Below are 143,231 nucleotides of genomic sequence, written 5' to 3'. Positions count from 1 at the left end.
CACAAGCCAAAAAGCTCCAATTACTTGCAGGGGCTGGCCTGGGAGGCCACGGCCAACTGCTTTCAGCTGGGAGACATTGGAGAGCGTGTGGAGACATGGAAAGTGAAATCGGACCCTTCTCTTCCTCTGGCCTCCCAGGCTGTTGGCTGCTGCTCATTCAGTCACCCACTCCAAGGAGGAAGTCACCTGCTGCCCCCGCCACAAACACTTCCTAGACCCAGGGATCACAGAGTAAGACCACCACTTCTTCCAGGCCTGCTCACCTGCTGCTGGGAAGGGGCCTCGCCTACCTCTTTGGCCCCTTTTCCCTGATGCCACCAGAGCCCCAGGCTGAAAGCTTCAAGCCCAGTAGGCACCCGGGCACTGTGGTGGACATTGCCAGGCTGCTGATGGAGCAGGAAGAGGCAGCGTCCTTGCTCCTCAAGGTCCATCAGAAGCACCTGGAGGACATAAAGCTGTTGGCAAGCACCAGGAGGCCCACACTCTGCAAGGTTTGCCCAGCCAGCTGAGCAGAGTGAGGGTCCCCATTCACATGGGTCAGCACACGTTTGGGGGAAAGGGATGGACTAGGGGGTCTAAGCTGGAGACAGGTAGAGATAGGGGAGGGAAAGGAGGGAAAGAGGAGGAAGAATGGAGGGGGAAGGAAAGGGACTCTCAAAGGCAATGCCCAGTGTTAGTGGAGTGGAATACTTTCCAGCATAAGCCACCAGAGAGCTGCCCATCATGTTCACAGAGTTATCATTAAAAGCTTTACAGGAGGGGCGCCTGGGTGGCTCAGTCGGTTAAGCATCCGACTTTGGCTCAGGTCATGATCTCGCGGTCCGTGAGCTCGAGCCCCGCGTCAGGCTCTGTGCTGACAGCTCAGAGCCTGGAGCCTGCTTTGGACTCTGTGTCTCCCTCTCTCTCTGACCCTCCCCCGTTCATGCTCTGTCTCTCTCTGTCCCCAAAATAAATAACCGTTAAAAAAATTTGTTTTTAATAAAAAAAAAAAAAAGCTTTACAGGAGAAAGTCATTTTTCAGGTGGCCTAGTGGCTGAGGAATCCAGAGTCTGTAATATGTAGATTCAGATCTGTGCTCTGTATCTTCCCCTAGGAGTCACCTTAGATAAATGTCTTACCTTCTATAAACCTCCATTTCCTCATCGGTAAAATGATGACAGTAGTTCCTACCTCTGAACGTTGTTGTAAGGATTAAGTGAAGAAACGTTTATAAAACCCTTAGCACCTTGCCTGCCACACAGTAAAGCCTCGATAATTACTCCCCTTTTAATTTATTGCCGTTGTCATTAGCGGTGGCTAAGCATCTGCCTTAACAGAGCCTCACTTCCCACGGCCAGCCTTTATGAAAGACGCGTGTCCAGCCCTAAAACAACCAGATCTAGAAAAACGAATTCAAAAACTGCTAATGGTGGTGTACTAATGGTTCCATTTACAGGGTTCAGTGGACACTTCTTGATCTAGGAAGTGTGTAGCCAGACCCACGGCCAACATGCTCCATTGTGACAAAAGCAGACAATGTGATTTCCCTATTTCTTCGTTCTTTCTTTTTTTCCTCATGGTAAATTTTCTCTGCTTTCCTCCCAGATGGGATATGCAAGGACTGGGGAACCTTACTAAAAGCGTGGGGAAAGCATGAACACAACATGGCCGGTCCCCCCCCCCCCCCCCCCCCCCCCCCCGGGCCTGCTCATGGCTGTACCTGGGGCTATAAGCCTTCCTGCTCCTCCCCGAAATATGCACAGAAGTCATGAAAATGCCACAACACATTTCATGCCTCGGGGCTGAACTGTGGGATCTGGAGGTGGGCCCAGCCCTGGCCCCTTGAAGCCCTGCCTTTGAGCTCAGTGTTCACAAGGCGACCTTCACATCTCCCAACTGGGAGAGGATTGCAGTGTCTCGAGCTCTACAGTTGGGATGCGGCAAAAAAGGAGCCCCGAGCTCTGTGGCATGAGTTCTGAGGTGCTGCAAGGACTGCTCCCCAAATCTCCCCTCCACACCCTTGTCCTGACACCCCAAATTTAGACCAAAAAGGTCACTCTTCGGGTTACAGGGCTGACAAGTGGGTTTCACTGTAAGCGCCAACTCCAAACAATTGAGAGTAGAATTTTTTCCAGAAAGGTTCTGAGACCTTTTCTGGGCTTAGCAGTAGGATGTTTGTGATCAGTTAGCACTGTCTTTCGTGGGCACGGGAAAAGAAGAGCCAGGGGTTTTGCTACAGAATTGTTATCCTTAAAATTTTTTTTCGACATTTATAGTTTCAGCTCTATAGCCGGGAGAGAACACACAGGAACTTGTTATGACTAACAGCCATTATCAGCAGGGCCCTAAGGGCATAAGAGTCAGGACAGGGAATTCTCTTTTTTTTATTAAGAAAATTTTTTTTTAACATGTATTCATTTTTGAGAGAGCGAGGCAGTGTGTGAGCAGGGGAGGGGCAGAGAGAGAGAGAGAGAGAGAGAGAGAGACAGAATCTGAAGCAGGCTCCAGGCGCTGAGCTGTCAGTACAGAGCCCGACACGGGGTTCAAACTCATGAACCATGAGATCATGACCTGAGCTGAAGTCAGACACTCAACCACCTAAGCCACCCAGGCGCCCCAGGACAGGGACTTTCTGATGAGGGGGTTTGAGGATGGCAGGCTGCCTGAGAGCTGGTGTTGCCAGTGAAGGAAGACAAGCCCAGATGGGCTGCAGATGGGAAGCTGGGATGGTCTTGGAGCAGCCCCATTCCTTGGGTTTCTTGGGAAAATGGAGCGCCTCCAGATGGGTCACCAAAGCAAATTCTAGTGCAGCCCCGTATTTCCTGCCTTTGAACCCTATCCTCCTGCCAGCCTACAGCACTCCCATGCCCTTTGCCTGGAGGGGATTCTAACTCCAATGTTAGTAGCAAGCATCATGCACCTTCTATCTACCAGCTTTAAGCTTGATGTCTTCACACACATTTAATCCAATCCTTTATGGTAGGATTTTTTAAGTTCTCTAACTTTATATAATATTGGTGTAATTATTTTTAAAACTCACGTGCTCATAGTTTAAAAAAATTCACATAGTACAGAATGGTCTAAAGTGAGGAACATCAGTACTCTCCGAGCCCTGATCTCACTTTCCAGAGATAACTACTCTTAAAAGTCTCTTAAAGGAAACCCACATTCACAGCAGCATTATTCACAACTGCTGGAGACGTAGAGGCAACTCTAGTGTTCCTCAACAGGCAAGGGGAGAAACAAAACGTGGCATATATGTACAAGGGAATATTACTGGGCCATAAAAAGGAATGAAATGCCGACACGGGCTGCAGCATGGATGAATCTTGAAGACATCATGCTCAGTGAAATACGCCAGACACAAAAGGAAGTATTGCATGAATTCCACTTTGTAGAAAGTCCCTGGAATAGGCAAATCCATAGAAACAGAGAGTAGAAGGGTGCTTACCAGGTGCAGGGAGGAGGGGTAGAGGGAAATGAGGAACTATTGCTTATGGAGTAGAGAGTTTGTTTGGTCTGATAAAAAAAAGTTCTGGAGATGGATAGTGGTGATGTTTGCACCACACTGTCAATGTAGTTAGTGTCATTAAATTGTACACATAAAATGATTAAAATGGTAAATTTTATGTCATGTGTATTCTAGCCCAATTTAAAATAACAGGAACGGCAACCACAAAAGTTGGTCTGTTACGCACTTTTCCATGAGGAAGTACAGGAAATCCTCCTCCCCAAAAATGGCCACGTAAGCTGCCACCATTCCAAGTGACCTCAGTAGTCAGTGGGAAAAATTATAATTGTTCTCCGACCTTTAAAATTTTTTTGTTGCCAAAACACGAAAGGCTCTCTTACTATCAGTTTTAAATACAGAGGAATTTTTTTTAAAACAGTAATTCTAAAAAAATAGTAACCCTAATACTTATATGGTACATCTGTTATTTAAAACAGTAGGAATGTTGGGAGTAATGTGTTCTATTTCTTTATAAAGAATTTACAAGAAGAGTTTGAACAGTGCTTGCCTTCTTCTTCTCATGCAACTCACAACACAGAGCGGGCATCATTTATACGCTTGGTAACTTTTCATGCTCCTTTGGATCTTAACCTCCCTGTACCTCAGTTTCCTTACCCAGTAGAAGGAGGGGAATGGTACCTGGTTCTGAGTGGCTTTGTGAGAATTAAATATGTTAATATGGGAACTCGGGACAGTGCCTAGGGCACAGCAAGCAAGTCCTCTATATGGTCGTGGCCCTGAGTTCACCCAGTGCTGAATGCTGATCTCACCATGCGGATGAATTCATTTAACCCTGGAAAGGGTCCTCAGTATTTCTGCTTGGCGTGGGAGGAAACTGAGACCGACCCACGTCTCTCACCCCTAAAGCGAGGAGGGAGACTTCAGTTCCAGCCCCCAGACCCATGCTTTTGCCACCACACTGTATGCCACCAACATAAGTGGCCTACCGCGAGACAGATGCCTAAAATAAAACAAACAAACCCTTGCTTCTTTGTGGCTTCACACCGCACCCCGTGTTCATCCGGTAGTGCCTCAAAACCCCTTTGGTTGCCTCTATCCAATTGCTTCTCAGTATCAGCCGCCACCTTTTTATTTCAGAAATATCACACCCAAGTGTGCAGGCTGCATTGGAGCATGGGGACCAACACAGTATTTGGACTATGGGTGAAAACAGGAAGAATCGATGAGAAAGGGAAGAAAGGGACAGGTTCAAGAGATACTTAGACAATAGAACCTAGTGACAGGTGCACACGGAGCTTCAAGGAGAGGGCAAATGCCACATTTCTGGACTGACCCTGAATGACTTCTGTATCCTCAGTGAAGTAACAGGCGAGTCAGTGTGGAGACTTGGGTAGGAGACCTAGACTGGCGGCTTGCCCCCTGCAGAACTGTTACCTTGCTATACGAAGAAGGTAATCTGGATAACTTCTGTTTTAAGTGTTTACTATTTCATCTCAAATCACTTTTGTTTAAAACCATTTTATTTTACCCTATCAAAATAACAGCAGCATTCTTCACAGGGATAGAACAAACAATCCTAAAATTTGTATGGAACCACAAAAGACCCTGAGTAGCCAAAGCAATCCAGAGAAAGAAAACCAATTCCAGACTTCAAGCTATATTACAAAGCTGTAATCATCAAGACAGTACGGTACTGGCCCAAGAACAGACACTCGGATTAATGGAACAGAATAGAGAACCCAGAAATGGACCCACAAACGTATGGCCAACTAATCTTTGACAAAGCAGGAAAGAATATCCAATGGAATAAAGACAGTCTCTTCAGCAAGTGGTGCAGGGAAAACTGGACAGTGGCATGCAGAAAAATGAACCTGGACCACTTTCTTACACCATGCACAAAAATAAACTCAAAATGGGTGAGAGACCTAAACATAAGACAGGAAGCCATCAAAATCCTTGAGGAGAAAGCAGGCAAAATCCTTTTTGACCTCAGTAGCAGCAACTTCTTACTCAACATGTCCCCACAAGGGAAACCAAAGCAAAAATGAACTTTTGGGACCTCATCAAGATAAAAACTTCTGCATGGGGAAGTAAACAATCAGCAAAACTAAAAGGCAACTGATAGAATGGGAGAAGATATTTGCAAATGACATATCAGATAAAGGGTTAGTATCCAAAAATCTATAAAGAAGTTATCAAACTCAACACCCAAAAAACAAATAATCCAGTGAGGAAATGGGCAAGAGACATGAATAGACACTTTTCCAAAGAAGACATCCAGATGCCAACATGCATGAAAAAATGCTCAACATCATTCATCATCAGGGAAATAAAAATCAAACCCATAATGAGATACCACCTCACACCAGTTAGAATGGCTAAAATTAACAACTCAGGGGGTGCCTGAGGGGCTCAGTAGGTTGAGCATCCGACTTCAGCTCAGGTCATGATCTTACAGCTTGTGGGTTCGAGCCCCACGTCAGGCTCTGTGCTGACAGCTTGGAGCCTGGAGACTGCTTCGGATTCTGTGTCTCCCTCTCTGCCCCTCCCTTGGTTGTGCTCTGTCTCTCTCTCTCTCTCAAAAATAAATAAATGTAAAAAAAAAAAGTTTAGGGGGGGCTGGGTGGCTCAGTCAGTTAGAGCGTCTGACTTCGGCTCAGGTCACGATCTCACAGCTCTATGAGTTCGATCCCGGCATCGGGCTCTGTGCTGACAGCTTGGAGCCTGCTTCAGATTCTGTGTCTCCCTCTCTCTCTCTGCCCCTAACCTACTTGCATTCTGTCTCTGTCTCTCTCAAAAATAAATAAACATTAAAAGAAAAAAATTAAAAAAAAAACAACTCAGGCAATAACAGATGTTGGCGAGGATGCGGAGAAAGAGGAACCCTTTTGCGTTGCTGGTGGGAAGGCAAACTGGTGCAGCCACTCTGGAAAACAGTATGGAAATTCCTCAAAAAAGTTAAAAATAAAACTACCCTACGACCCAGCAATTGCACTATAAGTATTTATCCAAAGGATGCAGGTGTGCTGTTTCGAAGGGGCACATGCACCCCCATGTTTATATCAGCACTATCAACAATAGCCAAAGTATGGAAAGAGCCCAAATATCCATTGATGGATGAATGGATAAAGAAGATGTGGTATATATACACAATGGAGTATTACTTGGCAATCAAAAAGAATGAAATCTTGATGTGTGCAACAACGTGGATGGAACTAGAGTGTATTATGCTAAGCAAAATTACTCAGTAAAAGACAAATATATGATTTCACTCATAGGTGGAATTAAAGGTACAAAACAGATGAACATAAGGGAAGGGAAGCAAAAAGAATATAAAAACAGGGAGGGGGACAAAACACAAGAGACTCTTAAATATAGAGAACTAAGGGTTGTTGGAGGGGCTGTGGGTGGGAAGATGGGCTAAACGGGCAAGGGGAATTAAGGAGGACCCTTGTTGGGAGGAGCACTGGGTGTTATATGTAGGGAATGAGTCACTGGATTCTATTCCTGGTATCATTATTGCACTATATGCCAACTAACTTGGATGTAAATTTTAAAAATAATAATAATAAAAGAGATATGGCAGAAAAAAATTAAGAAAGTAAAAAACTATTACAGCCACCGGTTATCAAAGATTATGTTCTAAGCATCATACCAGGGTGGGGGCTTTACATATATTTTATTAAATTCGGATTAAATTTCAAAAAAAAAACATTTTGTTTTAAATTGCCCATTAACAGGGCACCTGGGTGGCTCAGTCAGTTAAGCTTCTGACTTTATTTCCACTCAGCGCATGATCTCACAGTTTGTGAGTTTGAGTCCCACACTGGGCTCTGTGCTGATGGTGGGGAGCCTGCTGGGGATTCTTTCTCTCTCCCTCTCTCTCTGCCCCTCCCCCATTCATTCTCTCTCTCTCTCTCTCTCTCTCTCTCTCTCTCTCTGTCTCAAAATACATAAACTTTTTAAATAAATAAATAGATAAATAAATTACAGATTAACTCTTAATAACAAATGATAGCCAAAATTTTCCTCATAAGTTATTATCTTTCCTAAAACAGCCCTTGTCATGTTAGCTACCAAAAGCTTCAAGAAGACGGTCAACACTCTCAAGGTTTCTTTCTAAGCATTATGTTCCTTAGTATTTGACTGACTGCTATGCATAAGACTTTGAAGATAAACTGAGGCATGAGATAACTGACCTCAGACCTCAATCTTTGGTGTAAAATACTTCAAATCGAAAGAATAGTGTTTGAATAGTAATACCACCAGTCCCTTCCACTGACTCTGGTTTATATCCGGTGTTTGGAAAAGTGATTTATCTTAGGTTATAACCATTAACAAATCTTCAAAGCAGCTTCGGGACCTTCTGGGTATACACATTTAAGGGTAAGAAGAGTTTCATCTCTTAGCAAAAGACATGACTGAAGAGGTTGGACTTTGCAAGCAGATAGACATGGGTTTAAAGCAGGGCTCCAGCATTTACTGGCTCTACGTATAAGTGCACCCCATTCTGAGTCTCAGGTTTCTCATTGGTAAAATAGGGAATAATCCACCTCATAGGATCAGTGTGGCAATTAGGTGAGATAACACACAAGAATGACTTAGAATGCCTGACACTTGGAAAGTATTCAATAAACAGTCACTGACATCAATCATTTATTCCTTATTCATTCAAAGCCTTCAGCCTGGACAGGTGAACTAAACTTAGTTATTGCCTCCTTTTCCCCATGTTCTCCATCACTTTGTTCAGATCAGAGCCAGGTTGATCAGGCAGAAGAGATTCTACCCCCCTTTGTCTTGAATTTTTTCCTGTAAATGATGCATTATATATTCTTTATTTGGTGAGAGTGCCTCTTGGCATATGACCAACTTCTCCCCCCAAGTCACGTGGCTGCTGAAGCATGAAGTAGGAACCAGAACTTGAGCTAAGATCTATTACCATCCTTGTTTGCTGATTCCTGTCATCAGTGATTAATAGTGACAAATTAAGGGAGCATAAGACCATAGTTAGATTTCCTTTTAGCATAGAGAAATGCACACAGTAAAAATTGACTGTTAAATTTCCCCAGATGATTTTTACATATTTTCAACATGCTTCCCGTAAAGCATAAGTCATGCAATGGGGAACCCAAGTGTTGGCCATCTGGCTGTCTCCAAATCCTCCACTTGGCTCTGGTCACTTGCGTGACTGGAAACCCAAAAGGTCCGCGTCCTCCCAGTGGGACTATGTTCTCACGGCCACCTTTCATCCGACTCCTTGTTTATGCTGAAATCTGAGTCTCGTTCTAGCTTTGCCTCCTTACTACTGTTTCATTCCCTCAGCTGGCATAAACCCAAACAAGGAAAGCAGTCCCTTTTGCTTTTAATCTGCCAAGGCAACGTCTGGCCCAACACAAGGCTGTTCGTGCAGCAGCTTTCTACCAAGGGTATGGAAATAAAGGTGTGGGGACGTTTTCTTTTAAATAAAAAGAAGAAAAGTGATTATGCGTCAGGAGAGCTGGGTTCATGGGTGTGCAACTAGTGAGGTTTCACAGGGCGTTCTGCTCAGAGGGGTCCTGCGCTTGGGGTTTCGGGCTCCATTGCCACTATCTTGAAGTCTTCATAGTTTTATCTTTGAATTGGTGTTTGTAAGTGAAGTCTGATAGGTCAGTGGAGGGTGTGCCCGGGACTCAGGCTCCGTCTTGCCTGTCACCAACTCCCTGCCTTTCTGGACCAGGGAGACCTTTCTGGACCTTTCTCAGCTGACCCACAATGATCTTCCATCTCTGCCTGGTGTCCCCAGCCTCCTCCCCACCCTCACCCACTGACCTGCCCTCCACCTCCTACCTCTCCTCAGTCCACCATGCATTGGGGCAGAGGGGCACCTGGGAAAGAGAGATGCCTGGTCCGACTTCCCCACTCCTGCCTTGGGCGTGACGCATGTGGGTCCTGAGGCTGCTGTAGTCAGTGAACTTCGCGCACATGCACCACAGTCCCAGAAGTGGACCCCTGCTGCCAGCAAGCATCTGTGTTCGTGGTTTCCCTATGCCCGACTTGACATTACATAGCAAATTAAAAACAGCATGACAAATAAAGAAAGAGATTGTAGTTGAAAGGAAACAGCTTTGTATTTTGGTACCTCTAACAGCAACCTTTGCTGCCTTCTGAACATTTTCATCTTGCAGTGGGCTCCAGCAATTATCTAGCCAGTCCCCGCCATCATCGTTCTGATGTTCTGTAGCCCTCTCTGCCCCCGTCGGGAGTTTCTGGTCCACTTCCCTGCCAGGTTACTTTGATGCTTCCCAAAGTCCCATAGACCCTCCTCATCTCCCTCTTTTCCTGTCCTGTTCACCTCTCAATCCCTCCTCCTAGGCTAGCCCCAAACTCCAAATCACCCCCACAGCGCTACGCAGAATTACTTAATGCTCCCTTTGTTTTCGTTTTCCATCTTCCAGATCAGCTCCTGGAACCTAACGTGTCATCACCAGATGACCCACTAGAGTGCTTTATGAAACAAAAAACAAGGTTCCCTCTGACAGAAATTCTACTACGAGTTTGGTTGTGTTTGTTTTGTTTTTTGCTTGAAATATCATTAACATACAGTTTCAGGTGTACGATATAGTGATTCAACATTCTGTACATTTCTCAGTGCCCATCATGATAAGTGTACTCTTAATCCCTTCACCTATTTCACCAATCCTTCCCATCCACCTTCCCTCTAGCAACCATCGTTCATTCTCTGTATTTCAGAGTCTGTTTTTTTGCTTGTCCCTTTTTTTTTTCTTTGTTCATTTGTCTTGCTTCTAAAATTCCACTTACGAATGAAATCATACGGTATTTTTCTTCCCTTGACTTATTTCACTTAGCATTACACACTCTAGATCCATCCATGTTATTGCAAATGGCAAGATCTCTTTTCTTTATAGCTGAGTAACACTTCATTATATGTACATATATATACCACATCTTCTTTATCCTTTCCTCTGTTGACGGACACTTGGGTTGCTTCCTTATCTTGGCTATCATAACTAATGCTGCAAGAAACTTAAGGGTGCATACATCTTTTTAAATTAGCGTTTTCATTTCCTTCGGGTAAATATCCAGTAGTGGAATTGCCGGATCATATGATAATTCTATATTTAATTTTTTGAGGAACCTCCATACTGTTTTCCACAGTGGCTACCCCACTTTGCATTCCTACCAACAGTGCACAAGGGTTCCTTTTCCCCTTTTCCCCTACATCCTCACCAACACTTGTTATTTCTCATCCTTTTTATTCTAGCCATTCTGACAGGTGTAAAGTGATATCTGCAAGATTTTTAAGTAGCAGGATTTTTCCCGATTGTCTAGATGGAAATCACCAATACTTTTCAGCAGTATTTATTAATAAGTTATATTCCCTGATGGGGTTCCTGGGTGGCTCAGTCAGTTAAGCGTCCAACTTCAGCTCAGGTCATGATCTAGCAGTTCGTGAGTTTGAGCCCCGCATCGCACTGCGTGCTGACAGCTCACAGACTGGAGCCTGCTTTGGATTCTGTGTCTCCCTCTCTCTCTGCCCCTCCCCTACTCACGCTCTGTCTCTCTGTCTCAAAAATCAATAAACATTAAAAAAATTAATAAGTGATATTCCCTGAAGCATTAGTCCCACAAAAGAGCCCACCAAAATAAAGTGAAAGAAAGAAAGAAAAAGAGATTCCACAGCCAATAAGTTTGGGAAACACGAAATACTCTGCTTTCCTCCTTCCTGACACTTTTTGTCGATTTCCAAGTCGCATTAGCTTATTAAAAGGACTGTTTTTCTTTTTTATTTAAAATAGTATCTCCCAACTTATTTGTCCATGGAGCTCTTCCCCCACCCCCACCCCCCCAGGGGATAGCTACTAACTGCCCACTTTGCAAGCATTCCCATAGAACTGGCAAACTTTTTCTGAAAATGGCCATTGTAAATATTTTAGGCTTTTAGGGCCATACATTTTCTGCAACTACTCACCTGTACCCTTGTGGCTCAAAGGCAACCATAGACATTGTAGACAATGTATAAGCTGGCTGTGTTACAAAAAAACTTTATTTATGGACACTGAAATTTGAATTTCCTATTATATTCACATGTTACAAAATACTCTTCTTTTTGATTTTGTTTCAACCATTTAAAAATGTAAAAACCATTCTTAGCTCAAGGGCCAAACAAAAACAGGCAGTGGGTGGTTCTTGGCCAGCAAGCAGTAGTTTGCTAATCCCCAACTTAGAAGAAGACCAAGGAAAAAGAGTTACTTGGAAACACAAGTTGGATACAGTTTTCTACCTTAACTGTTACTGATTTTGATTTTTTTTCTAACTAATCATTTTATATTTTGGTGATTTTTTTTACAGCATTGTTACCATTTTCTGCTCAGATGGTTTCAGCTCCTGGTGGTTAATCTTTAATTATCTCATGTCTGCTGCTATCACTTAGCACATTCCCTCCTGGTCAGAGCAGGATAGCTGTTTGGACGGCCTGCCTCTGCCTTTCATGTTCCCTCTTCATTCTAGCCCTGGAGCTGCTCTGTTACTTGTCAGGAATAGAGTCTGGATGCTGCAGAACTAGTCTTGTTCGTTGATCTCTCCCCATTTGCTCATCTAAAGATAGGTAACTCCCCGAGAGCCCAACACCAGGGCCAACAAAGCAAACCACAAGGCAGACAGCCACATGCTTTGCGGAGAACTCGCTCATTTCCAGTCTTTTCGTAATTACGCCCACAGACACGTGTTCTTGACTTCATGACACATTCCATTCTCCTCTTAGTAATACATGGGCACATGTATTTTTGAACCAAAATGAATTAAAATTAATTTTCTGAGAAGTTCATAATTAAGATGATCCCCTAAGATAGCTGGAGATGTCCTTGAAGTTGCACAAGCTCAGTCTGACATTACACTGCATGATATACACTGTAAAGTGCTTGAGTACATTTATGTTTTCTCTCATTTTAATTTCCTTATGGTGGGTATGTGATGGGAATAAAATCAAACACAGAGGAAATTATAGGGCAGCATCTTTGGGCGGGACGAAAAGGAAAGATGTATGTGATTGCCTTAGTGTTCATGCAGCATCTTATCTCTATTTTTTAAAATTTTTTTTTTAACATTTATTCGTTTTGGAGAGACAGAGAGAGACAGAGTATGAGCAGGAAAGGGGCAGAGAGAGAGGGAGACACAGAATCTGAAGCAGGCTCCAGGCTCTGAGCTGTCAGCACAGAGCCCAACGCGGGGCTTGAACCCACAGACCGTGAGATCATGACCTGAGCCGAAGTCGGACGCTCAACCGACTGAGCCACCCAGGCGCCCCTATCTCTACTTCCTTTAGACACCAACAGCAATTGAATGACAGAAAGTCACTCGTGAGTTTGCGAAACTCCATCAATTCCTGAGGGATGCAGAACAAATCTGTCCTGAGAGGCATTCACAAAGCCATTTTAAGAAACCAACATGAAAATGTGAACAAAGACTTCCATGAGAGGTGTCTCCTTCACTGCCCGCGCTCAGTCAATAAAGTCTTAAAGGAGGGTGCACTGGGGGACTGAGAATCAGGATGGCAGCAGTGGGTGGGTGGCTGGCTGGTGACACTCACTATCTTTAGGCAAGCATGTGGTTTGGCTGATCTGTGGAAAGATATATGAGGGAAACCATCAAAGCAATACTCCAGGAGGGAAGCCATTGGTATTATCCATGTTTAAATCTCCCTGAAGAACTTAGACCTCACTCGAAGGAAGGAGAATTTGAATACCTGACTCTTTGATCACTTTTGACCTAACACTCTCAGAATAATTACATCTCAGCACAACCACTGCTGTGATGAGTGGCTGGGGCACTGGGTGGTGAATCTGAAGACAGAGACTGTCACCTTAACCGTGCCACTAACTTGCTGGCTAAGCTTGAATTTCCCTAAGATGCTTATTAGCATATCAAGGCCCTGTAGCTCAGTGGTGGAGAACATGGGCTCTGAGCCAGACAGGTTCCAAATCCTGTCTTTCACCTACAAGCTGGGGAGCCTTCTTCACATTACTCAGCCTCTGTCTCTGGGTTTGGTTTTTCTCTTCTGTAAGCATTTGACAAATGTTAGTTATTCTTGTGAAGATTAAGAAATGCCCTCCTAGCCCTACCTCAAGGGGGAAAGAGGGAGCCAGGTCTAGCCCAGGTGGAATGAGGATCTGGGAATTGGGGGGATGCGAGCAGAAAACTCTCATTAGATGCAATGAGACACTGACAACAAGGAGGAGACAGCGTGCTTACTGAGAGTTGATGATATTCCTTTGAGGGTGGTATTATGTGCACAGAACAAACGTGTGAGGGCTGTTGTTCTGATTCTTATCAGCTCCATTTTGCAGATAAGAAAAACAAAACTTGAAGAGATCAGGCAAATTGTTCAATGTCCCAGAGCCGGTAGGGGCAGAACCCGTATCCCAGCTGGCGTTCTCTGACTCTAAAGTGCATTCGCTTAAACCCTAGACAGGCTAGGGACCATGCCAGGGTTGGGAAGTTATTGCCTAGAGGGTACAGAATTTCTGTTTCAGGTGATAAAAAAGTTCTGGAAAACAGTGGTGATGGTTATACAACATTGCGAACCTACTTAAGACTACAGAATTGTTTACTTAAAAATGCTTACAATGGTAAATTACACATCACATATATTTTACGCAAGCATACACAAAAAATGCCAGGCAAGGGGCTGAAAGGGTTTCTCAACAATTTGAGGTCAAAGACAGATATGGACGTCAGGAACCAAGCTGGAGTTAGCAACTGAGAAAAACGAAAACCAGAAAGTACTTTTGTCCCTCCCACGCAAAGAAGATAGTTTGTAAAACTCCGGAGCAATAATAAACTTAAGTTTTTGAAGAAAGCTTTTTGCGGCCTTGGAAGCCCAGATTCAAATGTACCACATTTAGGAGCCGTTTCTAGAACTTCATAGAGAAAATATATTTAAAAAGCTGAAGAACTATCAAGGAGGGAGAAACCCCACCTTTTAAGTTAAGAAAACCTTAATCAATACAAGAAGAGCTGTGTCTGTTGGACGCTATTTCTTTCTTATATAATTAAGACTTAGAATACGCAATGTTCTTGCAGAGTAATGAGGGAAGTTAAATAAACATGTGAAAAAGGAAAATAGAACAGATAACACCTCTGCAAATCCCACGAGAGAAACTTACAATAAGCAGGTTATTTCCAGTCATAAAAGAGGCTATGAAGCAAATGGTTTACTTTGTTACGAAGGCTGTGGATTATCTAGGAAAAATCAGGAGGTCTCATGCGAAGCAAGCCTGGGGTTGTCACTGGCAGCTACCTGAGCCTAATATGTTTTCTTTATTTTTAATTTTTTGCTTTTTAACTTTTTGTAATGTGTATTCCTGAGAGAGAAAGAACGCAAGTTGGGGAGGGGTGGAGAGAGGGAGACACGGGGTCTAAAGCAGGCTCCAGGTTCTGAGATGTCAGCACAGAGCCTGACACGGGGCTCAAACTCGTGAACCGTGAGATCATAGCCTGAGCTGAAGTCTGATGCTTAACTGACTGAGCCACCCAGGCGCCCCTGGCTTTTTATTTTAATTCCAGTTAACATACACTGTTATATTAGTTTCAGGTGTACAATGTAGTGGTGCAACACTTTCATACTCATCTGGTGCTCATCACAACAAATGCACTCCTGAATCCCCATCACCCGTTTTGCACCTCACTTTGCTCCCCTCTGGGAACTATCAGTTGGCTTTATAGAAGAGAGGGAGCATCTTAAATAGGTATTGGCGGGGGCAGGGCAAGGGGGAAGGACTGTGGTGTCATCAAGATGTCATAATTGCTTTTGCTTCCCAATCTAGAGAGTGAACCAGTCTGAAAATGAACAATTAGGCTGGCAGGCTGCGATATGATTAACAACACCTCCCTTGTCCCCTTTCCGTTTAAGGCATCAGACCGGATTCCATAGAACTTGGGAATGGCCGTTGTTCCACTGGAGTAGTGGCTCTAATCCAATGTACTGGTCATTATCAGCCGCTGGAGGCCTGGAGCTGATAAGAAGATGGTTCACTGAATTCCTTTTAGACTGGTGTCCATGTGGCATTGAACTCTGGACCAGGGCCTCCCTCCGGACTTCTTCTGTGGTAGTCCAGAACACATGAGTGTAAGAACCTGAAAACTGTGGTCTCCATAGAAGAGGAGGTTCTGGAAGGGGAGCTGTTTATTCCTGGCAGGGACTGCCCCCTCTGGCCCCCCTCTCTGGCCCTCCATGGGCAGCTGCTCTCCCTCAGAGCCAAAGAGATGTGCTCATCATATACCCAAGACCCAGCCCTCTCTTCTAGAAAACAAACCCAGAATTTCCTGCCCAAACTGCCCTGAGCCTACTTCCAGGACCTGCATTCACCCCTTCTCTGGGTCTGCTCTTCTTTTTTTTCAACGTTTATTTACTTTTGAGACAGAGAGAGACAGAGCATGAACAGGGGAGGGGCAGAGAGAGAGGGAGACACAGAATCGGAAACAGGCTCCCAGCCATCAGCCCAGAGCCTGACGCGGGGCTTGAACTCCCGGACCGCGAGATCGTGACCTGGCTGAAGTCGGACGCTTAACCGACTGCGCCCCCCAGGCGCCCCCCTGGGTCTGCTCTTCTAAGGATAGAACTGCACTCGAGCAAATAGTCCCCTAACCCAAGGCCACCAAGTGGTGGCCAAGGAGCTTGGACATGTAGGCTGGGGTGTCTACATGTACACAGGCCCTCTCACAAGGCAGAGCAGACCCAGGACGGGGTGGTGGGGGGGAGAGAAGGAGGTGGTGGTGTAGGACCTGGGCAGGCACTCCCTGGGCTGCTGTGTCCCTGTGCAGAATCCTGAGAAATCCAAGAATTGTTTCCATTTGAACCTGACCTTCTAGGTTGTTATGAAAGTATCTGTGGCATGAATACGTGTTATTTTGTGAAGCAGGTCGCCGGCTTGATGTATAACTTTTAAAGAGGTAGACATATGGTGTGTGGGCCTAGAGAGGATCTCTTGCTCTGGGCCCTGCAAATGTGAGGCCGGGGCTGTTCCTCGGTTGCACCCCTCTCTTCCGTATGCCATTTCTGGGAGGCAGAGTGTTCAGTTTGCCTGTCTCCCTCTTATACCTAAGAAGAAAATCAGCTCATCCTTCATTTTTAAGAGGTACTCCCAGGGGTGAAAACTTTTGAGCTAAACCATTATTTCCCAAGTTAACCGAACTGGACCAGAGGACCAACACTTTGGAGTAAACAACTGTGTCAGAGCAAACAAGTCAGTCATCTCCTGCACAAGTTCGAAGGTAATGAAAATTCCTGCTTGCTCTTGGGGTGGCCACTGTTGATCTAGAAACAGAGAAGGGAGGCCAGACTTCTCCCCGCAGCTGGGAAGCAGCCCTGACTTTTTTTTTTTTTTTTTTAACTCTAAGGGAAGATACATGTGGAAGGCACCTGTTGGCTGGAGCTCAAAGCATTTCCCTTTTTCTGTCCCTAGAGATTGCTCAGGATAACAAGCCCGGTGGAGCTATCTAAATGGGCACTAGCCCGTGCTACTTATGGAAGGGAAGGGGAATAAAATATCTGGGAAACCCTGGAAATCAGGACAGGTTTGACAGTAGTCTGATGCCCTGAGTATGCAGAGAAGGCTCCAGGCAGGCCTCCTGCTCACATGTCTTACAATCCCAGAGTGTCCCGAAACCCTTCAGAAAAGCACCTAGGTTATTGATACTCACGGTGAAGAGGGACAACGCAGGGAATCAGGCCCAGGGAGAAGGAGCAGTGAGCAGTGGGTGCGGGCACAGCGGTCAGGCCGAGCTGAGCCGTTGGCCTCAGGATGGCAGTAAAGATCAAGCCTGAGAAAGACTGGCTCCTGAGGACTCAGCTGGGAGAGGAGCCAGAACCCAGGGGACGTGGGGCACTTGCCCAACTCCCAACAGTGAACACCTCCTTAAATTCCGTGCCCTAGGCACCCTGCTTGCCCGACCTTGCCTAGCAGGTGTTTCTGGGACCCTACACTGACCACACACCCCTGGATTTCCCAGGTGTGCCCTGTCCTGCGAGAGGAAAAGGCACGGCTGCCGCAGAGAAGCAGTCCTCTGACAGCCAGCGGCTCCTGGAGCCTGGAGCAGGCCTCCCTCTCCGGAGGAGCACTCATCGGGCCACAGCCTTGTGGGACTCAAGTCTGCTTTCCCAAACTGACCTCATCCCTACTTTCAGCTGCCTGCCCGGCACTCCGTCTGCTCTTCTCTTCCCAGGGGATGTGATCCCAGCCCCGGAAACAGCCAGTGTGTACCTCAAGTGGTGGGTGACCTGAGCAGAATGAACACAGGGGCAGACTGTCCGTGCCTTCCAACCCGCAGTGCTACTCCGGCTTCTTTGCCCTCGACACTATGGGGTCTCCTCACATAGACACTCCTAGGACACGGAGGTGGCCTGTGGCATCTCCTGGGGGCTTGGCATGGTCAAAGAACCTGTGTATCAGAAAGACTGTTTTGAGGCACCTTGGTGGCTCAGTCGGTTAAGCGTCCGACTTCGGCTCGGGTCATGATCTCACAGCTTGTGAGTTTGAGCCCCGCGTCGGGCTCTGTGCTGACAGCTCAGGGCCCGGAGCCTCTGCAGATTCTGTCTTTCTCTCTCTCTGCCCCTCCCCCGCTCACACTCTGTCTGTCTCTGTCTCTCAAAAATAAATAAACATTAAAAAAAAATTAAAAAAAAAAAAAAAAGAAAGATTTTCAACTAAAACCTGACGAAGCCTGGGGTATAGGGCTCCACGGAGTCATTATCTGGCTCTCACAGACCTCCTCACTGACATCTTCCCAGAAGACGGACCCAGGAAGACTCCAGTGTCTTTGGACTATGAAGGAAGCTACATGCCATTCTACAACGTGGAGCATTTCACCCTCGTCTCCACCTTCTCAGCCACATGTACTGAGGAAATCCTTGCTTTGTTCCGGTTGCCTTCAAAAGGCACCAGTATCAAAAAAAAAAAAAAAAAAAAAAAAAAAAGGCACCAGTATCACCCTCTGCTCCTACAAGGAAGCCACTTCTGAGCATCTCCCTTCCAGAGAAGCTCAGGGTGTGGGTCACAAGCATCCGGGAGCTGCCCTATCAGCCATCCTTGCTGTTACCAGGAGAACATGAGATTTCTATTGCTTATGGGACAATTTGTGTCACTGGCAGCAAAGCAGAAATAAAATGAGCAGGACACCCCTAACCACGCAGCTTCCTCTATTTTTCTCTGGTAGTCAGACTTCTCACAGCCCAGTCTTTTCTTCTTTCATCCTCATCAAATGCCATGTAAAATCCCACTTTGATCTCTCAAATAAAACCCAACTGACCTGCTTTAAAAATTCTCTTCCGACCAGTGGCAAGGAGAGTAGGTGAAGACAATTGTGTAGCCACAGAAAAACCTTTATAACAAAGGCATTATCAATAACCATGTTTAATGCATACCTGCTATTTTCATAGCAAGATGTGATGTGGTGGAGGGCAAAAGCTATGACTGCGTTCAATATAGTGTCTTAAGTCTATTCCAGACAGACCGAACCACATGAGTATACCACCAGCTAATAAAGATTTTTCTTTCTAAGTTTCAAAATATGTACAGCTGATATGCTCAGTGTGGCTTTTTTTAAGGACTGGCAAAATGAGAGGCACTGTCCGCTCTGGTCTAGATGGTGCTTTCATTTCCATTTATAAGAATAAGGTGGGCATCATAGAACCTCGAGACAAAGGCTGATCAAAATGCATTAAATGCAACATCCACACTGTCCCCTGTCCCCTGCCTGAGGGTGGGATTCTTCCATTACCTGCACGGTCCCTGGTCCCAAAACTAGGCAGCTCACTGGGATTGGGGGTGGAGGACAAAGGGGGGCAGCCCATACCTGTCAGGAGGGGAGCTGGTCTGCCTCCACTTACCACTTTCCTCAGAACAGAGATTGTCCTCCCATGGTGACTCTGTCAAACTCTCACACCACATTGGGACCTGACAAGCTATGAGTGTCGATTTAAAATATAAGGCATGTATGATGTCTAAGCAAAGAGCTATTTTAACAGGAAATTTGTGAGACGTTGTTTCTCTTTTTTTATGGCAACTATCAGCCTATCTTCTGGGAAGAGCATTGAGCTCTTGGAGTTCCATGTTCAATCGCAATGGATAAGCACCATAACATGATGCTTAAACAACATAGACTCTGAAGCCTGACTGGACCGACTGGATTCAAATCCTGGCTCGGCCATTTGCTGGCTATGATATTTTGGATACGTCACAAGCTCTCTGTGCCTCACCTGTATGGAACTAATGACAGTCTCGCCTCAGAGAGCTATTAGAGGTTTGCATGAGCTACCATTTATACAATTCTAAGAATATAGTTAGTACTATAAAAGAGTTTGTAAAATTAATATATAATTACAAGTCTATTCATATTATATGCCTCCCACAATAAGATTAAAATCATTTCTTGGTAGTGTTAGGAGGGCTCAGGCCCCATAGGGGATTTCCTAAGGGTCTCCCATAACAGAAGTTCAAAGACATAATGTCAGCATCACAGAGCTGAACAAAGTCACAGAGTTAAAACAACACCTGATGTAGACCTTCATCTTAGAAAAAGCTATGCAAAAATTACCCTCACATAAGCCCTGTACAAATTGAATTACTCCCTGAAACTACTATAAACAGTAATTATTTTAACAGAAGGAATTTAAATTAGTTGTACTTTGAGGTGGGTTTTACAGATATCCCTATATTGATTTGGACATGAACACAACGGGTATTTTTTTAACTAATTTATGGAGATGAAATTCACACGATTGTTTTTTAATCTTTAAACCACCTCGTTGAGAAAATTGCTGGAAACAGTACCTCAAGCTTTCACTTGCTTGCAAAGCTATTCCCAATCTGCCCAACATGAGCCCTCCAGGCAAGATTTCACCACCTCACTGGGTAAATGAGAATGACCATCCTTGTACTATAAATATAGTAATTCATACTGTGTGAATTGTATGTTTACTATGCAGTTATTACCATGTTGTGAAACTGTAATTGGCAGATTTTTACAAGACCCTTCCTTGTGTATTGAGACTTATTTGAGTGAATCATCTCAGAAGACCTAAGTAGGAAGCACTTAAAGATGACCATCAGTATTGCCAGACAGCTCAGCTGTGAACTAGGTGTGCCCTTATTACTAACTTGTACTACAAGAGAATGAGAAGCTTCTAGAGGTTCCGCAAGGTTGGGTTTTAATGGAGCTAGAGTTTGTCCTTACATGGAACCAGATGCATTTGTTGGACCAGCTTCCCTGGACTAGGAAACAAAATGGCGACCACAGTGACCACATGGCTAAGTTCAGACAGAGGAACTGGGAGGAGAGGAAGCCAAACCAGATGCCTGCAAAGTGATTCTAAGGCCTTTAAGAATTAACATGACATTATTTTAAGTGCAGGAAACTTTTGGCTACGTACAAATCTCAGATATTTTCACAGAATTTATTTAGAATAAGAAACCAGACATGGGAGGCTTGTTTTTATGTTGTATTATCAGACATTATTTTCTTTATATAGTACCTTGTTTTTTTATAAAAAATTGTGTTCATATTAACTCCGTCAGCTCTATTAGGGGAGTTTTGTCCATGCTTTCCTTGGAGTGAAAGGGGTGCATTTTCCCTAGGGCCCTGAACAGTAGGGAAGGAGGAATAAAAAATGAGAGAAATTAAAGAAAAGACAAAAACTGAGGAAGGAATCTGCTTATCATGTCCCCCAAGGGTCTCCCTCTAGCCATCCTCCTGGTTCAAACCTCTGATCCAGGGGCCCAATCCCCAACTCTCAGGAAACGGTCTTCTCTCTGCCTCCTGCGATCCCTTCCTATTCAAAATCCATCTCATAACCAAGACCTTTCTAGTTGTGCCTTGTTTGTTCAGTCCCTCTCAGTCCTCCCATACATCTTTCTTCCTTCTTATATCTTCAAACATTTTTTAGAGCTGCAGTTTGCCTCTACATTTGTGTTTTCTCTGTGTTGTTTTTGTAAGTATTCTGTGCCACATAAATAATTTTTACACTGTCCTATTAGATTTGAAGTTCTTTGAAGATGAATAGCTTCTATCTCCTTTGTAAGTCTCTGCCACATCATTTATGTTAAAAAGTTTTCAAAAGTAAAATATCTTATTGTTCTTTTTAAAAATGCATCACTGGGGTGCCTGGGTGGCTCAGTCCATTGGGCGTCCAACTCTTGATTTCAGCTCAGGCCATGATCTCAGAGTTCGTGGGATCAAGCTCCTTGTAGGGCTCTGCGCTGACAGCACACAGCCTGTTTGGGATTCTCTCTCTCTTTCTCTCTCTCTCTCTCTCTCTCTCTCTCTCTCTCTCTCTGCTCCTCCCCTGCTCGCACTCTCTGTCTCAAAATAAATAAATAAACTTTTAAAAATAAATAAATAAAATAAAAATTCGCCACTCTTGGGTACCTAAGTGGCTCAGATGGTTAAGTGGCTCAGATAGTTAAATGTTGAACTCTTGATTTCAGCTCAGGTCATGATCTCAGGTTTTGTATTGAGTGTGGAGCCTGCTTTAGATTCTCTCTCTCCCTCTCTCTGTCCCTCTCCCGTTGGTGCACGTGCACCTCCCTCTGTCTTTCTCTATTAAAAAAATATGTCACTCTAAGAAAAACCCAAACAGAACAGAAAAGAAGAAAATTCATAATTCCAACTCAAAGAGATACTAATCTTTAACATTTAAGAATACATTCCCTTGGGGGCACCTGGGTGGCTCAGTCAGTTAAGCATCTGACTTCAGCTCTGGTCATGATCTCACAGTTCATGGTTTCGGGCCCCACGTCGGGTACTGTGCTGACAGCTCTGAGCCTGGAGCCTGCTTTGGATTCTGTGTCTCTCTCTTGCTCTGCCTCTCTCCCACTCAGGCTCTGTCTCTGTCTCTCTCTCTCTCAAGAATAAATAAACATTAAAAAAATTTTTAAAAAAAGAATACATTCTCTTGATCTTTGCATGTACAAAAGTTAACAGAAAAGGGGTCTTGCTTCATATTCTATTTTACGACTTTCTTCTTTTATTTTTATGTTGCTACACAGACCTACCTCAATCTTCAGAATAACCATATAATATTCCAAGGCACAGATGTTTCATAATATTATTGATCTATTAATAGATACTTAGATTACTCCAAATGGACTTCTAGGTTATAAGAAAGCTGTGAAGGATGACTCCCTTGTTTTAAGCTTGAGTTTCTGGGTAGATAGATAGATGGCAATAATGCCAATTAAGATATAGAATACCAGAGAAGTAGCAGGTCTTGAGTAGACAAATTGCTTCTTTTTCCAGACTATCTTCTCTTTACAATATTATAACCATTAAAATCACAAACCAACATCAATATGTTACTGTTACCTAATTCTCGTGCTCCATTCAAGCTTCACTAATTGTCCCAATATCATCATTTATAGCAAAGAGACGCAAGCCAGGATCGTGCATAGCATTTAGTTACCGTGTGTCTCCAACTTGCTTCAATCTGAAATTGTTCTCCAGTCGTTCCTGGTCTTTCACAGACTCAAAACTTTTGAAGATTATAGGCTAGCTGTTTCCTGGAAAGTTACTTATTTTGGGTGTGCCTGATGTGTCCTCAAGATGAGATTTAGATTATGCATTTTTGCCAGGGATATCATAAAAGAGATGCTTTGTGCTCTTGATTACATTCTATCACAAGTGCTTAAAGCCCATTTGTCCCATTACTTGTGACGTTAATCTTGATCACTTGATTAGGTGCTCTGTGCCAGACTTCTCCATCGTAAATTTACCCTCTTTTTCCTTCTTAATCATCAAATATTTGTTGGGAGGTATTTTGAAGTGATATAAATCATTCCTCACTCAACTTTCACCCAGCATGCATTTCATGAGGGTTCTTGACTGAATTATTTTTATTATTTTGGTTGCCAAAGTGATTTTCTAATTCTATCACTATTTTACATTCATTAGTTGGCATTCCATGATAAAGGAGAGCTGTTCCCTCTCCTTCTTTATTATTCATTGACTTATTTCAGCATAGACTCACTGATTTCCATTTTATTAAATGGATTATGATCTGCAATTATTATTATTTATCTTGATGCTCAAATTATTTCAGATTTGGCAGGTGGGAGCCCCATCACACTGGCTTCTATGTTCTTTTGACATATCTCCATTATTCTTCTAGAACTCCTTAATTTCTGATGCAAAAACAGATTCCAGACTCATCTTATACTTTCCCTGCCCTAGCCCTTAAATCAGTCACTTCTCTAAAGAGCCTAGGTTTCCTGGGGCGCCTGGGTGGCGCAGTCGGTTAAGCGTCCGACTTCAGCCAGGTCACGATCTCGCGGTCCGGGAGTTCGAGCTGATGGCTCAGAGCCTGGAGCCTGTTTCCGATTCTGTGTCTCCCTCTCTCTCTGCCCCTCCCCCGTTCATGCTCTGTCTCTCTCTGTCCCAAAAATAAATAAACGTTGAAAAAAAAAATTTTAAGAGCCTAGGTTTCCTTTGGTGGAGAATGTTATTTAGAAGTCAAGATCTGGGTAGTAGGTATGCTTATTGCTATTGGGATGTTACTCCCCCCAGAGGTGCTCTGAGGCTAGAAGCTCGGGAGATCTATACTTCTGTATCTATTGATACATGTGAAAACCGTAAGTCTACACAGTTACCTTCAATTCTATTCCAATACCACAAGATTCATTCATTTTAGTTACCTTCCTCTCCATATCATAATTGCCTTTTCTGATAGAGAAACACCTATCTTTCATTATTCTCAGTATGTTTATTTATTTTATCAAGCCCCATGTGTAACCAATCTTCTGTTGTTACCATCATAGCCCTGTATGGATGCCCTCATCATCTCACCCACTCTGGGCCCACCCTTACCCCTTCCCCTTGCATAGAGGGCCCTCCTCTCTCAACTAAGTCCCTAACAATCCTGTTGGGCCCTCACCACTCCAATCCATTGATGTGCCTCACCACATTTGGGCTCCTATGTCTATGACAGGTCTCTGAAACTCCCACTCCCCACTGATGAATACTTTGTTTGGCACAAGCTAATGGCTTTATACTAAATTATTCAAAAGTACTGAAAGGAGAGAGGGGAAAAAGGTCCATGGCAACTAAATGGACTGTGGAATCTTAGACAAGAATAGGGCCATTATTGGGAAAGTGGTAAAATTTGAATAAGATATATAAATTAATTAACAGTAATATATCAATGTTATTTTCCTGGTTTTGATGATCATGTACAATGTTAACATTAGGAAAATCTGGGTGAAAGATAAATGGGGAACTCTCCATACTGTTTTTTTGCAATTTTTATGTAAGTATAAAATTATCTCAAAATAGAAAAAAAAAGTTTTAACTATTGCATTCTCTTTAGGCAAGATTCAAATAATGTAGAAGTATTCAAACTAAAAAAATGAGGAAGAAAATAATAAAGAAATAGTACCAATTTTACAAACCCTCTCAAGAAACAGAAGAGGCAGAACACGTCTCCCTTCATTATCCTGATATAAAAACCAGAAAAAGATATTACCAAAAACTCTGAGATAATATGCTTATGAATCTAACCATGACAATTCTTTTTTTTTTTTTTTGTAGGTTTATGGTTTTAGTAACACAAATACGACATGCACATAAGCTGTCTGATCGTTTACTTTGCTGCACAGGCTGGCAATGGGACCGATGGCCAACGGGGCTGCTCTTTCCACCATGGCTTCGTGGTTCTTGGAGGAGACATTGTGAGCAATCTGCACAGTAAGATTTGTTGCACGTCAGTGGCACCTCAAGCTCCTTGAGGTTATGGACTAAAAACTTCCAGAAACCACTGGGCAGCATGTGCTTTGTTTTCATGTTGCTCCCGTAACCAATGTTGGGCATCAAGATCTGGCCCTTGAATCTTCTGCACACTCTATTGTCAATGCCTCTGGGTTTCCGCTGGTTGTGCTTGATTTTGAGCTATCAGTCTGGTGCCAGATGAATTTCTTGGTCTTATTTTTAAGAATCTTGGGCTTCACCAGAGGTCTGAAGGCAGCCATGATGCCTTCAAGAACGAGGCAGAGATGGTGTCAAAGAGTCCTGGAAGGAGGCTTTCCTGCTCAGGGCTTGAACACTGTTGCAGAGAGTCTTCCAAACACCAGCTACCGAGCAAGCTGGGAATGGAATGGGTACCTCTGTCAAGTTTGGTTTCCCTCTCATCTCCAAAGCTGGCAGAATACCAACCACTCTCCAGACATGATCGTGGGAGGTCTAAACATGACAATTCTTTTTTTTTTTTAATTTTTTTTTAATGTTTATTTATTTTGGGGACAGAGAGAGACAGAGCATGAATGGGGGAGGGGCAGAGAGAGAGGGAGACACAGAATCAGAAGCAGGCTCCAGGCTCTGAGCCATCAGCCCAGAGCCTGACGCGGGGCTCGAACTCACGGACCGCGAGATCGTGACCTGAGCTGAAGTCGGACGCTTAACCGACTGAGCCACCCAGGCTCCCCTAAACATGACAGTTCTTAATAAAATTTTGGCAAATTAAATCCAGGGAAAAAACATATATATTTATCCAAGCAGAATCAATCCCTGGAATGCAAAGTTGGTTCAACATTCAAAGAAATCAATAGTATAAAGTCACCATATCAGTAAACTAAAAAAGGAAAAAACATAGGGTTATCTCAATAGATTTTTTAAAAAAGCATTTGCCAAGGGGCGCCAGGGTGGCTCAGTCAGTTAGGCATCCGACTTTGGATCAGGTCATGATCTCACAGTTTATGGGTTCAAGCCCCACATCAAGCTCTGCTGTGACAGCTCAGAGCCTGGAGCCTGCTTTGGATTTTGTCTCCCTCTCCCTCTCTGCCCCTCCTCCACTTATGTGCATGCATGCATGCACACGTGTTCTCTCTCTCTCTCTCTCAAAAATAAATAAACTTCTCACACACACACCAAAAAAAAAAAAAAAAAAGCATTTGCCAAAATCCAGAACCTTTTCATAATAAAAATACTCGGGTAAGTAAGAATAGAAGATGACTTTCTCAAGCTGATAGAGGACATCAAACTTAATGGTGAAAAAAATACTTTTCCTTTAAAATTAGGAACTCAGCAAAATGTCTGTTCTCACTGAATCAGTGCTCTTTAATAGTACAATAGGCAAAATAAAGAAATAAAAGACATATACTTTAGAAAAAAACAAGAATACTATCATCCATGTAGAAAATCTCAAAGAATCTATAAAACAATGAATAAAATAAGTGAGTTTAGTAAAGTCAGAATACAAGGTCAATATACAAAAAGCATATTTCAAGATACTAACAGTAAGCAATCAGAAATTAAAATTTAAAAGATAACATTTACAATAGCATCGGAAAACCATGAAATTCTTAGGAATAAGTCTAAGAAAAAATGTAATACCTATTGCTGAAAACTGTAAAATATTGCTGAGAAAAATTAAAGAAGACCTAAAAAAAAAAAAAGAGAGAGAGAGAGATATACTATGTTCATGAATCAAAAGACTCAATATTGTTAAAATGTCAATTCTCCCTAAATTAACCTAAAAATCAAAGAAACCCCAATCAAAATCCCCACCTTGCTTATTTTTTTTAAGAAATTGACAAGCTGATCCTAAGATTTATATGGAAATGCAAAGAATGTAGTCAAAACTATTTTGAAAAAGAACAAAATTGGAGGACTCACATTATTGCATTTTAAATCTCTTACGAGACCATATTAATCAAGACAGTGTGGTTTTGGCATATGGACAGACACATAGATCAATGAAACAGAACAGAGAGTTCAACATGACTCACACATATTGGTCAATTGATTATGGACAAGGATGACAGAGTAGTTCACTAGAGAAAAGATAGTCTTCAGCAAATGACAATGCTATAACAATTGGACAGACATGTACGAAAATGAACTTTGACCCTTACCTTTACCACACATAAAAAGTAACTCAGTAGGTAAGTCTATAGAGATAGAAAGTCTAGACCTAAGAGTGTGGGAGGAGAAATATGAAGTCACACTACTAATGGGTAATGACATTTCTTTTTGTTTTGATAAAAATGTTTAAAATCAGATTATACTGATGACTGCAACTCTAAATATACAAACAAACATTGAATTGTACACTTTGAATGGATTAAATGCATGGTATGTGAATTATATCTGTTTAAAAAGCTGTTAAAAATGAACACAAAATGAATCATAAACCTAAATGTAAGAGCTAAAACTATAAAGTTCTAAGAGAAAATACAGAAAAAAAATGTCATATTGGGTTAGGCAAATAATTTTTTTTTAATTTTTTAATGTTTTATTTATTTTGAGAGAGAGACAGAGTACAAGTGGGGAGGGGCAGAGAGAGAGGGAGACACAGACTCCGAAGTAGGCTCCAGCCTCTGAGGGATCAGTACAGAGCCCAACATGGGATTTGAACTTACAGACTGTGAGATGGTGACCTGAGCCAGAGTCAGCACCTAACTGACTGAGCCACCCAGGCACCCCTAGGCAAATAATTCTTAAATAGGACACAAAAAGGACAAACTACATACAAAAAAAAAAAAAAAAAAAAAAAGAATAAATTACACTTCACCAAATGAAAAACCTTTGCTGTTCAAAAGACAACATTCAGAAAAATGGAAAAACTAGTACAGACTGGGAGAAAATATTTGCAAAAACACACTTCTAATAAAGAACTTATATCCAGAGGCGCCTGGGTGGCTCAGATGGTTAAGCCTCTGACCCTTGGTTTCAGCTCAGTTCATGATCTCATGGTTCATGATCTCATGGTTCGAGCCCTGCATCTGCACCACCCCCCCGCCACTTGTCTCTCTCTCTCTCTCTCTCTCTCTCTCTCTCTCAAAATAAATAAACTTAAAAAAAAACTTATATCCAGAATATATTAAGAACTCTTACGGTTCCATATTAGGAAGATAACTCAGTTTTTTAATAAATGAAAGATTTGAAGCACTTCACTGAAAATAATATACACATGGCAAATAAGCACATGAAAGGTGTTCAATATTATTAGTCATTAGAAAGATGCAAATTAAAACCATCATGAGATAACACTACATACCTACTAGAATGACTCATCCAAACAACTGGTAATAAATAAAGCTGATGAAGATGTGGGGCACTGTGGGAATGCAAAATGGTACAGTGACTCTGAAAAATAGTTTGCCACTTTCTTATAAAATTAATCATACATTTAATATATGACCCAACAATCTCACTCTTAGGTATTTACCCAAGAGAAAACTTGTATCTACATAATGACTTGTACAAAAATGTTTACAGCACCTTTATTTGTAATTTGCAAAAGCAGAAAACAAGCCACATTGGTGAATGGATAAACTATCGTACAATGGAATACTAATCAGTATGAAAAAGAACTAACTGCATGGCCAAATCCCAAATCATTAAGCTACTGAAAGAAGCCAGGCATAACAAGCTACCTGCATACTGTATGATTCCATTTATTGCCATTTAAAAAAAAACTTTTTTTTAACGTTTATTTATTTTTGAGACAGAGAGAGAGAGAGCATGAATGGGGGAGGGTCAGAGAGAGAGGGAGACACAGAATCTGAAACAGGCTCCAGGCTCTGAGCAGTCAGCACAGAGCCGGACGCGGGGCTCAAACCCACGGACCGCGAGATCGTGACCTGAGCTGAAGTCGGACGCTTAACCAACTGAGCCACCCAGGCGCCCTTACCATTTTTAAAAAATAAGATCGATGGTCACTTGGGGCAGGGAGTAAGGGTAGGAGATTGCAAGGAGGCAGAAGAGAACTTTCAAGGGTGATGGAAATGTTCCATATCTTGATTGGGATGGTGGTTACATGACTGTATAGATTTGCCAAAACTCATGTGACCACACAGTTTGAAAAGAGTGTTTTTACATATATATGTATAATTACTTGGTAATTATATATAAATTTGACTTCAGTGAAGCTGATTTTATTTTCTTTATAATTCTTTTTTTTTTTTAATCCAAGTTAGTTAACATACAGTGTGACAACATTTTCAGGAGTAGAATTTAGTGATTCATCCCTTACATAGAACACTCAGTGCTCATCCCAACAAGTACCGTCCTTAATGCCCATCACCCATTTAGCCCAACCCCCCACCTAACACCCCTCCAACAACCCTCAGTTTGTTCTCTTTGTTTAAGAGTCTCTTATAGTTTGTCTCCCTCTCGCTTTTTATCTCATTTTTCCTTTCTTTCCCCTTATGTTCACCTGTTTTGTTTCTTAAATTCCACATATGAGTGAAATCATACAATATTTGTCTTTCTCTGACTAATTTCGCTTAACATAGTACCCTCTACTTCCTTCCATGTTGTTGCAAATGGCAAGATGTCATTCTTTTTGATGGCCGAGTAATATTCCATTGTCTATATATACGCCACATCTTCTTTATCCATTCATCAATTGATGGACATTTGGGCTCTTTCCATAATTTGGCTATTGTTGATAGCTCTGCTATAAACATTGGCTTGCATGTGTCCCTTTGAATCAGCATTTTTGTGTCCTTTGGACAAATACCTAGTAGTGAGTAAAACTGACTTTAAAGAAAATACCAAAGAAAACTGGGGGGAGAAAAGCAATGCATTCTCTTTAGGAAAAATTCAAATAATATCGAAGCATACTCAGTAAAATAATGAAAATCCCCACTCTGCCTTCTTCAATCCCATTTGTATACGTTCTTTCTGATAATTTACCCATGCTCTTTCCTTTGTAAAAAGAATCTACATGTGATGCTATGTCATGTATTGTTTTGTAACCTGCCTCATTGGAATCACTTTTCACTGTGGACATCTTCCCGTTATTCATCAATACATAAAAATCTCTATCGTCTCCCACCTCAGCACATCTCACTGTGAAGGATAGAGTGGGCTTTCCAGAAATGTCGTTGACCTTCTCCGCTTGCTATGAGTCAACTGGCCAGAGAGGGTCGGTCTGACCGTCAAGAGGAACAGACTTACTCCAGCAGCTGTCAGCCTCCAGAGGACACTGTGTTCTTTGGACCAGTTACCAAACCAGCCAGGTCAGTTTCTCCTCCTATTTCAAAGCAAATTTCCTCTCATTCTCCTTGAATTGCCACAACATTTGGCCTGTAATCATGCTACAGAGGTGGGGGAAGTGTGGCCTAGAGGAATACCTTTCTATAAATACAGAACAATTGTTCACACGTTATCATTTCTATTTATCTATTTATTTTAATCAGTATGCTTGCAGTCTGAACTATTCAATTGATCCTCGAGAGACTTGTTCAAGGTCACACAGGCCCCGGCAGCGACGGGAAGGAAGAGCGTGGGGTGACTGTGTTGTTTTCAGCCAGCAACAGGTTGTGCCAGTCACTGCCATCCCTACCAAGCCCGGAGCAGAATGCCAGAAGCACGGAGTTCAGCGCTGACATTTGGAAGAAATGGTTGGATTCTGGAAAGTTATATGACAGCCCCAGCAGCATTTTCCCTACTCACCCCTGGAAAGAGCATCTGAGTGCTCTAGATACCTCAAGATCTCCTTCGCAGCTTCAGGGAACCAGCATCTCCAACTGCTGCCTTTCAATACCCTGACACCCTTGAACGGCCACCTCTGTCAAGTGCATGACAACTTCAAACTACACTGACCACGGAAGGGGTCTCAAGCCACACAAGGAATTTGCAAGCCTTTGCAAGCTGCGCTTCTCCAACTCGCTATTCTACGAACTGGAGCCAGCAGGGAGTAACTTAATAGAGATAACGGCAGCTATGCTATTGTTGATTAAAAGGAATGGTTTGGGGTGCTATGACTAGGTCATTTCCAAGGTTCCTTTCCATTCTAAAGCTCTCTGTTATGTTCCCAATCAAGGCAGCAGTGCTGCGGTGAAGAGCACACATTTCGGCATCAGAGAGACTTGGTTTCAGACCCTGGTTCTGCCACCTACCAGCTAAATGACATTGGGCAAGTTACTTGACCTTGCTCAACTCCAGCTTCTGTCATGTTCGCTGGGCAGGGCTTAGCACCGCACCCAACTCAGCGGAAATGCTCGGTGCCGTGGCTATTACGATCTCTATTACACAGTAAGAGCTTCATCGTTCTGGGAGTACACACAGAAAGTTTTTCTAGTTGTAAGGATCCTTTCTTCTAAAACTATCCTGAGTAGAATAAAGGAGGATGTGATCATCTGAAGGAAAGGACTGGTCAGTTTCTTTTCATTTTTTCACTTTAGGAGATCTGAGTGGCAGCCATAAGGAGCAGTTGTCACAGGTAATCACTGAAGATAAGTGAGGGAGAAGTTCAGGGACTGCTCAAGATCACAAAGCTAACTAATTTGCCAATCCATTCTTAGCCTCAAATTTCTCCTGTGTCCCAGATAAGCATCTCATTTGAGGCACCACACAGCCTAACTCTAGCCCTGCTCTGAGAAAACATTGGCATTAGAAGTATCCCTTACAGTGTCTGTGTTGTATCCATATTAAGCTATCATTTATTAAGAACTTACGATTTGCCTGCACTGTGGTCTAATCGTTGTTCATTCAGTCCTTAAAACACCCTGTGTGTATCACTTCCCTATTTTATGGACGGAGAAACTTAGGCACAGAGAGGTTAGTCACCTTGCCCAAGGTCACACAGCCAGTAACTGATAGAGTCACAGTTCCACAGTGAATTGATGCTGTGGGTCTGAGGGGTTAGAATGTGTGATTTACAGGGTCCCTGTCAGCTCTAAATCACAGCTAAATGGCCCTTAGGATTCCAAGACACTCTGAGGCAACCAACAATGAAAGGTTGCCCCCCTAAAACTCTGCCTCCTTGTGCTTCTGTGTGGTGGCAGGAATGGACCCACATCAAAGCAGGAGCTTGGGTGGCTCAGTCGGTTGAGTGTCAGACTTCAGCTCAGGTCACGATCTCACAGTTTGTGAGTTCGAGCCCAGTATCGGGCTCTGTGCTGACGGCTCGGAGCCTGGAGCCTGTTTCGGATTCTGTGTCTCTCTCTCTGCTCCTCCCCTGCTCATGCTCTGTCTCCGTCTCCCCACTCTCTCTGCCCCTCCCCCACTCACACGCGTGCTTGGCCCTCTCTCTCTCTCTCTCTCTGTCTCTCTCAAAATAAATAAATAAACATCAAAAAAAGTTGTTTTTTTTTTTTTAATTTTTTTTCAACGTTTATTTATTTTTGGGACAGAGAGAGACAGAGCATGAACGGGGGAGGGGCAGAGAGAGAGGGAGACACAGAATCGGAAACAGGCTCCAGGCTCTGAGCCATCAGCCCAGAGCCCGACGCGGGGCTAGAACGCACGGACCGCGAGATCGTGACCTGGCTGAAGTCGGACGCTTAACCGACTGCGCCACCCAGGCGCCCCCCCAAAAAAAGTTTTAACTAAACTAATTTAATTTACTTTTAAAGAAGCAAGAGCTGGAGAGGGAGAACCAGCTCCAGCTCTTGGCAGAAGACTCTTAGCCTGACCTTCTCAAACTGGAAGGGAAAGGTCATTCCATTGGACTTTGCTGCATTCAACGGCAAGAGGCTTTCTTCCCAGAATATTCTCCAAAGAAATGACGTGTGACTTATAGCATGATTCGGAGGAAGCTGGGAAGGCTGAGAGCAGAGGACTGAGCCTGGTAGGGAAGCCCTGTGGGTTTGGATGGAAAGAACAGCAACAGAAAGGTCTAGAGTTGCCAGGCACAAAACTTAAGTTCTGCCCAATGTTCCTGGGCCCGGTTTTTGTGTGCAAGGAGAAGCAGAAGGGAGACTCTGATGAACGCTAATAACTAGTAATTATAAGGAGCTAAAAGGCCAGCATAAGGGAGCAGTTTTTAGGGTACAGTGTCTGGAATCCAATACACCTGGATTTTATTCCCTGTTAGTTCTCTTATAAGCTGGGTTGCCTTTGTTTGGCATGTTGCTTACCCTTTCTGGGCCTCGTGTCCTGACCTGTAAGGTGGAATAATAAATAGGATCGTTGTGAAGATTCCCGTAGAGCACGAAACCCAAGGCCCCGGGCATGGTAAGGGCTCGATAAATGTCTGCTAGCGTTAACTGTGTTCCTAAATAAACAATATTCTTTGTAGCATTTGCTCCAAAGACTCAGTAAACCTTCTCAGCTGATTTCTGTGGGTTCTGTGGGCTCGTTTGGCAAACAATTCAGAGCTGTCTCTCAGTTGCCCTTCTCAATCCTGGGGAAATTGCTTTCCGCCCGCTTTTATAAGTGATACGTAGACATTTTTATTCTTCAAAATGTTGTCATACACGCATCCATTGCTGGTGGGGAAGCAAAATCGTACAGCCGCTTTGGAACACGGTTTGGCAGTTTTTGATACAGTTAAACATACACATACCATGAGACTCAGTGATCCCACTTGAAGGTATACATCCAAGAGAAACGAAAACTGATGTTTGCACAAAAACCTGTTTGCAGATGCTTATGGCAGCTCTATTCATAATCAAAACTGGTCTAAGCTGGAAACAACCCAAATGTCCTTCAGTTGGTGAAAGGCTAAACAAACTAGTGCCTCTCTCAGTGAAATACTACCTAGCAGTCAAAAATATGGGCCAGTGACCTATGTATGAATGAGTCCCAAATGCAAAGCGAGAGAAGCTAGAGCCGACAGGCTACATAATGTATGATGTGATTTCTGTGACATTCTAGAACAGGCAAAATTATAGATACAGAAAACAGGTCAGTGGTGGTTTTCAAGATCTAAGGGGTTGACCAGGAAGGGGCACAGGAGAATTTTAGGGGGTGATGGAATTATTCTATATATTGATTGTGGTGCTAGGTTGCATGACTATACCCATTGTCAAAACTGACAGAAATATATGCTAAAAAGGGCAAATTATACTTTATGTAAATTATACCTCAATTAAAAGAAAATCAGGTGCACCTGGGTGGCTCAGTCGGCTAAGTGTCCGACCCTTGGTTCCGGCTCAGGTCATGATCTCACAGTTCACAAGATCGAGCCCCTTGTCAGGCTCTGTACTGACAGAGCTTGGCATTCTCTCTCTCCTCTCTCTGCCTCTCCCCTGCTCGTGCACGCACTTTCTCTCAAAAATAAATAAACTAAAAAAAAAAAAAGAAAATATTGGTGCACACATATTCTCATTTTATTCCCACATCCTCATCACCTGGGCCAAGTTCTCTCATTTTTGCTGCAGGAAGGTGAGGCTTATGTAGGGAAGTGGAACCAGGACCCCAGGGCTCCTTCCTTGGAACTGCTCCCATTCTGACTCGATCAGACGCCTCAGTGCTGTAGCCCCTGTATGTCTCTCTCTCATCCTCCCTTTCCTATGAATGTCTAATGTTTTAAGCCATCCACTTAAATAACGCCAATAACTAATCAATGGATTTGTTAATTAAAAGTTTGGCAGCGGGTATCTGAATTCCACAAAGCTTCAGAAAAACGTATTTCTTCCAAGGTCTCTAATTTTGTCACGGGGAAGAGACCCCAGGCCCTGGGGCATGCACGGTCCCCTGAAGTAAAAGGAACCCGGGGCTTATGGGCAAATACTCTTGCTACGGCAAGCGAGCAGCAGGATCAAAGCTGCAGAATCTGTCACACTGAAACACTGACTTCCAAACTACCTCTTGGAATACATTTTGGCCTTTTGGAGCCAAAATGTCACAATGGAGACTGATTAAATTATTTAAAATAGGTTATTGTCCCATTCAACCTCAAACGTCTCCATTAAAAACCTGTGCTTTTTGTTTGTTTGTTCTTTGTAACTTGGGCTTTGATTACATGATGGAACAAATAATATATGTAAAATCGTTTCATTATATTAAAATTTCTCCTAGAGGATATAAACCCTGAAATCATATGATATGTGAAAATTGTGAAATAACGAAAATGGTGAAGTCCTGGATATCGCTAATAGCAGCCAAAATGATCAACGACACGAATTCCAATCGAGGAAAGAGCTTCCGATGTCAACGAGGAGGCTAACCCTGGCGCGAAGGAACAAAACACCCCCTGCTGGCTCTTTCTTTTAAAAGCTATGAACCAATGCCTCTGGTTTCTTGACAAAGGAATCAAATTAGTTCAAGGACTACAAGTAAAGTATAGGCTAAACACAGACTGGCCCTCGACATAATCTCCTCCTCTCCATCTTGACCCCTAAGTCCTCTGAATTGTTGAACGCATTCTGAGAAGAATTCAGAGCCAGGCATGATTAGCAGGGACCGCCCTGCCCCAAGCACACTGTGTGGAGTGGAAACGCAAACAGTCTCTTCGTTGTCCATCAACCCAGGGATGTTTAGGTCAGGTAGGGAAGCTCTACGCAGCCCCCAAGGCTGGTAATACAGATAGTACAATCTTCGTGATTTTTTTTCTCAGACACTTCCAAGAGTGCATTAACATTTATCCATGTAGTCTATAAAGTATGATGGGGTTGAAATAAATTAATTATTACAAGCTTCAGTTCCCACACTATTTGTTGTACCCCCCCCCCCCCACCACTCACCAGCTACGGTGCTGGGTGCTGTGGATATGCGTAGGAACAAAATGGGCATGGTCCCTGACCTCATAAAGTTTATGGTCTAGTGGAGTGAGAGTCCATAAATAAGTCAACAAACACCAAATCAAAACAGATAGGGGATTGTCTTAGTCCATTCGTGCTGCTATAACAAAATACCACAGACTAGATGGTTTATAACAACAGACGTTTATTGTTCCCCGTTCTGGAGGCTGAAAGTTCAAGGAACTGAATAGTCTAGTCTACAGGGAAGAAATGTATGGGAGGAATACTCTGGCCTTTCTACTCCCTCTTTTATTCCCCCTGGGAGGAGGAATGACTCATGGGCTTGCAGATTGAGAGGAGAAACTGGCTGCCTGGTTCAGCCCAATCTCCTAAATCCAGCTTTTCAGAATCCAGGAAGACTTCCTAAAGGCGGTGTTGGCTGAGCCCCAAAGGATGAGAAGAAAAGGAGGGTGAGTGGTAGTAGTTTAGGGGAGGCAACCCTCAGGGCAGAAGGGGCGGTATGTGGAAATCCCTGGATGCAGAAAAAAACATGGCCTTTGGGGGAACAGGCAAGACATTCTGCATGGCTGGATTTGTAGGGGGTGAGAGAACAGGAGCTAAGAGATGAGGCTGGCAAAGGAACCAGATCACAAAGAGACTTAGGTGCTAAACTATGGAGTCTAAGTTTATCCTGAGGTCATGGAGAGGGATAGAAAGGTTTAATAGAAAGAGTAAAGATACTTCATTTCTGATAGATCCATCTGGGCTGTGGAGTGGGGAATAGGCAGGAAAAGGACTGGAGATTCCAGCCCTCTCTGAAATTGTAAGAAGAGGAATCAAGTGTCCTTTGCAGTGTTAGAAACCTTTGTCTTGACCTTCCAGATCCAGTTGTCCTGGGCCCCGGGTCTGAACTCCTTTCAGAGGGCCCTCTTCATACAGCCCCCATCCCAGCTCTGATAACCACTCATGCTCTCTCCCCTACAGGTCTGGGGTAGGCACCCCAGGGGTTCCGTGCAATTCCTTGTGGTTTCTTTACACCCTGCCCACATATTTGTAAACAACCTTGTTATTAAAAGCTCCTTGAACATCCTAATTTGAGTGTGCCAGCTGGTTCCTGCTGAGCCCCTCAAGGTTATACCCTTTCCCCCAAATAAGGAGAAAGCAAGCGTAAGTGACTCGGGAAAAGGATGGGACAGTCTTCCTAAGGATAATGGCTTGAGAAGTTTGCTGTTTAGGAAAGATAACAGACCTTCCGAGATAGCGGTTGTCTTTTAATAGCCCTACCGTTTGAATGAGAATGATGCCGCTCACTTAAAAAGAAGAGAAAAATCATCGGAAATCCCACCTCCCGGAAACAAATGCTATTAAATGTTTGCTGGCCATCCTTCTACACATTTCTCTACAGATATATACTCCTACAGATAGGTTCAATTTTGAGTGAGCCATACTCCAAATGCTGTTATCAAACCTACTTTTTCTCACTCATCCATCAGCCTCAAGTTCTGAGTTGCCTGTGGAATAATCCAAGCAGATGTGTCCAGAAACAAATTGAAAATAACAATCTAAAGTTGAAGAGACTCAGTCTCGGGGTCACCATCAGAGAGATGACCGAGAAAGCCGCAGGAGGCGGAGGATCCCATGAGGCAGAGGGTAGGAGGGGAAGGGGGAGAGCCACCGGAGCCACTGTCGAGCCGCTGAAACTCAAACAACAGAGTGGGAGGAGTCAGAGGAGGCAGATGAGGAGGTTTGAGGAGGGGGGTAGTTCTTGGCCTTTGAGAAAGAGGAGTGGTGGATTTAGCAATACAGGGTAGCTGGTGGCCTGGATAAGAGTGATTTTAGCCAAGTGATGGAGTGGAAGCCACACTGTGGAAGAGCTCAGGAGAAAATGGAGGTAGTCTGCCCTCCCCACTGGCTGACCCCTCGTCCCTCATCAGAGCTTCTCAGACTCTGCTGTGCAGATGAATCACCTGGGACTATTGTCATATTGCAGACCTGATTCAGTGGGTCTGGGGTGTATTTCTAGGAAGTGCCAAGGTAATGTGGCTTTGGCTGCACATTGGAATCACCTGGAGAGCTTTAAAAAAATACCGTTGCCCGCTTCTTGCCCCCAGAGGTTCTGACTTAATTGGTTTGGGGTACAGCCTGAGCATCAGAATTTTTAATAGCCCCAGAGTGACTTTAACTTGTAGCCAGTGCTGTCCTATAATGCTTTGCACATAACTGGCACCAAATAATTGTTTGTTCTAGTTTCTAATATGAGTTAGCCCTTGTTTCTAATATCCAGCTAATTAACTCACCCAGAACTACCTTCCCTGTCTGCCTTACAGCCCCTCAGCTCTTACAAAGATCTGCTTTGGTCTGTATTCCCCCACTAGATGTGAAAGGAAGACTAGGAGACCAAAATATTTAGAAAAGATGAGTTTAATTGCAAGGATATGCAGACTTCATTAGGATTGAATCACTATAAGTAAAAAAATACAACAGCTATTTAAAGGAAAAATGTAAAGGGAAGATTACCATGTTGACATCGGTCTTTTAAGCACTGATGATATGCTCACATGGGGAGATATGTCACATATCTCCAAATTTCTGGATTCAAAGGTTAGTGATAAAATGGTTTTCATTAGGGAATCAGTAACTTAACGGAAAAGCTCGAAATGTCCTTCATTTTGGACACCGGATGTACAAGAGTAGTTCAGTTACTTTACCTCAGGATTGAAAAGTGTCTTGTTTTTCCTTCCTGTAGGACTTGCTGTACACTCTTTAAATGATGGTGCCGCAGTATTGCTTTTGTTTCTATAGATGTGAGCTGCATGAAGTCAGGGACCCGTCCAGTTTCATACACTATGACATCCCCGTGCTGGCACATCGTAGGTGTTCAGTATGATTTTAACTGGATAGAGTGCGGTTTCCCGTTTTGATACTTTTTGCAATTCTTAAATATGGCACTCTGAACTGGGCACTCCCTAATCTACGTGGGCGACAACAAACTCAGAAGGGGTTTTACTTCCAAGTAAACGGTTGATGAAGGTCGGGGGTCAATGAATGCAGGAGCCTCACGATGAGTAGCAGGCATGGTTACCCCGCGTGAATGAATACAAGATTCTCAAGGCTGGGAGCGGTCCGCCAGCAAGGCCGGTTATCCTGCCTGTCCTGTAACACCACTTAACACCTGCCACTGACACCTCCCCACAGCCAGATCCCAAAGGTACGCACGGGCATTCGGAGCCGCGCCCCCTAGTCTGCAGCAGCAAGATCTGCACCCCCCTCCCCTCCCCCGCCCAACCCCGGCCCTAGTGGGTTACGCCCCAGGGCGCAATGCAGAGCAACTCAGGCACCAAAAAGACAAAGTAAAACTAGTCGTACGAGGAGAGGCAACGTTATTTAGGCAGCCGGCTACTCCCCCAGAGCCTCCACCCTGCCCCCTGGGCCCGGCGCCCAGCGCTCAGACCATGCCCGGCTCCTGGAGCCCCAACTCCCTCCACGTGTCCTATCTTCCCAGCAGCCTCCTCTGCTGCCTTGGGAAGAAAACCTCCTGACAACTCGCGGTCTGCGGACTACGACTCCCAGCAGGCATCGCGCCGCTTCTCTCTCCGCCCCCTCCACAGGACACGCAGGCGCCCTGGGCTCCGTCAACAGGTTGGGCTGGCGACGACTATATGCAGTTCCTTATGGGATTTGTAGTTTTACTGGCTCCAGCTGGGCCGTCAGTCAAAGGGACGACAACTACAAGTCTCGGCGGCCCCAGCGTGACGGGCCCGGTCACGTGGCAGGGGGCCGACCGGGCGTGCGTGCCGCCGTTGATCCGGTGCTGCAGTGAGGAGGTGGTTCTCGCCCGTGTTGTGTGTGTGTGTGCGTGTGTGTGTGAGTGTGAGTGAGAGAGCGAGTGAGTGAGTGAGTGAGTGTGTGTGTGGGGGGACTCGGCTTGTTGTTGTCGGTGACTTCCCCCTCCCCTGCACCCCTCCCCTTTCCCCGCCGCCGCTGCAGTGGCCGCTCCCTGGGCCGTAGGAAATGAGCGATAACGATGACATCGAGGTGGAGAGCGACGTGAGTCCTGGGGCTTCTTCCTTCCCGTACGGGTTGTCAGGCGGGGACAGCGGCCGGGGCTCTCCGCGGGGCGACGGCGGCAGGGGGTCGGGCAGCCTCCTCCTCTTCCCCCCCACCCCCCACCCCCCTCGCCTCCCCCCCCCCCCCCCCCCCGCCCTTGACTGGGACCGCCTCTGTCGCGCTCCCGGCTCGCTCCCCTCCGGGCTCCTAGCCGGAGCGGCCTTCTGGGACTGGAGGTGGGGAGGAGACACGCGGCCTTTGGGACCCCCACCTCCCCCCGTGGAGGAGGGTGCTGCGGCCTCCCGCTCCCACCCTATACCGCTCAGGATCCGGGGGACTGGGACGGGGTGCGCCTGGGATCCCATTGTCCGGATCCCGGGTAAGGGGACGACGCTCAGGACCTGCCCCCTGGGTCCGCGATCACCCTCTTCCCGTGACCCGCGGATCCTGGGGGGTGAGGGAGAGCGGACAGGTTGGGAGTGCCCAGATACCCCGAGCTGGGTGCGAGGGGGAGGAGACAGTGCTCTAAATCCCCTCCGGCCGATGTCGGATCCTGGAAGGAGGGGCGGCGCTCGGGACCCCCCTGCCCCGCTACCGGATCCCGCTGGGGTGATGTCGGCGTGGGGTGGGGAGGGAGGGAGGGGGGTCGGGCCGACTCCCCACCCGCCGCTTCCTCCGCCGCCGGCATTTTCTTTCTTATTATTGAATGTGAAGTGTAAAAATAACTTCTATATTTTCTATTTTTTTTCTCTCTTATTCCAGGAAGAGCAACCGAGGTTTCAATCTGCGGTACGTCTCCTACTCTCCATTTCATTTTCATTTCCGTTCAGTTCTAGTCCTTTTTGGGGTCAGAGAGAAAAAGAGATTGTTCTATTATTTTTAATATTGTAGTAAACTCTCCTGTTAACCGCTAAGGTGAGGCGGGGCCTTGTTCTGGGGTTCTAGGTGGGGGGGTCGGGTTTGCAAATATCATCATTCTAGACTCAGGTGATAAGTTTCAGTGGACTGTAGGTGAGTGAAAGGAGCTGTTTGCAAAGAAATGAATCGTTCAGTAGTTTTCACGTGGGTGATCTAGCTGTCACTTTGTAAGTGTAAAATGAGAAATGTGTCATTCTGAAGTAAATTGTATTATTTTGGGCCAAAGTTGTCAGATTTACTTTGGAACAAGTAGGTTCTAAACAATACATGCGTAGTTGTGTGAGGCTGAAGCCACATGCGAAAAATCATCTTTAACCAAAAGTCATGTGATTTCTATAGGCCTATAGAGTCTAGCACAACCTGGTATTTTTCTAATGCAGAAATTAGAAATGTAGAGGAGCCAAAGGTTGAATAGGAAAGTGTCACAAACAGCTTATTGTGGTCTATTTGCGTTGAAGGAGAGGTATAAAGAAAATAGAAAAATTGTTGAGGAAAGCGTGGCATTGCAGAGACAGATTTGCTAAAAGGTGGCGGTTGAGATCATACAATGTTATCAGTAATTTCTCAGGGTTTTGATATTAATGTTCTCAGTAGATGTTCTGTGGATTTAGATAGACACTAATCTCATGCCTTTCCAGTCTGGGACAGTGCGGTGGGTGTTCCATGAAGAGATTAGAGAAAGAAAAAAAGAATAGACACAAAATAAATCAGAGTCAGAGGGAGAGAAGTACATCAGAGTGTCTTAACATTTGACAGATGGGAACGGTACAGAGTTTATAGAATGGGGGTTCAAAAATTCAGATGCCTCTGGGGGGCCCAGGCAGTAAGATCATCAGGAATAGAGAGCAGAGGTGAGGACTAGGGCTCTGGACAGCACATGTCTTTACTGAAAAGACAGCCATTAAACTCCAATGGGTTGTTGTTATGTGGGAGTGAGGGCTCACTGTTGCCAGATCTTCCTGTTTTGAAGAAAGATTAGAAATCCAGATTTTTTTACTTTTCTGATTGTTGACATGATGTTTGGGGACTTGTTAGAATTTGCAGGATGCCACTTTGATGCTTCTGTTATCACAGGATAAAAGCATGTCCACTGCCTTGTACCTACTGTTCAGTAGAGCAGGCAGAGTTTCTGCAGGTTCTCCAAGCAGATAGGCATTAAGAAAAATGTTTATTGAGAGCTAATATTTCCATAAAATCTGGAGTATGAAGTTGTTCCATAAGATTTAAAAAATTATCTCTGGGTAATAGTCACAAAAAAGATTTTGCTCTACTTTTCCTTGAAGTATTGTCAGATACTTACCTTTACACATGTATTTGGAAATTCGGTTCCTTTTTTTAGTTACTATTACCCTTAATGGTGTGAATGTTGAGTTTCGTGTTTAGAACCCAGTCTTTTTAAAACATTCCCCCCCCCCCCAAGTTTCCAGTTATAAAATGTATTCCAGGGCTTGATCACGGTTGGAGGATAGGGATTGGTTAGGCCTCCTTTGCAGAATCATTATTTGAATTAGAATTACATTGGCTTTCCAGTGAGAGAGTTTTCTTTGTGAAAGTTTGGCTTACAGTTCTTGAAAGCTTTCTGCTTTTCAAAATATCCATCCACATGGGTATTGATGTAAATTGCTTTATTAAATTATTAAAATGTTTCCACTCTCCTAGAATGCTAATGTCATTGTTTTTCTTAGATATTTTTAGTTTGGTGTTAAGGTGCCTAAGATCTTTCTCTTTGATTTTGGGAGGTGGGCAGTGGGAGTGGATTTGATTCTGTTTTTAATTTGACACATCTATTTGCTGAAACTTTTTTGTTTAATTTTTTTTCATGTTTATTTTTGAGAGAGAGAGAGAGCGCGCGCGCGCGGGTGGGGGAGGGTCAGAGACAGAGGGAGAACAGAATGTGAAGCAGGCTCCAGGCTCCACACTGTCAGAACTGAGCCCGATGTGGGGCTCGAACTCACAAACCATGATATTATGACCTGAGCCAAAGTCGGACACTTAACCAACTAAGCCATCCAGGCATGCCTATTTGCCGAGACTTTTAAACATTATCTGGCAGAAAATAATCATAAGAGCATGGAAAGAAGAAGCAACAGATAAATTTTTATGGCATATCAAACAATTATCATGAACAAATAGGGTAAAAAGGATTTCGGGGTTTTTTTCTCTGTGAATACATCACTTTATTTCCTGCCGTTTAGTATAGATAATACATTTTTTTTTTTTTAATTCGGAGGGAACTATTCATAAGCTTTGTATTCAGAAAAGGTTGTGGACTGTGAACAACCAAATATTCAGGACTACAGAAGAACTTCTGACAAGTTATTTGGAAGGTTCTGTGAGTCCTAATGTAAAAAGAGACCCTCATTTGTCTTTTATGAGGTCACTACAGTAGATACAGCCTTACTGTGTGAGAAATTTAAGATTCTCTGCAAGAATAGTTAGGAAGTGAGGTTAACTCTAACAGAAAGTGAAACTGATTTGGTGAATTTTTTTTTCTGTTGCCTCAGTGCAAACGGAAAACAGCTTCTCCAGTGACCAGTAAGCTTTGTAAAGGAAATAATATTTTTATTACTAAATTTTATGCATCTCACAGTCCCACTGGTATTATCTTACTCTTTTTTGGAGGGAAAAATCTGCATTTTAGAGAAACTTTTCTGGGACGGGTATGTTTCATACGAAGTAAATCCTTTTGTTTTATTTCTGTTTGGGAAGTTACTTTTGGAAAAAAGTGAAAGTAGACGAGAAATGTAGGGTTAGTGTGTTAGGAAACTCGAGGCTTATTATCCATATCAGCTGGATGTGTTAGAGTTACAGTATATCTGTTAAGGGGTATAGAAACAGATCTGTGCAGTTTCACGTGTGGGTCTTCCTCCTATTAAATATTTTTAACTTCGTAGTGCTCTGTGCTTTGTTGGGAATTACAGTCTATTTAGAAGGGAATGAGCTTGGTCGTCTTTGAGATTGGAATTTACTTGGAAGCCACTGTCTGTTTTACCTGGAATTAGTTGCGTAGAAGTGCTGCACGCTGCATGTAATTTGTGTGTGCTTCAGAGTGTTGACAGTGGTACAGAAATGCCAGGCTTGCTTCTTAAATACGCCTGTTTGTTAGAGTAAAAGGTGTTCTTATGTTTTAAAGTCCTTTTTCAAGATGCCCGTAATGGCGAAATTGTTGATCGTGGAATCTAACTTGGTTTTCGATTAAAATTTCATGACCAAGGCATTTTTAATTTCTCAAATGGCTGTAGTTTGAGAGCATATTTGGATAATAGCATTCCCAAGTTCTTTTAGGCACCAAATGACGCCAAACAAAACAAAACAAAGCAAAAAACAAAAAAACCCTCAAAAACACATGTATTTAGTTGAGTTTAGAAATGTATAGTAGGCATTTGGCTTCTAGCAGGAGAGGTGTTGGGAACTTGAAATTTATATCTTCCTATTAAGGACCTTAGTGGTTTCTCGTCGCAGCTGCCCATTATTTCATGTTGCAGTTTTCATGTTGATTAAAATGAGTTAAGTTGCTTAGAAATTCAGTTTTATTTCTCCTATTTGCTTCCCATCAGAAGTAATAAATAGATCTTTTCTGATGAGAATTTTGAACCTATGTATTTTCCATGGTTGTGTTTAATAAGAGTAGCTTATTAACAATAAGCAACATTATCTCTCCTCTAAAATGCAATCTTTGAATTTCTTAAAGGCAGTACGTGTTTAGTGAGCAACTTTCAGTATATGCTGAGCATTCTTTGTATTGGAGTTAAGAAGATTCTCCTTATAGGTGGGGTTAGATGTCAGATAGCCCGGAAATGGCATCGTTCTCGAAAACCTTGTGCATCCTTGAATAATGGAGCATTTATTTCCCCCTGCTGTTTGCCTACCTAGAATTTGTAGGAAATGAGGCTGCTAACTGATGTAAGGCCTTGAAGGAAGATACATTCTCTGTGCAGTAAGTTGGAAGGAAATAATTTAAAGAGATTTCCCTCGATTTTGAACACACCTCCTTAGCTTGAATGACCTCCTGCCAGTTTAGCAACTTCTTGGCTAGCAAAATAATGTTTGCTTTCAACATATAATAACACTTAAGATACACGTGCTTGTTAGTGTCAGAGGTGGACAAATTGTAGGTGAAGATTTTTGCTCTGGCTGCCAGTATGGAAAGTTTGGTGGAAATAAAACTGAGAGGCTGGATAAAAACCTTGGCAGAGATGTCAAAGCTGGAAGCGATTTGGTGCTGGAGTTCCTGTTGAGCATCTGTGGGCCACTCTTCAGTATCGCACAACCCTTTAGGATTTCTTTTAGCCTGGGATGCCCTGAAGGAAAGGTTTTTTGGCAGAAACTGCAAATTGAGTGTAGTTGAAGAGTGGCAGCATCCAGCCACTGCTCCTATAGGATGTAAGGAGGAAGGCATTTGCGGGCCAGCTGTGTAGCCCAGGAAAACCTCTGCTGTCTTCTAGAATTTGTTTGGTCCCATTCATCTTCATTCTCAAACATCTCAGTATGGGCAACAGAAAGCTGGCTGATTTCTTGAGTTGAGCTTTATTTAAGACACACAGTTGTTTGGCCCTTCCCGCACCCCACTCCCACCCCCTTGTTTTAAACTAGTTTTGAGTTTGTGGGAGGATCTCAGATGCTTTACACTGGAAGTCTTTACCCTGTTTTTCATTCTCAACTCTGAAATCTTGGCTCTTTCGAAAAAGGTTTCCAGCAAGTGAAGACTGTTAACAAAGCAGTGATAAGCCTGGCAACTGGCCCTCCATTTGGATGATTTGGGGCGGGGGGGGGGGTGCAGGGGAACATTATCGGGCTGGATGGATCTCTGTGGTTTGGAAATGTTTCCTGAACAGAATTCTCAGCATTGTGTAAAGGTTTTTCATATGGTCTTTCAAGCCACTAGAGGTATCATTTAGTCTAGAGTTGCCTGGAGTTAGGCATGTTAGTTCTGCATATTTTTAATTTGCTCTTTCAGATGAGGCCTAAGGAGGAGACAATACTTCATTGCCATTGTCTCTGAGAGCTTTGAAATTGACTCTGGTTAAGAGTAACTGCTTGGGATGGACATGGCAACAGGGACTGGTCTAAGATTCTACCCTTCTGCTAGTTAAATTGGGCCTGGAACCACCACAGAAATTCCATCCACTACTTCGAGAACAACAGTCCCCAGCCTAGGCTTTCTACCAGGCAGTGGACTGCTGCCTTTCCTTGTTGAGCCAACTTCTCAAACTTGGCTGGCTCCCCAGATAAGAAGCCAAGATTTCTGCTGATGGTCCACAGCCAAGTTCACTTAACAATCCTCTAACCAAAAGACTTGTCCATTTGAGTCCTTTCAAGGCTCAGTGAATGGGAAGGGGTAGTGCATTGTGGGGATGATTTTGGTGTTAGATTATACCTGGCTCCACCTGTCTAGTGCAGGCCTGAGTGAAACCAAGTTCAACTTGATTCTAACCTTTTGAGATATGTAGGACTCTCCCAGAAAGAAAACAGACAATTAGGATTTTATTTGTATCAACGAGAGGAATTGTGGGTAACTCTGCTGTCACTGCTTCTGTGCACAGCTCTTAAGCCGGGAGGAGGGCCAGGAATCAGGGTGATTTAGTAGACAGGAGTATCTTGGGCTGCTGCTGGAGACCAAAGCTGTGCAGTTAATTTGCATGTAAATAAACCATCTTAGGGAGTAGGTAACAAATGCTAGAGAGGCAGATGTCCTCTCCACCTTCTCAGTGCTTTAGGTAGAGTCAAGGTTAGAACCCAGCCCACCTTACCTGTGTAGGTGACTAGAGGGGACAGTAAGTTAGGAAAGGACTGGGTACTTAAATATGTTCAATACTTCCAAGTTATTTCATACTGCTGTTAGAAGGCATCGGCATTCTTGTTCTAATGCTGTGTGGTGCAGCACACCTACCTCTAGCCTTAAGTTATCTGGTGTCCAAGCTTGATCATTCCCTCAGTGTCCCCCTAGATTTCATATGTCATTGGAGTTCAGCAGGCACTCACTTTACCACGAATTCAGACTTTAACAAGGTTAGGAGGGTGTTAGAAGTGCCCAGGCATCTGCCCTGAAGATGAGTTGCCATGCCATGTAGAAAGAACCATGGCCATGATGGGAACCAGGTGTCCGATTCAGCAGAGCTACAGGTGAGGTGTTGTGCTTGAGACACCAGGAAGGGACTTTGGTTACCACAGCTCCTCCCAGCCTCCTCTTCCTCTGTAATGACTCAGACTTAGGCTTATACAGTAGAATTCTAAGTCCTTTCATTCCCATGACTTGTCTTTATAGATTTTTGCCTGTGCATCTTGTCTAGTACAAGGATTCATTTGAGGCATTCTTGTCTAAGCCAAGTTATTTACTCTTGTCGCTTCATATCTAAAGTGCCCGGTGCTCTGTCTGGGTAGGTTAAAGCTACCCGAAATTTCCATATACAGACTTGCTCTTTGAGTAGCTCAGCGCAACCTTGTGTATTCAGGGTAAATTCTCAGAGTGTATTATTCTCCATAATTCCCAAAGTGTGGAAGTGATCAAGGTTCTTGCTTTAGACCTAGTTAAGTGTCTGTGTTCCATTTGGAGGAAATGCTCTTTTATTAGGGACCTGCTGAAGCTCTCTTGCAGTGCTCTCCAGCACTCTCTTTTGCCTGAAGCCAGCGTATTTTGCCGCTTGTGATTTGTCACCAGTCTTTGTCGCTCTCCAGCTGATAGTTCTTTGTGATTCTAAGCAGGACAGGATAAAGACTTCGGTCCAGTCTGTGGGTATTTAGATACTGCCAAATAAGCTTGACCTGCCACAGGTGCCTGAGGAAATTTATTCAGAGCCTGTGAGTGTCAGATGATTTGCTGTCTAAGAACAAACTTTCTGGCATAGCCTGTGTGAGGGGAAGCCCTTGGCAGGATGGCACTGTGGATCCACTTTAAAAAACAGGAACACAGAATGTACTTGGTGTCTTTATCATCTCTGTCATAATCTCAGATTCACGCATCTGGCTTTTCTAGAGGTTTTAGTTTCGACTGTATGATTTGGTGAGCAGGTCTTAAACTAGTCCCTTTTAGCAAGCTGGAGCCCAGAGCAGACTCATGGTGATGGGTTTCACATGAAAAGCACTGCACCAGTGACTTTACTCCTTTCCTGGGCACCCACCATGAGGAATCTCTTACAGTGGGGGTGATCACATTTTATGAAGGGGCCCCTCTGGAGCTTTTCCCTGGTCACTTCCTAACCATGGACTGGCGGCTGTTCTGTCACATAAGTAAGTTGTGGGGGAAGACTGATGTTGCAGGAGAGTTGCACTTTGTCCCCATGAATAACTTTTATTTTACTTATGCATGAGCTGGATGCATCGAGCTACTTTGGATGTTCCTGTCGCAAGCCTTGCTCACCCCTTTCTCCCCCTTTAGCAGATCCTAATTCTGGAGACTCCTAACTGCCCACCTCGACAAATCCTTCCCAGCCCAATCGCCAGGGACAGCGCTGACAGCATATACTTCCAGGCTATTCCCCACCCACCTATACCAAGCAAAAGGAACGACATTGCTAATGTGCTCTTTTTCCCATTCTTCTAGGCTGACAAACGGGCTCATCATAACGCACTGGAACGAAAACGTAGGGACCACATCAAAGACAGCTTTCACAGTTTGCGGGACTCGGTCCCATCACTCCAAGGAGAGAAGGTGAGTTTATGGAGAAACTGATGGCCACAACTAACCTGGAACTTGCTGTGGGGCTTACCAGGCCACTCACCTATCTGGAAAGAAATTACATGGTTTCCTTACTTTTTGATTTTTGGGGTATCATTACACACCTACTCTGTCCTTAGCAAATAACAACAGATAAAATGGAGCTGCTTGTAAGACATTAGTAGGAGTTCTCTTTTAAAATCAGTATTACTTGTAAAAAAAAAAAAAAAAATACTCCTTTAAGAATTTATTATAACTATAGTATAGGGAGCAGCCCATAGAAGTTTGGGATAACACTAAGGATTTCTGAGGTTAGTGATTCCCTAGACCTCCACGAGAATTTCTTTTGTATAGTTCAAAGTTAGTACTTCTTTTAAATGAGACCTCTCAGGAATGTATGTGAACCAACCTGGACACTAGTGATCTCCCAGTTCCAACAGCTGTGATTTCAAGGCGTATAAAGAGCATGTTAAGCCATGGGACAAAAGACTTAAGGAAAGAGACATGTTCATACGAAACGGAGGGAAAATAGTAACTGATCTTCTCCTGCTTCCCTCCGCCCCACTGATGGCCTTCCAGAAACTAATGTTTTCCCTGGAGAGGTAGGCACCAGCTGTTTCTACATTTGAAAAACAAAGTTGGAAGCTTTGAGTAAAAAGCGTATGGGTTGGGGTCACTTCTTGGAATTTGGAAAAAACATCTGTTTGCACAGTTAGTTATATCCTGAACACAGAACGTAGCCAGCTGCTCTCTGCAGCAGTTCAGTGGTAGAAATGGCGGACTGGAAAGAGGGCCTGTGTATTTCTGTTTAGTGATACAGCGTTTAAAAAAACAGCTGTTTTAAGAAAAATCATTGCTCTCAGGTATACTTTCCGTAGCTCTCCTGATTCAGTTCTGTGGGTGGGGGTCCTGAGTTTGGTTATCCAGAGCCAAATTTGGAACCATTATAGTTTCACTTTGTTTATACTGTCACTCTGGTAAATCATGTGCTTTATACCTTATCTGAGGTGTGGCCTTGTATGTGGCTGAAGCATGGAGTAAGTCTGACCTTTATGAAAAAACAAAACAGGCCAGTGAATACCTAGTATTGCAAAACCAGAATTTGTCATGGGTTAGGCCTACTTAACGTGGACTTGCTTTAAGTGTCCTTGAACTAAGGTGCTTACCTAGGATAACAGCATTCCTAGACACAACACCGTCTAAGCAGCACAGGAAATCTTTATGATGGGGAGACAGACTCATTCTTTTCGTCAAAGTACACACATGCAAAGGATTATCTCTTGTGTTTGTTTGAGCTGTTGACAGTCAGTGCTTACTCATATGCCATGGTATCGATTAAAACGACTTTGGTGAATTAAATGGAATGAGCTCCCTTCTCTTAGGTCTCTCGCATCTAACCAGGAGTGGCACCTAGGCAATGTTTCCCAAGAAGTGGCCTTTGGATCACTCATGTCAGATTTACTACTGATTCTTAGACATTCTTAGGTTTGAGGACACTTTGGGAGAGGTTGGTCATAGGAGCTCAGCTGTACCATTTTCCTTACCCAGCCTATTTTACATTACCATAATAATCTTCCTTAAGTCCTTAAAATCACAGTATCCTAAATCCTCTTGTCTCCGTTCTTCAATGAAGTTGATGATTTGAATTTGGTAGCCTCTTAAACTGAATAGTCATTCATTGTGGCCAGTTCATTTATTCACTCAGTCTGTTCATCGAATGCTTATTTGAGGTTTTTCTACATGGCAGGAACTGTTCTAGATGCTAGGGAGACAGCCATGAACAAAACACACAAGCAGAGGCGCTTATTCTGGTGAGGAAAAGATAGAAAATGAGCTAATAACGTAAAATATATATAGCCTTTCAGTTAAGTGCTGTGGAGAAAATTAAACAGGGAAGGAAGTTTTGCAGTTTTCAATAAGCCAGACAAAACTCACTGGCAGGGCAACATTTGAAGAAAGGTTTGAAGGAAGTGTGAAAGAAAGAACCATGTACCTATCTGGTGATGAGCAGTCCAGGCCAAGGGAAGGCAAGTGTAGTAGCCATAAGGCAGGAACCTGGGAGCACTGCCGGGCCTGTCCAGAGCCGAGGCCAGAGTGGCCAGGCTGGAACTGCAGGGATGGTGACAGGAAATGAGGTCAGAGAAGTAGCAGGAATAGGGGAGAAGAGCAGTCAAGAGGCCAGGTTATTGGAGCCCATTAATAAAGCCCTACTGTGGGAATTTACCCGGTGCCTTTTTAATTTCAGAGTCCTGTTCTGTGTTCTAATCCAGATATTTCACACGGAGCATGAGTAAAGTAACCCTGAGCCCCTTCGCATCTGAATTCCACCGTCTACATTGTTTTCCTTATCTGCCAGCATTGTTTCATAGATGCTGTAGGGAGTCTAGCAGGAAGAGTGCTTTGTCTCTCAGTCTTCCCTGTGCTCATTAAATGTTGTAATTTTTTAAAAATACGGTATTTGAACCTAAAGGAAATTGGCTAATTCTTGATTTGGATTGCAGTAATTAAGGTTGTGACATTGTGTAAATAATCGTGAGTTTGGGTGAGCTTCAAGTGGATTCTTGCAGGAAAGCCTCCAGGCTCCTTTGATTTGAGCATTTTTAACTTCCATGTGACTTCTCACTTAATATTTGAATCATCTGTCACGTGTCCTAAGCCTTTTGATTTTTAATGCGAAACCAGTACTGAGTGAATTGGATCCTAACCAAGAATGGAGGATACTTGTATTAAAAAAATAGCTTTAAATGTGAGACCCAAACTCTATCCTCAGCTTCCTTTATTTATACTGTTATCATAAACATTATAAAAAATGATCACCTTCTGTGTAAGAAAAAAAAATCAGTAATCAACATCTGTGATGCAATGTAAAAGTAAGCACAACAGTTCTCTGAGGTATTATGCTAATAGAATTGGACGTTTGCTATTACTGCTGTTCCTGCCATCATTACTGTGTCAGAGATGAGGAAGCAACTTGAGATCATGGTCCCTGTCTGTAGCTGAACAGGGACTAGAATGCGGGATTGCCAATTGCCAAGGTCAGTCTTTCTACCATATCTTGTCTTTACGTTGGGAGCTCCCTTAAGGTAGAGCCGGTATTCTTGGCAGTATGTCATTCAGGGGCTATTGCTAGAATACTCTCCTCTGAGGTGGTATATGTAGGTGCCACTGAAGTGCAGACAGTTGAGGATCATTTAACTCTGTACGTTTTTCTGAGTCCACATAGCTTCTCTGAGAAATAGACCATTGTAGTCGGTGGTCCATTTGGGTTTTGCCATAGGTCGCAGCGTTAGCAAGTAGACTCTTGAACTCTGTTGTGTAAGTTTCTTGTTTCCCATGTAGTTCTTCCACTGGACATCCCACAGGGAAAGATGAGATGGAATTAGAACCATCAGCCAGTCAACCAGAGTAAGGGAGTAACGACTGTTCTCTGGGAAGACATTACTTTTCTGGAACAGAATTATTCTTTGTTTTAAGGGCAGTAGGTTGGGTGCTAGGGAGGGTTACCCGATGGCTTGCTGGCACTGAACTCATCCTGTTGATGTGGATTCAAGACCTGGTGGCCAGCCCATTAGTTTGCCTTCACATGGGGATATAATTCTTCCCTCCACCCCCTAAGTTAGCCCCAGCATCCAATCACACTGTCTCCTTAGCGTGGTTGACTTTAGTGATAAAAGGTTCTATTGCAACATTGCCATTTGTAGCTGTATGGTGGTTTATAGAAATTTCTCATTTTTTAAGTCTCTTCCTAAATGTGTTTATCTTAATGTTTATTGGTTTCAGGCAGTTGTGCTATGGATTTCTCCTTTCTGGATAGAGCTGTGTTAAAAAGAGAGAACATAACCTAAGATGAAAATAATATCAGGGTTTCTTTTAGTGAGCATTAAGTTCAGAATTCTTTCCTTTTGGATGAGAACATGAGGGCACCGCCCCAGTCAGCTCCTGCCATAGACTCTGGCACGTGGTAATTCCCAGTACGTAGCTGTGGAGTGAGAGTGCCAGAGGAAACCGTGGGCTTGCTCAGTCCTTGAGCAAAAGAACATCAGCCAACATGGTTGTGCTCACCTGTTTAGTTAAGACCCAAGACCTATGTGAGTGCTGTAAAGGTTTAAAAGGTATAATAGTGTCTTCTTTTGAAGGTCTTGCTCCCTTGTTGGGAGAGAGGATTATATGTAATACCTAGCAATAATAAGGTAACATGCTGAGCATCGAAGGAGAGGTTAAAATACTGAGCTAGTCTGTTTCATTTCCATGGAAGCCTGCTTCCTTAACATGTTAAGGCGTCTGTCAAATAACTCATTTGTAACCGGGAACCTGACAGTTCTTATAGCTGAAGGTCAGTGTCCTGTTAAAGTCACTCAGCACTGTGACCAGGGCACTTATCCCAGTTCTAATTGTGTAGCTACCCGGTGAATGTCTGCCCGTCCTCCACACTACACCATAAGAAGTACCACGAAGGCAGGGAAAACAGCTTCTGGTCGTATTGCTTCCCTCAGTTCCTGGCACAGGAACTGTGCAGAGTATTTGTTAACTAAAGGAAAGAGGCCCCCTGTCCATCCACTCCGGCCACGTTATACTGGGAGAGGCTCATTCTGGTGGGCGCCTCTTAAGGCGTGCAGTTCATTTGGCAACACTGTTTCTACATCATATGGGGCTGTTGAAGGGATTATGTTGTAGATGAAAGTAAGGCACATCCCTGCCCTTTTCACCACCTTACTCATTATTACCTGACCAGACTCCAACCTGTGCAGTAATTTGCTTCACAACTAGGTTTTTCAAAAATTTAATTTTCTACCTTAAATTTATTGTCCGTGGTTGCCCGAGTCTCCATTAATCCCTGGGTTCAGCAAATGTAAGTGTACTGATTTATTGAATTCCTTGTAAACTGTTTCTGTGCTACTGAAAACCTTTCCAGGGCTTTTCAGTGCCCCTCAAGGTAAGGATTGGTATTTTATGTTCTCTAAAGAAGGTGCCCACCTTGCCCTCCTGCTTTTTCTCCCCTTTCCCTGACTGTGGAGCAGTGTACACCCTCCTCTTCTCCCCCAGAAATGTCATCTGTTGGAGTTCCTTCCTTCTCTCAAGGCCCAACTCCAGCCTTACCGCCCGGATGACATCAGGGTTTCACAGTGAAGAGACCCACTCACAAGGGCCCCCCAGCCTGTGCACTCTTGGCTGCTGGAGTGCCTCCATGTTCTCTTTGCCGGGGCCTGTCTGCCTGCCTGCCTTCACGGCTCATATCAAGCAGTTCACCACCCAGAGAACCCCACAGTATTGCTCCCCCATCAGCCCCAGTGGTCATGGGCTTCATGGGGCCTTGCCTGTGTCTCCCTTTTCTCTGTGACCATCTTATCACCTAGCTAAAGGGTGTGCTTCTCGAGGGCAGAAGCCTTGTCCACTCTTCTGGAAGTCTCTGCAGTGCAGAGCAGGGGAAGGTTCACTCCTATGGAGAGGACTAGAGAGCCAGGAAACCGTACCTAATGCTTTTCCATCTCGAGATTTGAAGGATACCCAGTTGGTTTCCAGGGCTTCCCTTCAGCATTTCTTTCCTTGCAGCAAAATTACAAAAGTTTAGGAAAAATGGGAAGAAGAAAACCTCCCCTTCCTCCAACCTATAGCTTTCTTTTGTTCTAAGATTTGAAGACAAGTGTTGCCCAACAGATGTTTAATGTGAGCCACAGATACAATTAAAAAAATTTTTTTTTAATGTTTGTTTTTTGAGAGAGTGAACAGGGAGGGGCAGAGAGCGAGGGGAACAGAGGATCTGAAGCAGGCTCTGCACCCTCAGCGAGAGCCTGATGTGGGGCTCAAACTCACGAACCGTGACATCATGACCTGAGCTGAAGTCAGACGCTTAATTGACTAAGCTATCCAGGCACCCCTACAATTAAATTTTCTAGTTGACACAGTAAAAAAGTAAAATAACAGATGAAGTTAATTCTAATAATATATTTTATTTAACCTAGTATGCAAAAATAAATATGACTTCAACAAAATCCAGTATATTTTATGCTTACAGCACAGCTTAATTTAGTCTAGTCACATTTCAAGTGCTTATTAGCTATTTGGACGACCATGCACTTTAAAGACCTGTCTCCCCACTGGACACCCCACTTTAATATGACTGACATTGGGTGCCATCTTAAAGTGAACGTCAAAAGAAACTTGCCTTTTTTAGTTCTCCCCCAACAAGCTGCTATTATGAAATCCATGGAATAATTGATGGCATCTAAGAAGCAAGGAGATGATGGTGTCACCAATCTGTGTATTCCCTTCTGGTTTCTTCCTCTGCACGCCTCACATGGGAGAAATGTTACAGCTTGCTGTTTTCACGTACCATGCCTTTTGCCCAGCTGATGATGTATTCATATATTTAGTCATTAGGCATGTTTCTGTTGGCCATTTAGGTTGCTTTTCATTTTTTGATTTTATAAATAATGTAGTGATGACCATTTTGTTGCAGGTGACTGTTTCCATAGAGTTGATTCCAAGAAGTTGGATTGCTAGGTCTAGGAGTAAGAACATCTGGGTTTTGCCATTTGTTGCCAGAATTCCTCTAGAGAGGATTGTTTTCATGTCTTCATTCTTTCCTTTCTTATTCTTTAAAGCAAATTCAAAAGACTAGTCTTTTAGGGGAGCCTGGGTGGCTCAGTCGGTAAGTGTCCGACTTCGGCTCAGGTCATGATCTCACGGTTCGTGAGTTCGAGCCCCGCGTGGGGCTCTGTGCTGACAGCTCGGAGCCTGGAGCCTGTTTCAGATTCTGTGTCTCCCTCTCTCTCTCTGCTCTTCCCCCACTCACACTCTGTGCCTCTCTCAAAAATAAATAAACATTAAGAATAAATAGACACCTTATTTAAAAAAACACAAAAACAAAAACAAAAGACTAGTCTTTTGACAGTGTTTTGAAAGTACCAGTATTACCATCACTGGAATTTTTTTGAAGAGGGGGAATTAATTTAGTAGGCAGAGTTAGTAATTAATTTTGTATTTTGTTTGTTACCTGGAAGATTAAATCCTTTTCCACATGTTTATTTACTAGTTGTATTTCCTCTTTGGGGAATGTGTGCTCCTGTCCTTCATGGTGAAACCTTGATGAATAAGTGTCACACCCTCATCTCACAGCATGTTTGAAACATGATTTGTGTTGACTCTTAAACAAATGTCTGACTCCTGGCTTTAACTAAGCCCCGTAAAGGGTATGATGCCTTCCCATAGTAAGCCACAAAATAGTCTAGGCTGGGGAGGGCTTGGTAGCAGGAAGCTTTGAGGGTTGCTCTGATCCCACAGCCTCCCTTGTTGGCATTGATGGGGGTTCCATTTTGGAATGAACCACTTTAATGCAGGCCCAGATTTATTGTGCAGATTCTTTAATTTTTATTTTCAGAAGATGACTATTCCAAATGGAAATGTATGTAGGCTTTGCCTTAGCTTTCTCTTTACCTTAATATGTGTAAAAGGTTGTGCAAGGTATCAGAAAATAAAGGTTTTATGTCTCCTAAAATATGTAGTGCAAAACAAATGTCAGTTAGTGAGTAGTTCTTTTTTCATTCCCCAGGATGTGGCATTTTGGTTCTTGAGGGAACAAGGCAGTGGTAACATCTGATTTTGACAGTGAGGAGGGAGGAGGAAAGGTGATGAATACGACTAAGGTGATTACTTCTCGAGTCAGGGTTAGAACCCCAGGGAATAGCAATGGTGTTCCTAATGTGAACATTCTAGCACTACTCTTCTCTTCCTTACCTCTCTCCGCCTGCTTTCTAAAATAACGTGGCTTTTTACACAAATCCAGATTACTGTAATAAGCCTTACATCTCCAGAAACATGTGGAACTGTGCCTTATGTAAAAAGTTTTGATTTAGTAACCTTGGATTTTATCCGAATGTCAGTGTTAACTACTTCAAGAAACATTTGAGGCCTTAAGAAGGTTCTAATTAGAATGAAACTCTTGGGTTTGGATCCTTTTGTAAAATAATGTAGTCACTTCTTGCAACACATGAGGTGGGTGCACTGTGTTCCCAAATGGAGTTCTAGTCAAGTGGGTGCCTCTCGAGGCTGAGTTGACCCTTTCTTCTGTCTCCTTATTGCTGTGGCACAAGCTGGAAAAGGGGCAGGAACCTGCTGGGCCCCTTGGCCACACCACAGTGGGTCTTCTTTGTCCATATTGGTTTTATCCTTGTTAGGTAACGAGGCTAACCGCACTGTTGAGGCTGGTGTTTCCCCTCCTCCGGGGTCAGGTTCAGTCCTAGATAGAGGCAAGCTATCTTGCATCCTTAGGCTTTTTCTATTTGTCTCTTCTCTGCTAGAAGCCTGTTTGGTTTTTGCTTGTCTTTAAAAGAAAAAGAAAAACAATCTTCCTTCAATGCTGCTGTAATTACAAGCTACTTTTTTTTCATTTCTTACTTTGTCAACCTAATTTTAAAAAACTAGTCTTCAGCTTCAGCTCTATCCCTGCACTCATTAACTGTGCGGGGGTGATTTACCTAAACTCTGACTCCTCCAAGGAAACCATCCTCCCTGGGTCTTTATCGACATCAGTGTGGACAAATCACATGACTCTTCCGTAGTCCTTTCCCTCCTGCTCAGACTCTTCTCTCGGACCATGCTGTCAATGCATTTCTGTCCATCTTTTTTATTAGTTCCACAGTTTCCTCTGTGCTCCCAAAATAGAGGTGTCCTGGAGGCCTTGGTTCAAATCCTGACTCTACTACCTGCTACTAGGCAAGTTAGAGCGCTGTGCCTCTGTTTCCTCATTTATAAAATAGGGGACGTAATACATCAGAAGGTTGTATGAAGACACCTGGCATTAAATAAGTGCTCAGTAAGTGTTAGCTGCTGCCATTCTTATCATCGTCATCATTTGTACTGCTGTAATGCAGCTGGGGCTTTGGGACAGGACCTGGCGGGCGGGGCTGTCCAGTGAATTTTTGCATGGCTCCCACAGGTGAAGGGGGAACCCGAGGAGCCACTTTACATTGACTCGCACGGTCACATAAGAGGCCCAGTACCTCTTTGGTCCCCCCAGCCACAGTGTGTGCTGTTTCAGGGCTGTGTCCAGACCGTTAAAGAGATCGGTTTCTGCTCAGAAAGGCGGAATCAGAATTTGTGCCTCCTAACTGTAAAACCTAGCAGGGAGAAAATTATCCCAGTTCCTAACAGGTATCCAAAGGCAACAGTCCATCTGTGGACACAATGACTTACCAAGTTCGGTCTGCTCAGTCACTCACTCACAGATTGCTGACTTAGCTAACCCTGCATTTCAAAAAACAGAAACCGAAAGCCCTGGGCCATTCCATAGTCCATGCTCTAAAGCCTGGGGCCGCACACAGTCCTACCATAAAGCCCAAGGTTCTTGTCTGTTTCTTTTTATTGTTCACATAGTAGAAACTCCTAAAGGCGCGAAGGGCCTGCCCACACCTTAATCTTGTGGCCAGGCATGTGATCATATGGTTTGGCAAGTCAGGAAGAGGGGATTTTAGATGTCTAGCATTTTCTCATCTCAACCTTTTGCAGTCCCTCCAGCGCCAACCCCCCCCCCCCCGACCCTGGACTAGATATGCATGTAAATTTGGGGGAATTCTGTATTCTGTGCTTTAAGTTTTCTCTCGTTGGATTTTACTTGGTGAGTACTCTGGGAAGGGCACAATTAATAAATTAATTGAACTATTCTTTTGGACTTGGCTAAGAGGTGGCCTGGGACGCTTCTGCCTTCAGGGGATAATGGAAGGGCTGTGCTTAGCCCTCTGGAGGCCTTGAGCCGGGTGTATACCAATCCCACCTTCTTTGGGGACCTCTGTGTTCTGAGCATCTGTGAATTTTATCTTCGTGTGAAAACTGCCCTGGAATGGAAACTTGCACCACTCACAGGATCTTTTTCCCTTTTTGGTTTGTTGTGCTCTGCTTCCTGCTCACTTTCACTTCATGGTTTCATGTGTAAATATGTGAAGAAGAAACTGGTCGCACACAGGCTGCTACTCAGTGTGGTATTTCATTAAGAGTCCTCACCAAACATTTTCAATCTTGCTTCTTTCCCCTTGTTCCAGCTGCAAATGAGTAGTTAAATAAGGGCTAGTGTTGCTTTCTGGGAACTGTTAGTGGAAAAAATAGTCAGATTTAAAGAGAGACTGGGATGTGAATATGCACAGCAACTGGATCCTGATGGGGTGCATAGAATTTGGAAGGCTGATTGGGGTCTGAGAGAATTTCTAGTCAGATAAGAAACAGCCACAGAGAGGGGCGCCTGGGTGGTTCAGTTGGTTCAGCATCCGACTCTTGCTTTCAGTTCAGGTCATGATGTCACAGTTCCTGGGATTGAGCCCCGCATCGGGTACTGCACTGACAGCATGGAGCCTGCTTGGATTCTCTCCCCGTCTCTCTGCCCCTCCCCTGCTCACGCTCTCTCTCTCTCAAATAAATAAGCTTTAAAAAAACCACAGAGAGAAAGATTATATCTGCAGTCACAGAGCGCATTAATGACAGAGCCCAGAATGCAACTGTCTCCTGGATGCCTAAATTCTTCCTTGCCACTCTGCCACCTTTCCTACGGTGCTACTTCTAAATTCCATCTCTAGGGGCACCTGGGTGGCTTTAGTCGGTTAAGTGTCTGCCTTCGGCTCAGGTCATGATCTCGCAGCTCGTGAGTTCGAGCCCCATGTCAGGCTCTGTGCTGACAGCTCGTGGCCGGGAGCCTGCTTTGTGTCTCCCTCTCTCTGCCCCTCTCCCACTTGCACTCTGTCTCTCTCTCTCAAAAATAAACATTAAAAAAAAAAATTCCTTCTGTAGTATCTAGAGAAGCAGAGTATTTTCATTACTCCTTTCTAATTATGTGCCCCCCTTTTTTTTTCATTTTATCCCCTAATAATTAGACCTAATAAGTCCCCTTCAGCAGAAATGGGGAACAGCAACTGAAGTAGCCTTGCAGCCAGAGTTGCAAGCCCCGGTGGCACGGTACTCTCATTCTTCCTACAGAAGGTGCCCTATTCAAGAAGCACACCTGGCTCAGTCTCCACTCTCATGCCTATGCCGTGCTGTTCTCCCTGCCCAGAGTGACCCGTTCCCACAGATGTCACCCTGGGTTAGACCAGGCTTCACTGTTTCAGATGGGAGCGCGCACGTGTATGCCTGCGCACACACAGAGGCCGAGGCCCATGCCTGGCACACAGTAGGTAATCACCCCAGCCAGAAGCCATCTTTCCCATGGCCTTTCTAATCTGTGCTACTCAAGTTACAGTTGTTGGTGCTGCCCTGTGGTTTGTCTGTGTATAGATATATTTATCTCCTCAGCTAGATAGTAAGTAAGCTTCTGGGCTAAAGAAGTCATGACTAATACATTTTGTTTCCCCACAGTGTCTGCTCAGTTCCTTGCATATAATTTGCACCGGATAAAAATGGTTGAATATGAACAATTTCCTTTTGAGGAAATTGCCTTAAGCATGCTATAAGAGGAAAGCCTGGAAATTCTAGTACTTGTGAGGACTGGTGAATAAATCCAGGCCTTGCAAACTTCTCTGATGCCCAGCCCAGCCCGAGGTATATAAATTGAGATTGTCAGGATTTAATACAAGTGGATTTAGTTTTGCTGTCCTGAGTGTGGATGTTTTCTCTGCCTTTTACCCCCTGTTGTGTTCCGCCAGGATTGTAACACAGAATTGTCGAGTACTGCCCTACCCCGAGTAAGAAATTTTGCTACTCCTCAGAAGCCTCGGTGGCCTGAATGCCACACTCAACTTCTAGACTGCCCTGCCTTGGGCATCAGTCCTCTTGGCTTTGTACCATTCTACCTGTTTGGCTAGTTGGCTGCTTGGCCGTGAGTAACTCTGGCCATGCTTGCAACCTGGAGGGAATCTTCCAGGCATGTTTGGCCTTCAGGGGCAGAGTAACCTGACATCCATTTTAATGGCTTATCAACTTGTTCCTCTAACAGGGCAGTGCCTAGGCTGCCCACGGCTGTGGTAAAGGTGTGGTTGCTTCCTGAACTGGCCCAATCTCATGCCCTTCCTGTGTTGACATCAAGCTCTGACAGCTTTCACAAAAGCCTCTTTAGCCAGGAAGGCTGAAATGGTGACACAGCAGCACAGCTCAGTTGGAAATAGGTAACACAGTCAGGGTTTGTCTGAAATCTAGGGACCTTGGGGGAAAATTTTGAGCCTCCTCCAACTCCCAGCTGGCTCCCACCGAGATCTTGCTCTTGTCTCACTGGACCAGCTGCCCGTAGTCACACCTTAGCAGAGAGTGAGTAGCCTAAGCTCTCGGCTAAGTAGTAGTTCAATGTTTTCAGACATGGCCAGGCCGAAAGTTGAAAGCAATCTAAAGAACCAAAGGGGATGGGGGGAGTACAGATTCAGGAGTCAGATGGATCCGAGTTTGAATCCAGGCTCTGCCACTATCTAGCTGTTGACTTTGGCTAACCGAGTAAACTTCTCTGAGCCTCGGGTCCCTGGTGGAGCCGCCTCTCAGAGAGTGCTGTTGCATAAAGCACTCGACGCCTTGACTGGCACAAAGAAGGCTCTTAGCAGCGATTCCTGTGTTTCCTCAGCCTTGTCCCACCTCACCCTCCTGCTTCCATTCCCCCGTGTTGCTGTGGCAGAAAGGCATGGTTTCCTCACCGCTTGGACTAGGTCTTTATTTTGTCCCCTTTGCTTTTTTTCATATTGCAACAGGCATCCCGGGCCCAAATCCTAGACAAAGCCACAGAGTATATCCAGTATATGCGAAGGAAAAACCACACACACCAGCAAGATATCGATGACCTCAAGCGGCAGAATGCTCTCCTGGAGCAGCAAGGTGAGCACGGGAGCCGGTGGGGCAGCCGGCCCTGCTGTGCTCCGGCCAGGTCGGGGCTTCGCACCTGGGCCTGCAGAGTCAGAACCAGTCACGGAGCGCGTGCTCATAAGCAGCGGCAGCCCTGCTTCTTGGGCCTGAATAGTTGAGTGTTAGAACCATCCTGAGGAAGGACCTGAGCCGCCAGTGAGGGAACAGTGGAGTCTAGGGGTTGGACATTTGGAGACATTTTTTCTGACCTGATCTCTCCCCTTCTTGGGGCTCAGGTGCTCTGCCTGCGGTAGGGGTCACACCTGGCATCAGGTGTCTCAAAAGAGCTTTGAGGTCCTTGGATTGGAGTGTGCTTTGTAAGTACCAGAAACTCCAGGTTTTCAGGGACAGTGAGCCCTCCCCGTTGTCAATGGTAGTCCAATCAGGGCAGCCTATGGGCCAGGCCCATGCTGTTCTCCAATGCTCACACCCACCTTTTCCTACAACCACAGGGGAAAGCGAGAGCTGATCAAGTTCTTTGTTCCTGGGGAATTCACTTCTCTTCCTCCCTCATGGAAGATGCAAGTAAAAGGAAATGCAAGTAACCACCTGGGTTAGAACACCTCAAATAAAATAAAATAAAATAAAATAAAATAAGATAAAATGAGTGGGTTGACCTTCCAGGCTCAAGATGAGCTGAACCCCGAGGGATGGGCAGTGGGGGGCAGTATCGGGTTGGTTACTGGGCCACGCAGCCTGCATGGAGGGGCTGTGTGTCGAGAGGCCCAGGTATGCTGTGTGCATTGGCGACTTGCTTCCAAGTGTCCAGCTTGTCTTTCCAAGTGGATCTTGTACGAGAGAGCTAAGCCAGAACTTTTCTTTGGCCGACATCTTATGTCATCCTTCCCTGCTGTTGTGTGGCCTTCACACCCTTGTGGAGCCTGGCATCGCCAGGCCATCTTCTCTGTCATTGTGCTGCTGGGTCCCACAGGGAGCGTATGCTCCTGTCTCTACAGTCGACTTCCATGGCAGGATGGTGACATCACAAGCCTTCTCTTTAGGGTTGGGAGGCATTGCAGAGTGGCTGGCCATGTCCACTGGCCCCCCAGGTCTGGCTGGGAAAGGAGGAAGGAAATGAAGTGTGTGGGTGGAACAGGCACCAGAAGGCAGTTACTTCTGAGCCACCCTGAGCCTCGGGGGCCAGCAAGCCCATCGGAAGAACAGGCTGGACCCTGAGCTGAGACTCGGTTGCTTCCCTAGTCTCCAGAAGGCTGTAACCCGCTCGCTTGGTTGCCTTTCAGTCCGTGCACTGGAGAAGGCGAGGTCGAGTGCCCAACTGCAGACCAACTACCCCTCCTCAGACAACAGCCTCTACACCAACGCCAAGGGCAGCACCATCTCTGCCTTCGATGGAGGCTCAGACTCCAGCTCGGAGTCGGAGCCCGAAGAGCCCCAAAGCAGGAAGAAGCTCCGGATGGAGGCCAGCTAAGCTCCGCGGGGCAGGCCAGCAATACAAACTGTCTGTCTCCTCCATCGTCCCATCCTCCTTTCAGTTCATCCTTAGAACCCTCAGAACCATTTAAGAGACTCTTGTTTTCCTCTTTTCTCTTTTTTTTTTTTTTTTTTAATTTTATTTTTACGTAGAAGCTCTTGGACAACAGCTCTCGTTCTCCTTCCCCATTTCCACAAGCTTTTTTTTAATGTTTCCCTTCAGGGATTCCCTGTCCCCACCAGGAATTTTTAAACCAAAATACCCCAACTTGGCAGCTTTTTCTGTGGAGGACAGACGGCCGGCCGGACCTCTGAGCACATGGTGTCCTGACCACCCACCAGCTCCTCCAGCCCCGCCGGGCACATGCCCGGAGGACTCCTGCCCCTCCCAGGCCTTTCCTCCCAGGCCACCCTCACCTCCGTTTGATAGACTTTGTGAATCTGTGGACTGCTCTACTTTAAGAAGATGACCAGTTTGGAGTAATCAGAATTAATCCCCCTTCTTTTTAAGTTTTTGTTTTTGTTTTTTTCTAAAAAGCTATTTATCGCTCCTATTGAAAGGCCAGATCCTTGAAGAAGTTTGTGGTATAAATACAAGTGGGGACAGATTTGCAGCACAGAGTCTTTGGCCTGTTTCACTCCTGCTTCTCCCAGCCAACCTTAGGGAGGGCTGCGTGACACTCGTGTGGTATGTGTGGGGACAGCGGGCAGCAGTGAAGTGGTAGTCGCCAGGGGGTGGTAGGGGGTGGGACAAGGAGGGAGGATTGGGTCGGGTAGAGGTTTTGTATTGAGGGCCAGTGATGATGTTTTGATATTTATTTCCTGCTACTGAAATTTGAATCTGAGTGAATTGTCCCTATTTCTGATGACGTCGGTATTGCAAAGCGACAGATTCATAAAGTAATGATCAAATCTTCCTTTCTTTCCGTGTGTATTTCTAAGAAATAGAGCCAACTGATTTTGTATGTAAATACCAAGAGCAATTTACCTGGTACTAAACCCGCACCCCAGTGCGGACCCTTCCCCACCCTGACCCCCTTCCTGTTCCAGCTGTCCTGGACCCCGTTCCCATTGTGTGATCCAGCCCTGGTCCTGGCTGCGGTCAGCAGATCCCAGTGAAGGGTTTTGTGTGTTTAGGCCTCATTTCTTTGTCTTTTTCCTACTCCGTTCCTGGCATTTGCTGATTTCTAGTGTGTACTCTGTAGTCTCAGTCCGTGTTTGATTCCATTCCATGGAAATAAAAAGTATGTTGTACATACTGCCCAAGAATTGTCTTGCAAGTTAAGGCTTTCCCCTTTACTATAAGACTATAAATAAAAACTTATTTTATCCTTCTTGGTGGTGGTGTCTTCTTGCCCTTGTAGAGGCCAAGACGGTTAAGGAAAGAGCCCTCTGGAGGCCATGGGGGGAAACCTGAGAGAGAAGCAGAGGTCACTTACGTGGGCTTGCAGAATGAGGAGCTCCTCTAAGCCAGAGCACCCCCCTTTTTGTTCTCAGGGCTCAGCTCCGCTGGGCCGGCCAGGGAGTGGGTAAACCAGTGGTGGTGACTTTGCTCATTGGATAGAAGCTTTTTTAGTTCCAACAGGGATGGGGTTAACCAGGGCAACATTTCTAGATACAGCTCCTGCTAAATAAATGACCCTTGGGGAATTGGTAGCCCAGAGCTGTGTGTTTGGGTTTCTCCTGGTAATGAATGCCCAGTTCGGAAGTGACTGGTGTTCTCCAGGTCCTTTGAGTTTCTAGAGAGTTCCACCACAGTAAGAGGAGGCAGCAGAGCTGCCAAGCACTAGTGGTAAAGGAGGCTTCAACAGCACTGAGTTAGCTCTACTCGGCCTAGGGACCAACACTGGCCTCAACTCGTTTGACCTCGAAAGGAGGAGACTTTATGGCCAGAACACAGCTCAGCTTTGGTTTTCCTGTCTGGCTGACAAGAAATACTGCTATTCCTAGACCAAGGGAGGGAGTGAAGTTAAATCAGTTCTTCGATTTGTCCCTCTCTTTAGAATGGTAATGCTGGGGCTTCTGTCAACCAGATGTCAAACTCAGAGTATCTCTTTTTAGTTAATGGGAGTTGACAACGTAGGCTGTGTTTCTACAACAGGCAGTTTGGAACATGACCAAACCAAGCCCCCAAAACCATGATCGCAATTAGGAAACCAAGGATACTGGGAGAACAACATCCCATTTATTAAAGGCACCCCTTTCTAAGATAGGAAAGAGACAAGAATAAGAAAATGGGAACAAAGTCGAGTGATAAGGCTGAAGAGGGTAGTAAGCCCTCTTAAGTTAGGATGCCTTCCTCTTTTTTACTGCCCTTTACCATATCTCTTTATATGTCCGGCCTTAATTATAAATCTCAGACACAGCTAGCTTGGTCAGGGTGGGCCTTAGAAGCAAGCTGCAGGTGAAGGAAAATGTGGTCCCGACATGGAGGGAATGTGCAGCTGGGCTCCTAGGAGGTGAGGAACAGGTCGAAGACCAGTCGAGCCAGCATGACGATAGGTGATGTCCCTGAGAGCCTGGCTTTCAAAGAAGTTGAGTTTTAGGCTTCTCAAAATTTCAGTAAACCAGTTGGAAGAAAAGGGCCACAACGGATAGCTGGTTCCGGGGAAAATTTGATCCAACTGACTTGACATGCCGAGCAGACTGGCAAGTGGTGGAGGAAAGCCGGTGCCGCTGGGAGCAGCTGCCTGGAAAGGAAAGCAAGGTAAGAGACCCAAGCTGCTCGCTACAGGGGATGAACCAAAGTCCCAGCCAAGTTTCTTCTGGTCTGTCTAGGAAGCCAGTGTATGTACCCCCCCAGGACACCGACGTTTGACCACGGGTTGCTTTCACAGCGAATCATGGTGCTCTGGCGGGCCCGCACAAAGCCAGAGAACCTGGTGACCTGCCTGGTCACTGCAGCAGGTGGCTTCACCGAGGGTCCTGTTGAAAGCCACCCCTTGTTCTTTTGCAATGGTAAGCTTGATTTTTTCTTACCTTTACGATTGCCCTGAGTGCAAGGGTTATTTTTTTAAATGGCCCAGTTTTTAAAATTCTTTTTTTTTTTTTTAATGTTTTCATTTATGTTTGAGAGAGAGAGAGAGAGAACGCGAATGGGGGAGGGGTAGACAGAGAGAGGGACAGAGGATCTGAAGCGGGCTCTGTGCTGACAGCAGAGAACCCGATGTGGGGCTCAAACTCACAAACCGTGAGATCATGACCTGAGCCAAAGTCGGACGCTCAACCAACTGAGCCACCGAGGCGCTCCCTCAAAGTTCTTGGTATGCTAATCCCATATGTAGAGTAGTTGTGACTTTAGCAAAGAATTACCTCAGCTCGCAGAGTTATCATCTTAGCTGGGAGAGGTTTGAAGAACGAGACTAAGTAGATGATCGGAGTGGAGCTCTGACCCTGGCTGAAGAAAGCAGAATTCTGTTTCTAATAAGAGAGTACTTTATGCTTGGGTTCTGAAGGCAGACTGCCTGAGTTCAAAATCCTGGCTCTGTCCGTCGCTGGTAGTCTCCGGGGAGTCCCTTCTCCCAGCCTCAGTGTCCTCATCCATGAAGTGAGGAGAATAATAGTGCTACCCTCACAAGGTGGCCGTGAGGGTTAAATGAAAGAATGCTTCTGATGTGCTTGACCTCGGGTCCACAGGAGCACTCAGGTGCTGGTGGTCATTATCTCCTGCGGTCAGCCTCCCCTGGAGTACATGAGGGTGGGTATCTTGGTGTCCCCCCCCCCCCAGATGTGCCCTGTCCTTACAAGGTTTGACTCCCAAAAGCAAAATAACGCAGAGAACGAAAAGAAGCTGTTGAGGAAAGAGGCACAGCCGAGCTGAATTAGCCAAGTGGGTGTGAGGCCAGGCTCTTTTTAAGACTGCACTTGGGAGAAAAGCGGGGGGAAGGAAGAGGGGTTTGGGGAGCCATCCACCTGACAGGACTGCCTTGATGATGTTGCCCTTGTCCCACTGGGGCTCTACACTCTTGAGGGCCGGCTGAGGGCTGTCTAGCCACCCACTTTTGAAACCCCGAGCAAAGGCGATGGCACGGGGCCACACCCGTTTTTATGCCACACGCTGGCGGCCGCCTCTCTGGTTGCCGGGCAGGTCTACAGGCCAGCCAGAGCAAGGCAGTGTCTCAGGACTGTTTGCCAGGCTCCGTTCTGGACAGCCTCCGGGAACACGAAACTAGAGCCTTTCTTTGTTCAAAACAGTTTCTCTAGCCTGAGGAGGAAACCTGGGTAGGGAGCGGGAGTTTGCCAACCTCTACATCGGCCGTACCAAATACCCATGGTGAGAACTGGGCCCCTTCTGAAGGGTCCTGAAGCGTGGATCACGAACAGGCAAAGACAGACGTCCTTCAGCGTCTGGGGTTTTACTAAGGCACGAACTAATTCGTACAGCGCCGGGCTGTCCTTGGGAAGGGGACAGACAACAACAACAAAAATATTTTCTAGTTAATTCCTGAGGTAGAAGTCAAATTGGCCAAATATCCTATTCCTGGACAAGTTTGGATAAGCAGGCTTAACCGTACCCAGGACCGGAGTGACGGCATCAGGCAGGCCCCCACTTGAGTTTTGGAGGCTCTCCCAGCAAACCATCACCAGCTGCTAAGTGTCGTCACTGCTTCATCAGGGTCAGTCAGGGTGGGGCGGGAAGCCCGAGGAGCTTCAGGGCTAGCGCCTGACTGGCTAGGTTAGGCCACAGGCTCTGAACTTGCCCATCTGGATTGGCTCTGGGTGACACTGCCCTGGTTTCCTGAGGCACAACATGAAGACAGCAGTGGCACAAAGTGCCATTGTGAGGCGTGAAGGCCTAAGTGTGAAAGTCCTTGAACTGTGCCTGGTGCTTGGTGAGTACTCCGATGTACTTAGGTCTGGCTGCCATCATAGGTCCTGGGCTGAGCAACCATTTCTGTTTGCGTTTTGTTGAAATACGGAGTGAATAAATTCTATCTTTCAGCGCATTAAAATCCTTAAAGGAAAGTAAATTTAAATTTACTTACTTAAATTTAAGGAATTTAAATTCCTCAAAGGAAGTAAATACATGTTGAATACCAAGGGGTGAGTTCTGATGGAACTCTAGCAACACCACAGATGTATTCCCTGTGGAAAAAATCTGGACTTGGGAAATGAAATATATCCTTGCTGGCTGGATCAGAACCATTTACCATTACCATACCGGTTACTTCTCCCCGTTCTCCATTCTGGTTTTAATTTGGATTTCTGCAGTGCCTGCTGGCCCACACCATGCCACGCCCAGAGATACTGCAAAAGCCCATCTTGTGACTGCTGGATGTTTCCTGCCAGGGCCTGGTTACGATAGTGGTTGAGCCCTTGTTTTTCAGCCTTCCCTCCCGGGGCACCATGAGCAGAGCTGCCTGGAGGGGTGAGGCGGGCACAGCCTAGCCTGTTGGCTCCATGTGGTCTGACGACTAGACCCCAGGGCCCACGGGCTCCAGCTCACGCTGGCTGACACGTGTATACCTTGTGCACACACACACACACCCAGCAGGATGGGCGTGTCTAGAAAAGAGCCCAACAGGTGGCCCTGGACAGTTCACAACCAGCTGGGCAGGCTCCCTCCTGTGCCCTGTGCTGGATGCCAGCTGCACCAGCAGGCCTGTTCTGACTGCCAGGCCCCATTTAGGATTGTTTTCCTCTGATGTCCATGGTAGAAGTGGGGTCCTTTCATACCTATAGAGCCTTCTCTGGGCAAAATTGTCCAGCACAGTGTCTATTAATTTTTCCCAGTAAATTAAAGGCCGTGGGCAGGGGAGGGGGGAAGAATCAAGGATCCAATGTTGAGAAATCTGTGCCAGAACCTTCTACCCCAGTGCCGAACATGGTTAAGAGTTTGAGCCTCCCACCAAGAAAACCAGAAAGCTGACGGCTACCATAGCAGGCCAGTAGAGAAAGGTACATACTCCATAAGCTGGCTCCTGCAAGGGCCCAATGAGCCGTGCAAAGTCTGGTTCAAGAAATAACCAAATGGGCGTGCAGAGCTGCCGCCCACACCCTCACTCCTCACCAGCTGGAGGAGTCCAGCTGGCAGTGTGGCTCCCACGCACATGCTTGAGAGCTTCATTGTTTCTTATCTCCCGGTGCCATCAACAGCTCGGAGGTGGCAGGGGCAGATCTGGGGCTAAAGGACAGTGGCCGATGGCTTTAGGCCAAAGGCCACGGCAAGGCCAGCCAGCTGAAAGAAGGAATGTCACGTCCACAGCAAATACCTACCACAAAGCCAGCGGGAGACTTCAGCTAGAGGAACTCTGGTTCAAACAGCTTGACTAGGTTTCCCTGCAGGAAATGAGTCCGGGGCTGTGAACACTTAGGCATTTCCAACTGGGGGCTCCCACGAGGCCAGGGACTGGTCTTAATGCTCGCCGCTGCACCCCTATCACAGTGCCTGGTCTGTCACTGGGTACACTACAAATACACAAATGAGTGCATGCCAAGGGTCTCCAGCCTCCCAGTGTACGTTCATTTCTGCACACTTTTAGGTCACTTCCGGGGTTGCCTCTACCTGAGTTCAACCCACAGGTGTTTGAGCAGCCCATATCCTCAGCCCAGCACTGTGCCAGGCACTGGGGAGACTCAGGCAGCTAATGAAGCCTGGGCCCTACCTGCAGAAAGCTCAGAGGAGGTAGAAACCAGACTCAAGCACATGGATACCAAAAAAGTTCTGAAGCTGGGCCCTCGATGAGAAAGTTGGCATGTGGCGGGACAAGGAACAGGGCCAGGCCATCGCTTCCCAAGCTCTGGTGTGCTCCCCTTCCTCCCTCCCCACAAGAGCCCAGCAGAGGCTTTGGGTGAAGGGAAGGTGGGCCAGAGCCTCCACTCTGCGGGGACAGGATCACCCTTCACATTCCACCACATTCACTGGCTAGCTTGGCATCCAGACCATGGCCACCACTGCTCCCAAGAGGGAGGGGAGGACTTGAGTGGATGAGCCAGCAAAGCGTCAGCCTTCCCGGGAGCACAGCATAGCTCTCCTGGGTACCCATTCCATCATACCATTGTCATACCCCTCTGGGGGTGCCACTTGCAGGACCCTCCCCACCTTCCTGCCAGGCACTTAGTCTGCACACCTCGGGGGCAGAGCCCCCTACAGTCCCAGGTTCCCCCCTGGCCCTCCCCTTGAGAAGACTATGACATCTAGCCTGCTCTGACTCTGGAGCTGAAGTCCTAGGCTTCTGTCACCACCTTTGTCCTATCAGCTCAAGCCATACACAAGTACAGCAGATGGCACGAAGTCTCACATCCAAGATCACCAGCGTGCAGTACTTTTTATTCTGGACAGAATGTAATGTGACCAAAGATTGAAGAGCATAGTATACTGAACCCCAATGCACCCGTTATCCAGTGTCAACGATTATCAACAGGCCCATACTTCTTGAAAGAAAAGGGATGACAGAATGAGGATATGATGCTGATGACGCTATTTTATAAGTAAGGAAGTGTGGAGATGTCAAGGGGACACAGGAACCAACTGAAAGAGTTAATGGCCAAAGCTGGAATAATTTGAGCAATAAAATAAACAACATAGTATGGAACATAACCCAAAGCGTTAAATAAGCATTCACAAGTCCATACCAATATAAACAAATGGGTAGAAAAATAAATAAATGGAGAAAAGACAAACCTCCCACAGAATTCCAAATAACTTATGTAGATACCCTACCTTCAAGGATGTGGGGCATAGCTCTCCGCTCCTTAAATGTGTACTGTGCACGTGGACTTCCTTCTAAAGGGCACAGTCTGGAAAGGGGAAGAAAGAGGAATCTTGCAGTGCGATAGCCCGACACATGCTTTCAGCCAGGTCTCAACGTTAAAAGCCCCCGGGACAAGCCATGTGGACCACACGTACCCTTGATAGGATGTGATGAGAGGGCACCTGGCCTCTGTGGCCTTACCCCCAAAACGCACAGCCCTACCCCGATCATGAGAATGTTTTCATGCAATTTCCAAGTGAGAGGCCATCTACAAAATACCTGACCGGTATTCCTCAAACTGTCAAGGCCACCCACAAGAAGGAAAGCCTGAGAAACTGTCACAGCCAAGAGCAGCCTAAGGAGAGTTGACTAAATGTAATGAGGTGTCCTGGATGGGATCTGGGGACAGAAAAGGGGCATTTAGGTAAAAACTAAGTTATTCAAATAAACTATGGACTTTAGTTAATGGTAACGTATCAACATTGGTTCATTAGTTTCGACGAATGTTCCATATTCACGTAAGATGGCAACAGTGGGGGAAGCTGGCTTAAGGGACATAGGGATCTACTATCCTTGCGATTTTTCTGTCCATCTAAAACTATCCTAAAATAAAAAGGTCGTCTTTTTTAAATGCATCGTTATGATTATTTTGCAGGAGTGGTGTTTATGCAGGAGGGGCAGAGGGCAGGGAAAGTTTTCCATTAAGCCGGGCGAGCGATGAGCACTGTGTCCCCGCCTGCCGGGCTGTTCTTGGACGTACACAAGCAGTGGGAGGGGAGCATCGGCCACCTGGCCTCCTTCTCTGAACCTCCTGCACCAGCTGGTGAAAAGCAGAGTTGCCGGGAAGTGAAAGAGGATGTCCAGTCCAGGAACCGGTTAGGCAGGCCGGGCCAGGCTGCAGGGGGCGGGCTGTCTTCAGAGCTACCAGAAAGACTGACTCACCATAGCCTCGCTCTGCACTGGGGTGGCACCCATTTGATGTGGGGATCGTCGCTCTATGCTGAAGACTTGGCAGAGCAGGAGACGAAGACCGAAGAGGGAGGCCAGCCTGCCCCGGCCACTGGCTGTCAGCATGCTCGTCCTGGTAAAAGATGGGGGCCGGCCTTCAGGGTCTCTGTCATCCGGCCCCGGAGGTAACCCACACACGTTTGGGTACTGCCTCCATCCCCGAGACCACGCACTCCACCTTCCTTTAGACACCTGGGGGGATGGAAGCTCCTGGGCAGCAGGTCTGGGTTCAGGTTCAGACTCCACTCCTTGATCGCCAGAAACCTCGGGTGATTCACTTAAGCTCTCTGACCTGTTTCGACAGTTGTAAAACGCAGATACTACGGCTGCCTCACCCACCTCGTGAGGTTGAGTCAAGGATCAAATGAGGAGAGGCAGTAGACCAGGAGGAACTCTCTTAGGGGTTATTCTTCGGGTGGATGTGGCAAGGGTGATCCGTGCCCTTCAGGCAGCAGGTAAGAACTTTCACGGATAGAGTTTTGTATGTGTTAGGATGCTTTTGGTTGCGAGTCAGAGTAAATCCACCTCAGGTTGGTTCACATAGCCGAAAAACCCAGAAGCAAGACAAACTGCAGGAGGGGGGTGATCAGGGTTCTGGCCATGCTTCTTAGTGAGTCAGGGAGTCTGTGCGTACTGGCTTCTGAGACTGGCTTCCTTGTAGGTAGGAAAATGCTTGTAGGAGTCCCAGGCCACACATTCTACCATCCCTAAGGGGAGAGAGGTGCTTTTCCTCTATCATCAAATGTCCTGGGCTTCTCTCCGGTTTTTGTAGGCCACATGCTCTATTCTGCATCAATCAATGAGGCCAGGGCAAGCCATTTGATTGGTGTAGGCTTCTGTTCTTGCCGAAGAGGGATGGATTAAAATGATTGCCTTAGGCCAATCAGGGCCTGGTCCTGGAGGTCGGAAGGGGATCACATTCACATGAGCCTATTGGCTGCCACAGTTGGGGAGGGGAGGAATGGATGCCAACCGTGTCCACCACAGGTTTCTATCCCAGTAATAATCCACTGTTGTAGACAGCGGTGGTGGTTTGTCTCTCTAGCATCCATTTCCCCGCTTTGACTACAACCCTAATTTGGACTCGGGGCTTCGTTCCTTCCCCACTCTTAGACTGTGTGCTGCTGATGGAGCCCCATTTCCCACTCATGCAAGAAGCATGTGATCAAGACTTAGGTCATTCAGTGCACTTCAATCTGGCCACTGGATTGCTTCTCAGAAAAGCACGTGGCTTGATCAAAGGCAGTGAGACGCAGTGACACTTGCTGGGAAGGAAGACTGGGACAGTGCCAACTGCTCGTGTCTGCTGAACTTCACCCTCAGAGGATGTACGGTCTGCAGCTGTTGCTGCTGCCATTTGACAGTCACATGGAGAGAGCCTGAGGTTGGAGCTGATACAGAAAGACCGAGGAAGCTGCTAAAGCCATACAGCCAAGCTAATTCCTGGACGTCTCAGTTTAAGAGTCAACACGTTTCCTCTTTGTTTTAAGCAAGTTGTAACAGTGTCTTAAATCATTCAGTTCTTCCTGTTTCGTGGCAGTGAATGCCCGAGCAGCACACGTGGGTGGCTGGAATATTTGGTACAAATTCTACCAAGCACATTTGCCTTTTGAGACTAGTAGTACATGGACATAGTATTACATTACATCTCAGCCATGAAAGATGTGGAAGAATGCTGAATGAATACGGATGGGATTTGGTCTAGATCACAGGTAGGCACACTACAGCCCATGGGCCAAATCTAGCCCACCACCTGTTTTCATAAAGTTTTACTGGAACACGACCGCACTTTGTCTATGGCTGTTTTGTCCTACCATGGCCGATCAAAGTTGAGTAGTTGTGTGCAAAGCTTAAAATACTTACCATTTACAGAGAAAATTTGCTGCCCCCTGGGATAGATGGTAGACTAATAAAACATTAGCAAATATTCCCCCCACCCCCAAGTTATTCCTGGGCTCCCAAATGGAAGCAACATTGAGTAGCCCTCCATCATAGACTTCTATCTGTATCATTAACCTCAGGCCTGATTATTAGCATTAAGAAAGCAAACTTTCATTGAACTGGATTTATCCCAGACAGTGAATGACAGACATCGTACACAGTAGTCCTGGCCAAAGAGTGCCTCGGAAGCCTGCAGACATAAAGAACATTTCTTTCCCCACCCCAGACCATTACCCTTCTCTCAGAGTTGGGATGCTGAAGCTACTGGCGAATTCCTGCAGGAAGCCCAGTGACCTACTTCCATAAGGAGGTTGGATGAATGAAAACCTGGTTGGAAGATGAGACCAGTTCTTCAGTTTTATAATGGAATGTCAGCATTGTTATCTGTACATCTACCATCTGAAGCCAATGGATTCCACTGCTGCCAACAATATGGAGCACTCAGAGCTCCACTCTTAATTCTATCAAGCTCCTGACACAAGTACAATAGATGGTTAACATTGATGCAATCGCCAAGGTCACATAAACAACCACCTTGCCAGGAGTCTCTAACCTCCATCTCTCTGCTAAGTTAAGTCACCAGGAAGCAACATATCAAGATCTAAGGCTAGTCCTCAACGGAAGGCCATCGTGGAGCTGTTACTTAATATTATGGCATATGCTTTTGTGGGCGGTCTTCATGAGAAGTGGCTTCCTCAAGTAGAGTACAGCATTGCCCCCAACACAGTGGCCAACACAGTGGCCAGAATCTGATTGATGGCTTCTAACTCAGAAATGATGCCGCAAAGAGAAGGCAGTTTAGGAATATCATTGACTGGTATTGTTATCTCAGGGGCGTCTGCTTATCCAGGAGGCTCCCCTTCTGCTCACACGAGGATCTAGCAGGCCTCCCAACTTACACAGGATTCAACGTGGGTCTGAAATGGGTCCAAGGGGGCAGTTGGGGTCCATCTGGACATCTGTGGTAGTTCTGTATTTCTTTATTGGTGAGGGAGGTATTTGGGGTAACCCATCTTGAATGCTACGTAAGTGCCTTCTACTTAAGGATACACATGATAAATCTGTTTATCTGAGAATTTATCTCCAGCACCCACTTTGAATGCTGTAAAAGTCAAGAAATCCTCCAGACCCAACTGGGAGCAGAAAGGGAGTCTCATGGTTATGCCAGTGTAAACCCCCTGAGACAAGAATGCCAGGGCGCCTGGGTGGCTCAGTCGGTTTGGCATCCGACTCTTGATTTTGGCTCAGGTCATGATCTCACGGTTCATGAAATGAACCCCATGTCGCGCTCTGTGCTGCCACGCAGAGCCTGCTTGGGTCTCTCTCTCCCTCTCTCTCTCTGCACCCCCAATGGTGTCCTCTCTCTCTCTCAAATAAAAATTTTTTAAATACCAGTAAATGACCCTCTCTCCTCTACCTAGGCAAACTTCACCTAATCCTGGGGCCAGCTCAGACCCTCTCCCCTTGGTATAAAGCCAACTCATACCGAAGCAATCCCTTCTGTCTCTAACCACATCAATTACTACAATTAATCCCCTAATACCTTGAGGCTGCTGGTGTTAGAGGGTTTGGCCTTTTGTTACAGTCACGGGAAGGATGCATTTCAATGTGCTGCTTTGTGGCCCAAACTGTTTTGTTATCTGGGCAAAAAGAGCACGGGGCAGGAATTATATTCCAAGATGAGGATACCCTCTTCTCGTCCATGGAGGGTCAGGACAAGGAGTATCTGCCTTGTTGGCCTCCCTTGAGAGAGGGTCTCTCACCAGATGAGAAGGAAAGCCAGGTGACCACAGGATTCTGGCCCGTTCTGTGACAGTCCCCCCGCCTCTGGTCAGGACAGCCACCTCCACCTGTTGCTGAATTCTTGCCTTCGGACTCAGGAGCACAGTCTCTGCTCAGAATCAGACAGACACACAGACACCATGAGACGCGGCGTACAGAGGGCTGGGACAAAAGTAAACAGAACTGGTTTGGGGAGCTTGGGAGACAGAGCTTCTCCCACTGCTTGTTGGGCCCACAGTGGCATCCACTGGAGCAGCTGTCTGAGGGTGGAACCCAAGTCAGATCCCTGCAAGGTCTGAAATGTCACACACACGGGAGACCGGCAATCCGCGAGCAATCTTCAGTAACTCCCAACAGTGGACACTCTGAGGGAATGTTCTTGGGACCAGTCACAAATGAGAGACATCAGAGAAAATGTTATTCTTTTATTATTTCAAGGAGGTAATACATAGCCCAATCCGCCAAAGCAATAGGGAATGAGAGGCAGCAGACGGCCAGAGTTTTGAGAAGAGCCTCGTGCCGCACCTCCAGGCTCCTGTCTGCTCGCGGTCCGGGGCTGCGTACGTGAAGGCCAGGTCAGCCGCACGGAGTGTGCCGTGACTGTAGCAGCGGACAGATGGCCCAACTCAACGCCCCGCTGACCGAGAAAGGGTTCCCTGTGAGCAGCAGAGGCCCTGCCAGGCTGAGCACGCCGGGCGGCACTCAGCCCTGCCACAGCCGGCTGAGCAGCCAGCCTATCTAGCACTTGACTTTATCTCTGTGAGACTAGAGTGGGCAGGATGTGAATAAATCCTGAGTCAAATTAAGGTGAAAGACTTAGTAGTGTTAATACTCCAGATGAGAGAAGACAACACCGTCTCTGAGGGTGATGGGCTGGGAGTCTGATGGAAGAAAGATGGAAACACGCACAATGGCCACAGGCTACGGGTGCGGCCTTGAGGACACGAGAAGGGTATTTCACATACATGATGGGGGGCGGGCACTGGGGCTGCTTCCTCGGACACAGAAGTGAACTAGAGGTTCATTTTCCACTCATAATTGGTTTCCTGGGTCTAAGTCACCACCCCTGTGGCTGAAGCGAGTCCCGCCCTGGGGAGAAGTGTGGCTCAGTTCTCCAGTGCGGAGGGGGAGGGACTCACAACTCAAGGAGATCTTTCTCCCCCACCCCCAGCTCCTTTCCCTTGCAAATGACTGAGGTGGAAGGTGAGAGGTAGGGCATCTCCTAGTGAAGTCCCACCATGATTTTTTTCTAGAGAATTCACTGTGATGGGACCAAAGCTCCCCCTCCCCCTCGGCACGGAATAGACTTATTTCCACTCAGGGGAGGGCACCTTCCTGGTGACTTAATGGTGGCGTGCAGGGGGGAATCGCAGCAGTGACTCATAGACACCGTTCATTTCAGTACGACTGTCCGGGCCGGAGAGCTGGCGGCGAAGGACTGGTCCCGCCCAGCATGCACCGTTCCCCAACAATCCTGGCCAGGCCAGAGCCGGGTTTAGATGCCGCACGGGCTGACAGATTTTTGGTTTGACGGAAGTGGAAAGAATTTTTTAAAAACCACGCCACTATTTTCTCCAAACCCAGGACCATCAGTTTTGTTTTGTTTGACAAGAAAAGGACAAAGGACCACAGCTCCCTAGTGGCCAAGGCTTCTGCAGCACGGAATGCAGTATGTATCGAAATGTATAAACCTGGGTCTGACCGGGGAGGTGGGTGAACATAGAGCCAGGGGTCCTGGGTCTTCTAGTCGGTGGCAGTCTCTGCTGGTGCCTCGTCGTCATGTTCCTCAAAGCCTGGGACTGGCTTCTGCAGGAAGTGCATGGTGGCCTGGATCACCTTATCTGGTCCAATATTGTACACAGGGTGAGTGGGCTGCTGCAAAGAGAACAGATGCCGATCAATCACCCCAGTGGTCCTTGCGACCGTGCACAGACTTGAAACCTTTACATGCACTTGTAAGAATTTATCAGAAGAAGGAATCATCAGAGATACACAGGGAGGTTTATCACCCCAGGCCCTGATGTTCAACAACAAGGTATTAGTAAAAGCAGTTAATGCTACATGGGATACAAAGGAATATTACACAGCCGTTTAAAAACATGCTTTCAAATATTTAATGGTAAGGGCAAATGCTTATAATGTATCATGTGAGGAAAACAGTATATATAATGTTATCCCAAACTTACTTTTTGAAAATGTGTTTGTAGATGTGATTTATAGGCAGAAATTGGACATACGCCAAAATCAGTCCCGTGATATTTTCTTATACTTTTGTATATATTCTAATTATTAAAACATACATGTCTTTATTTACATTTGTAATCAAGGAAAAGGACCACAACGCTATGATGCAGTAAAAGCGTCAGGCCATATTTAAACTCTTTTATAGTAGTCTACTACATCATAGAAATCCAAAAGAAACTTTAGGTCTGAGACAGGGCACAACTGGAGGCCAATATTCAGGACTCATCCACTCTGGGAGAATGAAGGAGGGGACAGAAATGCAGGAGAGGTTTTAAAACTACTTTTAAAATACTATGGGGGCGCCTGGGTGGCTCAGTTGGTTAAGCGTCCGACTTCGGCTCAGGTCGTGATCTCATGGTTCATGAGTTCAAGCCCCATGTCGGGCTCTGTGCTGACAGCTCAGAGCCTGGATCAGGTTTCAGATACTGTGTCTCCCTCTCTCTCTGCCCTTCCCTTATTCACGCTCTGTCTCTCTGTGTCTCTCAAAACTGAATAAACGTTAAAAAAAAAAAAGAGAGAGAATACTATGAGCAACTCTATGCCAAAACCTATAAAAGTACAGATAAACTGAATAATTCTATAGAACAATATAAATTTTCAAAAGAAATTCTTTAAAATTTGTATGAATACATTTTTTTAAAGTTTTTATTTATTTAGTTTGGTGGGGGGAGGAGCAGAGAGAGAGGGAGAGAGAAAGAATCCCAAGTAGGCTCTGTGCTGTCAGCACATAGTCCAATGCAGGGCTCAAACTCACAGAACCATGAGATTACGACCTGGGGCAAAATCGAGTCAGACACTTAACCAACTGAGCCGCCCCAACTTGTATGAATAAATTAAATCAGTAATAACAGTTGCTTATTCTGCTCCACCATTCCTCCCCCAAAATATCAGGCAGGCCTGGATGGTTTCTCAAGCAAGTGCTACCAAACCTACAAGAAACATAATCTCTAACTTATATAAACTTTTTCAAAGTCTAAACAAAAGGCAGGGGTGGGGGTGGAGAAGAAGTACCCATCTAATTTATGAGGCTGTGATATTATCCTGAAATATAAACTGGAAAGAGCAATACAATAAAAAATTCAGATCAGCTTTTCTTATGAATACCATGCAAAAAAAAAATCCTAAATAAAAATACTAGTCAGGGACACCTGGGTGGCCCAGGTAAAAATACTAGTAAAATACTAGTCAGTCAGTTAAGCATCTGACTCTTGGTTTCAGCTCAGGTCATGATCTTGTGGTTTCGTGGGTTTGAGCCTCGTGTTGGGCTCTGTGTTGGTGGCGCAGAGCCTGCTTGGGATTCTCCCTCCCTCGCTCTCTGTCCCTCCCCCACTCGCACTGTCTCTCAAATTAAAAAAAAAAAAAATACTAGTCAAAAATGCTAGCAAACTGGGGCACCTGGGGGTCTCGGTTGCATGTGCAACTCATGGTTTTGGCTCAGGTCACGATCTCACAATCTGTGAGTTCAAGCCCTACATCGGGCTCTGTGCTAGCAGTGCAGAGCCTGTTTGGGATCCTCTCTCTCCCTTTCTCTCTGCCCCCCCCCCCCAAATAAATAAACTTAAAAAAAAATACTAGCAAACTGAATCCAGCAATGCATTAAACACACACAATCACGCTGTCCTCTGACCATAAGAAGGGCTGATCCTAGGAATGTAATGTTAACATCAGAACACTTATTAACAAAATATAGCACAGTCAAGGAGAAAAACCAGATGTAGAAAAAGCCCTCAGTAAAATTTAATATTAGATTATGATTGGAACAAACAAACAAGAAACAACCTGGCAAACCAGGAAGAGAGGGTTAAGTAACATCCTTAACTTGATAGGAGGTATTTATCAGAACCCTGCAGTAAGGATCCTACGTAATGCTGAAATTATAGACACCTTCCCATTATAACCAGAAGCAAGACAGGAGTGCCCCCCCATGACCACCTCCAGTCAACATTCTATGGGGGTCTTAGCCAACATCCCAAGGCAGAAAAAGAAACAAAATTCTTAAGAATCAGAAAGAAAAAGGCAAAACTGTCCTTATTTGAAAATAACATCACATGCTAAATAAAAAAATCCAAGAGATTCTACAAACTATTACAACTATTAAGTTCAGCAAGGTGGCTGCATACAATTAAAATATAAATATCATTTCTGTACATTAGTAACAACCAGTCACAAATATAAAAATATATTCCAGTCACAATAGACACAAAAAGTATAAATTTCCTAGACATAAGTCTAACAAAAGATGTGTTAGTCTTTTATGGAGAAAATGATGTAAGACCACTAAAGGACATGAAAAATAATCTGAAAGACCGTGTTCACAAATGGAAAGCCTTAATATTGAAATGAAGTCTGTTCTCTCCCATTAATCTTAAATCTAATGCAATTCCCATAAAAATTCCATTATAGTTTTTTTTTTTTGTCGAACTCGATAAGCTGATCCTAAAATTCATTGGAAAAAGCAAAAAGAAAGAACAGCAAGGCAATTTTGAAGAAAAAGAACAAGGGGATGGGACCTGCCTACCTGCATTTACAATTTGCTTAAGAGAGTACAGACAGGCAAACAGACCAGAGGAACAGAACAGAGGCACCTCATATACAGAAACTCGAGTACGTGACAGACATGTGACACACATCAGTAGGAAAGTTGTAAACTTCCGTAAGTGGTATTGGTCAATTGGTCATCTACATGGAAAAAATATAAAATTATATCCAACCCTCACCACAGACAAAAATCAATTCCAAGAGAATTAAAAATCCAGATGGGAAGAGCAAAACTTTAAATGGCTTGGAAGAAAATATACATATGACCTCAGTGTAGGGAAAGATTTTTTTTTTCTAATGTTTTATTTTTGAGAGGACACAGCATGAGCGGGGGAGGGGCAGAGAGAGAGGGAGACAGAATCGGAAGCAGGCTCCAGGCTCCGAGCTGTCAGCACAGAGCCCAACACAGGGCTCGAACTCACAAACCATGAGATCATGACCTGAAGTTGGATGCTTAACCGACTGAGCAACCCAGGTGCCCTGGGAAAGACTTCTTTAAAAAAATTTTTTTTAATGTTTATTCCTTTTTGAGAGACAGAGAGACAGAGCGTGAGTGGGGCAGGGGCAGAGAGAGAGGAAAACACAAAATCCAAAGCAGGCTCCAGGCTCTGAGCTGTCAGCACAGAGCCCAACGCGGGGCTCAAACCCATGAACTATGAGGTCATAACCTGAGCTGAAGTCAGATGCTTAACCAACTGAGCCATCCAGGCACCCCCGGGAAAGATTTCTTAAGTACCCCTCCACCCTCAAAAACCAAAAAGGCAGTAAAACTGTTCACTATAAAATTAAAAATCTTCTATTCAACAACCAAATAACCCACTAAAAGTGAAAAGACAAGTCACGAACTGGAAGAGATTTACTACACACATCACCGACACAGGATTAGTATTGAGAACACACAGAGAACGCCTTCAAATGTGTAAGAAAAGGGCAAACAATTAAAATTACAAATCAGCAAGGAAGCAAGCAAGCAGCTGGCAGGCAATTCACAGAAGACATAACACAAATGGTCAACGAACATTTGAGAAGATGCTCAACCTTACTACGAATGAGGGAAATGTAAAAATAAAACTGAGATACCATTTCCCATCTATCAAATGGCAGAGAGGAAAAGTTGGACCACAGAGCAACTCATCTGAGTACTGTGTGAGTGTAAAACGACACAAGCCACATGGGCAGTGGTGGGGGGGGGGTGGTGTTGTCTATGAAGATGAAGGTGTGTGTGCTCTTCAACCCAGCAAGTCTCTCCTAGAGAAACTAACACAAGAATGTGCACTGTGACTCCATTTGCAATGGCACAAACCGAAACCATCTCAATGTTCGCCAACAGGAGAAGAAAAATCAGTTGGGGTACATTTATACAAGGGAATACCATAGAGTTGTTAAAATGTTCAAGTAGAGCCACATAGGTGAACACGGGTAAACCTCAAAAGTGTAACGGTCAGCAAGAACAGCAATGCACAATAAGTGATCCAATAGCTACTGTCCTAAAAGGCATGAAAACATTCTCTGTCTATATTGTTTATGGATACATACATATGTAGTGATAGCACAAAAACTTATCTGCAGGCATGCCAAATGTCAAACTTAGGACAAGGTGATGCTGGGGATGGAAGGAGACTGACAAATGGAAAAGGGGTGCATGGGAGGCGAATATGGAAAAATGTTAAGACTTGAAAAAGCTGAGTGGTTGCAATTCCGATTTTGTCTGGCTATCAGTGAGGCTGAGCATCTTTTTATCCATACTGGCCATCTGTGTTCCTTCTGTTGGAACTATTCTGTGACAGTATGCACGGGCCCCGTGATTTGATGGCCGTGGACGGTCTTAGTTGGATTCATGTCACAGGCTCACGTCTAGGCTCAGGGGTGTTTCCCGCGGCCAGGCTGGTCTAGGGCTGGATGTGGGGCTGAACATCCTGCCCACAAGGGGCTGACAGCTCTGGGAGGCAGCAGACAAAACCAAGTTAAACACACGCTACAAACTGTAACTGAGTGCCACGAGGGGCACAAACAAGGCGCGGTGGTGGAGCACTGTAGGGAGGCCTCCTTCACAGAGGTGGTCTGGGAATCTTCTCTGGAGAGATGGCACGTCACTGTAGGCTCCAGAAGACAGCCAGCCATGCAGCGAGGACTGTGTGGCTGCAGATTCCAGAAACCTACTGCCTCTTAGTACATTTCCTCAATGGAACTATGAATAGAGGTCTGGGTCTGACGCAGGGATAAAGGCACAGAACCTCTGTCTCAGACTGGATGCTCCCACCTGGTACCCTGAGTTTGCCTTAAGATAGTTCCCTCCTGGGTCCCAGGCTCCCTCCGGGGCGGCTGCCAATGGAGGGAGGGTGGGGGCTGCGTGCTCACAGGCCTGCCCACAGGAGGCACATGGATAGTTGTGCAGGACACGCGTGGCTGCTCCCCTCTCTTGGTATGCCCCCATCCTGGGGACCCTGTGGAGAAGCGCCATCAAGCCCCCCACCCGGCCTTACCAGAGCATTTTCAGGCACACCCAGGACCACATCGTGCAACATGGCTCCACTGCCGAAGTGCTGGGCTATGGACAGGCCGCTCAGGCAGTAGCAGGTGTGGTAGAAGTCCCGAGACCTACAAAGACAAGGTGGCTCTGAGCAGGGACTCCTCCACTCCCACAAATCCCCCCAGGCACAGCCTCCAACAGGAGACTCAGGCCTGGAGCACACCCCCACATCGCAGGCCCAGGTCAAGCCGTGGCATTTCCGAGCCCCACTCTTCAGCCCTGCACCCTTGTAGTCTTGTAGACTTGTAGTTGGTCCCCCCAGGGTCTCCTCCAGCTGTCTTCCAGAAAGGACTCTCCAGGGTAGTGCTGGTGCTAAATTAATGTATTTCTCAAAAAAAAAAAAAAATCCTACCAAAATGCCTAGAAATGAGCCAAATTCTCCCTGACAAACTGCTAGGGACCAGCCTTCAGCTGGGCCTTCTCCTGGATGCTGACAGTCACAGGGTGTGTGCTGGCCCAGTAGCAAAGGGAACAGGACTTATCTGATTTCCCTTTTCTTTTTACTGTGGCGCCTCAAGGTATTTAATCTATGCTGCAATAGTTGTGATTATAATTTCTGTTTATGACACTCAAGGGTTTTAAAGTCCTATATCCTGTTCTATTTAAATCAGTTTCGTTTAAAAAACAAACAAAAAAAAAGGCAAGAAAAGCCACCAACCTGGCAATCTATGTACCTACCCAGAGAGGGGGCTGCATGGAAGCTGGGGGAAAAGATGGGCACTGGGGGGGGTGCCAGGATGGCACTGGAAGGGGTGCTCCCACTGGGAGGCTTCTTCCCACAACACACTAGCACCAAGCAGCTGGATGGAAAGGGAGCCCCCTCCCCCCTGCCCCCAGGCTTTTAAAGGTCAGCGGCTGTCACCCTCTGGTTCTGGGGAGGCTTGAGTGGCACACCATCTCTCCCCTCCCTGCCCCTCCCTCTCCCAAGAGAAGGCACTCACTTGCCAGGCTTATCCAGAAGCCCCCCGGCGGGGCACTGGCAGCACATAAGAATGTACTCCTGCAGGGCCTGCTGATGAAACATCCAGTGGCTCATGCTGAGGGCAGGGTCACCTGCAGAAAGGCATAGCGTCAGGGCAGGCCAACGCCCGGTGGGCATCCAGCGCGGTATGAATGACGTCTTTGTATTTTATTACCCACTGGGGACAGTTAAGGTTTCCCTCTATTATTCCTGGACTAATTTTGAAAATTACATTCTTGGGACACTTGATATCTTCGCCCACATCCCATGATATGTCCCTTCTCCCGACCTTTGGCTTGAGTCAAAGAGCAGCAGTGCAGAATGATACCTTGGGGTATACGCCCTTACTGTGAATGCCTGTCCTAAACCACATCACAGACAGGCGTGGGCCAGCTGGCTATCTCTGCCTTCCAGATCCACCCTCTCACTGCTCCTGACTCAGTCCACAACTCCCTCCTCTGGACCTCTTAAGACATTTCCTCTAGCACATCCCTGACTCTAACTGGCTAAGAGAACTCTCAACAGGGGTGATGTCTGTTCCTTCTACTTTTCTAAACCTCAACTTAATGTATCTCCAAAGGGCATCCTCCAACTCCTCTCTTGGCCTCAAAAACTGTTCCTAAGAAGGATTACTAGGAACCGCCAGGATTTCTGCATCATATAATAGGGTAGGGCACCTGAGTGGATCAGTTAAGTGTCTGACTCTAGATTTCGGCTCAGATCACGATCTCACAGCTTGTGAGTTCAAGCCCTGAGTCGGGCTCTATACTAACAGCAGGGAGCCTGCTTGGGATTCTCTCCCTCTCCCTTTCTACCCCTCCCCTGCTTGTGCTTTCTCTCAAAATAAGTAAATAAACTTAAAAAAAAATATGGCAGCAGGAGCAGAAACTGGCAGTTCTGGTAATAATGCTCATGTATGAACAAGCAACTGGCCTTCTTCATTCTGAAGCTGAATCCGTATGGTTGGAGAATTCCGTGGGCCGCATAGTTATCAAATGCAGATGACAGAGACTGCCAACAGATGGATGCTTCCAGAAGCATTTACGTGGGAATTTTTTTTTTTTTTTAAATATACACATGCATTAAGTCCTTGGTCAATTTTATACTTGGATACTTGGGCTACTACAAAGATAGCAAGTAATCTGTACATAGCAATTAAAAGCTAATTTTTCCTTCTTCCAGTCTGTTTCTGTGCATTTTTCTATATAGTTATTATAATTTTATATTTTGCATTCTCCATTTAACACTATAGGCATACATTTTTCTATGCTGTTACCATACCGTTGATTTTTCCTTTGTAATTTCTTCTTTAAAGAAGCAAATTTAATAGCTACTGGGATTTGAGGGGGGTAATGATGAAAATTCTACAATTGATTATGGTCATGGCTGCATAATTCTGATTACACTAAACACCACTGAGTTGTGTATTTTAAGTGAGTGAATTGTATGGTATGTAAATTCTATCTCAAGAAAGCTGTTACTTTTTCTTTAAAAAGCAAATTTACTAAACTTTAGGATCACTGCATTAAACATCTGTACAAAATATCCTTTTACTCTATATCCTGTAGGAAATAAAAGACTATTATTATAAGGTAAGTGCCAACCTGTCACTAAAAGCAGAATCTGAAAAGAAATTGCTATGTTTATTATCAGACAGATTACAGAGTGGGTCGGTTGCCTGCTACCTTATGGAAATCTACAAGCTCCGAGTCCACAAACTCCACCAGGAGCTTCCAGGGGTCCTGAATCTGCACAGCAGCTCACACAACCAGAGACGAAGGCAGGCGTGATGACGGGTGCTGCTTGTGCACCACAATCGGCCTTTCAGTCCTTTATACCTCTCCCTTCAATTACAAATCCCCATTATTATGTCATTTTGCTTTTCAAAGATTCCTTTTATCTAAGAAATCAAAAGTTTTCCCAAACAGTAACTGACAGGTTCAGCCACATGCAGCTCAATCTCACAGGTGGACAAATCCAGGCGTGGAGTATGTCCCAAGGAACACACAAGCAACGAGTAACCATCAATCTAAACCCAAACTCATGGGCCTGCTGCTTTCTTACTGCTCCACAGAAACCAAATAACTCACTAATTTAGTCAGCATTGAATATTTTTAAGATCTTAGTAATTCGTTCTTCGGGGCGCCTGGGTGGCTCAGTCGGTTGAGCGTCCGACTTCAGCTCAGGTCATGATCTCGCTGTCCGTGAGTTCGAGCCCCGCGTCGGGCTCTGTGCTGACAGCTCAGAGCCTGGAGCCTGTTTCAGATTCTGTGTCTCCCTCTCTCTCTGACCCTCCCCCATTCATGCTCTGTCTCTCTCTGTCCCAAAAATAAACAAACATTAAAAAAAAAATAAAAAAAAATAATTTGTTCTTCTACTCAACTGCTGTCTTCTATACACATAAGGCAGCCACCTGCATGGAACCACTAACGGCCACTTGCTCAGTGAGGTCGTGTGTCGGTCCTTTGTTATCTCTTTAGCCAGCAACGTGATCATCGCCTTTACAAAATCTATTTGGTCATTTACTAAGATAAAAGCAGTAATGCACATGGTTAACAACAGCAACAAAAAACGCAGAGTGTAGTACAGAAGGAAAAACAATTCAACACATATGTCTCCCTCCCTTCATCTCCCACCCTCCTCCCAAAGGTGCCCATTGCTAAAGGGGTTTTGCTTGCTTCCAGGAAAAGCTGTGGAGAGGTCGGTCCGTGTGCACAGAGACCACTCTAGGCCTGGCCCTTTACACTTTATGTTGTGTCCTGGAGAGTTTTCCAATATTAGCTCATTGCATCTAACCACGGGATGGGGAGATCATAATTTATTCAACTATTAAACTTTTAATGAGCATTTGGTTGCTTGCCATTAAAACTCCACTTCAACACACATCCTTTGCTAACATCTCTGCAGGTAAATTCCCGAAAGTGTACTTGCTGGGTTTAAGTAATTTAGACAAATCTCCAAACTACCCTCCAAAAAAACCGATACAGCTATTTACACCCACGCTGACAGTACAAAAGTGCCTGTTTTTCCACACTCTCCCCAACATCGGGTACCGCGTTTTCTCCTCTCTGCCAACGTGACAGTAAAAACGACCAGTGTCCCACTGATTCTATTCACATTTCTTTCACTGCCATCTTTTCGTTTCATGCACGCCGCCTGTGCTGGTTAGAAGCAAGGCTCTGACGGAGGCGTAGGTGGCGATCGGGCATTATAAGGCAAGTTGCTCACCCTTGCTGGTCTTTGTTTCCTCATCTGTAAGATGGGGATAACAACAGCACCTATCACAGCATTGCTCAGAGGATCAAATGAGAAAACACCTGTGGAGGACTCCGTTCAGTCCCTGGCTGAGGCTTGCCAAGCGCCTGGCAAGCCTCAGCGGCCGGGAGGAGCGGTGGTCGTAGAGGGGGTAACACAAGTAGTAGCTCTTTCCTGCCCGTCCGGAATCTGCCCGTTCAGATCCTCTGCCTGGTTTTCAGTGGGGCTGTTCATCTGTTTCTTAGTGATTTAGGAGCCTCTCAACTTAAAGAAATTTAGCCCTTTGTCATTTGTCACAAATAATTTGTCCTACCTTGCTACTTGTTTTGTTTATAGAATTTCTCTTCTTTTATAAAAGAATTTTATTTTTCTTTTTCTTTATGCAAATTAATTGTAGAAAATCAGAAAATACACATAAAAAAAGAAAGAAAACAAATATTGCGCGTCGCTTCACAGTCCAGGTGCCTTCTCGTAATTTTTTGGAGTCAACTCTTCGCTAAAAATGGAATTATATACAGACTGCTTTGAAACCTTTGATCACAGTGTATTACGAAAATCTTCGCACACATCGTCTCCTTGCGACTCCCAACGTCAGTATTCTGCCCACCACTCAAGACACTGCCCTTCCCTTCCCACTGCTGCTGAGAAGTGGGTGAGCTTCAAGCCCAACACAGGCCTTCTCCTGGGCCCTGACAAAAGCTGCAAGGTCCACGATTCACAGGCAGCGCTTTCCACAGGCAAAGCTCTGAATATCATTTCCTCCAGGACCTGTGCTACAATAAACAGAATGTCAATTGGGGCCCCTCTGAAGATGCTGGCAGGGAGCACTCTTCTCACAGCTCTCCTGGATTTTCCTGGCATCTCATCCCTGCCAGGGACAGGTTTGTGAAAGGGTGACCATTTTACCAAGGGCTTGACCTCACTAGTTTCAAATAAAGAAATCACTAAAACCCTAAGTTATTTTTGCTTTGAAAACACTGAAGTTTCAGGGAATTCTTGACCTCCCAATCATAGTGGTCAAGCCAGAGACCGTGCAGGCTCCAAAGTCAGGGGGATGATCTATCCTAACGCCCTGAGACCCTAAGCCCAGGGGGCCCAAGGCAAGGAATCTCAGGACAGACTGAGACCGGCAGAATGGGAAGCCAAGGGGGCGCCTGGGTGGCTCAGTTGGTTAAGGATCCGACTTTGGCTCAGGCTCAGGACATGATCTCACGGTTCATGGGTTCAGGCCCTCATCGGGCTCTCTGCTATTAGTGCAGAGCCTGCTTCGTATCCTCTGTCTCCCTCTCTCTCTGCCCCTCTCCCACTCGTGCTCTCTCATAAATAAAATAAACATTAAAAAAAAAAAGAAAGAATGGGGGGCACCTGGGTGGCTCATTCCATTAAGTGTCTGGCTTTAGCTTGGGTCATGATCTCACAGCTCATGAGTTCGAGCCCTGCATTGGGCTCTGTGCTGACAACTCAGAGCCTGGAGCCTGCTTTGGGGTCTATGTCTCCCTCTCTCTCTGTTCCTCCCCTGCTCACACTGTCTCTCTCTCTCAGAAATAAAGATTGCAATGTCTCTCTCTTTCTCCCAAAAATAAAGATTAAAAAAATAAAAAATAAATTAAAAAAAGAAAGAAAGGGGCGCCTGGGTGGCGCAGTCGGTTAAGCGTCCGACTTCAGCCAGGTCACGATCTCGCGGTCCGTGAGTTCGAGCCCCGCGTCGGGCTCTGGGCTGATGGCTCAGGGCCTGAAGCCTGTTTCCGATTCTGTGTCTCCCTCTCTCTCTGCCCCTCCCCCGTTCATGCTCTGTCTCTCTCTGTCCCAAAAATAAATAAACGTTGAAAAAAAATTTTTTTTAAATAAAATAAAATAAAATAAAATAAAATAAAATAAAATGAAAGAAAGAAAGAATGGGAAGACAGGGCCGAGACTGCGTTTACTTCAATTCAGCATCCAAAGTGGCCACAACTCAGATGAAACGAAGAGACTAAAGAAAGGCGCTCAGAAAGAACAGCCAAAGAAGGAAGAAAAGCATGGGTCAGGGGGCCAGACAATAGGAAAGAATCTCATCTTCCACATTTGAGCAATTAATTACCCAATTATTAAGTCCAAAGAAAACCTTCCCTCTGGGCCAAGGGGTCTCACTCCAAGAACACATCAGCACCCAGCGGGACAGCCATGACTTCCCCTCCCCCCACCAGTTTCCTCAGAGACACGCTGCTCTCACATAAAATAAATAAGAGAGATGGTTCAGGAGTCAGCGGGCGACCTGAGATTTCAAATGATCAAATAAAGGAAGGCTCCCCGAAGTTGTGCTTGCTGTCTAACTGCTTTGGTTTTGCCTTCCGATCTGCGACTCCAGAGAAACGAACCCAGGTCTCTCCACTCCAGTCGTAGGGGTGGAACAGACTTGCATTTAGGATTCTTCAATGAGTTGAAAATACAACAGTGCTGACAGCAGCAACTACAAAGCCCGTCAGACCTGGTGGATCTTTTCTCCTGGGGTTCTGCCTCTCTGCCCCTTTGTGCCATCGCCTTCTCAGTCACTGTTGTGACCGCGACGCACACAGTGTGGGTTTTCAGTTCCGATATGACCGATACGGGACGCTGCATTGGAAACTGTGGCTTCACACCCGGCTGAGGTGGCAGTCACCCTGGGGCCCGGACACGCACCTACCTCCTCCTAGCCACAGACAGTTTGCAGCAGCAACTGTGACTCAACTAAACCACTGGAATTAAAGCCTAGTCTGCATGTGCGTGCAGGAGACATGGCGGGGGGGGGGGGGGGGAGGGGGCGGTTCACACAGGGCACTCAAAATCCAGGACAGACAGACAAACACTCTGGCTTCCTGACTTGGCCTAGCAGCCAGGGGAAGTCACCCAGCCCCTGCCAGCAGCTCCCCGGGCTCACCTTGAGCATGCAGCGCGCGGTGCAGCAGGGGCAGCAGCCCAGCCTGCCAGAAGGAGTAGCAGCCGTCCACCAGCTTGTTGCAGCGGCCCTGAAATCCACCTTCGAACCGCATCTGCCGGCTTGTCACCCATTGCTGAGAATGAGACAGAGAAAGGAAAGGCGGGTGTAGGCCAAGTTCCCATCTCTGGGCTTCTTGGCACTGGAATTCTAGTCCTGGGGCTGTTCCTTCCTTCCCCTCACTGCCGTGGATGCGGACTGGACCATCTAAGTTGGACTCTTGGCAGGGCGGCCAGTACTGATCTCTGCTTCGTGCCCAATGGACAACTAACCACCTTTTCCCGGGTTTCAAATGGGTTCTGATGCTGACAGAACAAAGACATCAAGTTGGCCTATAAGGAGACCTGCAAATGTCTCTCAATAAACAAGGCTTAACGAGGAAATTGAAGGCAAGTGGCTCATTTCTAACCACCTTCCCTTCTCAGGGAAGTTTATTAAAAGCAGATAAATGGAATTGTGTGCTGTGTCTCAGTGGATGATCTCAAACTGTTCCTGACTTTGACTTGGCACCTGAAGAAATTCATCCAAGGTTTCTTAGCAAGTTACTTGCAGGACCAGAAGCAGAAGCCATTATCCCAACCGCCAAGGACGGCTCTGTCAGCTCTAGCCTCTCTGCGTCTCCAGGGAAACCTGGTTGGCTAACAGAAGACAATCTTTTACTCTGAACTTGTAAGATGGTTCTTGATGTCACTCAGCGGTCACACATGATGCTGCTGCCCATCCCTGCTTATCTCCAAGTTTTCTAAACACACTCTGCTACCAAGATCAAGATAGCCAGGGGTTTCGTCCTCCAGAAGCGAGCAGAACCGACTGGCTGAGCAGATAATGACATCTCCATTTCCCTCCCAGGCAGTTCCAGACACCAGCCACGGGCTTTCACAACGGAAAGGTGCAGAGTAGGATGTCTCCCCCTCCCCCCACCCCTAGGTTCTTACTTGACTGAGTTCCTCAAAGGAGCTACCGAGGACCCTTTTTGGAAGGGGGAGGGGATGTCTTTAAGTCACCAAGTGTGGAGTTTAGATTATATCCCTGTTCAAGGCCATACTCACCCATAAGAGTCAAATCCCAAATTCTTAGAAGACATAAAAAAAAAAAAAAAAAAACTACACTGCAGGTGTAGGCACTAATAAATCACCAGTGAGTCTTAAATGAGCCAGTGCTTTAGGGATGATGCCATTTAATGAAAGCGGTGAAGCATCACTCAAGAAAAGAGAAAACAGGTACTACAGTGGGGAGTCCATTCTTCATTTTCACTTACACCACAGACTAAGGTGTTCTTTTTTAATATTTTTTTAAATTTATTTATTTATTTATTTATTTATTTATTTATTTACTTACTTACTTACTTACTTTTGAGAGAGAGAGAGAGACACACACACACAGCACAAGTAGGGGAGGGTCAGAGGAAGACACAGAATCCAAAGCAGGCTTCAGGCTCTGAGCTGTCAGCACACAGAGCCTGATGCGGGGCTCGAATCCATGAGCAGTGAGATCATGACCTGAGCCAAAGTCAGATGCTCAACTGACTGAGCCACCCAGGTGCCCCAAAGGTTTTTGGTTTTTGTTTTTTTGCCCAGACTAAGAGTTTTTAAGCTGGACTACATAATTTTTTCCAGTGTCTAAGCCCATGGGTTTACTCTGTTTCCTTCGGCCATATGAATTCATAAAATCCTTCAGATATGGGTCCTAGTTCTCTCAAAGCAAAAGGGGACGGAGTGGTTTGGGTAAGAAGGACACTGGCATTTATTGAGCACCTACTATATATTATCTCCTTTAACCTTCAGAGTCCAGAGTTCTAACCCCTCCTTTAACCTTCAAAGAACTGTTACCTCTACCTTACAGAGGACAAAGGAAATTGAAGTTAAAACGGACAAATTTCCTAAGGTCGCGTGGAAGTGGGAGAGACAAGGCTCAAATCTAGAGTGTTGCCATTGTAACCGAGCCTTCTGCTGGTTATATTCCTTATTTCTTCCCAGGAAATGGGGCTTTTCAATTTCATGCCTTATTGGTAATCAGACTCTTAAATGTCTAGCTGGCCATTTCAGCATGAACCTTTAAGGAAAGTGTGCTATAGGAGGCATCCTGCAGATGAGGACAAAATACTACTGGTCATATATCTGTAGAGTCTAACAGAAACTTTCTTGGAAGCTCATGATGGGTCTCATGACAGTTCCTATGATGAGCAGCTGACATCTGAGCTTGGGGAGAGGAGATGAATGTCCACTGCAGCTGGTTTGCTTTGAGGTCATGGTTGGGAGTAAATGCTTCCCAAAAGACGTCTCGGTGGCACTGCATGCATGTATGTTTGTACACTAGGCCTCTGATGATAATTTAAGAATAATCTAGTGAATCAGAATGCAGTCAGCTTTCCTTCTCGATATCTATCAGGAGCTTAGAGTCCAGACATAAATGCCTAAGGCTACCTGCTCGATGCAACCACTGTGCTCTGCCCAGCTCATTTGAATGTAGTTACTAAATGTTCACATATTGCAGCCGGTAATAACAGCTTGGCTTCAAAAGGCCTGAGAGCACTTCTCATGACTTTTTCTCTTAGCAGATTCCTTCTAAGATACATGATGACCTCCAAATTTAAGAGACTGAAGCTACAGTCTCGGAAGCAGGAGGCAGGTACTCTGCCTCATTGCAGATGTTTGAGGGACTCAGGAAGACTGTGGAGCTGGCCTAATATACTATAGAAAGTTCAGAGCAGGAAAGATGGAAAGGCAGGAAGAAAGGAGCCAAGACCCAGGCAGACGCCCACTCCTCCCACTTTCTCCGACCAGTGCTGAGCGCCCCAGCAATTACGTTGAAAAGCTTCATTACGGGTCATTCAGTTCGTGGGCTCAGAGCAGGAACTCTGTTGGTCCTTCCCACAGCCAAACAGTCCCAAAGCACTGTGAGTCTGACCAGTCACATCACCAGGAGCCTGGGGCCTGAAAAGAAGAGGAGTCAACAGACACTTACCAATAGGCTCTTCAAGTTCAAGGAGCGTTCCTTTTTGAGGATGACCAGTGCGGCCAGGCCGCAGAAAGTGTAGCCGCCGTGCGCTTCCATCCCTGGAACCCCACCAATTCCACCTTCCCAATTCTGACACCTGGGAGGAGATGGAGAAGAGCAGATTGAGTGGTAGGTGTCAACCCATGAGTGGCCGGGTAGAGTGGGTGGGCACAAGTGCAGAACCACCCAGGTTGGCAAAGAATGAGTTTGTTCAGATAATGACGTGAACCATCACAACTATGAATGGAAAGATGCCAGCTAATTAACTTTTGGAAATGCCTTTTCCTCCAAAAAAAAAAAAGGGGGGGGGACTCAGAGAAACAGTCTACTTATTCACAGTACCTCAAATCTTTTAGGAAAAAAGTAATAAAATCATATATACAGTATGACAACCACAGGTTAGAATAAAAATGAAAAATAATTGCTATTTAGGGCAGGTCTATTGCTGGTATTTTTTCTCTTTATTCTTCTGTATTTTCAAAAGCTTGCTATAATAAACATATAAAACTTTATTGCTATCGAAGTAAACTTATTTTTTAAATCATAACCTCCTATATATTCAAATTACTCATTTACTATTATAACAATTATTATTTTGGGGGTTAGACTATATATTAATAGTGTATTCTCTAGTCATAAAAACACGCCTCATCTTGCGACCAGCAATATAGGGTCATTTCTAGGAATTCATCCTAGGAAATAAGTTAAAATGTGTTCAAAGATAAGATTATAATATAACAGTGAAATATTAGAAACAACTCAGGAACTCAACAGTAAGGGACTGGTTATATAAATTATGGCCTATCTGTACTATAGAAAACTACACATTTAAAATGATGCTATGGGGGTGCCTGGGTGGCTTGGTTGGTTAAGCGTCCTACTTTGGCTCAGGTCATGATCTCACGGTTCATGGGTTCGAGCCCTGCATCAGGCTCTGTGCTGACAGTTCAGAGCCTGGAGCCTGCTTCGATTCTGTCTCCCTCTCTCTCTCTCTCTCTCTGCCCCTCCCACGCTCGCACTCTGTCTCTGTCTCAAAAATAAATAAAAAAAACACTAAAGTAAAATAAAATGAAATAAAATAATGCTACGAAGGATATTTAAAGATGTTCCAAATCAAAAAAAGTTACAAAATGGTAAGGTACTGTATAATTTTCCCGGAATTCTAGAAAGACATACACCAAAAGAGTGGTTGATGGTGGATTACAAGTGGCTTAGATTTTCTTCTTTCTGCTCATCTTTAAGAAATATGCTTTTCTGTGTAATAAAGACATTTTTTCTTAGTATATATTCATATGACAGTGTAGGACTTTACTTCTGATGACCTCCGAATATGTACACACTCTACAGGCGTGTCTGCCTCACAATCCCAACCGCGGTATAGGTGCACAGGTGGATGGGCACATGATCCGAGAGCCGGCAGAACCTCCGGATGGCAGAGAAAACAAGCAATGATACCGCGTGTCTTTCAGGCACCTCTCCCTGGAGGCCTTGCATCTTGGGAACTCACAGGCCTTTTTCAGAGCAGTCCGCAGGCCCAGGGACATCACAGAGCAGGGCGCCAAGTCAAAAACTGGCTACCACCCCCTGTACAGATTCTTTAGCACCTCCACCCCGTGACCCTGCTGCTGCTTAAGTGGCGAGTTTTCCTTCCAACACATTTGGCTATGTGGAGCAGAGGAAGAGTCAAGTTTGAAAAGTCTGATGGGCACCTCTTAACATTTTCCTTTTTCTTAACTTTTCTGAACTTACCTTTAAAAAATTTTTTTGAATAAAAAAACCAAACAGATAGTGTTAACAAGTAAATAATGAAAAGTAAATCTCCTGCCCAAGCTGGCTTCCTAGTCCCTCTCACCAGCAGTGACCACTGTCAGTTTGTCTCCTCCTCTCTCTCTCTCTCCACACACACACGCACACATGCACACACGCATACACGCACGATTTACGTTCCGCTTTCCCTCCCTTTTATACGTGGGAGCAATTTTAATAATTGTAAATTAGTAATTTTAGTAAAATTCTTTGGGAATGTCTTCTAGCTAACCCTAACAGACTGAGCACAAGCCCAATAAAATGAAAAGAATTTAAAAAGGGATAAACCCACAAGGGTAAAGAGCATAGGAGAAGATATGAATACAGACAGGAAATAACAAAATTTCGAAAGCCAGAAAAGGGGAAAGATAAGAACTAACGGACTTAACATATTAGAGAAACCTAAACCAGCCCGGGGATAGGAGGCAACAGAAAGCAAGACGACATGCTCCAGTGCAAGGCCCAGGAACTAGAGGCACCACGATGCCTCAAGAAGTGGGATGAGTTGGAAACAAGTTAATTGGTTGCAAATGTATATAGGAATCAATGAGACCTCTGGGTATGCAGCAGAGGACAGGAAGTTTCAGGAGTTTAATCAAGAGGATCTGAACTCCAGGATGTCCAGCACAGCAGAGCAGGAAGGAGGCACCACACTGAGCAGGGGATTAAGTGAGAATCTATAATCTGAGCACAAACACCCCCTACCCCTTTTCCTCCTACTAGTTTACAAAGCTGGCTGCCAACCTCATACCCCAACCAGAAATCTGGAAGATCCTTTTCAAGGGAAGCTGATAAGCCCAAGAGAAAAACCCAATGGGGTGAAAGGCTGAACCTAGCCTACTCTGGCACATGTAGCTCCCCATCAGCTTTTTAGCCCTTGGCTTCCAAATATGAATATGAGACATTTCAACAAAGTCTCTAATATGGAAGAGAGAGACCAAAACAGATGAGCAAAAATACGTTGGAGAAATAACGTAGGGAACAGAAGGAAACTTTTTAAAATTGTATCTTTAGATAAAATATTATATGAAATAAAAACACTTTAAGAATAAAATGTGCCTGAAACAAGAACAGGAAAGTATGTAAAAAAGAAGTATTTCTTTTATAAACGAGGATAAAATAAGCTCTGGAAATTTTAAAATAGAATGGCAGAAATAAAAACTCAACAGAAGGATTAGAAAATAAAAGGTAAGGGACTCTCCCAGAAAGTACAGTAAGAAAGATTAAGGGTTAAAAAATAGGCAAAAAATTGTGAAAAATTAGAAGACTAATCCTACTGCTAGGAGGTTATAAAATGAGCAAACACTGAAAATAGAGGGAAAGAAATTATCAAAGAAATCATATTGTATAATAAAGATTCTGGAACTAAAGTATTTGCAATTCCAGATTGAAGATACATACTGAGTACCCAAAAAATGAAGAAAAAAAAAAATCCGTATCATGGTTCATCAGCCTGAAGTTTCCAAACTTCAAGAATACAGATTCCAACAACTTCTAGGGAGGGGGATAAGGTGGGAAAGAGAAAAAGAGAAACAAAACAAAAACATACAACGGATTGGGAACACAATGGCACTGGGAGGCAGTAAAGCACAGTGGCTACCATAACAGATTTTGGTCACCTAAATTTCTTGTAATTCAGCTTAATATCAAATTCAATATCCCGCCATTTGACATTTAAGGAAACCATGACATGGAGAAGTGAAATAATTTGTCCAAGGCACAAAGCTAGTAAATCACGAGGCTGGGATTCAAACCCAGAGTTTTCTCCTCCTGCAAATAACAGCTACATGCTCTGGACACAATACACAGAAACAATTCCTGAGGGCTCAGCAGACTGGCAAAAGGCAGGCAGATTCTGGTGGGGGTTTAAAAGTTGGAGCAGACAACAGCAGGCAGGCAGTCTCTTCCCTCCCCTCCCCTCCCCTCCCCTCCCCTATTTTTTTCTTCCCAGTTTGCCCTGAGGATGGCTGTAGGCCCCAGTGGTGGCAGCAGCAGGTCAGAGGGGTCAGTGGAAGGCAGCCGAAACGAATGGAAAGCCCACCATTTTTCTGATAAGAAGAACCAGGCTGAAAGAAACTAAGGAGGAGTACCAGAAAGAGCCAGAGAAGGAAAACTCCTAATTCCATGTTTAAACTTCAGTGAAGTTTCTACATGACTCCCAATCACACAGGTGCTGGGCAAAATGAGGGCAGCTTCTGACCCAAGAACTGATCAAAGAGCTGAACCACAGCCCAGTGCAGGTGTGACAATTCACAGTTTGCATCTAACCAAGTTGATTGCCTGCTTAAACAAAAACAACACTCTTTAGAGCAATCTAACAGAATCCAGTCTCTATAATGTAACATCATAATGTCCAAAACACAACCCTAAAATTACTTGACATATGCATAATCAGGGAAATGGGACATGCCAACTCCAAGATACCCAGATGCTGAAATTACCACACAAGAATTTTAAAGCGGATGTTATAACTATATATTTACCTCAGGGAAGTAGGAAAAAATATATATATACTTATAAAGAATAAAAAGACGCGAAATCTTAACTGAGAAACAGAAAGCATAAAAAAGAAACAAATCCAGGCAGGTTAGCTCAAAAGCCTATACTCTCAATCTCTAAACTACCTTACCAATCTCTACTACCTTACTAGTGAGTATTACATATCAGGTCTTCAGCAGATGTTGGTTATTAGTATTATCAGCCTTTTTAACAATGACACTGGAAGCCAGAAGATAATGGAGCAACGCTAAAAAATTCTGAAGGATGTCAATTTATACAGTTTCCAATTTAGAAATCTCTCACCAAATAAACTATCAATCAAGTGTGAGAGTAGAATAAATAATCTTAATCTTAAAATAATGCATAATCTTAAAAATTCATCTCCCAAGTGCTCTCTTTTGGAATCTACTAGAGTATGTGCTTCATTAAAATGAGTAAGTAAGCCAAGAAAAAAGAGGACAGGGGCTTCAACAAAGGAGAGAAGTGAAGTGAATTTCATGCTGAAAGGAAGCTTCTGGATGCCTGCTGTGCAGCAAGCTGAGAGCAATCTGTCCAGACTGAAGCAGGAGAGCAGGGGGCTCCAGGAAGGATAACTCAGAACACACACACACACACACACACACACACACACACACACACACACACACAGAACTGATACATCACCGAAAGTGTTTGTATTGAAAGTAACTTTATAGCTCTGGCAGAAAATCTGGGAATAAGTCCATGATCTATACATTTAAAAAAAAAGAGGTAATGATTAATTCTAGGAAAATAAAAATTATGTAAGACAGTAAATCTGATAATTTACCATCTGATTTACCTGCAAACTATATTTTCACAGTAATAGGTACTACTTTGATAAGAATAAACGTGTAAAAAGCAAAATAATACAGCCTGGATATCAAGTACATAGGTATCTACTATACATTTTCTTTACTTGCTTTTAAATTATAAAATATTTGAAGCATCTAGGAAAGTCTAGCAAATATATAGAACATCCATGCATCTAACACCTAGCTTTAACTTAGCCATATGTGCTTCAAGTCTTTCTTTTATTTTAAAGAAATAAACCATTACAGATACAGCTGAAGTCTCCTGCGGAGATGTGTAAACTTCTCTTGATTTCATGTCCTCTGCTCTCCCCCCAGAAGTAACCGCCATCCTGAATTTGGTGTTTATTCTTCCCAGGCATGTTTTTATATTACCACATGTGATTCTTTCCATAAACAATACAGAATTATTGTGCATGTTTTCAAATTTTAAATAAATGTGCTAATCCGCATGTTTTAACATCCTTTATTTTAACTCAGTGTTATTTTGGGGATTTATCCACATTGATGCATGTAGCTCTGGTTTGTTCATTTTAACCAATTTATACTGCCATGTGACCCTACCACACTTTACTTCTCCATCTCGTGCTTATGAACATTTAACCAGTTCCTGGGTTTCTGCTATTACAACCACGTCATATGTTTGTGTCTTTCACGCATATGTGTGAGTTTCTGTAGAAGTGGGATTGCTGGGGCATCAGCAAGGGCATCTTATTACCAAAATCCTCCCCAAACTGGTTAAATCCACTCAGATGCCCACAAATACTGCTCGCCCAAGGTTTTGAGCCTTGCCAATCCATACAATTACACAACACTGAAGAAAGTTCGGAAAAAAGGAAACTTTTACTGTATGTTTGAAATGCACAATCCTACAACCCTAATCCATCTCCTGTCATTTTATATTCCCTTCCATTCCTTTTTCCACTTTCTTTACTTTTTCAGAATCTTGATCACCTGCTTTCTAAGAGGCCAGGACAGACCCCAGCATCTCTCACCTCGCTATCCATTCGGCGGTGCCCTCAAAGAGATCTGGGGTGATGATGTTGGTCAGAGAAGCCACGGAAGCAGCACAGTATGCACTTCTGTTAGGATGGAAACACACGGGGAAAACGTGAGGCTTTAAGAAAGGGATGAAATAAGGTTCACGGAGCTTCTCAGGCGGGTTGCCCTCTGCTTGGTAAACTGTAACCACCTCCTGTCCTCACTCTTGGCACACGGTCAGTCCTCCTGGGTCTCCAACTGAGAGGTGTGACATTCTATTTGGATAGGGCTGCTCACAGCGTGGCTTCAGTGAAAGAACATGACATTCTAGTCTCCCTACCTCCACATGGTCAAATCTACATCAGAGGAAATAGTAGCCAAAGTGAATTTAGCTCTTTCAAAGACCTCCAATGGTTCCCAAACTTCCACGGTGTCATTCAAGTATTTCTGATACGCTCATTTATTGAGATGTCAGTCATGTTTTGGATCCAGGATTTCTGTTTATAGCGTGGACACATTAAAGGTTAACTATATATTTTTTCTGCAACAGACACTCCAAAGCAGGGCACCAAACCCTAATGGCCAGAAACAGATGAGTCCACTCAGATACTTTCCTTAGGCCTTTAAAGGGAGAGAAGCGCTTTGATTTCAAGCAGTACAGACACCAGTACAGACACACACACACATTTTTAAATGAAAAAGAAAGAGGGGCGCCTGGGTGGCTCCGTCGGTTAAGCGTCCAACTTCGGCTCAGGTCATGATCTCACGGTTCGTGAGTTCGAGCCCCGCATCAGGCTCTGTGCTGACAGCTCGGAGCCTGGAGCTGTTTCAGATTCTGTGTCTCCCTCTCTCTCTCTGCCCCTCCCCTGCTCACGGTCTGTCTCTCTCTGTCTCTCAATAATAAATAAATGTACATTATGTTTAATAAATAAACATAAATAAATAAATAAATAAATTAAAAAGAAAAAGAAAGAGAACATCTTTTTTTTTTTTTTTTTTAATGTTATCCTACTTGATTTGGAATAATTCTTGCCACTCTGCCCTGCCAGCCCTAATTCTTCCCAGGACACATCTTATTTCAGCTTCTCCCTCTACTATCGAATATAGCTACAAACTGTCTTTTCCTCCCTTCTATGCCCTTTTCCAATGTCCAGCATCTCAGCTCCATTTTACACTGAAGACAACTGTTTGTTTTAATTCTGCATACAGATCCTGTTTCTAAGGGCTCCTAAGGAATGCAAAAGGAAGGAAAGAGAAGGGTCTAATGTCCGTTATTGTTCAGTATGGACACGCTCCTAAGCTGAACTTACAGAGGTATTCCAAAAAGAAATCTCTGCAGAAGCTGCAAGCACTATTGTGCGACTAACATCTTTATCAGCCCGCTCATGCTGGCCACAGCACAGCAGAGGCTGAGTTACCCCGGCAGGCCTCAGAAGCACACCAGAGTCCCCCATGCCAAACGTTCTCATCTGCCATAAGCTAACTTCAGAGGCCTGAGCTAATTTCTTTCAGCATTTCAGCCTCCCAGAGGGGTTTCACAGCATTTGCTCCTGACCCCTAATGGACCCTCTGAGGTAGGGAGGTGGCCAACAAAGTAGTTTGCTTCTCACAAAGGGAAGAACTGAGATGTGAAGCCAGCAGCCACAAGTCCCCCACTGAAAAGGGGAGGGAACAAACACACCTTTTTCATGCAGTTTCTTCCTCTCTCCACCCATCTGCTCATCACATCTCTCAAATTTGTCCACTCCTCTCCATATGCTCTGCTGTCCCCCAAATCCAAGTCACCATTACCTGGGTCAATCTCCTGCCTGGTCTTTCTCCATCCAGCCCTGAAACTGGAGGACTTTTACTAAAACACCACAATCTCTTCACTGCAACTGGAGAAGTTGTCATAAAATACAAACCAGATCAAGTCACTCCCTACTTAAACCTAGTCCGTGGCTTTCCACTGCTCTTAAAATAAACTCCCTAGCTCTTAAGGAGATCCCAGGACCCCTCAGTCTGGTCCCAGCCTGTTCTTCCAGACTCACTTCTACTGCCCCCCATGCCCTCTGCACTTCAGCAACACTAAACTGCTTTCTCGAACACACTCTTGAACACACTCCCTGTCACCTCAACTTCTGCAAATGCTGGGTCCCTGTCTCCCTACTATCCTCAAAGAATGTTCCAAGTTATAAAACCTGGATTAGGAGGGGAGTAATAAATAATTACTCCTTTCTTAAGAACCGGGAAAAAATCGTACTTGCTAGGAGTTCACTACAATCTGATTATCGGCAGCCCTCCAGTGCCATAAACACTTGAATAAGCTCATCCCAGACACTTATTAGGAGCTGTGACAGACAGGAAAGATCAAGAGACTCCTCTGTCTAAGCCAGGATAAGACATGCTAGCCTCCAGATGCCCATCACTGCTACTTCTCTCCAAGTCAAACCCACTCAACAAGCACTCTGGAGTCCTGGCTGACACTTTTAGGCAAAGGACAATTAAATAACAAGCAAGAAATGATGGGAATTGGGGTACTAGAAACCAAGCAAAGCACGGAAGCGTTCACATCTCTGAGTCTATGCAAGTGGAGAGCATGGCTGGAACAGAGCATATTACTGGAAGAGCGTAGGTACAGGGTTCCTTGGTGGCACAGATCGATTCTAGTGGAGAAGTTTCCGAGCATTTGTCTAGCAGATATAAATAAGAACACAGAGAAAACTGGAGCTAGAACAATGAAATTAAAAAATAATTGTATCTGAAAAGGTATGTGATATAATGCCAAAGCAATCTTGCTTTTGCCTAATAATTTCAGAAATTTTAAAAAAGCTAAATTTCGAGACTGTGCACACACACTCAGTTGTACCATCTGTAGAACAGAAATGAAAATGTAGTGTCTTTTGGTTGCGGGGGTGAGACAACTTTTAGCTTTTTCCTTAAGAAGAGTCAATTCAAGGGGTGCCTGGGTGGCTCAGTTGGCTGAGCATCTGACTTTGGCTCAGGTCATGATCTCACGGTTCATGGGTTCGAGACCTGTGTCAGGCTCTGTGCTGACAGCTGGGAGCCTGGGGCCTGCTTCCAAGTCTGTGTCTCCTCTCTCTCTCTGCCCCTTCCCTGCTCACACTGTCTCTCTCTCTCTCTCTCTCTCTCTCTCAAAAATAAAATAAACATTAAAAAATTTTTAAAAAAGAGTCAACTGAATACTGTTTTTCTTCATTAGTTATATTGGCTTTGTTGGCATTTTCAGGGTTTAAAAACACAAGACAACAGGTCCCAAAGGGAGTCACTTATGCTGAACTCCACATCTTAATCAGTTTCAGCTCTCCAGAAATGAAATCTTAAACCAGCCAATCAGGAATCACCTGATGAGCACTACTTAGGTCACTGGCCTGACAGAACCCTGCTGTCTCCTAAAGGAAAGTAACCTTGCAATGACTGACCCACTTTTTTTGCTAGTATAACTTCCTTTTCGCACTCCTTTCTGCCTATAAAAATCTCTCGTTTTGTATAGGTCCGCAGAGTACATTTCTATCTGCTAGATTACATGCTGCCTGATTAGAACAGATTTTGCTCAAACTCTTACATTTAAAAAAATATGCTTCAGTTTGTTTTTACAACAGATACTGGGATATTATGATATAATAAGAAACATACACAGTAAAACCTTGGATTGCGAGCAACTTCTTCTGCGAGTGTTCCGCAAGACGAGCAAACGTGTAATAAATTTTAACTTGATAAACGAGGGATGTCTTGCAATACAAGTAGTACGTGACGCCAGATGTCACAGGTTCACAACTGAGCCAATGGTTCTTGAAATTCACTTTGATATACAAATGCTTTGGATTACAAGCATGTTTCTGGAATGAATTATGCTCTCAAAGCAAGGTTTTACTATACTGGTTTTCTCCCAGATTCCTGGAACAAAGCTCCTAAAACCCTTGGAATTTCCTGAGTGACAGGGGTGATAAGAGAGTCTTTAGTTATTCATAATAACTGCATCTGGGTGGCTCAGTTGGCTGAGCATCTGACTTTGGCTCAGGTCATAACCTCACGGTTCGTGGGTTCGAGCCCCGCGTCGGGCTCTGTGCCTGGTCAAGCACACCTGAGTTATGCTAATGAGGTGATTCCTGGAAGATGGACTGCCTGCCAAAGGAACTGACCACATCATCAGAGGGTTGGAACTTTCAGCATCATCGCCCCCCTGACGAGAGGGGCTGCAGATTGAGTTAATCACCAATGGCCAATGATTTCATCAATCATGTCTACACAATGAAACTCCCATAAAAACCGTAAATGCAGGTATTTGGGGAAGCTTCCAGGTTGGTGAATGCATCCATGTACCTGCCAGGAGGGTGGCATACCCCAACCTCACGGGTACAGAAGTTCCTGCGCTTTGGACCCTTCTCGACCTTGCCCTATATACCTCTTCAACTGGCTGTTCGTTTGTATCCTCTATAATATCCTTTGTAATAAACCAGTAAGTAAAGTGCTTCCTTGCATACTGTGAGCCATCCTAGCAAATTATTGAACCTGAAGAGGGGGTCATGGGAACCTCTGATTTGCAGCTAAGTCAGACAGAAGTGTGGGTAACCTGGGGACACACTACTTGTGACTGGCATTTGAAGTGGGGGTGATCTTGTGGGACTGAGCCCTTAACCTGTGGAATTTGAGTTAAATCTAGTTAGTTCATGTTAGAATTATTTAACATGAGGGAAAAAGCACCTGTTTGGTGTTGGAAGTGTTGTAAGAAACAGTTTTTCCAGTGAAGAACTTATTTTAGGTTCAAATAGACACATTACATGTTTTTTTCTCCCCCTTTACTTTCGAACCAATGGTTAACCCAGAAAATTAATCAACTTGTGTAGAAGCTAAACACATTTACAAATAAGGCAATAAGATGGCTTTGCTATAGAAAGCTCAAAAACACATATTTCTCTAAGGATTTGGTATAAAACCTCAGTGATCCACTGCCTTTGAGAAATGACTCAGTGAATTTCGTATATGCTTCAGCAATCTCCCACCAGATGAGTGAGCTTCTTGTGGGGTATGTTGGACAATTCTAGAGTAAAATAATAATTTTGGGCCAACCGGTTCCAATCAGTTACTGAAACTCTATTTCGCTGCACTCTACTGGCCCCCCAAAATTTTTGCACCTCCCAAAGCAATTCTCATTCAGGTGATAAACATTCTCCCGAGTTCATCAAATTCATTCAGAAAATATTTACTAAGTTCCTGCTGGGCTTCCTTCTTCCTTCCTATCCCAGAGAGGTGAAAGGTTGTATTACACTATACCGTTATTATATATTATGTATGGTATGTCATTTTATAACAACCAAATATGTTTTTGATTTTTAAAATAAAAGCATTTGATTTTGTTCCTGTCTTGCTTATATTCTGACACTTACATAAAAGAGGTCAAGTGACAGTGACACCTGAGGACATCTGTGTCATGTTTGCAATGATTATGAGCTGTGTCACTGACACGCCATTCTATGTCATTCTGTGAGACAAAGCAGCAGCTTTTCCATGTTGTTCCTTGGGTTTGGCATCTCTAATGACAGAGAAGATCTAGAATCTACTGACACAGTGGCCTGAGGAAAACCCCACTCACCTCACATCCACCTCACCTCCAACGTGCATGAGAAAAGAGCCATCAGGTTGCTTCAACGAGTACAAATACTGAAGAAGCTTCTCTCTGAGACACAAATAGGGGAGAGGGAGGAGACAGCAATGGTCAGTGCAGCAGCAGCAGGCGGGGACCCTTTGGGGGTCCGGCACTGCTGGCTTTGGCTGTACCTGTTAATGACGTCATAGGCTTCCTCGGTGCCAATGATGCATAGTGCATTGACTGCTGCATACGTGGGTGCAAGGTGTGGGTACTGGCCAGGGCCCCCTCCAAAGCCACCTTCTGGACTTTGACACAGCTCCAGGAACTGACACACGCTAGGTATACAAAGGGAAAAACAAAGTCAGAGAACATTCATTTCAAAACACCAGACTCCACCAGAGTCTATGCCTTTTCCAACATCCCCCCCCCTCCTCAAAAGGGAAAAAAACCTCTCCTCCCACTTCCTGAACACATATTGAATATAATTAACCTTTGAAAAGGGCCTCTCTGCCCTATTTTGAATGCCCATCTTTCTGAGTTTTGTATTTAAGCACCTGTCTAACCATAAAGCAAGGGATGTAAGTCAAGCAGAAACAAATAGACTTTCATGGGATTGGGATTAAGTCTCATACTTCTTGACCAAATTCTTCCCATACTTTTCACTCAGTTTACCACCCTGGATCTGTGGAACCAGCCCCTTCTCCTTGCCTTTGGGGTCTCCCCCAGGCTTTGAATTTTGCCCAAACTGTGGTGCCCAACTACTTCTTTCTATGCTAACCATCCTGGTCTAGAGACACCACCTAGGCTTACCCAGAATATTTAAAGAGATGTCTTCTCACTCCCATTGCCCCTAAGCCCCAGGGGCTTCTGACTTTTCTTCCTACCGCCACCAAGAAACCAGCTTTTCATGGATTCTGCCCCCACGGTTAGGAGAGCGAAAGAGAAGTGGGCTTCTGTCACGCTCATGCCAAATGTGGCAAACTGCGGCACTGCTGACTCATATCGTAAAAATGCATCCTGGCCTGTAGGCTTTTGGGGAATTTTTCACACTAATCTACAGAAGCTCCAGTTTCCTCACTGGGGGAAACTGTTTATTGAGGGGTTGCCTCCAAGCATGGCATCAGGTTGCCCAGAAGTTACATTTTTGCCTCAGGTCAAACCAAGGGAGCTCCTATTTATCCGAGGTCCTCTGAAGTTCACCAGGAAGGGGTGCCCCAGGAAAGCCCTGGTCATCACGCTCTCTCCCCACAGCTCAGCTGGGCTCACTGGCTTCCCGTTAGGACAAGCCTCCATTTAAGAGAACACGTTGGAAATCTGTGCCCTAGTGCTCAGGCAGCCTTCTTTTCTTGGACTCCTTCATCTTATTCTTTCTCATCTACTGCAGCCAGAGGGGCCAAACAGAGTCTAGTGAATCTCCACTAGGACACAAGTTTACTATTGCTTTTCCACATCATATCTGATTACTTGATTTCAGACCTTCCATTATCTGGCAGCGATGGCAATAAAAAATGCTGCTGACTCGCTGCTGGGGTCCTGAAGCTTTCCCGGGTCTCAAAAACAATACTCATTCCCTTGTACCTGCACCTGCAATTTTACTACAGGAAACACAAGGACTGAAGCTGAAATTGATCATCAGAGAAGAAAGACAGTTCTGTGGCCTATTTGCAACAGCAATTAATTTTCATGGAGAAAATTAATTTGTTCCTAACATATTTTCCAAACCTTCATCAATTCATATCCTATTTCCTGGAAACAAATAGCTAATAAACTCATGTCCTGACAAAGGTTGGCTGCACTAGCGTGCAGAAAGTTCTCTGTATCACAAAAACAAAAGGTTTTAGTTGATATAAAACTTAAGAGCACATTTAAAAAAATGAAAAGGATAAGAGTCACCTAGTTACCCATTCTCTTTCCCAGTTCCTAAGATAGAATCCTGCCAAATGCAACACCCCAGACCCTGTAGCCTAAGGTCTGGTGAACTGGGATCTGAATGTACCAGACACCTTTAAATCATTCCTCGATGCCAACCTTCCTCAGCTGATATGTGGCATCTGACTGGCCGTGGGGCTATGCTGGGGAGCAGGGCTGGGCTTTTCTGGACTCTGAGACACTTCCATATTACAGAACATTCTGCTCCAGAGGCTTTCCAACTAACACCTTAAGGAACTGGCAAACTGACCATGAAGCTGCCAGCTGTCATTAGCAGAGTTCTCAGCAACTCTGAAAACCAAAATGTGAATGAGACTTCTACTATCAAAAGGGGAAGGAAAAACTTATCTTAGAGACCAGAAATTCACCAACTAGTAAAAAGAAAAAAAAAAAAAATTCACAAGCAGGAGACATGGTGCAAACACGAAGAGCAGTCGACTTTGTAAAGAGCATGCGTTATGCAGTATTTTGTCACACGACTAAAAGATCTAGCAGATCTGTGTTCTTTCAAGTCAGCAAGGCATTTTGTTCTAGCAAAGCGGGAAACTATCTTTTATATTAGGGATTTCCAAACCCAAAATGTGTGCATCACAATCATGGGAGAGCTAATAGAGAAAAGAGAGGCCCAGGCTTCTTGAAGCAGGAACAAGCCTGGGCCTCTGTATTTTCACCAAATTCCCAGATGACGTGTGTACACACAAAGTTTGAGAACCACAAGTCTTGGCTGAGCAATTAGAATCACTTGGGGGATGTTTTTTAAAACCCAATGCCCAGGTCACACCCAATACCAATGAAATCAGGATCACTGAGGGTGAGACCCAAGTGGCCACAGTTTGTTTTTTTTTTTTTAATTCCCATGTGACTCCAATGTACAGCCAAGTATCAGTGCCTCTCAAACTTGAGTGCGCATGGAAATCACCTGAGAACCTGCTGAACTGCAGTTCTGGCTCAGAAGGGCTGGATGGGCTAGAAAGTCAGTACTTTTAGCAAGCCCCAGTTGATGGCAATGCCACTGGTGTGGGGAATCACATTTTTGGTAGCAATGAGAAAGATCTGTGCTGTCCAATAGGTAGTGACGAGCCACGTGAGGCTATTTAAATTTTAAATTTAATTACGTTTAAGAATTGATTTAATGTTTAGCTCCTCAGTCATACAAGCCACATTGCAACTGTTCAATAGCCACACGTCCCCCGTGGCTACCACAGAATAGAGGACATTTCCATTGTTGTGGAAAGTTCTCCTGAACACCAACACTCTATCATTCAACTATTAAAAAGTAGGTAAAACCTGTAAGAAGATCAAGTTCAAAGCAAGAGTATCAATGATTTACTTCTAAGGAGTTACTCGGACTTTCAGGTGATGGCTGAAGATTATGGGCATTGCTGTCACCAACTTGAATGAAGTACTCAAAACCATGTACAGAGAACAAGCAAAATAATACAAAAGGAGCAGAGAAACACCGCCAAGGTGAGAATTAAAGTCCGGAATAATATAAGACAAATCAGAAGCACATAAGAATACAACAAATGAAACAAGTACAAGTAATAAATAACATACTCAGGGACGGCAGGAGTGGGGAGGAGTACAGCATATCAATATACAACGGGAAAGGACTAGGAATACAGGAGAAAGAGGACAGAGATTAGGACCCACGAGTTGTGGACAAAAACGACAACACTTAAGAGCATCATAAACGCAGCGCTGGTCACAACTGTATTTGGCTCAAACCTCCATTTTCCAACTAAAAGGAGGTTCAGGTTAGAATTATAAAAACACAGGTGCCTGGGTGGTTCAGTTGGTTAAGCGTCCGACTCTTGATTTTGGCTCAGGTCATGATCTCACGGTTCGTGAGTTCGAGCCTGCATCAGGCTCTGCACTGTCAGCGCTCAGCCTGCTGGTATCCTCTCTCTCCCTCTCTCTGCCCCTCCCCCACTTGCTTGCATGTGCTCTCTCTCAAAATAAATAAATAAACTTAAAAAAATAATAACTGTAAAAATGGCCAAATATTAAAAGGCTTAATATTACAGGCAACCACCACCATGAGGAAGCTACCCAGCAAAATACCTCAGGTATACAGGAGCGCCTGGGTGACTCAGTTAGTTGAGCATCTGACTTCGGCTTAGGTCATGATCTCAAGTCTTGTGGGTTCAAGCCCCACATCGGGCTCTCCGCTGACAGCTCAGAGCCTGGAGCCCACTTTGGATTCTGAGTCTGCCCCTCCCCCACTCACACTGTGTGTATCACTCTCTCTCTCAAAAATAAATACTAAAAAAAATTTTTTTAAGTTTAAAAAAATACCTCAGGTATACAAAGGGTAGGTACGCAAACTTTCTGGTAGAGAAACAAACACTGAAGCTAGTTTGCAGCAGCAGAATTTAGAGAAGATTTAAGAAAACCTTCGGCACCACAGTAGGTTACCATGGACAGACTGAAGGCCGAGAACAAGTTAGAAAGATCACAGCTTTGGGAAAGGAATGGTCATCCTTGAGCAGGACGGCTTGCGGGGAGATGCCAATAGAAGATGGATGCATGGACATCCAGCTTCCTCTAGTACTAAGGCTTCTGAATTTCATACCATAAAACAACTCCAGCTTAGTACGAGGGAGAGAAGAGCTCCTTCCCTAGCAGAGCACAGCAGTGAGCAGGTGGAAATGACAGGCTTCTCACCGATTCCAGGAGGCGGGAGCCGCCCATGGAGTCTGACACATTGTCTGACTCTATCAAGCACAGTCATCCTCTGGAAGCTGCTGTTCTGGAGGTAAGGTCAAGTCTAAAGTTGGTTATTGTAGAGCAGAGTTTCTCCACCTTGGCACTCTGATATTTTGGACTGTGTGGTTGTTCGTTGTGGGAACTGACCTGTGGAGGAAATCTGGGAGCACCCCTGCCCTCCTCTACCTACTCGACACCAGGAGCACCTGGCCAAAAAAAGCCCAGAACGCAGAGGACTAGGTAAGGTACCTTCACAGAAAGGTAAGGCAACAAATTACATTTAAAAATTAAAAGGAAAAATATTTGAAGAGCTATTCAGGGGATCAGCTACGAATAACTTTTTGAAGGGGAAATAGCAAAACAGTGACACACGAAAATTTAAACTAATGAACATTTGGAAAAACTTCATAAGCAGAAAAGTCTTAAAACAATGAAGTTAAAGACAATTTTTAGATCTTATAGAAGCTAGAAAACTAACTTCAACAATGCAGCGGTCTCCCTGTGATTTCACTTTACTCTGTGTGTTATGTTACGGTACTTTTCAATAACGAAGCATGGGATTCTCATTAAAGGACGCTTCCTTCCTTCCGTTAAAATCATTAACAAATGTACTTAGTTTGGTACCAAAATATCAATTTATTTCAGGTAAACATACATATCAATTTGTGGACACAACCTCTTAGAGAGGCAGGCTACGTTCCTACCTATGAATATGTTGTTTTTGAAAGATCTGAGACCAGCAGTAAAAACCTGGTCTTGCTGGCTTCTCTTAACAGTCACAGTAGCTGAGAAAGTGATTTTGTCCACTAGAGGGAACTCAGCTTGCCATCTTGTTCCCTAAACAGAAGCGCAAAGGTGAACGAAATAGGAGAGAGAAATGTGTGTGTATGTGCGTGTCACCTGCGCTAAGTGGCAGAGTGGGGAAAGAAAAGGGCAGGAAAATAATAAAACTCCAGAGCTAAACTCTGCACCTTAATAGTTATATGAAGAAGAAGGGGACAGAAAGCTGACCATATTTTCAAAGCATTTCCTTTCTCTGTGCAAAATACATCCGATATCAGAGAGTCTTTTAAAAATCCCAGCATTTTTACAGAAATCATTAAGATTTATCCTATCTTACTAAAAATAGTTCATTTCCTTATAGGTCAGAGCTACTAGGCTCTGTTGATAACAGATATTATCTGGACCTAGACTGAACTGTCTGCTAGGCATGAAACAAAATACATTGTTGTTGGAAAGCCTAAGTAATTCTTTAAAAGTCTGTTAAATCAGAAGAACCACACGTAAAGATTTTAAGGCAGCTGTGAAAGCAGAAATTCTTAAGTCATTCACTACCAACTGGTTCGTGAAATTAGAACAAAGTAGCTTTTTAGTTTTAAAACATTCTTTTAAGTACGAAAACAATAAATAAAGTTTTAGAACATGGAAATAGGCTTAGGAAAAAAAACCGAAGAAAATTCACCTTTAACTTCACCATCTAGAAATAACTATTGCCAAGTGTGTATATACCTTTCTGGTTTTCTCTATGCATATAACCAGCCATATATACATATACGCATACATATATATGGCTGGTTATATATTATATATCATATATCATATATATGTATTATATATATTATATATTTTATATATTATATATTTATATATTATATGTTTTTATATATTATATATTTATATATTATATGTTTTTATATACTTATATGCAATTCAGTATTTGTACATACTGTGAAATGACCACTATAATAAGTACAATTAACATCGTCAAGTTTTTAAATGGCTGCACAGTATTTCACTGTATGTATTGTACCATATTTTACTTAAACTTCATATACACTTTAACACATCCCTACTGTTGATGTTTAGGTTGTCGCTAGTTGTTCACTGTGAAAAGCCCTTTCAAGGGGGCCCTCTCTTCCTACCTGATGTTGCCACGAGAGCTGCTCTGACACTTATTTCCTCAGCAAAGTCTCACCTATCAAACACTAGGTATACAACCTAGAAAGAAACTCAAAATCGATGCTGACCCCAGTTTGACCTGAGTGCTTCCTCTTCAGCAACTACGTCCTCCTCGGGGGCCCACCTATACTTCCCTCTTCCAGAATCTTCCATCGCTTTTTTTCTTCTCTCGTGTACGACTCTCGCATTTCCCCTAGTGTGCATCCTGATTGTGTATGTGTGGGGGAGAAATTTTCTAAACAATCCACAACCCCCAACTGGTATTTCAAAAACACATGGGCCTTTATTTTGACAATTAAATTCCTGTTATTGCAGAAACTGTGTCCAATTCTACTTCCAGAGCCAGAAGCACCCAGGCTTGCAGCAGCCGCATGATGAGGACAATGCATATTTTTCCTCTCTCTCAGAAAGCTCCGTACATATCACAGGGGTTAATGGTCTAATTCTTCATTATCTTCCCTATCCATAGTCATCACAAGACACCCTGCCCAGGAAGGCAAGAATGAGAGGTTATTGTTAAGGCAGAACGAATGAGACAATGTGTGGTTCTGTTCTTCTGACCTGACAGTGTGACCCCAGGCAGGGGCAGGGGGACTAGAGGGGGGGGGGGCCTGGACTAGCCTGCACGCACCCTTGCACGGCTGTCACTGGTGCTGTGGAAAAACGGACCTGGCTCGCGGGCCTTTCCTCCCAGACTCCTCTCCTTCAGGAGCACCAGGGGAGCAGGTGAACTCAAGATGCCTCCAAGGGAACGTGCTTATTCTCAGTGAGACCTGGAGCATTAGATTCCATTCCTGGCTGCCCTTTCCCACCCCAGGTATCCCTAAAGTTTCTTCTTTAAAGTATAAATTGTGATGAGCTTCTAGGGATGAGGTGCCACACTCATTCCCAGAACACCATCTGCACCAGCAGTTTGGGAAGAATCTTAGTTGCTTAGATCTCTACTCATAAATCAGAAGTTTGAGAATATTCTGAGTCAAGGCATTTGGGCACCAAGGGTGTAACCCATCTAGGACATCAAGAGCTACACTATCCCCCAGGCACTGGTGAAGGGGGATGTCTATGGAGGTGTTTATGAAAGGCAAAGGCATTTTTGCTTATTAGCTTGGCACATGCTTCCTCACAGAAGCTATTCAAATGCATACTGTACTTTCTAGCAAAATCACGTCTCTCAGAATTGATGATGAAGAATTTTCTCCAAGACCAGAGCAAGAGCCAAAAGAAAAGGCCACAGAAGAAACCAGAATCCTTCTCTTGGGAGTTCAAAGTCTTGTTCTACCCACGAGCTCACAATAGGCTTCTAGAGTGGAGGAGTTTCAGGAAGTTACTGGGGTCAAGAGGAGGGCAAGGATTTCTTTGTAGCATGATGTGTTTTTCACTCAAAATCAATAAAACAGAAACAAAACACAAGGAACCCCCCAACTCAAAACAGAATTTCAGAGAACAGCCCAGGTTCCCTGAAGCCAGACTCACTCTGTGGCCACCATCTGGGGGATGGGTTCATCTAGTAGCTCCAAGCTGTGCAGAATCCAGTAGCAGAGCCATGGGCGGCTGGCATCCAGACACTGTGAAAGGCACAGGGGAGAAAACACATCCCTTGTTCAGAATCATTCCAAGATGCTGCTGACAAGGCAACATCTGTCTCACCCCAGCAGCTTAGAAAGGGGGAGGAAGGCACCCTATGAACAATAAATGAATGAAGGACACTTTGCTTTGTGGCCCCAGCCAGCAGCTGAAATGAACACATGTGCAGAAAGGACAATGGGACAAAGAAGTTTACCTTGCCCCCACTGGGTCCTTCCCTGATAGGCACCTAAGGAAGGCTGAGCAGAGGAGTGCCCACATGCCGGGAAGTTAAGTGATGCTGTTTTCTCAGTGCAGACCCAAGTCGATATATACTCTCAGAAAGGGATTTCCTGGGATTAACTCACTCACTGATTCAACAAATATTTAGCATGTCCTTGTGTGGGCCAAGCATTGCATTAGATACTGCGGGCAAAATAATGAATAAAATTCAGTTCCTACTGTTGAGGTTCTTCGGATATAGAATGTGTGTGTTTATCTGCAGAGGAAGAGGGCTCTGGACAGATGCGTTTAAGCACAAGTTACCTTATCGCTTTACGGAACAAGATGGCACATATCACATGTATACATGTACCTGAATGACGGTATATGCTGTAATGGGCAGAAGCAGAATCCTGAGGGAGCACATGAAGAGCCTAATTCTGCCTGGGGGGGCTGGGAAAGGCTTCCCAAGGTCATATGTGAACAGCTTTGTATCCTGATTCAACCCACAAACCTGTACTGAGCATTCAAGGCTAGGCAGGAAGGTAGTATTATTATTTCAGTTTTCCAGATTAAAAGTATATAAATAAGGTCCAGAGAGATGAACTTTTTCCAGATTACAAAGACATCAAATGTCAAAGCTGAGACAGGAAGTCAGGTTTTTGGGACTCCCACACCAGTGCTCTTTCCAGTGGCCCAAGCTGCCCCCCTCATAAATGTGCTGATCATTCTGGCTGTGGTGAGGCTGCCACCTGGGGAGCAAGTGGTGTGGTTCTGGCCTGTCTGGGTTGCAGTCCCAGCTCTTCCGCTTACAGTTATGTGCTTTTGAGCAATGACTTAATCTTCCTAGGCCTGTTTCCTTATCTGTAAGAAATACTCACCTACCTCACCTAGTAGCTGTGAGGATTAAATGAGATAAGGCATGGTAAGCTTTCAGCCCTCTGTTCAACTGTTCCCTGGTACGGTATTAACTGTATCAGGGCTGACTGCACCCTAACTACAGAGGACTCACAGCAAAGATTGAAAATGTTGCGCCAAGGCCAGGTCTAGCCCGGGGACCTGTTCTGCTTGTTCCCTGTAGCATGTTGTTTTTTTAATTAGAATCAGTTGCAACATTTAAGCATTGGGAGATTCACACAGAAATCTGGCTTCATTTGAAAAAAGCGAGAGAGAGAGAGAGAGAGAGAGAGAGAGAGAGAGAGAGAGAGAAATATCTGGCAAGCCTGGGTCTGCGTTCCTGGATAGCAGCACCTGGCAGCAACAGAGGAAAAGCACAGGGCCTTTGGTTTGCCTCAGTCTCCCTCCCACCCGCCCACTTCTCGTATTTATGCCACCTGCTTGGGTCTACCGGCATTTCAGTTGGACAATCCCTGCTGCAAATAATCAAATGTAGACCCCCATATAAAAAGCAAATGAAAAGCAAGGCTGCTGTGTGTAAAGTAAAGCAGAAAGACTGGGGCCCTCCTGTTGACATTTGTCCTCTGCCTGCCACCTTCCCAACACCCTCCCCCCCACCTCCTCCACCACCACTGCCCTCCCCTGAGGCCCCTCGGTAGAACCCTCTGAGGAATGGGATTTAAAATGCACTCTAAGCGTGGGCATTTTTATAGTGCTAAACTGCGTTAGCCCTCGATGGGATTTATATGCTGATCCTTTGGCCAGCATAGGAATTAGATCGGCTTATAGGGCAAAGGATTAGCGATGGACAGGTAACTGCCTTTCAGCTAGCTGGCAAGGGGCATCCAGCAGAAAGCACCAGAACCCCTCACTGTGATCTAACGGTGCAAGAAAGCGCCACCCCATCTAGGGTGCTCTGTCCTTGGGTTGGGGGTGGTGGGGGGGTGGGGAGGAGAAGACTGGAAGAGACCTGGTTCTGCGCTTTCAGAAGTGGGAGTCCCAGCCCTGTGGCCCAGGCTCCCCACTCCCCATGAACCTACTTCCTGCCACAGCCACGTGGTACAAAGAGTGACTCTGCAGGAGGCCAGGCCATGGGTGTTTTACATTCCAACAGAAAAAAGGAGGACTGTCTGGCTGACCATCTGACGGAGCTCCTGGGCAGTATACTTACCTCATAGGCGTCGGTCAGCTGTCGAAGGCCTCTTTTCAGGTAATGGAAGTGCTTCTCCCTCTGCAAAATAAGCCTGGAAAGACATGGAGCTTGAAAATCTCCACCCCGCTACAGAACACGTGTGCACACACAGACACTCCCAGCTTTGGGACAATCCCCCACCCCCTACCACCAACAAGTACGTAACCAGCATCCCCTTCAGCTCCCAAGGGTAGCGAAACTAGAGAGAGGCGGCCAGCACCTGAATGTCCCTAACACATCTGAAAACGTGCTGGCAAATGTTCTGGGTGAGTTCCTCTCCTTCACGGTAGGTGACTCTGGGCTAAGTGAAAAGCCACAGTGAATACACAGGCCAGGCGATGACAAACCGTCCAGAAAGCTCCTGAAGGGTTTCACTGTGAACACACATCTTGTGGCTCCCCACCCTGTAAGCAATTCCAATCTGAGCCTCACCACTTTCCTGACTTGGTTAGCCTCTGTCATTTCAGCCATTTCTTCTGGGGTCACTTCTCCGAGGTGGGTCGTTCATACCCTGCCTGCCCCTCAGCTATGCGTCTGTTATTCCCTCCCCGAAATTCCACCTCCTGCGTGCTGACCCACTGCCCTGGCCAGGGGATCATAATCGTATTCTGCAGCCAGCCGCTCTCCTTGGCACTGACGTCAGCAACACTGGCCTGTAAGGTGGAATGTGCCTCCTGTGGCCACCTGCATGAGCAGGGCAAAGGACAGGGGCTGCAGGGGGCCACACTTCTCGCTTGGTCTCACAGAAGAGGCCTGTGTGGTTACAGAAGGAATGAAAAAAGAACAGAACGGCAAGACATCCCCTGTGCTTACTGATAACACAAATTAAAAAAGAACTGTTCTGTTTTCTAGGTGATCCATTCCAAAACTGTTTGGGGCACCCGGGTGGCTTAGTCAGTTAGGCTTCTGACTCTTGATTCGGCTCAGGTCATGATCTCATGGTTCGTGGGCTCAAACCCCAAGTCGGGCTCTGCACTGACAGTGCAGAGTCTACTTGGGATGGTCTCTCTCTCTCTCTCTCTCTCTCTCTCTCCCTCACTCTCTGCCCCTCCCCCATTCACATACATGCACGCTCTCTCTCTCAAATAAACTTTAATGAGTTTTTTTTTTGTTTTGGTTTTGTTTTTTGAGAGAGAGAGAGACAGACAGACAGAGCCTGAGTGGGGGACAGGCAGAGAGAGAAGGAGACACAGAATCTGAAGCAGGCTCCAGGCTCTGAGCTGTCAGCACAGAGCCCGATGCGGGGCTTGAACTCACGAACTGCGAGGTCATGACCTGAGCTGAAGTTGGACGCTCAACCGAGACATCCAGATGCCCCTCTCAAATAAACTTAAAAAAATAAAATAAAATAAAATAAAATAAAATAAAATAAAATAAAATAAAATAAAATAAAATAAAATAAAATAAAATAAAACAAAAATTGTTTATTGAACTCCCACCATACCATGCTCAGAGTAAAGCCATTAATGTAGTCTTCACCTCAGAAAGTCTCTCAGTTCAGTACTGGAAATGACTTAAAGACACAAGTGGCTACAATATAAAAAACAAATGGGTAGATTTCATGAAGGAAACAGATAAAATACTACCAAGGCTCTAAATCCAGGGGCTGGGGGCATCTCATTAAGAAAGGAACGATCAGGAAAGGTCGTGTGGAAGAAGAGGAGTATAAGGCGGGTGGCCACGGTAGAGGGAAAAAATGTTTACTGGTAGAGAGGGTGAGGAGATAGTAGCCAGGAGGAAAAGAAATGAACAGGTTCAGACGAGTGCTGTCCAAAAGAACTTGGTCAGCGATGAAGGGAACGGTATCTGTGCTATCCAACAAGCAGCCACCAGCCACAAGCGATTACTGGGCGCATGAAGTGTGCCAGTGTGACTGAGGAGATGAATTTCAAATTTTGTTGCATTTTAGTTAATTTAAGTTTAAATAGCTGCGGGAGGGGCGCCTGGGTGGCGCAGTCGGTTAAGCGTCCGACTTCAGCCAGGTCACGATCTCGCGGTCCGGGAGTTCGAGCCCCGTGTCAGGCTCTGGGCTGATGGCTCGGAGCCTGGAGCCTGTTTCCTATTCTGTGTCTCCCTCTCTCTCTGCCCCTCCCCCGTTCATGCTCTGTCTTTCTCTGTCCCAAAAATAAAAAAAATAAACGTTGAAAAAAAATATTTTTTTTAAAAAAATAATAAATAAATAGCTGCGGTAGGCAAATGGCCACTGTATGGTGGAGCACAGGTATAAAGTGTGCCAGAGGTGTGGGGGAATCTGGCCTGAATATTAGGAATAAAGGACAAATGGCCAAAAAGGCAATGCAAGCCCTTTTATAGGGGTCTGGGATGCCAGCTAAGGAATTTCCACTCAATTTTAGTAGGCAAAGGTAGACCCTGGAGGTTTTCTTCTTCTTCTTTTTTTTTTTTTTTCCACTTCAACTGTGTTTATTTTTTTATCGAAGCATAGTTGGCACACAATGTTAACATCAGTTTCAAGTGCATAACCGAGTGATTCAACAAGTTTATGCATTATGCTGTGCTCACCACAAGTGAAGCTACCATCTATCACCAATATCTCTGTCTGACTAATTTCACTTAGCATAATACCTTCTAGGTCCATCCATGTTGTTGCAAATGGCAAGATCCCATTCTTCTTTTATGGCTGAGTAATATTCCATTATGTATATATACCACATCTTTATCCATTCATCTATTGATGGACACTCAGGGTTGCTTCCATATCTTGGCTATTATAAATTTTTTAAATGTTTATTTATTTGGGGGGGGGGGTGCAAAAGTGGGGGAGGGACAGAGAGAAAGGGAGACACAGAATCTGAAGCAGGCTCCAGACTCTGAGCTGTCAGCACAGAGCCTGACCTGGGGCTCAAATCCACGAACCACGAGATCATGACCTGAGCCGAAGTCGGACGCTTAACCAACTGAGCCACCCAGGTGCCCCCATATCTTGGCTATTATAAATAATGCTGCAATAAGCACAGGGATGCATATATCTTTTCAAATTAGTTTTTTTTGCTTTCTTTGGGTAAATACCCAGTAGCGGAATTACTGGATCATATGGTATTTCTTATTTTAAATGTTGAGCAACCTCCATACTGTCTTCCACAGTGGTTGCATCAGTTTGCATTCCACCAACAGTGCAGTAGGGTTCTTTTCCCACTACATCCTCACCAATGCTTGTTATTTCTTGTCTTTTTCATTCTAGCCATGTATAAGGTGAAGTCCTGAAGGCTTTGAGCTGAGAAAAAAAATGAAAAAAACTAAGCTTTTAGAAAAATTTTCTGGCAGCAGTAGGCGTTCAACATGTATTTACAAAGTAGACTGAGTGAAAGCACTAAGCGTGGAGAGAGATGAGGTGGGAACACTGGGTAAGGCGGGTGCCAAGAATCTACCAGAGTAGAAGTCCTTAGAGCACTCGGGGCTTAACACCATGGTGACCCACGGGCAGGTGGGCTGTATGGCACGGGAAGTCTATGTGGGTGAGGACATCAGTCGCACTGTTGGAAACACATGTGAGGCTCAGGAGAAGGCTCCAAGTGACACAGACAGACTAGGAGTCATTTACCTGCATGCAGGTGACAGGTGAGGCTGCAGGAGTAGAGGACAAAGCAGAGAGAAAAATCTGTATGCTGAACTGGGGGAGGACCCATCCTTAAGGGCTCAGAGGCTGAGGAGCCAGAGGAGAGAATTAAAGAACGCTGCATATGTGGGAGGAGGACAAAGGCAATGTTGTGTCCCAGGTGAAACAGGAGGAGGGACCTCCATGGAGGTATTTAACAGTCGCAGATGACGCGGCAAGACTGAGGAAAAAGAGGACAAACGATAAAGTGGCTGGTGACCTTAGGAGAGTTCAGGGAGCAGGGAGAGCAGATTCCAGATCACAAAGAAGAAGAGAAGGACAGACTCACTTTCTCTTTCAAGGAGCTCCAAGGGTCAGGACTCAGGGAGTGCCCACTCTGTGAGGGCCGAGCATCCTGCACGGATCAGTGGACACTGACCCTGCTCCCCAGAGCTACAGCCCTGTGTCCAGAGGTGGACACAGATGAGCCACTGGCAGCCGGGGCCCCATCCGACAAACAGAAAGCCTGACGGGCTCTGGCAGCACACAGGAAGGCACAGAGGATCAGAACTAACTTCCCAAAGGACACAGCACTACGTCAAGAAACGAAGGAGACCCGGGACATGAGTTAGCCAGCCAAAAAGAAGGGGATGGGGCAGGCGCTTCAGGAAGGGAACAATGTGGCACGTTTGTGTAGGGTCAGTTCAGTGGGAGCAGAGGTACAAGGTAGTGAGCCATGAGCAATCAGACGGGAGAGGTACAGAGGCGTCAGACCACGCAGGACTTATAAATGCGTGGGGAGTTTGACTTTAAACCAAAGAGCAAATGGGAGTCACTGTGCTTCAAGCATCAGATGGCCCTTGAAAAGTCCATGCTAAGTAAAAGAAGCTGTCACAGAAAGACCACATATTGTATCATTCTGTTTATACGAAATGTCCAGAAGAGGCAAATCCACAGCTGAAGTGGTTGCCAGGGGCTGGCTGGGAACAGAGGGATGGGAGGGGGATAGCTAAGGGGGACAGAATTTCTCTGCGCGGTGACGAATATGTTCTAAATTAACCGTGGTGATGGCTGCAGAACTCTGTCAATAGACTAAAAACCACTGAATTGTACACTTTAAATGGGTGAATTATGATATCCGATATCTGAATTGTATCTCAAAGCTGTTACAAAAAAAAAAAGACAAGTAAAAAAAAAAATTCTTTTTTTTTTAAAGTTTAGTTATTTTGAGAGAGAGAGAGAAAGAGAAAGTGCAAGTGGGGAAGGGGTAGAGAGAGAGAGAAGCCCAAGCAGGCTTCTGTCAGCATGGTACCCGACGTGGGCCTCAAACTCATGAACCTCGAGATCATGACCTGAGCCACCCGGGTGCCCCCCAAGTAAAAAAATTCTAAGGCAGTGGCTGAAGTATTTTAGGCATGGGAAAGACATGGTCAGATCTGCATTTTCTAGATGGCAGGAGTGGCAGCAGGCTGAATGGGCTGGGGTGGGGTAAGACTGGTGACAGGAAACCAAACCCACAATCTAAGTGTGTCTGTGGCGTGTGTGGGGGTGGGGGTGGGAGAGAAAGACAACAGAGTGGCAGCCTGATGGGGCACTGGGGGGAAGGCAAGTAGTTCAGCCACAGAAGAGGTAAAAAATGCTTGAGAGCGAAGATGCTGAAGATGCAAGAGCCCAGAGAAAATCCACCAGCAAAGACCCCCAATGAAGAGGGAGGAGGGTTGGGGTGGAGAGTCCTGGGTTCCTTCTCCAGGCTTCCTGTTTCTGCTTTCCCAGGAAGAGGAGGGATTTGCTTAGGTGCGCAGTCTAGGAGAGTCTGGCAATAAGGAAGGATGCTCCATTCTCAGACATAATGAGAGTGTGAAATTAGACAAATACAGGACTTGGAAGTGGGGGAGGGGGGAGGAAACTCATGCGGGACAACCTGGAGTTCTCAGGAGTCAGGGGCAGGAGCAGGGGAGAGTTGTGGCTTGGCCACTGGGGGAACGTGTTAGGAAACGTACAAGAGGTGAGGATAAGAGGAGCGCGCGGAGGTAGTGAAGGCCTCACTGGAGCCGGTGGTACCACTTCTGGTGAAGCCACACGGCAGGCGCCGTCACAGCACTTTGCTCCTTGGAAATCTCAACGGGACCCTTCAGCAGAAGCGGGGAGACGGATGCCATGGGAAGGACCAGGAGGGTGGGACGAGAAGGAACGGAACGAGACCAGGGAACTGGTGAAACAGCTCACAGTCATACTGGCCCAGGCCGTGAGGCTGGGGGGGTTGGCAGGATGGAGTGCAGACGAGGAGAACCGCGAGGGTCCACGAGGCCATCCGTGAGGGCGGGCTGAGAAACCCCAAGCCAGGTGGGGGCAAATACAGAAAGTGGAGGCAGATCGCCCAATTTCTAACTCGGAAAGGGCTGACTCACAGTGGGGTTTTCTACAGGTCAGCCCTCTTCTGTTGAAGAAACAGTCACGGGAACTTGAATACGCCAAATACCTTGAGATGCTAAGCCACAGAGCGAGGTGAGAAGGGAAAGCCCAAGAGATCACCAGCCACCTCATTCGGAAATGGGAGGCCAGAGGGCATTAAAGGTCTCCTGTAAAGAAGGTTCTGTGATCCTGAGCACAATGCGGGGGAAAGGGACCAGGTGAGAAAGGGATGCATGTACTGCGATTCCCCGGTCAGTAGGCCTCCCCACTCCGATCCGCTTAACTCCGAGGAGAGCTCACACCTGGCTTCAGCACCTGTGCCCAGCACAGCGCAGGCTCTCAACATCTGTTTGTCAAATGAACAGAAGAAAGAAGAAAGGCACCGTAAGGACACTTTTTGATGGACCTAATGAGACTGTTCTCCCTGGATATATGTCCCTTCAACTGAAAAGAATGATAAACCTCCAGGGGAGTTCAGGTTCACTCAGAGACAGCAAGGAGAGGGGCGGCTAGACTGGCTCAGCGGTCAGCTCTCGCTCATGCTCACACCCACCGCGCTGAGGAGACCCACCGGCCAAAGCTGACTTTCATGGTGGGACTGAGGATTCTGAGAGAGCCCAACTAGGCACCTAGGCGCGCACCTAAGTAAATCCCTCCTCTTCCTGGGAAAACGGCAACAGGAAGCCTGGAGAAGAAACTCTTTTCCTTGTCTTCTCAGCACTCCTCACTTGACAAGCAAGGGGCCTTTCAGTCACTACAAAGCGAAAGACATCAAGGGCAAATGCTTCCCTGCTGAGTCTGACTGACTCTTCAGGATCCTGCCTCTGGACACTTGGAACCTCACATGCCCAGAAACACCTAATTGAAGGGAGTCTCACTCACCTTTTATGCAGCACTGGGTTGGCCCCTGTGGGCAGGTTCCCCCACAGCGCCCTCCTAGCTGACCCTCACTCACAGCCAGGCCCTAGCAGCCCTACCAGGAGGGAACTGGTAAGTTCCTCTGGCTTGTTTTATCTGAAGACCAGCCACACGCAGGAAAAGAGGAATTCTATGCGGAAAGCATTTCCACCAGGGAAACTATTCTCTTTCATTTTTGTCCACTTAATCATAAATACACACACAGAGGCATGCACCCACATACATGCTAATGCCGATATGTATAGATTACTCTAAAATCTTGCAAAAGGTTTCTTTGTTGGGGCACCTGGGTGGCTCAGTCAGTTAAGCATCCGACTTCAGCTCAGGTCATGATCTCATGGTTTGTGGGTTCAGGCCCCACATCGGGCTCTGTGCTGACAGCTCAGAGCCTGGAGCCTGCACCAGATTCCGTCTCTCCCTCTCTCTCTCTCTCTGTCCCTGCGCACTCACTCGCCCTCTCTCTCTCTCTCTCAAAAATAAACATTTGAAGGAAAAAAAAAAAGTTTCTTGGTTTATATAGAACTTCAAGGGCCACAATGCTAATTGACTGAATTTCAACTTCTCTGAGGCTTATGATTGTTTTAAATTAAAGGGTCATATATCCAACTTCTTTTGGCCAGCCACAAATTGTCTAAGAGCCTTACTGTTTTGCACTCAACTGTGTCCCCCAAAATTCATATGTTGAATCCCTAACCCCTAGTATGATTATATTTGGAGACACAGTCTTTAAAGAGGTATTTAAGGGGGCACCTGGGTGGCTCAGTCAGTTAAGCATCTGACTCCTGGTTTCAGTTCAGGTCACGATCTCATGGCTTCATGGGTTCAAGCCCCGCACCAGGCTCTGCACTGACAGCGTGGAGCCTGCTTGGGATTCTCTCTCTCTCCCTCTCTCTCTGCCCCTCCCCCACTTGTGCTGTCTCTGTCTCTCTCAAAATAAATAAACAAACTTGAAAAAAAAACAAGAAGTATTTAAGGTTAAATGAGGTCTGGTGACCTTATAAGAAGAGGAAGAGACACAAGGGAGGAGCATACACAGGAAAGGCCACGTGAGGACAAAATGAGGAGGCGGCCACCTACAAGCCAAGGAGACAGACCTCAGGAGAAACCACCCCTGCTGGCACCTTGATCTTGGGCCTCCAGCCTCTAAGACGGTGAGAAAATAAATTTCTGTTGTTTAAGCCACCCAGTCTGCGGCATTTCATTATAGCAGCCCTAACAAACTAATACCCTTGCCATTCCTTTATTCTCAATTCACCTCTTCCAAAAATCTTTTCTGTGTAACGAGTTAAAACAGAAAAGCTAGGGCTCCTTCCCTTTCCTTCCTGAATAAGTCAGCCCTAAACCCGTGCAATTAGGTGAAGCAGAACAACACAGGCTCTGTGCAGGAGTGGGGCGGCGGGGCAGGGAATCCAAGTGGATGAGAGGGCCACCTGTGTGGCTGTGCAGAGGGGGACAGGAGATGGGGACACACAAGAGAAATGATCAAGTAAGTAAACATGCTAAAGATATTGGGAGTCCAGTTCCGCTGTCCAAAAAGGAACTTAGAAATATATGTAATTGTATATTGTAAATACAACATAATTTCTTACTATGGCTTGAATCCCATTGGGTTTCAAGACCCTTCGTCATGTGCCTCTACCTACTTCTCTCCAACCTCAACTCATGCCCTCACCAAGCTCCAGTCCCACTGCCTTCTTTGTGTCCTTTTCTTTGCAGTCTCAGGACTCCAAAGTTCCCTCTGCCTGGAACACTCCAACCACCTCCCAAACTGACCAACTCCTACTCTCCCTCTGGGTCTCATCCTGAGAGCCACTTTCTTTGAGAGGCCTTCTGCTATAGACTGAATGTTCGTGACCCTTCAAAATTCAGGTGGAGATCCTAATCCCCAGTGTGATGGTATTAGGAAGTGGCATCTCTGGGAGGTGATTAGGCCATAGGAGTGGAGCCTCATGAAGGGATTAATGACCCTATAAAAGAGGCTCCAGAGAGCTCCCTCACCCCTTCCCCACGTGAGGACACAGTAAAAAGATGGTCATCTATAACCAGGGAGTGGGCCCTCATCAGACATCAAATCTGCTGCTGCTTTGATCTTGGGCTTCCCAGCCCTAAAAATAAATGTTTGTTGTTTAAACCACTCAGTCTACGGTAAATTGTTGTAGCAGATGGAATAGACTCAGACACATTCTCTAACTTCCCAACCTAAAATACATCCTCTCTGTTCTTCTCTCAGAGCCTCCAGTTCCCTTCTTTGACACTCATCCCATTGGTAATTCTGTATTTGCATTTGTTTGTTTAATGGCTACCTCCCCCATGAGGCTGAGAGCCCAATAGGGGCAGAACCTGGGTCAGCCTTGACCACCCTATTTCCCAAGAGGAAAATTACATGTGAATGTGTGTGTGTGTGTGTGTGTGTGTGTGTGTGTGTGTGTGAGAGAGAGAGAGAGAGAGAGAGAGGGAGAGAGAGATGTGTGTGCTTAGTTGATGCATCTCAGATTTCTCACTAAAGCTAATGTAGTAAGTGGAAAAGAGTAAATTCACAAGTGTGTGGAATAGTGAGAATAACCACGGGGAATGAAAAATTAACTTTCACGGGAAAGCAGGCTACTGGCAAACAAAAGTGTTGAAAGCATCTCACTCTAGGACAGGATGCAGGTTTCACAGTTTTAGAGAAGGAGGGAAATCATTTATAGAATAGGGAATAATTGTAGGATGGATCAACATTCAGCTTCAGCCTTGAACTTCAGCCAAATCTGGTAGATATCTGGCTGTGGCACTGGAAGGTTCAATAGGCAAATGTCTCCCTCAGCATCATTCCTAGCATCCCTGGACCTGTGCGTGGTCAGTGGTCCTGAGTGTGTGTGCGATTCTATCACACGGATCGGTATCATAACCTCAAAGACAAACAAGCCATGCCGTTTAGATTTATTGCTAATAACAGAATATTCAGCTCAGCTAAAAAAGAAGCTTTGTTCCTGCATTGTGTCACGCTTTTTACATTTGACATCTAAAACGTTGAATATTGAAATTGTGAGAATATTTTAAAAACTTGCTAAATTTTCAGGTTTATTCTTTCATCCTAGAAGTTTGTTCTAGGACGTGATATCTGGCTTTAGCCTTCTATTGATATATTGATTTATATCCACCATTCACTCAGCCATTCAGCAAAATATTTAACATCTCTAACATTAATTAGTGTGCTGTGACATAATGAAATGTTTACTGGCATCCTTTAAAACACTCATTTTTAGAGGCAACAATGACAAAATGGGAAATGTCAGATTCCTGAAATAAACCCAGAGCCCTGATATATTCTCTTTCTAAGAGGATCCAAACCCAAGAGGAACATTTTTGTTTTCCACCCACACCTGACCTAAGACCTCTGAATTCAGGGGATTTAATGGTTTTTATTGTCCTCCACAACCACTTCCAAAACACAACTTCTTCCTTCCAGACTATGTAACCTCCCATTCCCCCTCAGAATAAAAGAAAAGTCCCAGGGCTCTATTCTGATGGTGGGTGGAAAGGGATGTCAAACGATCAAAGGTCCCTTTGGAGACCCTGGGGACATGTATGTGTGCACAGAGCCTTAGACAGTAGACAGAGACTCAGCCCAATCAGGTGAGTCACCGGGGAAGCAACTGCTAAACACAAAGACCCACCGAAAGCAATCACGCCCCTCACCACCACCAAGTCCCTCCGCCTCTGGGGAAGCCTCCCCTGGACTGGGCGGAGTTGGTGCCCACCTGCCCCCTTCAGCTGTTTATTTACTTTTCTGTAAAAATACTCTGCTTTATCTTTAGCACAAATGGTAGATTACTTCATATATTTTTCTGTATTTTTATTTTTCCATTTAATATATCTTAAGAGATTATTCTAAGATAGAAACCATATTTAAATAAAAATCTGGAAGAAAATAAATGTTTTTAAAAACGTACTTTAAAAAATCTTTGGATTGGGGCGCCTGGGTGGCGCAGTCGGTTAAGCGTCCGACTTCAGCCAGGTCACGATCTCGTGCTCCGTGAGTTCGAGCCCCGCGTCGGGCTCTGGGCTGATGGCTCAGAGCCTGGAGCCTGTTTCCGATTCTGTGTCTCCCTCTCTCTCTGCCCCTCCCCCGTTCATGCTCTGTCTCTCTCTGTCCCAAAAATAAATAAACGTTGAAAAAAAAATTTTGTTTAAAAAAAAATTAAAAAAAAAAAATCTTTGGATTAAAAATTTTTTTTAAAAAGTGGGGGTGGGGGGGCGGGGAGAGCACCTGGGTGGCTCAGTCGGTTAAGCGTCTGATGTCAGCTCAGGTCAGGATGCCATGGCTCCTGAGTTTGAGCCCCCTATCAGGCTCCGTGCTGACAGCTCAGGGCCTGGAGCCTTCTTCGGATTCTGTCTCCCTCTCTCTGTCCCTCCCCTGCTTGCACTCTGTCTCTCTCTCTCAAAAATAAAAATAAAGGCTTAAGAAAAAATTAAAAAATTTTATTATTTAAGTAGAGGTGACATACTATGTTATATTAGTTTCAGCCCCCGAGCTGTCTAAACAAATGAGCTTCCTTTCCTAATCTCCAGCTGTGGCATTCATTTACTGAGGCCTGACCTTTAGGGTAACACAGAGATTTAGTTTAGCAGTTCGGGAAAACACTCTTTTCATTAGTTGGTAATTTCCCTCTTTCTTTCCCCAGGGAAGAAAAACAAAGATAACCTTCCTACCTGCCTTTCCCTTTTTTCCAATTTGCCTTTTCCAATGATTTTCTGCCTTGGCTCATCAGAACTTCCAGAAGAAAATCTCTTTTTCAAGGAAATAGTGGCACACTACAATGGTGGGGAATAAAAGCCACAAGGTTCACTCAGGCTAGAACCATGTGTCACGCTTCAGTCCGTGAAGGCACCCAGGCGCAGGGGCTTGGGCAGGGGCACCTGCCCTCCGCTCCCTACAGCTAATCGGCCAGCAGCCCCGCTCGCCTTGGCCCAGAGGTGGTCCAGACAGCATGCTGTGTCACTAAGGTAAAATGATGGCCACACACAGCCTCAGACTACTGATCCATCCTGATGGCTGGAAATGCGATCCAGTCTGGTTCTAGAGGAACAACTCGTGACAGGAAGAGGCATGCTAATAAAGGGAAGAAAGAACCTCAGGAAGCTCTAGTGTGATACGGTATAAGCTAGAAACAAGAGAAAATAAAGGTTCAACTTAACTAATAAGTTTCTGCTTATAATCCCCTTTTTGGAATCTCTGACATCAAATTGCTTAGAAAACTTTAACTTGCTAAGTGCCAAGGAAAGCAAAACGGCGCTGTTTATTTTCTCCCCAGAAACTGAATCCCTGGGAGCAGCTGCACGCTTAGCAACAGGGGCCAGGCTGGGAGAAGCCGCAGCTCGGCCCATCCTCCCATCAGATCACAGCATACATCGAGAGAATCCATCCTTTGCTGCCCCCTTGGGCTCTACGTCTGTTTCAAAGTATAATCCGAGAAAGAAAACCACCAGAGTAGCAGGTCACAACTGAGCAGCAGAAACATGAATTTCCTCTCCCCATCTTCAGAGCTCAGAGTTCAGGCCTTGAGGGGTACCCCCACGTAACACGGGCTGGCTCAGCTTGAGGGGAGCGTCTCCTCTAAACCGCTAACAGAGGAAGGGCTTGGGGTCACATGCTTACCCAGGGGGCCACAAGGTCAAGAAACCCGTCTCATGGCAGACTTACCCCCAAGGTTGAACAGGCTCATGGAGGAAAGAAGAAAGGCTCACAGAGGAGGGGGTGTTCTCCCAGATCCCCTCAAACTCCTAAATGCTTACCTTGGTACAAGGTGGTTGAACTTGTAAGAACTGAAGACGTCTTGGATCTTCTCTTCTACTTTTGCCTGATAAGAACGCAGGAGATGGGAGAGAGAGAAAACAAATACCAATGAGCCTCTATCAACTTTTTCTTCCTGTTGCCACAAACGCCCATTGGTTGCAGTTGCCTGGTGTGGTTTTGTACTTCACGATACTGTAAGACTAGAAACAGGGACTCGGCAGGGTGACAGGCTCAGGACAGAAGAAACAGAGAATGATCTATACCAGGCTGGCATTACAATCGACTTCTGAAGTAAACCATCCAAATATCCAAACTAATGGCAGTTCTGCAGTTTGGCACACTGGCACCAGTTACTTAGGGAGCAGACAAGGCATTTTGCTTGAGAGATTTACGCTCGCCTGCTCTATGAAGTTCTTTAGGTGTTCACTTAACTGGCCATTCACAAATACAAAATTAATTCCTGCCAAGGGTCATACTCCTTATTGGCAGATCGAACCGTTTAAATACAGATTGAACAGTATTAAAATTCCCTAAGGGATTTACAAGAACATCATCGATCACTGAAACACCAAAGAAACAGCACATCTGGTCATTGGTCCTAAGTCACGGAAAGGACTCCACAGTCCCATAACATGAAGGATCTCGGAAAATCAGGTCACAAAAAAAAGTAGATCCCCCGTTTCCTCTGAAGACCTATCACAACACGGTCACACAGTTCAGCTTCTGTAAGGAAAGGGTCCAGCAATGCAGGAGTGGATTGGTTAACAGGATACAGGGTTTCTCCTTCACTGGCATCCCTGTTCTTTGTAGTGAGGCATGTCCTCATTGAGGTTTCAAGACACATAATAATGTCCTCTCTGGGAATTTCAAAATGTATTCTTTATTTCCGAATCATCCACCGAGTTAGAGCATCTAGTCCCTTGACGTGTGTGCAAGAATTATTTGTGATGAGGAGGGGAGCGCTGATGTGAATCATCTAAAATGGCAGCCAGTTTATACTTGGTTTTAGGATATACTTTGGTATTTGCCTCCGAACATGAGTTTGAGGGATAATCTGGCTAAGAGTTCACAATACTTCAAAAAACAGAAGTCACTGTGAGAATCTGACTCAGGAGGTATGAGGAAGTTGTCCTAATTCTTCACTATTCCTTTCTGAGACACTCACAAAGGACTAACATAAAGCACCAGCCTAAATGGAACACAGACTGCATTTCTTAATGACACCTTCCTTAGCTATAAGCTGAAAGGGACAGAAAAATATACAAAAAACATACATCAGTAAGATCATAAAGATTTGCCTACAATATACTGTTAGAGCTAAGTGAATTGATGAGTTCTGAATGAAACAAAACCAAGTGGGAGGAAAACTCACTTCCTTTACCCCAGTACAAATCCACACGACTTAGTAATATTCCAGGGCAAATGGATGAGCCCATCACTTCCTTAGCATTCTGACATTGAGACCCCTAGGAAGAAAAGCATTCAGCCAAGAGACCCACCTCAGCTCCCCCTAGTACAACACAGCAGCCAAGTACTAGATGAGGAAAATGGAGGTTTATCGCTAAACTTGGACACCTGACAGACATAAAGCAGAAAGTGCTTCAAATATTCCCAACACAGTGTCATTTCTCTTCGGATTTCCTAATCACTCTTCTGCAGAATGAACAAGTGATATTCCAATGCAGTTAGTAACGAAATCATGCCTGAAAATCTAACTTATGAATTCTAATAAATACCTGAGTGTTATAGGTCAGCTGTTCATAAAAATGGACAAATAACAATTCCCTTTATCTTCTCTTAAGAAATGGCATATTTTTGGGGTGCCTGGGTGGCTCAGTCAGTTTAGCGTCCGACTTCAGCTCAGGTCATGATCTCGCGGTCCATGAGTTCGAGCCCCGCGTGGGGCTCTGTGCTGACAGCTCAGAGCCTGGAGCCTGTTTCAGTTTCTGTGTCTCCCACTCTCTCTGACCCTCCCCAATTCATGATCCGTCTCTCTCTGTCTCAAAAATAAATAAACATTAAAAAAAAGAAAAGAAATGGCATATTTTTGGGGCGCCTGGGTGGCTCAGTCGGTTAAGTGGCCAACTTCGGCTCAGGTCATGATCTCACAGTCTGAGTTCGAGTCCCGCATTGGGCTCTGTGCTGACAGCTTAGAGCCTGGAGCCTTCTTCAGATTCTGTGTCTCCCTCTCTCTCTGCCCCTCCCGCATTCATGCTCTGTCTCTCTGCCTTTCAAAAATGAATAAATGCTAAAAAAAAAAAAAAAATCTTAAAAAAAACTGGCATATTTTTCTTTTTGAAAAAAAATTTGTTTTAATGTTTATTTTTTTTTTTTTTTGAGAGAAAGACACAGAGTGTGAGTGGGGGAGAGGCAGAGAGAGGGAGACACAGAATCTGAAGCAGGATCCAGGCTCTGAGCTGTCTGCACAGACCCTGACGCAGGGCTCAAACCCACAAACTGTGAGATCGTGACCTGAGCCGAAGGCAGATGTTTAACCGACTAAGCCACCCAGCACCCAAGAACTGGCATACTTTTCTAATGGCTTCATTGAGATATAATTCACACATCATTCGATTCATCTACTTAAAGTGCATGATTCAATAGCTTTTGGTCCACTCACAGAGTTGTGCATCCATCACCACAATCAATTCTAGAACATTTTCACTACCCAAGAAAGAAATGCTGCACCCATCAACAGTCACCCCCAACCCTCCACCCCCCCAGCCCCTGTCAACCACTCATCTACTTTCTATCTTTATGGATTTGTCTATTCTGGATATTTCATATAAACGTAATCACATGATATACAGTCCTTTGTGACTGTCTTCTTTCACTTAGCATGTTTCCAAGCTTCATCCATGTTGTGGCATGGACCATTAATTACTTCATTTCTTTTTATTGCCAAGTAAAATTCCATTTTATGGATATATCACATTTAGTTTATCATTCATCAGTTGATGGGCATTTGAGTTGTGTTCCCACTTTGGGACTATTACAAATAAAGTCACTACGAACATTCTTATACGGGTTTTTGGATGGACATATGTTTTCATTTCTACTTAGATACAGGCAGAGACCTAAGGCATGGAATGACTGGATCATATGGTAACTCTAGGTTTAACTCTTTGAGGAACTGTTAGGCTGTCTGTTTTTTTTAAAGTTTATTTATTTATTTTGAGAGAGAGAGAGAGAGAGTGCCAGAGGGGAGGGGCAGAGAGAGGGAGAGAGAATCCCAAGCAGGCTCCTTACTTGTCAGCGCAGAGCCCGATGAGGAGCTTGAACCAAACTGTGAGATCATGACCTGAGCCCAAGAGTTGGATGCTTAACCGACTGAGCCACCAAGGTGCCCCTAGACTGTTTTCCAAAGCAGGAATACCATTTTACATTTCCACAGGCAATGTATGAGTGTTCTACTTTCTTCACATCCTTACCAACACATGTTATTCTCTGTGGGTTTGATTATACCCATCCTAGTGGCTGTGACACAATGTTTCATTGATTGCAATTCTCTGATGGCTAATGATGTTGAGTATCTTTTTATGGGCTTTTTGGCCATTTGTATATCTTCTTTAGAGAAATGTCTATTCAGATACTTCATTCTTTTTTTTTTTATTGTTGTCCTTTTATTACTGAGCTGTAATAATTCCTCATATATTCTAAACACAATCCCTTAGCAAACACATGATTTACAAAAATTTACTCCCATTCTATGTGTTGTCTTTAGGAACTGGTATATCTTAGAAAAGGATCGCTAGAGCTCACAGTATGGTTTCTAGAGTACAACTTTAACGTTTATTTATTTTTGAGAGACAGAGAGAGACAGCACGAGCAGGGGAAGGGCAGAGAGAGAGAGGGAGACACGGAATCTGAAGCAGGCTCCAGGCTGTGAGCTGTCAGCACAGAGCCCAATGCAGGGCTCAAACCCACGAACCGCGAGATCACGACCTGAGCCGAAGTCGGACACTTAGCCAACTGAGCCACCCAGGCACCCCTAGAGTACAACTTTAAAAATAATGCTTAGCAATTAGCCTGCAAATGTTTTGACAAACAGTAATGGATTAATATAGAAATTAAAAAGAACTCATCTGAGGGGGCGCCTGGGTGGTTCAGTCGGTCGTGCATCCATCCGACTCTTGATTTCGGCTTAGGTCATGATATCACGATTATGGGATCAAGACCCGCATCAGCTCCATGCTGGGCGTGGAGCCTGCTTAATAAAGAACTCATCTGGTGTAGAGAAAAATCAAAGTAATCTCCACAACATGCAACATCCTTTTTTGCCTTCCCTTCTCCCCACATAGCCTGCCAAGTGTTATATAAAATCTGAGTAAATTTGTTACTGAGAAGACGTAAGCATTCTTTGCTCTGATTTGTGTAGCAGAAGGAAAGCAGATAAGCTATTTGTACACAAAGGCATTACCATAGCAGGCCAGAGGCTGCTATCCTTAGAAAGGCCAGCTTGAAAGGTTGACCTTGGATGCTGTCTGGAAACCTGAATTTGGAGACACTCCCCACCATTCCCAGAACTGATGAGTGGCTCACTGTCCTGAAACTGCATACACGATCTTGTTTATGCTGAACAGCTACTTTCTTTCTGGGAGTCTGGAATGTGGAGACGTGCTGGGCAGAAGGTACGTATGTGACGAACCCCCACTAAAAACCATGAGCCCCCAAGTATCTAACAAGCTTCTCTGGTAGACAGCACTTTGCATGTATTGTTACAATTTGATGCCCGAGAAGTGAAGCACGTCCTGTGTGACTCCACTGGGAGAGGACTCTTGGAAGCTTATGTCTGGTTTCCTCCAGACTTCACCCTGTGAGCCTTTCACTTGCTGATTTCGCTTTGTAGGCTTTTGCTGTAATAAATCATAACCACGAGTACAACCTACATACTGAATTCTCTGAATCCCTGTAGTGAATCAACTAGGGGTAGTCTTGGGGACCTCCAACACGTTAGGAGATTTAGAAATTTAGCCTTTAGGATAGAATTAAGGGAAGCAGTCCTAACAACTGTTTCATATATACAGGCAAGATCTATAACCAAGTTCCTTTTAAAAATTTTATCAAAATCCTCACTTTAAATACAGGAAAAATGACATTAACTATTAAAAAAAAACCAAAGTTACCCCAGTCATGAAAACTCTGAATATATAGTTCTCAAATCAGAATTAAAAAAAAAAAATCAGCTTCAATACTGCATAGGGATGCTGAAGCGTGCCCACTTTCCCTGAACTCTCACTTTATCTTGGATTTCCACACTTCCTTTCCACCCCAAAGGAACAGACTATTCTATTCTAGTCAATCTCTCCTTTCAGCATGAGAACCCCAAAAGGCAAGGCAGTTACCAACGGGGACAATACAAAGGCTGATTAACAGCCACATAACAACAGATAATTTTCTTTTGCATAAATAGCAAAGGGCCCATAGGTTCATCTCCCTTGGGCACAGGGCACACAGTTCATGACCATGTTAATGAAAGTGATATGACTCTTTTGGGAGGAGGATGACAGTGTAAAGCATCTGATCTGTTTCAGAAACATTGCTATATGAAACGTTACAAGAAACGTCACCAGGATTAGTCACCAGAAGATTTAGTTTTAAGGGATTAGCTCTTCAAAATTTTTAAATAGCCTGGAAAAAAAAATAACTTTGACTAATTCAAATCACACACACACATACACACACACACATACACACACACAAAGACATAGAAAGAATCTTGAGGGGGGGTGCCTGGGTGGCTCAGTTGGTTGAGTGTCTGACTCTTGATTTTGGCTCAGATCCAGCCCTGTGTTGGGCTCTGCACTGACAGCGTGGAGCTTGCCTGGGATTCTCTCTCTCTTTCTCTCTCCCTCTGCCCCTCCCCTGCTTGCTTTCTCTCAAAAATAAATAAATAAACTTAAAATAAAATAAAATAAAATAAAATAAAATAAAATAAAATAAAATAAATCCTTTAATCATCTATATGACAGAAATTAGGTAGAGGGTAAACAGATGCTATCAACTGTTCTGTATATTTAATATTTTTTATGATAAAATGTTGGATGACGTGATTAAGGATCAAAACAAAACAGAACACTTAATACCCAAATTTCACCATGACTACTTTATCTAACCATAAGATTTTTGAAAAGATAAATACATTTGCAGACACATATACAATGCATCCATATCCTAACCTGGCCTTGACTTTTGTACTTCTGTGGCCATCTTTGCCTCACCCCATTTTAGCAAGAATCCTACAAATTGGTTCAGCCAGCATCCCCCATCCTTTTTTTTTTTTAATTCTGAAGTTAACACACAGTGTAGTCTTTTTTATCTAATAATTTATTTATTTTTTATAATTTACATCCAAATTAGTTAGTATATAGTAAAGCAATGATTTCAGTAGATTCCTTAATGCCTCTTACCCATTGAGCCCATCCCCCCTCCCACAACCCCTCCAGCAACCCTGTTTGTTCTCCATATTTATGAGTCTCTTCTGTTTTGTCCCCCTCCCTGTTTTTATATTATTTTTGTTTCCCTTCCGTTATGTTCATCTGTTTTGTCTCTTAAAGTCCTCATATGAGTGAAGTCATATGATATTTGTCTTTCTCTGACTAATTTCGCTTAGCATAATACCCTCCAGTTCCAACCACGTAGTTGCAAATGGCAAGATTTCATTCTTTTTGATTGCCAAGACATAGAGCGTAGTCTTAACTTAAGGAGTAGAACCTGGTGATTCATCTCTTATAAATCCCCGATCCTTAATATCTGGTCATCCTCAGTATCTGACTGGGTTCCTCATCCTCCACTGTCCCCCAGTGATGTCTGCTTACCCTGGCCTGCTTTGAGGAGGAATCCTGCTAAATTGGGTTAGCTAGAATTTCTTTCTCCTGACGAGTCCTCTTAGTAGGTTTCCATCCACCAATCCTTCCAGCTTGCTCCCTGACTATAAATTCCCACTTTCCCTTGTATTCAGAGTTGAGCCCAATCTCTCTCCCCTACCACAAACATCACCATGGTAATAAGTCTTGAATACAGACTTCCTTTTACAAGCGTCACAAGTAATTTTTCTCCTCATAATACTACCTATTGGGATGCCTGTATGGCTCAGCTGGTTTCGGCTCAGGTCATGATCTTACAGTTTGAGAGATCGAGCTCTGAATCAGGCTCTGTCGCCTGGTTGGGATTCTCTCTCTCCCTCTCCCTCTCTCTCTCTCTCCCCGCCCCCACCCCGGCTTTGTCTGTCCCTCCCCCGCTCACGTGCGCAAGCACTCTCTCAAAATAAATGAACATTTTTTAAAAACAAAAATAAAAACAAACAAACAAAAAGAACACAACACCACCCACACCCACCAGCAGAGTCACTAAAGTTGAAAAAACCAACAACACCAAATGTTGGCAAGTTGTGGAGCAACCAGCACTCTTATTATACAATGTGGGTGAGGGTATAAAATGTACAACCACTCTGGAAAAGGCCAGCAGTTTCTTATAAAACTCAGCATACACCCACCACATGATGCAACAATTCCACTTTTAGGTCTCTCCTCAAGAGATATGAAAATATATGCTCACAAAAAGACTTCTACAAGGATGTAGCATTGACAGCAGCTAATATCCAAAATCTAGAAGTAGCTCAGTTGTCCAAGAAGAGGGGAATAGATCTTAAAAATCAACAACTGTGTTAAAAAGAAAACCACAGGCCCAAATAAAGTCACTTATGCTAGGCCATGTCACCAACCTGGGGCTTAATCATCTAACCTAACTGCACTTTCAACCTCCCCTAGAAACGTAATCTTAACCAGTCAAGCATTTTCTGGTCAGTGCCAATAAGGTAACTTGTCACATGGGCCCTCTCCATGGACGTGGCCATGGAAAGGGTGACTGCCCAAAATAAACCTTTCTTTCTGTGTATGACTTCTTTGTTCTACTTTTAAAAACTTCTCCCTTTCTGTAGCTCTTTGGAGTTCCTTTCTACCTGCTAGAATGGATGCTGCCCAATTAATGAATTGTTTAATAAAGCCAATTAGATCTTCAAATTTATTCAGCTGAATTGCAGTTTTTAACAGATCAGGTGGGATCCAAAGAAAAACCTGTGATGGCATGAGGAGACAATGAGAAGCACAGGTGTGGTGCCCTGCAAGCCCTTTTGAGTTCATGGTCTTTCTCACCATTCCTGAGGGCCACTGGCAGGCTCCTCTCCGTGGAGCTCCCCATCTGACTGGCTTCCCAGTCTAGGGTTACTGGTCAGTCTAGCCCCAGTCCTTAGCCCTTGGTTCAATCCGCAATTCCACGTCGGAATCCTTTCCCTAGTTCCAGTCCACAGTCTCCATTAATGGAGTCTGCTGGCTTAATCCAGACTGGACGTTACCGGCGGTGTGCACAGGGCCTATTAGCCAATCTGCAGTACCTTCTAAACCCCAGCCCTTGGTTCCGTCTTCAGATTCCATGCGGGGAACTACCGGTGGCAGCTGCAAGTCTCCCTTTGTTTGGAATCAGCCCACAGCCCCCATTCTTTGACGTCTGCTGGTTCAACCTTTTCCCCAGTCCCTAGTTCTCTGGTTACTGCTGGTGTCCACAGTTCCATTTCCTCAGTACTGTTGCTTTCTGTTATGTGCACATGAAGTAAAAGCTTAAGTCAAAGAAAAATAATAAATAAACAAAGAAACGAATGGGATCCTTAAAATCTAAAGAATTGAGTGCCCACCTTCTGGTGCATCTGCTTATTTCATATCTAAGAACTATGGTCCCAGAAGCCATAAATAGATATTTATGTTTTGAGTCCTAAAGAACTTGGCTTGGTAACTGTTAGGAGCCCCAAAATAATGCCAGACAGAAAAAAGCCAGTCAGAAGCACAGAGCACTCTCCATTCACAGATAAGTGGTAAAAACCAACTAATGCATTTGGTACTTTCTCTTCCACAGCTTCCATCCAAAGCCGGTCTAATGATGCACTAACTTTCATATCATGGACTATCAAGCCCCTTCTTCCACATCTCTCCCTCTCTCCCAGAGGAGGACCCTTCCAAAAAGCAGATTTGCTGCCTGAGACTCATGCTGATGCTGCAGATACAGTGCAAGAATTATTAGATTCAATATAAGGCCAGGATTTCCCGGAAAAAAAAAAAAAAAAAAAACCCTCAGGAAAAAGAAGTCATTTTATAAGCAATCCTTACAATGTAGCTCTTCCTATAGGAAGTCCTCCCAATCCCTTTATTTTAAATACAAAATACCAGTTGGGGTTGATGTATCAGCCTAAAACAACCTCAGTCAAGGTCTGGTTTGGGCTGCTTATAAAAAATAAGCTGATGGTACGGAGGAAAGATGACAAATTAAGCACAGATTTAGCAATTATTCCTGAGGCTACGAACTCACACTAAGCGCCCACTGTAAACCCTTTTAAAGATCATTTTAAAAAGTAAATAGTAGCTGAGTTGCAGTGATCACAGATATACACCTACGGGACACATTGTAAAAGAACTCTACCATTACAAAATCGGGTAGTTGTAACTTGGGATAAAATTATTCTTACCCATAATCAAAAGGGATTTATCTCAAAAACCTGAAAATGTGGTCTGGAAAAATACATTGGTTGATCCAAAATGTGGCTCCAGCAAGATAAAAATACTAAGGGCAAAAATGTATGTGAAGATTTTGGAGAAAAATTTGTTATAAATAAAGAGGAAAAACACTATTTCTAAACTACTGTGATTTTACAAAGTATGTGATTCTAAATAGGTACATGTATCTAAATTTAAAACGTAAATTTTGCAAGTAGGCATTCGATATGTTCACCTACATACTTAAAAGTACACGTATTTTCAGGGCGCGTGGGTGGCTCAGTCGGTTAAGTGTCCAGCTTCAGCTCAGGTCATGATCTTGTGGTTCATGAGTTCAAGCCCCATGTCAGGTTCTGTGCTGACAGCTCAGAGCCTGGAGCCTGCTTCAGATTGTGTCCCCCTCTCTTTCTCTGCCATCCCCCACCCCGCCCACTTGCACTCTGTCTCTCTCTCTCAAAAAAACAAAAAAATTTAACATTAAAAAAAATACATATATTTTCAAGTGGACCAAACCTTTTTTTTTTTTTTTTTTTTTGTCCTTTTTAATAGGAAAAATGGAGGAATTTGATATTTGGAATTGTCTTATAGTTGAGCAACATGGTACATGCTGAATTTCAATAAAGCAAAATTGATTCACCACAGCTAGCCTACTAACCACATAACCAAGCAGAGCTCTGGTTCCTTCTATCAGAAGCACAAAAAACTAATAGGTTTGATCACATTTAGTGACTTGTTTCACCCCCATTTCATAATCGTTCAGAGATTATAACTTGAAACAAGTCAACAGTAGGTGTCCAGGATTCATTCCTGGACCCTCGACGTCCCCTCGGTCAGGATCTGCAGTGGATCTCAACACTTGAAGCCAACTCCTCTGCCTATCTCTGCATCCCTCCCCACCACCCACCCCCAATTCCATTGGCCTCACCCACCCAGCTGATCTGATTTCCTACCACAGCCAACCTGCTCCCTCCATTCCCAGTAAAGTGGAATTTTCCCTCCTAACAGCTCCTCTGACTGGAATAGCTGTCCCCCAACTCCATCCTGTACAACCCAACATTCTCCACGAAACTGTCCTGACGACCTCCTTAGCCCACAACACCCTGGCTTCCACTCCCCAAACCCTTGTGCAACGCAGGCATAACTCAGCACTTACGTGCTCTTGTAAATTATTCTGTGGTTGCTTCAGGTATATTCTTTTTTCTAAGAGAAAATAATTGTGAGAGCAGGAACTAAGACCAATGATCCTTCCAGATACCCTCCACAGTTGATTGTTACTTGACTGAATGTTGTCTAATGACCTCATGCCATTTCAAGTGGAGGATGCTTTGGTCCCTGTTCAAGGACAAACTAAAAGAAAAACAGGAGTAGTGCCTTCTGTAAACAACTCTTTTTGGCAAACCTCTGAGACTGTGCCAGTATTAACCTATGGCCTGAGTCACAGAGCATTTGCCATGGGGTGATTGTGGATAACACAAAAAAAGGAAGAGGACCACATCCTGCTTTCTAGAGTTGCAAAAGGTTCTCCATCCACCCAACCCATCAGTGAAAGAGCTTGTCAAAGTAGAAATCTTTAAAAATACCCAGAACTTGACCACTCCTCACTGCCTCTACTGCCTCTACTACCACAGCCCTGACACCCATCACCTGGAGCACTGCAACAGCCTCCTACCTCGTTTCCCTGCACCTGTCCTCACCTCCGCACAACCTCCTCTCAACAGGGACCTACGTGGGCCTGTTAAAATACTGGTCAGATTGAGTCAAAAGTCTCGGATCATAGACCAGTCTGACTCCTGGCAGGAAAATAGAAGGCACATTCAAAGTGGGTGATTTGGGGAGAGTTTATAAAGGAACTAGTTACAAAGGTGTGGGCAAACACTCCTTTCCTAAGGGAAACCATAGGAGAGTGCAGTACTCTGGGGCAGGCAACACAGGGCTACTCGGTCCCCTCCTAGGCATGGAAGTGTGAAGAGAAGGAGTGAAGAGGGCACCAGGGAGCTCCAATGGAAGGTGTCTGATAAGAGTTGTGAGTGCCTCCACTCTAAACACCCTGCAGACCGTGCAATCCTGCAGGAAAGGAGTAAATGTGCTGATCTCATTCTCCCTCCCTCTCATCCCCTATCAATACAAACACAGCCAAATACACCCAGAAGACATAAGGCAAGGGAACCTGTCCATGCAGGTGACCTCTTGGGGCACATTTGTAGACAGGGTGGAAAAGGGTAGAGTGGATCTGGGGAGGTAAACAGAAAACCATCCAGCCAAATGGCTTCCCATCACAATCAGGGTATTCGAAAGTATACTTACAATGAATGGTCTGTAAGGCCCTACAAGATCTGACCTTATCTCCTATTCTCCTGTTTACTAATCTCTCTCCTCACAGTGGCTTCCACTCATCGGGCACTAGAAGGCCTCAGGTCCTTTACACTTACTGCTTTCTCTGCCCAGAATGCTTTTTCCCCAGACACACACGGCTTGCTTCCTTACTTATTTCAGGTCTCAGCGCAAGTGGCAGGCACATCATCAGAGGCCTTCCCTTACCTCCTTATATAAAACTCTTCTGCTCCTACCCGACCCTTTCCTGGCATACTCCATGTCTCTTATCCTACTTTCTTTTTCTCTACAGCACTTCTAAGTAAATTAGATAGATAGATAGATAGATAGATGGATGGACGGATAGATTTCCCCCCATTTTGTTGACTGCCTCCCTGGCCCAGAACAAAGTTTCATAAAGGCACCGACTTGGCCTGTTTTGTTCACTGCCTTATGTCCAATGCCTTGAACAGTGTGTGGCACATAGAAGGCACCCAAGTAGTCGTTGAACAAATAAAAATGTGAATGAATAGTACAGAAGAATCCATAGCTAAGGGCTCTTTATTGTTTATAGGTTTAAATTCCTATAATCAAAGTGTTGTTGAACAAATAATTAAGTCTCCTGATAATCAGATAGGAGGAATCAGGAGACAAACATTTGTTCCTATTGGCAATGGCACAAAATTGAACCCTGTTGGTAAATCCCTATGAATAAATGGACAGAACCGAAAGAATAACAGTAGTATCTTCTGTAGACAACTCCTCCTGACGAAGTTTCTTATGAATATATATCATCATTAACCTACCAAACTAGTACTTCTCTAAGCCTCGGTTTTCTTGTCTGTGAAATGGAAAAGGATTGAATGATACAATCTATATGGTGGGCATTTAGCACAGAACTGGGACCCAGTAAATGGATACTACTGATTATTAGTGCTGGCACTGAGGTAACCATTAGTATGAGATACTATATCATCTTCCTACTCTCTGGAACCGTTTATCCCAGACTTTTAAAATGTGAGCTGGAAGAATGACACGGAAAAGACATATAAGATGCTCTATTATCGAACACACAGTAGAGCCTAGATTTGAAAGACACCATATTATAACCATGTTCCATATCAGAAACCTAGCTTCCACACCTGGCCCAGGCCTTGGCTGACCCTTTGGCAGCCCAGAATCTTGCTCATCCATTTAAAAAAAAATTTTTTTTTTAACGTTTATTTATTTTTGAGAGAGATACAGAGCGTGAGTGGGGGAGGAGCATAAAGAGAGAGAGGGACACAGAACTCGAAGCAGCCTCCAGGCGCTGAGCTCTCAGCACAGAGCCTGATGCGGGGCTCAAACTCACGAACTGTGAGATCATGACCTGAGCTGAAGTCAGATGCTCAACCGACTGAGCCGCCCAGGCACCCCTTGCTGCATCCATTTTTGCATCACTTATTATGCCTAGACATTTAAAATATAAGTGCTAGTGTTTCTTGGCAGGAACTAAGCAGGGGCACTTCACTGGAAAAAAAAAAAAAAAAGTAGTACAGGAAAAAGAGAGCAGATCAGTGAAACTCCTGTTAATGTTCCTGTTTTTGACTTGCCCCTTAAATATGGAAGTCTGTTCTGGTCTCTAAATGAACAGACCCACTTCTGATTCCCTTTTCTCTGCTAGTATTCTATCCATATTCTTAAGTGCTGAGTCAGTTTAGTTAACTATATAAAAAGTAACTTAATAGTGTTACATCACATACCAAGGAACAAGCTTGACCTGAATAAACTCTACAGTCTGTTACTTAGGAACACTGCAAAGATCCTGTAGGTTTCATTGGTGGAAGATTTCTTTGCAATCTTTTACAAAAGGTTTCTGTAGAAAGACACACTGGTGGGCTAAGCTGGGGGGCTAGATTCAAAAGGTAAGGGTTTCCTTTCAATCCTAAAACCTATGTAGCATAAATTCCAGTTACAATATTCTTTCTGCTACCATGTGTATAATTGTCTATTCAAGTCTTTGTGTTTTTTTGTTTTTAATTTATAATTATACTTATAGTCATAAATATACAATATGATAACTATCACTATGAATTTTGCCTAAATACAGGATTCCAAATTCAGGTATGAAAGTCAAAGCAGGTCCCTCCAAGGTTAAGCCTGGAGACTGATCTTAATACGAGATCTTATTTAGAAAGCAGCCTGATGCTTATTTGTTAGTGCTAAAAAGAACCATCTCAACCACTTCTAAGGACAGGCAAACATTTCCACAGGAACTTGGGAACAATTCCAACTGCAGAAGGAAAAGGAAAACAAAACTAGAGTTCACTACCCATTCCTCAAGCGCTTTTCAGAGTGATAGGTTTGAGGCCTCAATGAATGAAGGATAAGTCGTCTAAAATTTCATTTTAATTAGTGCTTTTCAAATAGTACTGTTTTCCTGTCTGTTTTCCTCAACCAGGCTGTGCCATGCCCATGGTCAGGAAAGGTTTTATTTCTTTGTACTTCCAGCGTTGAACATCGTGTGTCCAATACTTTGCTGGTGCTCAAGTAACATGCCCACCCACGAGGTAGGCCCTACAGGATCTGGCCCCGTGGGTCAGTAATTAAACAGATCATGGAATGGCATGACCGCAGTCTGGCCGCTCCTCTTCCCCTCTGTGTCCCCAAACTACGAGCAAGGTGAGGTAAGTGCACTATCCATCCGAGAACCTCCCAATGTCCCGGCGGAATGAAACAAGCTGCCTGACCCGCCCGGGGTGCTTCAGTCCTCCAAGGCACAGAACACTATTCTCTCCGCTTCCTTAAGCAGAGAGGACCCAGGTACTGTCCTCTCCTCCAAACCCAACCCTGAGAACGACCCCTCCCCAACCCGGCCCCACAAATGCTCCATTCCCAAGCCGAAGCCTGGGCGCCCAGAACTGCCCAGAGCTTCCCAGAGGGGAGGCGCCGCGGTGCACTGTGGGAGTCGTAGTTCCCCGGTGAGTTTTGCACCCCGACGGCCCTGCGGACCGGACTCTCGCTCCCAGAAGCCCCCGCGCGGGCGCCTCGCTCAACCCGGCCGCCTCACCTGTTCTATGGACGTGACTGTTTCCACCGAGTCGTCCTGCAACCGCTCCCGCGCGTGCTCCGGCCTCAGACTGTACAGCGGCTCTGACCACACAGGTGAGGAAGATGGAGGGCAATAGTAGGTGAAGGAACTCGGAGAAGCCATGATCAGTAGAGCAGCGGGCGGTGTATAGTACTCCCTTCGTCAAACAACAACGCGCATTGAAACTCAAACGGGCTAAGGCGCTACGGAGAGCGAATAGAGTCAAAAAGTCTTTGAACGCGAATTTCTCTCCACCCACCTACACATCTTAAAGGAGAGAGTTATTGGGATGCTTCCGCCCCCCATTGGGCAGAGTTGCTGCTGCAGGAGACTCAGCTTCTTGGCGCGCAAGGAAGGGAGGACGTGTCTGTCCATCTGGATTTCATTTCAGAGAGATGGTGTAGGACGCCTCGGTTCGTTACGCAAAGTAACACACGCACGCAGGCACACTTCAATATTGTGCTAATTGCCACTTAATTGTAATGACAGTAGTTCGCAGTTTCGAGTGCCCAAGAACTGTGAGTGTAACCGTAAAAACATTTGACAGCTCTCCTGACTCAGACACTCTATCACTAACAGAATTCTGGACACCTTTGGGTGCATGACAGCCGCCTGGGGAGAAGCCGGTGGCTTCTCAACAAGGGAATTGCTTTCTCGTTACTGGCGCGATGATGGAGGGAAGGGGCGTTGTAGTTGTTTCCTATCCCCCAGGGAGTTACGATGCAGTAGTAGGAAGTAAAGTGCAGTAGCAGGAACAAGTATAAGTGAAACGACAAAGGAAATATTCAGTAGTTTTGGGGGGAGCACCTACTCTATGTCAAACACTGCGCTAGGCCCCAGGAATACAAAAGTGAACAAAACAAACAAGG

General features: G+C 44.9%; 2 protein-coding genes, 1 non-coding gene and 1 pseudogene across 7 annotated transcripts; 1 reads left to right on the top strand and 3 right to left on the bottom strand.

The window, feature by feature from the left end:
• Positions 1-25,026: 25,026 nt before the first annotated feature.
• Positions 25,027-25,623, bottom strand: LOC109501115 (annotated as a pseudogene).
• LOC111561220 lies at positions 25,534-25,673 on the bottom strand. The gene has a single exon (XR_002743575.2). It is a non-coding gene; the product is annotated as a small nucleolar RNA SNORA7 (small nucleolar RNA).
• A 13,948-nt stretch (positions 25,674-39,621) lies between these two features.
• Positions 39,622-64,032, top strand: MAX (MYC associated factor X). Of its 5 annotated transcripts, none has more exons than XM_023254759.2 (5): positions 39,622-39,894; positions 40,657-40,683; positions 48,353-48,460; positions 61,111-61,240; positions 62,509-64,032. In XM_023254759.2, exons 1-5 carry the CDS (start codon positions 39,859-39,861, stop codon positions 62,694-62,696), a joined length of 489 nt encoding a protein of 162 aa, XP_023110527.1. In that variant the 5' UTR covers positions 39,622-39,858; the 3' UTR covers positions 62,697-64,032. The 5 variants fall into 5 exon arrangements, with proteins under 5 accessions (XP_023110527.1, XP_023110528.1, XP_023110529.1 ...); NM_001009866.1 differs by having other exon boundaries at positions 39,859-39,894; positions 61,117-61,240; positions 62,509-62,696; XM_023254760.2 differs by lacking the exon at positions 40,657-40,683 and having other exon boundaries at positions 39,623-39,894.
• An 11,501-nt stretch (positions 64,033-75,533) lies between these two features.
• FNTB (farnesyltransferase, CAAX box, beta) lies at positions 75,534-142,598 on the bottom strand. The gene is made up of 12 exons (XM_003987734.6): positions 142,342-142,598; positions 127,440-127,504; positions 114,758-114,830; positions 112,378-112,469; positions 104,496-104,642; positions 104,311-104,394; positions 98,732-98,818; positions 92,569-92,698; positions 89,548-89,680; positions 83,377-83,488; positions 82,389-82,503; positions 75,534-76,998 (listed from the first exon to the last, which is right to left on the bottom strand). The coding sequence occupies exons 1-12, from the start codon at positions 142,483-142,485 to the stop codon at positions 76,867-76,869; spliced, it is 1,314 nt and encodes a 437-aa protein (XP_003987783.2). The 5' UTR covers positions 142,486-142,598; the 3' UTR covers positions 75,534-76,866.
• Between the last annotated feature and the right edge of the window lie 633 nt (positions 142,599-143,231).

This window comes from Felis catus, chromosome B3 (assembly GCF_018350175.1).
Source record: "Felis catus isolate Fca126 chromosome B3, F.catus_Fca126_mat1.0, whole genome shotgun sequence".
NCBI classification, from domain to species: Eukaryota; Metazoa; Chordata; class Mammalia; order Carnivora; family Felidae; genus Felis; species Felis catus.
Note: the sequence above shows the minus strand (reverse complement) of the source record. Positions and strands in the feature narration are given on the sequence as shown.

Coding starts and splice junctions, on each gene's coding strand:
- MAX (XM_023254759.2), top strand. CDS start 39,859: ATGAGCGATAACGATGACATCGAGGTGGAGAGCGAC. Junction 39,895..40,656: donor ACATCGAGGTGGAGAGCGAC/GTGAGTCCTGGG, acceptor CTCTTATTCCAG/GAAGAGCAACCGAGGTTTCA. Junction 40,684..48,352: donor AACCGAGGTTTCAATCTGCG/GTACGTCTCCTA, acceptor CCATTCTTCTAG/GCTGACAAACGGGCTCATCA.
- FNTB (XM_003987734.6), bottom strand. CDS start 142,485: ATGGCTTCTCCGAGTTCCTTCACCTACTATTGCCCTCCATCTTCCTCA. Junction 112,470..114,757: donor AGCTGACCGACGCCTATGAG/GTAAGTATACTG, acceptor TGCCTTTCACAG/TGTCTGGATGCCAGCCGCCC. Junction 98,819..104,310: donor GGAGGTGAGGTGGATGTGAG/GTGAGTGGGGTT, acceptor CCATCCTAACAG/AAGTGCATACTGTGCTGCTT.